This window comes from Ixodes scapularis, unplaced genomic scaffold, assembly GCF_016920785.2.
Source record: "Ixodes scapularis isolate PalLabHiFi unplaced genomic scaffold, ASM1692078v2 PGA_scaffold3__209_contigs__length_174095766, whole genome shotgun sequence".
In the NCBI taxonomy this organism is placed as follows: Eukaryota; Metazoa; Arthropoda; class Arachnida; order Ixodida; family Ixodidae; genus Ixodes; species Ixodes scapularis.
Genome location: NW_024609868.1, coordinates 48762685 through 48890861, shown reverse-complemented (window position 1 = coordinate 48890861; position 128177 = coordinate 48762685). Strand labels below are relative to the sequence as shown.

At 46.1% G+C, this 128177-nt stretch overlaps 1 protein-coding gene and 1 pseudogene across 1 annotated transcript; both read left to right on the top strand.

Moving 5' to 3' along the window:
• Positions 1-8696: 8696 nt before the first annotated feature.
• LOC115317371 lies at positions 8697-12042 on the top strand (annotated as a pseudogene).
• A 7186-nt stretch (positions 12043-19228) lies between these two features.
• LOC120841977 lies at positions 19229-106406 on the top strand. Its single transcript, XM_040212971.2, has 5 exons — positions 19229-19454; positions 95992-96062; positions 99529-99606; positions 103923-103964; positions 106249-106406. The coding sequence occupies exons 1-5, from the start codon at positions 19229-19231 to the stop codon at positions 106342-106344; spliced, it is 513 nt and encodes a 170-aa protein (XP_040068905.1). The 3' UTR covers positions 106345-106406.
• Positions 106407-128177: the final 21771 nt, after the last annotated feature.

Below are 128177 nucleotides of genomic sequence, written 5' to 3'. Positions count from 1 at the left end.
TTTGCGGTAGCTTCGCCCACCGTATACTGTAATACGGGCAACATTTCATCGATCCTAGAGTAGTGGCCCTAGGTCAGCTTTCCCGCAGAGCACTCGGTAGAGCGAATCACGGCGATCAACAGGGCAAGCTCGGTGAATGACGAGGTCGAAAAGCGTTTTGATTTGCAAAGGCACTCTGCGCTGCGACAACCCTGCACTGGCTGTCCGAAAAATAATTACTCTTTCTGCTCTGTTTCCTTGAGAAAATAATCTACGCGTCGCTGAACGCTGTCTTCGCCCAAATGTAGCGCTAGCGGTTCAAACCAGATCACAGAATATTAGAATTTACCGTTACCTTGCTCAAAAGTTATATATATATATATATATATATATATATATATATATATATATATATATATATGTATATATATATATATATATATATATATATATAATACTATATATATATATATATATATATATCAAATATATATATATATATCTTTTTTTTTTTCAGGGAAAATAGGAGCCGACGGAGCCCTTGAACACACGGAGCTGTAGGGCGCCAGTTGAAATTAGAAAACAAAAGTATTTATAACTTTTGAGTGAGGTAACGGTTATATCTCGAACTTCGGTAGCTAATTTGGGCCGCTAGCACTACATTTGGGTGGAGAATGAGTTTTCGGCGGTAAGTAGTTTTTTTTTGCGGTAAAAAAAAAGAAAAAAACAAACAAAAAACGTTTATTTAATTTTTTTAGGTGGACGTGCTATACATGACAATTCAGAAACTTACTTTAAACTAAGTGTGACAGTGACAGAAAACAGTTTCCGATCTTAACGATTTTCGTGTTTTCAGCTTGTTTAGACACCTCTACAAATCGTCATTGGATATGTTATAGTGCACGAAGCACGTACAGTGAAGCAGGAAGCCCAAAAATGGATTGACTGCAAAACCTAGTCGTTGAGGTGACAGTGAGCACGCCAAGCCTCAGGCTCATTGTCAGATAAGCCAGACCAGTTTATTTTTAGGGGCGAAGCTCCTTAGATTCTAGCCTTGTCCGTCCGTCCGTCCGGCCGCCCGGCCGGCGTCCGTGCTCGCTGAAAAAGAAGAAAAATAAGTTTGCGCAGTTGACAGGATTCGAACCTTTGCGGGGAGGCCCCAATGGATTTCTAGTCCATCGCCTTAACCACTCGACCGCGACTGCGGGACGAGTAGGGGGCTCTGACATATGGTAGTAACTCAAGAGCTGGGGTTTCTGTCATGGATGAAACGTTACATGTAGCCGCTCAACGTCTATACCCGAGATGGCGCTGCGGTCAAATCCGTATTTAATCGCGTTAAACTTTGCATGCATTGGCTCAAAGTTTATCGACAAGAGGGCGCTGTGGTCAAATGCTTAAATGCGCATATAACCACGTTCCATACCACATATTCTCTTTCTGACATGGACCGTTAACTTAAGCGGTGGAGATGCGTTCCCACGGCTTCTAGCGGATCCAAGCTGATCCGCTAGGAAAACCACTGGCTCTGTATTTCACCGACCCTAAAGCAGTAATATTGAAGTCGAAACGCAACCCGGAACTGTGAGCAATAAAAAAAAAAATCAACACCTGCAGCAATACCTATGAACAATAAAATCAGTGTCATCAGTACCATCAGAGCTTCGCCCCAATCAACATCATTCACCACATGGAGATGGGGTCATTTTTTTCCTTTGGTTTTACTATTTTCTGTATTTAAGTAGCTCTTGGACAAACCCTGTAGATCCCAGCAATTTCTACAGACCCCTTCCGAATTTGCATGCCGGTTATTAGAAGGTCGGAACCCCTGCCCAATGGCGGAACAACTGGCATCGTGGAACCTGCAAGTCATTAAATAAGATAGCGAAGCGAGCGTCGGTGTGCGGCCAACGCGAGGAGCCGACGAGCCAATCAAAAACAGCGAAGAAAGTGCAACGTAATTGCGGACATCACCTTTTTATGGGGTGTTTTTTTTTCTCTCTTCTACTCCAAACAAACGTATAGAGTGTGCCGTGACATTGCGGTTTTAGTCCGCCATTGTGCAGGCATTCCACGGATGCCAACAGAGGGTGGTATTTTGAAAGGGGTCTATACCGCTAGCCTATGGGAAAGATATAACGGGTACTTTGTAGACCGCGTGGTGTGAACAAGTTTGAAATAGCCTGTGTTGGCGTCATGCGGTAAGGTGGTTAATTGGGCTAGTTGTTTCATGGTTTTAATAAATATATAAAGCGCCGAAAACAACAGGGACGAAGAAGTAAGACAACACAAGGCGCACTCGCAACTGTTGTTTATTCGGAAATAACAAACATAATAAAAGCTCCATCGGCTTGTCATCGGCGTCATGCCATTTTATAAAGCGCTGCATAGTTTTGTTCCATGATTTGTTCTATTTTATTCGTCCACCACTTTCTTTCGAGTAGTTATTTTTCCCAGCTTGCACTTGCTTTTTTTCGCTCATGCGTGTGCAGCTGCCTCATTGTTTACTGGGTTTCAACTTTCCTCCAATAGAGTTGGCATTTGGTTCTAAACACAACGTACAGTGCGGTGCAATATGAAAGACCCACTGGGAGCGCGTGGCCGAAGTGGTGGCTGGCGGGGGCGCCGCGAGCGCTCCGGGCAATTCCATTCTTCTTTGAGGGGAGGACGCCCACTCGGGGCTCAGCACAGACTGATAAGCGCGTTGCGCTTTAGCTGATCCCCGAGTGAGCGTCCTCTTCTCGGAGCAGAATGGAATTGCCCGGATCGCTCGCTGCGCCCCTGCCAGCCACCGCCTCGGCCACGCGCTCCCAGTGGCTCTTTCATATTGCAGCGCACTGTACTTTAAAGGGATGGTGAACCGAACATTTCAGTGTCCATAATGAGCGACCCACTATCTTTTCATGAGTCAGCAGCCCCTGGGGCGGTTTGCTCATCTTGCGGCCGCGGCCGCGCCTGCGGCCAAGAGGGATTTTTAGGTCACGTGACCTAAAAATAGACCATAGAGACAAGGAAGTACCTAGCGTCCCTGCCTAATGGCGGTGAAATCGGTATCGCTTCAAGCACAAAAGCCTAATTTCGCTCGCAGAAACTGACTGCAGGGACTTTCAACTGGAGTCCACTTTACCGCCCCTTCATGCTGTAGGAGTGGCAGGTGAAGTTACGGCAAGGGAGGGTAAATATGAGCCAAAATAAAGAAAAAAACCACTCGAGATGAAAGCGGTGGGAGAATATTTATATACCTCCGCCAGCGCCGGCGGCTCGCGCCTCCTGCTGTGGGCGAGAGGTTAGAGCGCCGGCACTTGACGTCGCGGCGTAGAAGTTCCAGGTTCAAATCGCGCCAAAAACTCTGTTTTTTTTTCTTGTATTTGACTGCATTCCCACTGAGAATGTAGACAAGGCCCTATGAGCTCTATAAAAGTATTTGGTGGGTAGTTCTGACTCACCAGTTCGTTATTCATAACCTCGGAAGAGCGCATACATGACTCTGGTTTTCTTTACCAACTTCCGCCACGCCTCTTGACCGTCTCTTCGTTCGCCAGGTAAGTGTGTTGCTGAATTTGTCTAAAATTTGTTGTTTCCGTTTTCCAACTACTCTAATTAATTCCATTTGTTCATCCACAGTCATTTTAGGTGTTTGCGTTAGAGATATGGTTCGCGATGTCGACGCCCGATTCATTTTTGCATTCGGTTGTGATCGTCTGCTACTCTAGCTAAAATTCAACAAGTAATGTGCTAATATTAGAAAACGATTGCCACAGCAAAATGTAAAGAGTACAAATATACCTTTTTGGGTGATTACACGAGAGATCGAACCTGCAGGTCAACTCAACATTTTTATTTTTTCTGGTTGATTTATATGTAATCTGCACGCAAATGAATCGTACGAAACTGAACTTTTTTTCTCGAAAACGCGCTTTCACTACGAGAAAAAAAAAATGTTTCATGATTGCGCGACGGCTCTGCTTCCACCGCGGACTGCATTAATTGCCACATTTGCGGTCCGGTGGAAGGCAGTCAAAGATTGGTAGGCCAAAAATATTTCCTGTTTCATGTAGTACACCACAGTTTTAGTCAACTGCATGCAAATATTATGTCCTTTATGAATTAAGATATATATAAAAAATTCAAAACTTTAGACCAGGCGCAACCACTGATCTCCACTAGAGCGGGCTGGATGGCGCTTTGAGCAAACAGGTATGAAGCCACCTGAAGTAAGCGGCTTGTCCCGGAAGTGAGCGCTTGGCAGGCTTTATGACCTTCCCGAGTGCTGGTTCGAAAAGCGTCGAGGGCGCTGGATTTTCGCTTGTCACCTCAGCTTGTTTGTTTCGCAGTAAGAGCGCATGCAGACCCGAGGAGTATCAGGAAAAGCCATTCAATGTAAACATTTTGTGGTTCTAGTTGATCGAGTGTGCATATGTTCCAAGCTCAAATGCCTCATTATTGGTATTTAATCCAGGACAGGAGTCCTGGTTTTTACCTAATCGCAGACACAAACAAGCATGGTCCAAAATATCGACTGAGTGCACTAGGAAGCCCAGCGCACGCCAGACTTCAGGGACAAGCATCGAACTTCCGGTGGCTTCACTTGCACCAGGCTCGGACAGCAGCTTAGCGCAATCCAGCCCCCTATAGTAGATATCATTGGGCGCAACAAATACACTAAATTTCAGGCCTTCTACCTCAATATGTATTGACATAGCGACTCTGAAAACTATACATAATATAGGCCAGGGCATCTAAATTCTACCTGCAAAGTACGAACTTCCAATAAAAATAGAAACATAGAAAAAATATATTGCAGAAACATATTAAAAAAAATACTCATTGAAAAAAAAAAAAAAAAAAAAAGCCCAGTTTCGATTTTATTAAAACTCTGGGGTACAACTCTTCTTAGGCCAGGCAACAAGAATGTAGAAAAACATGTTGCATCATTTGCTTGAAACAAAAATTCTGAGCGGACAAAGCGATGGTTGCGAGGCGTCCTGACTACGGCGTTTTTCGCTAGACCCCGCTAAGCTTTATTTTTTTAGGAAAAGTATTTTTTTTTGCCACAAATAAGGAATGTATGTGTTGTAGCTGGCTATAATAAAAGCATACTGTTAACGTAGCAGCTTGGGCGAGTTGGTTGCTCATTTTTACACACACTACAGCGCACTATTGTGAGTATTCACTGGTGGCCATAGCTGTGTGCGCGAATACTCAGCGCGTGCTGATGGCGAGCTTCCACAGTTCTTTTGCAACGTGCATTCCGCACCACTAAGAGTTCCGGTCTTAGCAGCCTATTGATGTGAGCTCGTTCTGAGAATGCGCTCTAAACATTACCCACAAATATGGCGCCCAGTGAATACTCCCTATAGCAAATAACACTCACTCCTTACACACGAAAAATAAAGCAAAATTCAAACAAACCGCGCTGACTAACAACTCGTTTTTATATATACTGTGTCTCCTTCTACCTCTTGCACTACCGAATTTCCAGAATCACGCGCACCGATCTCCTAGACGCCCAGATTTGTTTTCTCTTTTTCTGTCAGGTGTAAAGATGGTGCACTAATACAGATTTTATAATTCCTAACAATATGTTCAGCTTCGAAAATTTCTATAGTTAATTGGTTACTATTCCTACGTAAAATTGTACAGGATGGCAGGTGAACGTCGCACCCACAATCCCGGCAGTGTATGCCTAGATGCCCTGAGTTGGCTCTGGAGCTGTTGTTGTGTTCCCGGAGCCTATCATTAAGGCATCGTCCGGTCTGCCCTATGTACACTTTCCCGCACGACAGGGGAAATGATTACACGACTTCCTCGGCGCACTCAACGAAGCTGCTCCGATGTTGTTTGGTACAGCTTACTGTACGGTGGGAATTAGGCGAGTTGACTTGTTTTCACAAGTTGGCAAGCTTATTAAGTGCAGAGAATACGACGTCGATGTTGAACTTGTTAGCGATTTTCTTGATGCCATGGGAGAACCTGATAGGAGGGGGCATATTAACTTTCTGAAAATATAGAAAACAAAAGCAACAGATTTGAACATAAAAAAAAACAAAAACGTGATAACACTGGATGACATATAGTTTTTTCGGACGGGTTCACATTCATCCCACCATGCATTTCGCCATGACGAAAGATCTGGACGACTAATCAGAGGAGTATACATGGAACACGTTTATTTATCGTGAGATATCCCTGGAGCTATCTGGAGTTAGAGGCACTCGATCCCTTGTTAAACCACCAAGAATCTTTAGGCTTTCTGTAGAAAAAAATAAATAAATAAGACTGTCTGGCTTAGACATTTTGTCCAATGCTTTGAAGACGCGATAGAACAAATACGTAGTTCCTATTGCGCAGCCCGCGTTCCTACCTAGCGGAGGGGTGGGAGAGGCAAATGGAGATTCTTAGCGCATCGCGTGCACCGCCCTTCTTCAGCCCCAACTCCGCGCGGCGCAATGCCATTGGCCGCACGCGCTATGACGTCAAACCAATAACTGTGCCTGCGCTTCGTAGTTTACACTCTCTCCGATCGTCTACGGTGCGACAAACACCAACACGAGCCCCCTCCCCCAAGCAAAGTCCGTAGATGGCTCCAATAAAGTCATCGCTTTAAAATGAAAGTCGGGATCCCTCTAAGGGTTATTTCTTTATTACCGACGTACAAAACGAAGGGCCAAGTTACCTAAATGTAAAATATAAGGGACTACATAAAAAACTCTAAAGTAGGCTGAATTTTTCAATCATTTTTCTTGCCTCTTTTTAACTCAGGCAAGTTGTATAATTTAGTCAACTTATCCCAGATTTGTATCTGTCTGCAAAAATCCAGAAAGCTCTTAATCTCCTAGTCTAATTTTCTGCACCTTCACTCAAGAAGTCGGTATCAAGCCGATCTGTAATTCTGTTCATATATATTGGCGCTTTCTAATACTTCATGACATTTTACTTAAAATATATCTTTTAGAATTGGTCCTGATCTCTGAAAAAAATTAAGCAAAAGCCAAGGTCGATAAGTTAAAATTTATCTAACTTACTGCGCAACACATTGCGATATTCTCCTTGTTTTCTCAGACTGTCAAGTAATCCCGACACATGCAAGCTGTTTGAAAAAGGTTATAGGTTTCTCTACCCAGGCCTTTGTCGATTCAGATAGCTGCGCAGTGGCGTGACATGAGGCTTTCGTAGCATTTCACAACAAATATGGGTTGAAACCTTTTGAAATGACCTTTCATGTTCGAAAACCAAGTATAGGGGCTTTAACAAAGTGATAGATCTTAAACAATTTCGACGTGGTAGTGGTTGTCCCAATATCTCCTGATTCAATTAAGGAAGTTGGAAGACCATACCTTGCTCACAAGATAGTGTGAGCCTCGGGTCAGTCAAACTGGTTTTGATTTTACCTCGCAGATAACAAAGAGTTTTAAAACGGGAGACCCAATGGGTTGGGGGCTCAGCTGGTCTCCCTATGGACGCCTTCAGTAGCGGTTTTAGGAGTCGAGGGGCCAGCGTTTCTTCCACTACACGGCAAAAAACTAATTTCGGTACACGCAACTCCGAGTTCTCGTAATCAAGCTCGCGTGAACCTAGTCCGGAGACGGTGCGTGAGGAGTCAAAAGAGCAAGGTATGACGTATTTCCGGATTGCGGACTGAGTGCTCAAGACAAGACGAATATCACGTTCGGATTTCAGTACCAACTCAGGATTTTTCTCAAAAATTGTCTTGGAGCGTATTTCTTTCGTTTGGGATATATATCCTTGTAAGACACCGCGTACATTAAAATGCACAGTCGTACTGACTGCATTTAAAAGGTACGAAGTTCTTTTTACAAACCGAAACCGAGTGACAATCACAGTGTACAACCTGTGCTGCCACCTAAAAAGCTGTTTATCAAGTAACATGTCCACAAGGCACCGCCGAGAAGTTTTCAAAATGGACACTTTGCCGTGTTCGTCGTTCTACTCACGGCGTCCAAGTAAGTGCTTCTTTTTAGCCTCAAATGAAAAACTTGATGACAACCATGACATAAAGGTAGTTCCTGATGACTGCAAGGATAAAATGAGGGCTAGATGTCGTCTTGGTTTCCATTAAATTCTTTATTAGAGGCTACTTTCGGCCAGTGTGCAGTAGAATGTACACTCGGTCTCAATGCGACGTGCTGTGCGTATCGACGCGAATCGAGGTCAGCTTGACGGAGCTGATAGATGGATGAACTATAATGGCTGTACCGTTCGAAGCAGGTGGCAGCTTGCGCCACCTAGCCGAAAATATCGTCATTCCTTTTTTTTTTACAATCTGTAATATTTTTTAAAGCACGCTCTCCCCTTTTGAAGTCGTTCCCGTCCCTGTTTTCAGGTGTTTTTTCACCCTTCCCTAAACAAGTTGCAAATTCTTTTTGTTTTCTAATTTTACAAAAATGCGTGAAGAGACTGCGGAACAAATCCTCGAAGCTATGGCGCGTCAAGATTCATTTGACCTTGAGCTGTATAATGACGAAGCGGAAGATCCAACAGTAGTTGTTTCTGGCGCGGCACTGAATCCTCCTGATGATGGTAAGTTTATCAAACCGCATTTCTGAATTCCAAAAAAAAATATATATTGACAAACATTTTTTTTTCCGTGCGCAGATTCTTCTAGCGAAGAAGAAGCAGAGCCACCTGCACCTAAAAGGGACAGCCGAGGGCCACTCTGGCGGCGCGATACAACATTCCACTCGGAGGATTCCGAGATGCCAAACCAGCCTAGCACCTACCATGAGCAACGTGAAAAGTGGAGGCCGAGTGATTATTTCAGTCAGTACATATCAGAAAGCACTCTTGAAAACCTGCGAGAGAAGACAGCCATTGCATATCACCAAAGGAACGGGAAGCTTCTCAACAGCTCACGTGCCGAAATGGCGCACTTCGTCGGTGCGACGTTCATGATTAGCTGGTTAGGCTTCCCCCAAATGCGGCTCTACTGGGCAGCGGGAACAAGGGTTCCTTCAATTGCTGATGTGATCACCAGAGACAGGTTTTTCACACTGAGGAGCAACCTCAAGGCGGTAAACGATTTGGAGTTCTCCGACAAACAAAGAAGAAGTGATCGGCTTTGGAAGGTGCGGCCATTGCTGAATGAAGGGCAGTCAGCGTGCCGCAAGCTACCAAGGATGCCATCTGCAAGCATAGACGAGCAAATTATTCCCTTCACGGGTGTCACAGACCTGAAACAATACGTGCCAGGGAAGCCGCATCCTACCAGCCTAAAGAACTTCGTGCTCGCAACCCCAAATGGCATGGTACTTGACTTTGACGTCTATTAAGGCAAGCAATCTATGAAAAATGAAAGCACTCAAGGCCTTGGAGTGGGACCCAGCGTCGTGCTACGACTAGCACACACTTTGCCGCCGGGAACATCCCTTTTCCTTGACCGTTACTTCACTACCCTCCCGTTGCTAGAAGCACTCAGAGCAAAGAACCTGCGCGGGACTGGAACGATCATGAAAAACAGGCTCCCTAGAACAACAAGCATTGAGGACGACAAGTCCATATCCAAGAAAGGAAGGGGTTCTAGAGTGCAGGTAGTGAACAATGTGGCAGGTGTCTGCTTGGTTAGGTGGGTTGACACAAAGGTAATCACACTCGCCTCCACGCACATTGGCAAGGACCCAATTGGCAGTTGCCGAAGATGGTCCAAAAAAGATAAGGCGTACCACGATGTTCCTCGGCCTGCCATTGTTGAAGAGTATAACAAAAACATGGGTGCCGTGGACCTGTCCGACAGGATGCTGAGTTTGTATCCAACAACTCAAAGGACCAAGAAGTGGACCGTGAGGACAATGTTGTTTATCATCGACTTGGCAGCCGTTAATGCATGGCTACAGTACAAGGATGACTCGCTGCTTTTGAAGCGACAAAAAAAAAAAGATATCCTCGGGCTGCTAGAATTCAAGATGGCGCTTGCGCACTACCAGCTGCTCTCAGTAGAGCGAACGGATGAAGACCTTCTAGATGAGCCTCCACTCAAGCTCTCGAAGACACAGGTTGTGCCACTACCTCCTGAACCTCGGAGAATGGCACAAGCAAAGCATCTACCTGAGCTCGTCAATCAAGTCTCTTCATCAAGGTGCCGCAATCCAGGCTGCTCACAGCGCACAAAATTCAGATGCTCCACATGCAACGTTTTTCTTTGTATAACCGCAACTCGAAACTGTTACAAGCAATTTCATACTATGTAAGCACTTAGTTCCATGTTGTAGTAAGTTGAAATAAATACAGCAAGCAGCCTGTGGAACGTCAAACTTTTTGTATATTGAGACCCAATGTGCATTACAATACACATGTTCCTGCGTAAAAACTACTGGGCTTACGGTTGTAATTCTTTTTTTGTTCAATTCTTCTAATCACAATGTCTCCAGGTATCACTTGTTCATTAAAATCGATATGCGTAATTGGCACCAGGTCTGAGGAGGATAAACCACGTAAAGGTTCACCTGTCGCTGTGTTTTGATCGGCCTCGCACAGAAACTCGGTGATTATGGACGATAGTCATAAGCGCCGACTACGGGGGGCGGGGGCAGAGCCCCTCCCCGGTGATGCCGGGCTCCCCCTCCCCCCCCCCCCTCCCCCCCCCCCCTTCTCCCGACCTCGTTGTAAAAGCAAGTACCATCGCTTCCGGAACCTCTGGGTGCACCTCATTAGTCTCATCTATGCGCCCTGGTGCTCCGTACATATCGATAGCTGCAGCCCAGTGTATAAAAAAAAAATATATCCCCTCACCAGCTCTGGTCACTAAGTGACCAGAGCTGGTGAGTGGATAAATATTTTTAACTATTCGCGCAGCCCTGTTCGGATACCTTGCGTGTGACGTACAATAAAAGCTAGTGCTAGAAATTAGTTTGAAAGCCATTTGAAGTAGTTTCGAAAGACGGCAGTTGCACCTCTAGCGAATCTGCAGCCTACGGAAGTAGACGACATAATACGTTTCGTAAGACCCATTTTGTTTAACCAAATGTTGAAACAATTCATTATGGTCAGTGCGCTTGAACCACAGAATTCGCTGATCATAACTGCAATGACAGCTAAATTATAGGGTCACGAAAGCGGACATTTGTTTAGGTATCATGCCGTCAGCATGCTTATCCCACGTGCCATGACGGAGCAGCAAACATGGGAGGTAAACATAGAGGAGTACAAGCTCTCGTGCAAGAAGAAGAGCCACGGGCGCTGTATGTACACTGCCCTGCGCATGTCCTCGCGACTTGGTCTTGCAGGACGTCAGCCAAAAAGTGAACATGTGCTGTGGATTTTTGTACTTTGTGATCATACTGATAAACTTGGTGACCCTCTCTAAAGCGCGTGGCTTTTTTTTTTCAGAAACTTCAGAGGGAGGAGGATTTGAACTTGTGAAAATGTTGTCCCACAGGGTGGACGATACAGGCCGCTTTTCTGCGGCGAGTTATTTTAAGTTATGAGTGTTATCACATTTCTGCGGGAGACTGAATCTGAAGAGGGAAATGAGGCTGCAGCAGAAGCGAGCGGTCTTCTAAAGATTCTCTCCAAGTTTGACTCATTTTTCGTACACAAGCTTCTTACGATGGTATTTTCACCGATGGAAACTGTAAACACCGCCTTGCAGAAAAGGACACTCTGACCTTACACAGCGGAGACAATGGTGAAAGCCGTCAACGAAAGCATCACTATGCTGCGGCAGACCTTTTCCCGCTTTTGAAAAGGAAGCATTGGAAAAGGCTGACAAGGTGGACGTTGAGGATCCCTTTGTTACAGTTCTCAGGCAAAAACAAGGCCCCGAGCCGTCATGAGGAAGGTTTTGCTGCTAAAGTATATCCATCGGCGATGGACATGTACCGCCGGCGGTACTACAAAGTGCATGACACCGTGCTGTTGTCAGTAAGGCACAGGTATCCGCCTGGCGTGTGGCAACATATTGCACAAATCAAGGAGTTTGCCATAAGAAATGAAGGTATCAAGTATGTCACGAAATTCGACGTTGACGATCTAGAACAAGGACGCCTGTTGCTACGCAGAGACATGCTGATAGATACTGTAAAGCAGCGCAACTCTGCACCCCTATAGACATTCCACGGCGTAGCGCAGATATTTTCGGGTGACAAGGGTCAGCACCTGAGAAATCTTCTGCCGGAAATGGCGAAGTTAAATAAAATTGCGTTGACCATACCAGTCACTTCATACACCTCAGAGAGGCCATTTTCTTGTCTGCGGCGACTCAAAACCTATTTACGGTCGCCGCAGACCGGGATCGGACTCTGAACCCGGCTTTTCGCCTGGCCCATATCTACAGGGTGATTCAAGGAGAGGCCAGGCTCTTTAAATCGACCGCAAATTTCGGTTTCTTAACCTAAAGCGCTACGACTTTGTGCAGCGTTGTCCACAGATGGTGCTTTTTTTTGTAAAATTTGCAAGAATCGAACTTACCCGAGGAAGAAGTAAAGAAAGAAAAAGGCTTAGCTCCTATGGAAAGGTAGCGAAGCCACCGGTCTTCAAACAATACGGCGCCATTTCGCACGGGAGACAAGAGATGGCGCAAGCGGTCGCGACGCCAACTGCGCCAACGAACGAGCATAGGGCGCCCAGAGCCGGCAACTTTAGCAGACGATCTTTCCAACTCAAAAGCGGTGCGAGTTTTTCTGATATCAGTTGCCTATTCAAATTTTTATCATCCTTACTAATAAAACATATTAAATGGACACATAATCGATTAAAAATGATTCGTTGGGATATTTTGACTGTTTTTTTCGGGGTACTGATGTTGTCTGCTTTGCAGTTCATTGTTGTTACCGCGCCTGTTTTTTGTTCCTGCGACTGTCGCCGCCATCGGAACGCGCTCCGCTTTTGAGTCGAAAAAATTGTCTGCAAACGACAATTGGCGCTGTATGCTTGTTCGTTGGCGCAGGGTGCATCGCGACCGCTTGCGCGCCATCTCTTGTCTCCCGTACGAAACGGCGCCGTATTGTTTGAAGACCGGTAGCTTCGCCGCATTTCCATAGGAGCTAAGCCTTTTCCTTTCTTTACTTTTTCCTCCGGTAAACTCACTCTTTGCAAATTTTGCACTAAAAGCACCATCTGTGGGCAACGCTGCACAAAGTCGTAGCGCGATAGGTTAAGAAACCGAATTTTGCAGTCGATTTAAAGAGCCTGGCCGCTCCTTGGGACACCCAGTAGTTTGCCGTAGCTTCGCCCACCGTATACTGTGATACGGGCAACATTTCATTGATCGTATAGTAGTGCCCACAGGTCAACTTACCCGCAGAGGACTCGGAAGAGCAAATCACGGCGATCTACAGAGCAAGCGCGGTGTGACGAGGCCGAAAAGCCTTTTGATTTGCAAAGGCAATCTGCGCTCCGACACTGTAGTGGCTGTCCGAATTATAATTACTGTTTCTGTTTTGTTTCTCTGCAAAAATAATCTACGCGTCGCTAAGCGCTCAGTATTCGCTCAAACGTAGCGCTAGCGGTCCAAACCAGATCACAGAATGTTAGAATTTACTGTTACGTTAATCAAAAGTTATAAATATATATTTTCTTTTAATTTTTACAGGAAAAATGGAAGCCGACGGAGCCCTCGAATACACGGAGCTGTAGGGGCGCCAGTTACCAAGAGCGGGCCTCGTCTTACCGTAGAAATTAAAAAAAAAATATATATATATTTACAATTTTCGAATGAGGTAACGGTTATATTTCAAGCTTCGGTATCTGGTTTGAACCCCTGGAGCTACATTTGGGTGGAGAAAAAGCGTTCGGCGATAAGTAGTTTATTTTTGCGTTAAACAAAAACACGAAAAAACTACTTGGTTTACTTTTACGGGGACGCGCTGTACATGACAGTACACAAACTTTCCTTAGACTAACCGCCGAATTCAGAAACGTCACTCAAACTACACTCAAACTGAAGGGCCCCTCCACTTCCTCGAGGAAGGCGCGAGGGCCGGCGCTGGCCAATCGCGAGGACGGATCCCCCGTCGCGATTGGCCAGCGCCGGCCCTCGTGCCTTCATCGAGGAAGTGGAGGGGCCCTTCAGTTTGAGTGTAGTTTGAGTGAGGTTTCTGAATTCGGCGGTAAGTGTGACATCGAAGAAAGCAATTTCCGATCTTAACGGTTTTCGCATATTCAGCTTGTTTAGACACCTGTAGAGATCGTCATTGGATTTGTTACAGTGCAAGCTGCACGTACAGTGAAACCGGACGCCCGAAAATAGATTGACTGCAAAACCCAGACGTTGAAGTGACAGTGAGCACGCCAAGCCTCCTGCTCATTGTCAGATAAGCCAGACCGGTTTATTTTTTCCTTTGGTTTTATTATTTTCTGCATCTAAGTAACTTTTAGACAAACCCTGTAGATCCCAGAAATTTCTACAGACCCCTTCCGAATTCGCGTGCCGGTTATTAAAAGGTCGGAACCCCTCCAATGGCGGAGCAACTGACATCGTGGAACGTGCAAGTCATTTAAAAAGATAGCGAAGCGAACGTCGTTGCGCGGCCAACGCTAGGAGCGGACGAGTCAAACAAAAACAGCGACGAAAGTGCAACGTCACTGCGCACATCACCTTTTTTTTGTGGGTGTTTTTTTTCTCTTCTAATCCAAACAAAGGCATAATGTTTGCCGTGACGTTGCGGTTTTAGTCCGCCATTAAGCAGGCGTTCCACGGCTGCGAACAGTGGGTATGTAGGGAGTATTTCGAAAAGGGTCTACACCGTTAGCATTATGGGAAAGATGTGACAGGTATTTTGTAGACCGCGTGGTGGTGAGCAAGTTTGAAATAGCCCGAGTCGGCGTCATGCGGTAAGGTGGTTTATTAGGCTATTTGGTTCATGGTTTAAAAAATATAAAAGCGCCGAAAACAACAGATACGTAGAAGTAAGACAACACAAGGCGCACTCCCAACTGTTCTTTATTCGGAAAGAACAAACATAATAAAGGTTCCATCAGCTTGTCATCGGCGTCACGCCATTTTATAAAATGCTGCATAGTTTCTTTGCGTAATTTTTTCTATCTTATTCGTTCACTACTTTCTTTGGAGTAGTTATTTGTTTCCAGCTTGCACTAGCTTTGTTTTTTTTCGCTCATGCGTGTGCAATGTTATTATCCAAGAACTTTCTTTGAAGCTTCCTCACTGTTTACCGGGTTTCCATTTTCCTCCAATACAATTGGCATTTCTTTCTAACCATACGATCTTTAAAGGGATGACGAACCGAACATTTCAGTATTCATAATAAGCGGAGCACTATTTTTGCATGAGTCAGCAGCCCCTGGTGTGCGCGAGCACACGCAACGAAATGGACGTGATCGTATTCCCCACTCACGCTTAATAAGCTCGAATGTGGGATATGATGACGTTAATTTCGTTGCGTGTGCTCGCGCACGCCAGCGGTTGCTGACTCATGGAAAGATAGTGCACCGCTTATTATAGACACTGAAATGCTCGCTTCACCATCCCTTTAACCTTCCTTCCTGTTAGCCGAGACAAATTCAAAACAAACGTGATCACAATCTTCTCCCATATGTTAAGAATAGCGGTTCTTAACATATGCTTAACATTTCGTGCCATGACAGGCACGAAAGTGCCCAACACCGAATTTCCTTCAGCAACGATTTTGGTGTTTGCGTCTGTGGTGGTTCGAATGCACAGTTATCAAATTAAATACAAGAAAGGACGTAAACATGGTTATATCATTTATTATCGGGTAATCAGGATACAAGGTGTCTACTTTTCTTCGCTAAATAAAGTAAACGCTGATAAGGGTCACAAAGAAAAAAGGTGATCAAGCCAGTGTCAGACTAACATTACGAATTAAAACCATGTTTGCGTTTGGCCCTCACTTCAACTTTCGGAACATTTTTGTTTTTTATCTTGCTTGTCGAGGGTTTTAAAGGAAATGTCAAGCATCACTGCCAAACAAGAGGCTGGTACGAATGAGTTCTTGATTACAGACAATCACACATAAGGGAAACAAATTTTTTTCCTTTTTAAGAAATAATTTTATTTTTGTGCCGTCATCTCTCGAGCTTCTTTTTTATAAATCACTTCTTAGATGGAAGCTGGAATACGCAGCCTCCGTTTGGGACCCCGGCATGGAATACCTCGTTCATTCATCGGAGGACGTCAAGAACAAATCCGCACGTTTCGCACTTTCCTACTACCACCGTACTTCAAGTGTAACCGCCATGAAACTATCGTTATCCTTACCCACCCTTGCTTTATGTAGACAATATTCTCGTCTGGTTCCTTTTTCACAAAATTTATCATAATCCGGCCATGCGTCACAATCTACTAACCGCTCCATATTGTATTTGCCGTCGTTTAGATCATAAGAACAAAGTGGGTGTCTTTCCATGCAACACTAATGCATTTTTTAACTCATTCATTCTGCGCACTTTTGTAGAATGAAACCACCTTCCTCATGACATTGCCACCATTGATGACCTGTGCATTTTTAAATATGCTCTATCTAACTTTTTTATTTTTCTGATATATGACTGTTCTTATTTTGACTGTGCTCACTTCTTTGTATTTCCCACGCCCCTCTGTAATGCCTTCCGATTTTGAGGGTGAATAAATAAATAAATAAATACGTGATTCACGGACTGTCTCAATAAGCGCGTTACGTCCTAATGAGCAGTGAGCAGCAAAGGAGAACAGAATGCTGTGTCGGAAACAACATCGACTGACTATAAAATGAAGGGCTCAAATTTAACTATATTAATAAAAACAACAGAAGAAATGTGAAATATATTTTATATACCTGCGTTCGATATGTCAATTGGTTTTTTTTATTGCTACATTTGAAATGTAACTACATGTATTTACCAGTGTTGGCTACTTCAGTACATCCTAGTGACAGTACTACTTCAAGTAGGTTTAGAGAACTTGTATTTCGCTTCATGTACATTCTCTGAGTATGCACTTGCACTTTCCATAATTTTTGTTTCTGGTACTTTCTGGGAGAGTACATTACCTGACGTCAAAGTACATTTCTTAAATTTGGTGTTGTTAAATTTGTGTAAAAAATGATGCTTTGTCAACTGTGAAGAAATAGCAGGAGGGATATTCTACTCTCACCAAAAGCACAAGCAGACAACCCATCGCTCTGTTTGTACCGGGGGTGGCTCGGTGAAATTAAGCTCATTCAATAAGCGTGCTTGGCTTTCCCAGTGCTATACAAACATTATGAGGTAGAATATAAAAGTTCACCAACCTCTAACCAAAAAAAAAAAAAAAGGAAAAAGGACGTATCATTACGTGAGAACGCCCTATCATCTTTCGAGTTTTCATCTGGCCATTTCTGCAAAAGAAGTAAGGACGGGTATAAGACTGATACAAATAAGTGCCGTATAAGTAATTGATTGTGTTAAATAGGGCGTCAGCGAGCGTAAAACAACTACTGGCCATTTGACTATTCAGTATTCGCTGCCATTTCCGAAAATAATTGATGCAGCCCCGATTACCTCTGAGGCAATAGATAGCAGTTTTAGAAAAAAATATACACTGTATAATTGAATAAAAGAGCAACATGAAAGATTGTGATAGAAAGTTTTTGTACTTTACTTCGAATGTATATTGTCTTTACAGTGCTTTACTTGAAGTACATTGCGCCCGCTGTACTTACTACTTTACTTAAATTACATAGCCTCTAATTTACTTTGTACCTTACCACAAGTACATGTATTTTACCAAGCACTGGTATTTATTACGTTGTATATTAATTATTCTTGTTTAATTATTTTAGGCAAATTATGTGTAGTCTTTTCAATTGATTTTATGCTTTCTTGTCTTGCACGTGCTTTGTTTACATCTTGAAATTTTGTATTTTATTAGTCCCTTTAAAGGCCGACGACCAGACCCAAGGTCCTGTAAGGTAGAAGATCCTCCTCACCGTGAGGGAGGGGAAAACAGGCAACGGTGGAAAGGATAAAAGGGGAGAGAGGAGGAAGAAGGCGTGAAGTGGAAAGCGCTAACTGGTCGTCGGCCTTTATCGAGCCTGTGCGGTATTTTGAATAAATAGTAAAATTCTCGAGCCCACGCTTAGCCCTTTTTAAGCTGTTATGACCACTCATAGCTTGAGAAACACATGGCTTCGCGTACCATGTTCATACTTCTCGCTTCGTTCTCCGGCGTTCTTGTCGACTAATCGCGCAATTACCATTGGTTGAGGAGTGATAATAATATGCTCGGGACCCGCCACGCCCTACGGTTTTTAGGCTGTCAGTGACAACAGTAACTATAACAGAAAACACATAGAAATGATCAACGGATGAAGCGCAGCGCGCCCAAGCGGCATTGCCATTTTAGTTAGCGTAACTTCGAACGTCGAGTCTACTATTCTGAGTCATGTTTACGTCATATAGACTGACCTTTGAGAAAAATGAAATGTTATTTAATGCAGTAGCGGACCCTTTAACCTTGATATTTCCACTTATCCTCCGAATCTGCATTTTTTTCCTAACTTTGTCTTACCAGTGCGTAGATCCGTTTAACCATTTTTCACAACATATCTATGTGTGAAATCTAACCAAAGATACATCAATCCATTCAATCATGAAATTAAATAAATAAAAAAGCAGCTTCGTAATAAAAAAAAAAGACGGAAAAAGATGTATTTCACAGGTCGGTTTTTTCTCCATAAAATTACAAAGCGTAGCTCCTTTTCTGTGAAAAATAGGACCAAGAAGCTTGCCAGGGTCTACGGCGGGTGGCGACGCAGACGACCAAGTCGAGTAGTGGGGTGTTTTTACGACGAACGAAGAACGTATTGACAAACATTCTACAAAAAAATTTAATTATTTTTCGCCCGAATATTAATGCAAGAATTGACAGCAATCGATTATGATAAGGGATACCAAAATTCTAACATGTTGGAATAAAGCGTAAGTAACTTACAAAAAAAAACTTTTTTTTTTTTGTATTAGCGAGGAGTGCCGGAGGAAAAAAAATATCTGCGCGGAGCTACAACGCACTCCGCACAGACTTATTGTGATTGACCTTTCTTCGTGTAATTCTGACCTTTCTCCAAACCCTTGCCTCCCTTTCAAACCCCATCGCATAGCAGAGCGCCTGACTCTAAAATGCGAACAGCGTGTTTTCGTTTTCTGAATTTCATAAATGTTTATTCTCGGGGCGCTCAATTTAATTCGTGAACACCGACGTCAAAGGGCACACGTGTAGTCTTTAGCTGTCTGTTTAAAGGTCCACAACACGTACACTTGGCCGTAGAGCATCTACGTGTTCGAGGCATTGCTGTTGGTTATGGATATCAGGTGGACGCTAGCGTATTTTTCGTTTTCTGTTTTATTGGTTTTAGGTGACGCTAGAAAGTCGAGTGAACCAGCAACCCTGAAACAACCAAAAGTCCCGAAGACGCCACAATCCTCGAAGTTAACAGCAGCCAACACGAAACAAGCAGCCCAGAGCAAAACACCAGCGTCAACACCTACATCACCAACAGCACCGTCAACCGATCCCCAAATATGTGGTAAATTTAGTTCAATCAAACTCCATAATGGTTTGGGTTAACGGTTGTTGCCGTTTAGTTTATATTAGATGTAATCGTATAGACTGGCATTGCACATGAACCGTTAGCCTTTTCTCGCGTTTCATATGTGGGCCAAACACTAGCAACACACGACGGAGTACCCTGTTTAAAGGGCACGCTGAGTATATACGATCGTCAATTTGATTTGGACAAAATTAGAAAACGAGGAAAGGTAAAATTACCGCGGCACTATGGCAAAAGAACCACGTGAAAAATCAACACGACTTAAAGGTGCCCTAAGGAGGTTTCTGAGATCTGCTAAATAGGGCGATAACTCGCTCTGCTGGCTCTAAGCATCCTAGAAATTGCTAAGTCACTGCGATACTCGGCCGATCTTCCTATTAAAAATGCAATCAAAGATCGCAACACGCCGTGGTCATCTCCGGCGATGGGAGAAGCATGTTTCGAAACCAGGACCACGTTATCAGCCATCAGCAAGCGCAGGACCCTCGCGCCTCCGACCGGCGGAACCGCGGAGTGATATCTCGAATGCGCGCGGCTCCTTGCCCCTACAGCCCGGACTACGATTCAACCTAGCGAGTGCTTGCTTGAGGGCTGACGACGGGACACATCACTAACACGGAAAACAACAACAAAAAGAAAACGAAACAAAAAAACATAGTACGCTGTTTTTAAGATGGTTATTGCAATATTGTGTTCCCTCGCCGCGAAATAAAATTTTTTTTACTACTCTTATTTGCTTTTATCACCTGTAAAAGCATACACATTTTGAAATAATAGCGTTTGCAATCTCAACCTAATGTCGTTTTAATTGGTCACATGTCGCCCTTGCTCACGGAACAATGTTCCTCCCATCACCGGTTACGATCTCAGTGTCTTCGATCTTTGATCGCATTTTTAATAGGAAAATCGGCTGCGGATAGTTAAGATTTCTGTATTTCAACAGTGCTTAGAGCCCACAAAGTGAGTTATTTTCATATTTAGGCGATTCCACAAACCTCCTTAGGGCACCTTTAAGACCTCACGCAACACAATTTTTCAACGTTGCAGTACTTGTTTCAACGTCTTAAGACTAAAATAGCATCTACGTGCTTTGTGCCTGCTACTAAACGTAAATGAGTGAGATATTATCATAATACAACTTTGTACTCGATAACTGTTAGGTTCTTCATTTGTGTTGCCATCCTACTCAGTGAGAGCATATGTTTTTCCCGTCGAGGGGCACGACGAGCTTAGGCTTTGAAAGACAGATATTTATGCTTGTATGTAAAAAGTGAAAGCCGTTTACAACTCCCTGTAACGCCGAATTAGAGCGCAGCTCTTGACGAGGAGGAGGGAAGGGTGCTGAGGGGGGGTTATGCGACTTCGGGGGTTGGGGGGGGGGGAGTCACGGGACCTCGGGGATGGGGTGTCACGTGACCTCGAGAGGGGGTGTCACGTGACCTCGGGGGGGGGGGGGGTCATGTTACCTCGGGGGGTCACGTGACCAAGGGGGGGGTTTACGTGACCTCGGGGGAGGGGGGTCACGTGAACCCCCTCCTCGAGGTCACCGAGGCTACCCGAGGTCCTCCCGAGGTCCTGCCGAACGAACCCGAGGTCCTCCCGAGGTCCTCCCGAGGTCCTCGAGGGGGGGGGGGGGGGGGGGAGGGAGGTCGCGGTAACGCCGACGGCGACGGCGACGCCGCTCAAGCCGGAAACGGGCGCCTGAGAGCTGCACTCTAAAACAAGAGTTACACGGAGACTGCAGCATGCGCCGATCCGCAGTGCTTAGAAAGCACGTTAATACTGTACACGAACGCTTTATTTTTGCTTCTAACAACTAGCAACAACGTGAGTTAATTAAAGGGGAACTCAGCCGATTTTTTGGTAATCTTTCAATTAAGCTGGAAATTTTAACACCACCTCAATAACCCTTTCTGAACTGATAACCAAAATATATTATAAAAATAAAATTTATTCGTCAAGTGATTGCATTTTCAAGTTTCGACGGCGGCGAGGGTTCCAGGAGGCGACTCTACTGGCAGCAATGAAACTTCCCTACTTCTCCCAACGCGCGTAAGTCACCGGGGGGAAGGCGGACCAGCGACTCGGGAAGCCACGAAGCGGCTTCCTGGACGCCAGCGATTGAGATTACATTATTAATTCTTTCAGAGCTTCAAGGTTGAATGTTTCCTTGCAATGGATAGCAATCTGTGATCGGCGGTAAATTGTAGAAACAGTTTTGGGAAAAGCTTATCTTTTAATCCTTGTTTTCATGGGAGAAAAAACAATGCGCTCCCCGGCACCAATGGAGGCCAGCCATGACGCATCGAATTATAGGCCCGTTTCCTTGCTCTGCTCGTGCAGCAAGGTTCTAGAGCACTTTTTATCCAGTCATCTCATGTCACATTTTGAATCGAATAATTTTTTATCATAGATCCAGCATGGTTTCCGGCGTGGCTGCTCCAGGGTAACTCAGCTCTTTTATATAGGAAATGAACTTGCAAAAGTCGTTGACAAGGGGGGGGGGGGGGGGGGGGGCAAAGGGATGTAGCATTCCTAGGTTTCGCCAAGGCTTTTGATCGCGTGTCACACAGCGAACTACTTACCAAGCTAAGAGTGATTCTAGGAAACGATAAGCTCTTGCGATGGTTGGATTCATACTTGAGCAACCGTCATCAGTTTGTTGAAGTAGGTGGGGTTTGTTCCCCAATTGTATCAGTTATCTCGGGCATTCCACAAGGATCGGTGCTGGGCCCACTGCTCTTTCTTGTTTTTTCTGAACGATTTGACCGTTGACGAGCGTATACACTGCCGGTTTTTTGCCGATGACTGTGTGCTTTTTACTGAAATAGCTTCAAGCAATGACCAACTTAATTTTATACAAGTGCCTGTGCTCAATTTCTCAATAGTGTAACGAATGGCAAATGTTGCTAAACAGCTCGAAAAGTGTACAAATGAGAGTAACGCGCAAAAGGTCACCCTTGGAATTCAACTACTGTATACAAAACTCCCCTTTACAAGCTGTGCACGAATTCAAATACTCAGGTGTCATTATCTCCTCGAACCTCAGTTGGAATAGTAACACATCCTGGCCTGCTCAGAAGGCATCAGCAAAGCTATGGTCATTGAAGAGGCGGCTGAAGCACTGTACCCCTGAAACCAAGCTTGCAATCTGCACGACAGTAATACGACGTTTTTTAGAATACGCGGATCTTGTTTGGGACCCTGCGACTAAACTTAATATTGATCGACTCGAAGGGGTACAGAAGAAAGCACTGCGCTTCATTTACAACGAATACAGAAGGATGAGCTCTATCACTAACTTGTACAATAGGTCGGAAATCGAGCTTCTTTCAACCCGGCGCAAAATTAATCGTCTAAAGCTTTTGTATCCCATGGTACATGACTCATTCCGTCACACACGACACAAGCACTGTAACGCAATTGTGGTACCTTACAGCAGAACCCAATGTTTAAAAAAAACGACTTTTTCGTACGAACCATTAACGAATAGAATAGTCTCCCTGCCAACATTACAAATGTCTCGTCCGTTCAGGAATTCGCCTCATTATTACAGCGTTATTTCTTAGATGTGCAGTCCTAGATGCTTTTTCTTTTACTAGCGTGTAATCTGGTTTCCTTCTTGTGTGCCCTCTCCTGCCTTGGCTGCCAAATGGCAGCCGGCAGTATGTATAAATACATAAAAACGTCAAGGTGCTTCTGCGTGCGCTGTGTGTCCAGAAAACTATAGTCCGTTGCAACTCAATAAAGTAGGGCGAGGGTAAGACGGCCCGGGGAGGAGGAAGCAGACGGAATCCTGGAGAAGAGAAGGGGAAATTTCTTCTGTCTTTAGCGTTCCGTCTGCTGCCTCCTCCCCGGCCCGTCTTACCCTCGCCCTACCTTCTTGAGTTGCAACGGACTATAGTGTCGCGTGAAACATTCTCACTTATGCTCGGAATACTTTACAGCCGCGTGCTGCTAGTTGAGTGTCCTTCTGCAGTTGAAACAGCTTCAGGAACGGCAAGCGCAAACTCAAGCCGGCTGTGACCACTACGACATCCGTCCAAGGAGGAGCGCTAATAATACCGAGAAAAACAGTTCAAAGCCTATCACTACAGTCGACATTTGGCGAAGTCAGATTTGTTATTCATAATTGCTTCAGTAATTATAGAGAGAGAGAGATAAACACTATATATGTTTTGGACATCGAATCTAGCTCGGGCTACTCTCGGAGTTCCACTCACGCGGCCGATCTGTTGAAGACGAGACGTCACACGCCTAAACAAAGTTCAAGTCGGAGTTCTTTCGACACATTCATATTCCTGTCTGGTATTACAGAGGTTTATGGAACAGGTTTTGAGCTCCATTGATGTGCGATACAGCCGTTGCCGGGTTTGTGTAATGGTTGGCGTGCAATATTCTCTCGCAGAAGAGGTGGTGAAAACGCCTTTATTTTATTCTATTTCGGGAAAATGTTATAGGGCTGAAATTTTTTTTATTAAACCATGAAAATGTTAATGTCGTTGAAGGGAGGCATGTAAACATACAGGGGATGGAAGCTGTACTAAACCAAAATTAATTAAAAAATATCTTATACAAAAATTCTCCTCTCCTATGTGCACTCGTGGATGAGTGTTTGAACCAGTTGCATTATTATCCGAAAGTAAAAAAGGAAGAGAAAAATACGGGAGGAAATTTTGCTTTGAGTAACTTTTTTTTCACTTATTTCGAATTAAAAGTTTTATGATGGATGTATGTAGCTTACGCAGTGTTGCAGTGTTGTATGTTCAAGCAAATATTCTTTATTTGGAGATAAATAGTGTATTTTGTGTATTTTATGCGCAATCAATTGCACCTTGATGTTTGGCTTGGTGGTTGCGGAGTTGTTTTAATTGTCCTTTTAACGCAATCTTCATGAACAGTAACCTGCCATTTTACCTACCCGAATGAGAATTAGAGTCAACATGTCTTAGACTTAGGACGCAGCCCAGCACGCTCATGTTCGCCGCTTTTGAAGGTGAGCAAAGTATGCGCTACACGCACGAACGCTGAAAATGGCACCAATCAGAAGCGATTTTCTGAAATGGTCTTTTGATCTTTTTCTAAATTACTTAAGGCCCGTTCACGCTCTTGCAACCGAGTACGACCGAGAGAGACGAGACTTGTTAAAACTTATTAAAATTTCTTAGGACGAGGGAACACACTGGCATTCTGGCGCCATCTATGCGATGACCCTGGAACTGCATTTCACAAGAGCGTAGCTTTTGCGGGATTTCCGAGGTCAAATGTGCGTAATACCTATGAAAAAGGCTCGTTCATAACGTTGACAAACAATTTTCGAGCCAAAAAAGAAAGGATAATGCGCGAGAGAAATAGAAAATATGCCGGACCGCCAGGTTTACACTGCTACCCAATAGATGACGCCAGTATGCCCTCTGGTTGTAAGAAGTTTCAAGGCATCCAGTTCTAAGAGGTCGCAAGAATGTGAACGGGCCTTTAAGCACCACGGAGCATTTGCATGCTACAAGAGTAGTTACACGTTCTGGCTTCTGCAATAGTAACTTTTTTAAAGAAAATCTAAAAGATATGGCACGTTTCTTCTGGTAACACGAGCGTGTGGGGCACCTGCGCACCCACATTCCAAGCATTCTCCGTGTTGCCTTGGTAATTTGTCAAAAAATGTATTGCTTGGCTCTTCAACCTTTCTTCGCCAGCCAGGCTCTGATAAAAAGGGTACGGATTTGCTATACTTCGTTTCAGCTTCGGTCCGATCGCGGCCGATGTTATAAGCCGAAGGGCCAATCAAACAGCGAAAGAGGCACAACGTCATGGCGTGCTTTCTGCAGTTGATAGGACCGGCCGCGGTATCCGCCGTTTCTCTGTGCGTGCTCCTCTGCCGGCTAGTTCTATAAAGCGCAGAGAGCACGCCATGACGCTGCGCTTTTTGCGCTGTATGATTGGCCCTTTGGCTCATAACATAGGCCGCGCTCGGACCTAAGCCGAAACGAAGTATAGCGATTTCACGAAACTCGCGAGCCGCGGCTTGAGCGGTATGCTCAAGCCGCGGCTCGCTAGTTTCGTGTTTTAAAAACTAATTTTTTCTTCTTCTTTTTACAGTTTAGCACGTAGGCCAAGTTCATACTTTGTGCGACTAGAGATTATGAGCAACTTCCGATAGCACGAGCGCCCCTGCTTTCTGGCTATTGGACGTGCGCCGCCGAGAAAGGCGGGCGCGAGCGTACCCGACTGCCGGCCGGGCACCTCGCTGCCCGCCAGTGACGTCACGTTTGGTTGGCGGGGAAAACTGGGGAAAAGCTGGGGAGGACGATGTATTAGTTTCGGCAGAGAACAAGATATAACTTTTTTAATTAACTAGAGTGAATCTGGAGGAACCAGACAGCATTTCGAAATCAGGAAGCCATCTGCATTCAGATGATGCCTTTGGAATAGGTAGCTAAAAAATCGGCGGAGTTCCCCTTTAAGTCGAGACAATTGTTGAAACGTAATGTACGTTGATTAAATTTCTAAAAACTTATAGGTTAATATAATGCACTTGCTCTGTAATAATTTACACGGGGCTTTCTGTTGTTCAGGATTTATATAAAATTAACATTCTGCGTATACGTATATAGAAAATACCAGATACTTCCATGTTTAAAAGGGATAATAGAAGCCTTTCCCCTTTTTTTGGTTTTGTTTCCCTAAGAACTGTTGAAGGATGGATCGGAATTTGCATTAAAATCGCTGCAGTGCACGTTGCAACATCTCCCGGAAAATGTAAGTATAATAAGAACAATTGACAGTTACCTTTATCTGCGAAGTCATTTACACATGGAAGCCATTATTTAAGGATTTAAGTAGGGGTCGTTTAGATTTATTTGAAAGGCATTAAAGAGTCGTTTTTAGTGAAGCGGTGCATATTGTTGATTAATTGCTACCACTCTACTCTAGCTGTATACACTACCACGCAGTATGCAGAGTACTGGCGTGAAGTAAGGGAGTAAAAAATATAGTAGGAGACGCACTAGGAGGTGAACAAGAACGCTTGCCTGTCCTCAATGAGCTAGCCGTTATAAGATATTTTTAATCCCTCGGTGTCAGTCGTAGCTCGGCTAGTGTTATGTAGGAATAGTTACTTGCAGGGTTTTCTTTTACACTAAAAGCATTCTGGCAATAAATTAAAAAAATACGCCCAGCTGGCACCGGTATAGATCATTGGGCTACGGATCGAAAGTTCTAGGTGTGATTCCCGGTGGGAGACGTGAATAAAGTAGAGGCGTAATTATGAGTAAGTGCTTGTCTACATTGCTTTGCTTAAGTTTTCGTAATGGTAAAGGCTGGTTCGCACATTTGCGTTTTAATCTGACCGAGTGCTTTGTTTCCGCTTGTTATTGCTCACGATGAGAAAGCACACTGGTACACAACTTTACCCTCTCGGGTGACCTTGGAACGATTCTGATATACGTATATGTTTTCTCAATGTTTTACAAACCATTGTTTCACCGTGGGTGTGAAAGTATTATACCAATGTTATAAACGACTATTTCTCATAGACAGTTTGTAGGTTTCGTCTCATGAACACTGAAAAACCTTTAGTTAAATGCACATATAAAAAATGTTCCAGGGCAGCCTGGTACATGAAGTCAGTATGTCAGTGTGTTTTCTCGCCTTAAGCGGTTACAAGCGGGCATAATGCCCTCTGACACTCAAATGCAAATGTGCAGACCGCTTGTGCTAGCATACATGCCATGCCATGGGGCTAGGCATGGACGGTCAGATGAACGGGAAAATATTTCAAAGAAGGTTTCGTTATAACTTCTAAGAAATTACATATCTTGAAATAACTTAAATAATAGTGTAGGTAACAGCGCATGAATTTACTTGGCATTGAATATCACAAATATCACCAGATATTTGAACGTACGGGAAGTAATAGATCTATGGCTTTGCAGATATTCATACATGTCAGAAATGTAACTGTGGTGGCTGCGGAAGAAGAAGAAAACTTCGTCCTCGAGCCCCTCGAGGAGATGATGAACATGAGCAGACAGGGGTTAGAATGACTACAACGCTCACTGCCGTTTCCGCGATTAAATTGTGATATATATGAAATTGAGTCCCATCACGTGGTGACCCGGACAGAGAACACAGGCCATGCAAGGTGTCGGTGAGACCCCTTCGGTCATTACTGCCGTGACGGTCAAGCTTCCGTCCTTTTGGCCAGCAGATCCAGGTCACTGGTTTGCGCACATTGAGTCTCGTTTCGCAACACGCAACATATCACAAGAGGCAAAATTTCGTTGCGTAATCAGCACCCTCCAACCAAAGGAAGCTGGAGAAGTACGGGATCTTATTATTAACCCCCACGCCACTCACCCATACGACAAGATCAAAGAAGAGCTCATAAAGCGCACGACGGCATCAGAGCAACGACGTCTTCAACAACTTCTTACAACTGAAGAGTTAGGGAACCGCAAGCCATCTCAATTGCTAAGATAAATGCGGCAACTTCTCGGAGATCGGGCAGCTTTTTTTCGACGACACCATACTGCGAGAACTTTTTCTGCGACGAATCCCGAGTAACGCGCACAATACTTTGGCGACGTCCAGTAACATTTCTTTGGACTGCTTAGCCGAGCTTGTGGACAAAATTTTGGATATTGCTGTACCTTCTGTAACCACTAGCGCACTGGTTCCATCCAGTAAGCACTCAGACGCCATAAGTTCAGCAACTCCGAGAGGAAGTACGCAATCTTACTCATTTGGTTGAGACAACTCTACGACTGCTGCGCTTCCCAAACCCTCGTAGCAGAAACCAACACCATTCAAATAACTTCTCGACTCGACAAGACAGCCGATCGCCTCGTAAAAATTTCTCTCGCGGCAACCCACGAGAATCGTCTCCGAACAGTCAGATACGCTGGTACCATCGCAAGTTTGGTAACTACGCACGCCAATGCCAGAACCCCTGCTCTTTTCAGGGAAATATCCGGACCAACCACTGACGGCGGCCAGTTCAGTTGGCTCGTCTCCCGGCCGCCCCATCCTCTTCTTCGTTTCTGACCGCCAAACACATGTCCGATTTCTAATTGATACGGGGTCAGAGTTATTCCTGCTACCTCACAAGACCGCAAAATCAAAACCACTACTAACGCTCTGCAAGCAGCCAATGGAACTGCCATCACCACCAACGGTGAGAAATCAGTAACTGTAGATTTCGGACTACGACGCACGCTCCGATGGGTCTTTATAATTGCAAATGTTCAATACCCCATCATTGGAACCGATTTTCTAATTCATTTCGGTCTTCTGGTGGACATGATGCACCATAAACTGTTAGACGCCATTACTCAAACCGGCGTGCGCGGTGTCGTGTTCTAATTCACCACTGCTGAGTTTTACACTGTTCCGTCTGAAGACAAACACAAACTACGACACCATCGTTGGAAACTTTTTCAGCCTGACACAACCATGCAACACGGAGCGACCAGTCAAACACGACGTGCCACACTTCATCACAACCTACGGACCTCCCGTGCATGTCCACGCCCGTCGTCTAGCTCCCGAAAAACTGCAAGTGGCATGTCAAGAATTTCAGCACATGATGGACTTAAGACTGATGCGACCTTCTTCTAGCAACTGGGCATCTCCGTTACACCTATACTCGTTTTCACCTCAAGAAAAAAGGACGCTTTGCGCATTTTTCATACGCCGGGCGAAGCAGTCCTTACGAGATTTGGCTATCGGAGGAAGGAGTGATGCTTTTGGTGCTTGAAACGCATACGTCTTGATTAGATAACACATATAAAATCTAAAGTGCACGTTCATATACCTGATATTCTCCACATAAAGGGGGAAATTAGTGATGCTCCGCGAGGAGCCGGATTTTTTTACTACGGTTCTTGAGGTGACAACAAGTATAGTACCAAAGAAGAGAGATGACTCGGGACCATGCGGAGATTACCGTGCCCTCAACGACACAATCCCTGACCGGTACCCGATTCCTCATCCCCAAGACTTTTCTGCAAATCTTTATGGTATGTCGGTATTTTCAAAAATAGATCTTTTCAGAGCATACCATCAAGTACCCATCGCACCTGACGATATTTCAAAAACAGCAATTGTAACTCCACTTGGCCTCTTCGAATTCGTTCAGATGCCGTTTGGGTTACCCAATGCTGCCCAGACCTTTCAACGGTTTATTGACCAAGTTCTCAGAGGACTCGACTTCTGTTTCGCTTATCTTGATATTTTAGTGGCCAGCGCATCCGACGAAGAACATAAACGACACCTCTACCAACTATTCAAACGTTTAGATGAACATGGCTTTGTTATTAATATCGCAAAATGTGAATTCGGCGTACCAACTCTAGAGTTTTTAGGCCACCATGTTGACAATCAGGGGCTTTGACCACTCGACAACAAAGTGAAAGCTATTCGAGACTATTCAACACCATCCAGCATACGTCAGCTGAGAGAATTTCTGGGACTGGCAAATTTTTACCGCCGTTTTATTCCCGGTTGCGCGGAAATCATCCAACCGCTGAATGATTTATTGCTCGGCACAAGAGATTCTAAACCTCAATTCAAGTGGCCTGATTCAGCCTCAGCCACATTTAGCACCATTAAGACTGCAATTGCCAACGCCACCTTGCTAATGTTCCCTAAGCCTGAAGCACCGACCAATATTATGGTAGATGCTTCTGGTACACCCGTCGGAACAGTACTACAACAATACATCAGTGGACAATGAAAACTTCTTGCCTTCTAAAAAAAAGTTAACTGCGACAGATACCCACTACACCGCATTTGGGCGTGAACTTCTTGCCACTTTGCCACTTACCTCAGCGTCAAACATTTCCGTTATTTCGTTGAAGGTCGCACATTTTTTATCCTCACGGATCACAAGCCACTGACATTTGCCATAACATCGAACGGCAATACTTATACGTCCAGAGAACAAAGACAGTTGGCATTCATCATTGAATTTACGACCAACATCCGACACATCAAAGGAAAGCACAACGTGGTTGCTGATGCGTTATCACGACTGCATATTGCTGCTTTGAAGCTACCGGGCGTCGAACAGATTGAATTTTCGGCTATTGCAAAACATCAACTCTAGGACACTGGGTACCAAGTTACATCTCTGTACCTAAAAAAAAAAAAAAAACATACCGTAAACAGATATTTCGCTTCTGTGTAATTTTTCAACGTGAACGGCACGATCGTACAATCCGCCCGCATTCTGCAAGAAAATCTTCGATGCCCTACACGGACTGTCCAATCGTGGAATACGAGCTACGCAGAAACTTATCAACACTTGTTTTGTCTGGCCAGAGATGAACACAGATATCCGAACGTGGTCAAGATCATGTACAACTTGTTAAAATCAAAAATTCATCGTCATACCATAACACCATTTGCGCCATTTCCACTAGTTACGGAACGTTTTCAGCATGTTCGCCTAAATTTGGTTAGTTCATTACCTCTTTCAAACGGCTTTGCGTACCTCTTAATATGCGTGGATCGTTGTACACGATGTCCGGAGACAGTCCTGATCTCCTACATGACAGCTGCAACAGTTGTCCAAGCTTTCGTCAGAGGGTGAATTGCTCGTTTTGGAGTACCGTTAATAGTCAGTACGGACCGCGGCCTGCAATGCGAGTCGTACCTTTTTGCTGAACTGATGCCACTCCTTGACATCAAACGCCTTCGCACAACGGCGTATCATCCGGCCGCAAATGGAATGGTTGAACGATTTCATCGACAACTGAGATCATCACCGCGTGCTCACAGCTTCATCCCCTGTACTGAAGCGCTACTCACTGCTCTACTCAGAATTCGTTCCACGCTCAAAGTGGACATTGAGCTTGTCTACGGCACTAAACTATAGTCTACCTGGAGAATTTCTTCACAACACGTCACCTGATGTGCCCACGTGTGCCCAGGATTTTACAAACTATGCTCACCCCCTCGGACAACTTTTCAGACAATTTTGCCCATGTTTACTACGGGAGGTTAATAACCACTCTTCTTTCATCAGCCCCGACCATGACACCTGTACTCATGTTTTTGTTCGCATTGATAGAGCAAAGAAGCCAGTTGAGCAGCCGTACCAAGGTCCGTTCAAAGTCATCAACCGAAAGTCGAAGTTCATCATCGACATGGGGGACCGTCATGAAACGATCTCAACTGATAGATTGAAACCCGCTTATACAGACGAATGCAGCTACAAACGCTACTTTAACACAAACAAACAAACAAGTCGGTTCCAACCATCACATTCAGTGAAACGCAACTTGCATGTGCATTGGGATTAAGACTGAACAATTTTCACAGCGATTTAAATAATTGTAAATATATTTATTGCAGTGTTCAGTGCCAAAACATTCAGTTGCAATGTGTGAGTGTGTGGGTGTGTTTTCTTTTTTTCTCTTTATTTGGATCGAACTTCGTTTCTACCGAGGGAAGTATCTGTGGTGACTGCGGAAGAAGAAGAAAACTTCTTCCTCGAGCCCCTCGAGAAAATGATGGTCACGAGCAGACATGGGTTAGGATGACTAGAACGCTCACTGCCGTCTCCACGATTAAATTGTGATATGTATGAAATTGGGTGTCGTCTTAACTATTAGCAACGTGTTCGACCAAAAACATCGTTGTGGTCAGCATTTGCTATTGGCCGAACTATTAAGGTCAGGGGGGTCTCGGGGCGTCTCGGACACCCCGCCGATTTTGAATGGTGGTCTGAGACCCCCAGCCATACCTTCTGCCGTTAGTGCAAACACGATCATAAGTTTTAGACCTTATCATGGGAAATGGTCAAGTTTTGCTGAGCAGCCATCTTCAGAGAGAGAAGAACTATGTTGTTAGTAGCCGTGTCAATTTCGTGTTGAATAAAATGGTGAACGGTTCAGGCACACCATCGCATCGTCGGTTGTGTCTGGCCTTAAGCCGAAACAAAGAATAGACCGGAATTTGTAAGGTGATTCCCCATGTTCCCTAAAGAATTCGGCCATTGCTTATCTCCTTGCCATGAATGATTTGACCAGTCATCAGACTGCTCCCAGCCAAGATGTCAGATGTTTCCATACATAGGTTGTAACCCAAGAGGACGCACATGAATAGTGTACCTTAAAATAAGTCGACAGAGGAAGGGATAAAGCAATGCGAGCTTATACCTTGCACATATAGTTGTTTAGTTTCCACGTTATAGATATCTTAGATCTTTCTATCACCACGATAATATTGAAACGTTAGGAGTACCTTGCCCATGAATGTTCCCTTTCCACTCCCATAAGTGAATGCCCTCGCAGTCTTATCAGCAATAGACTTCTGTGCTTTGTCATCTTTATCAACCTGACGGTCGAACCCGTTCTGAGCATGTGCAGTAGTTTTGATCTACAGAATATGATACGTTGAGCACGCGTCCACAGTTCAGTGACTCTGTAATTTTCGCCTGTGATAAGCGCTGGAGAGGTGTTTAGACCAACGACGCCGCACGTGGCATTTAAAAAAAAAAGCGATGATAGCGATGATCTCTGGACGGCTTTTCACATGCGGTTTAAAAGAAGATTCTCGAAATGTTATGAGGGTTTTAAGCAGCACAATTGCGTAGGAGCACCTGCTGCGTTTTGGTTGTCGTGATTAGGTTTAGGCTTCTGCAGAAATGCGTAAATCAACCGTATTTTTTACACACTCAGAAAGATTAAATGACAACAAAACTATATGAAGATGTCTCCACAAAGTTATTATCTAGTATATCTTTGTGTTACGCTAAATTAATTTACTTGGAAGGTAGTATGTGAACTGACTGTGTTCATGTTCATAAAAAAAAATCCTGGAATTTATAATGTTTTAGTTTGTACCAAAGTACGAAACCTAGACGGTGCTTATGTACAGTTTTTTTTTTTCATAGAAATTAATAGCATTATTATTTATGCGTTTGCATCAATCCTCAAACACCCTCTAAATTAAGGCTGAAAGACTGGAGTATACACCTAGCGGGCTGAAAGTTTTATCGAAGGTACATTTAAGCGGTCAGTTTAGCACGATGAGATAAGGCATAATTTTGTTCCCATAATCCTTAAAACAAAATCGCTGATATCTAGAATACTGCGGCCGGACACTGAAGTGGGGCCACAGGTATGCAGATAAACCTAGTGATGAAAGAGAAAGCAGACCAAGTTTGATATCCAGTCGGCGGAATTTTTCACAATCGCCTTTGCCTTTATTTATTTCAGTTTCAATTTTCAACTCCCGACAGATATTTAATTCTAGGCGATGGTTAAATTACATTGCCCGTCCAATCATTAATTTAAAATTAATTGGTATGTTTGAGGTAAATCAGTTACTGACCGTGAAGATTATTTTTTAATCTAATGTCCGCCAAGCCTGACACACATGCAGTAAAGACAGTATCTATGTACTAGACTATGCGTTTTTCTTTTAAATCCGATCAAATTAAAATAAACCATTCTTTTCGTTAAATTCAGAAAATAACCCGTACCACCATTACGTCAGATAATATTGAATCGTTTTTGACAGATTGCAAATCTATGGAAGGACCACATGAACACGAAAAATAAAAACGAATCTGGCCTATTGACGGAAATCTGCGATGCTGTAAGAGACTGATCTATTTCTCCTTTTTTGTAGGGTACCCAGTTTTTTTGGTTTTAGCCTTAAATTTGAATTTAGGCTACCTACTCGTCACTCACTTATTGTGTTGTTTTTTTAGGCCAAGGAAGTTAGGGAAGAGGATAGCACCCTAAGACGCGATATTTTATATTTTCGATAAGTTGCAGGGTAGCAGAGTTTGGGAAGAACTGGCATAAACCATTTAACAACGCGAAAAGCCCTTAATTTTTCACTTTACGCTAAAAGGACGTGGTGGAAGTCCAAACGTTTTATCGCATTTCGTCTAAGGTAAACTAAAAGAGCCAATTTATTTAATGCACCGCAGTAAAAGAGAGCTCCGGTCGTCCACTGAAGGATCCCAAAGGTTACTTTAAGATAAGTGCACTCAGAGACGGGGCCGTGTTCCTGTGATGATTCGCTGCAGACTAAGTTGCAGTGCGGCAGCATTGCTTGTTGTCTTTGAAGGATGTATTCCGCTGCTGAAGTAGTGACGAGTAATTAATCGCGTAACTAAGCACGATTTTTTTTGTCGGCTCGTTTCTTCACACGGCAATCCGTCGTAGCACGACGAGCCCTCCTTGCTTATCTAATACTACCCAAAACTCTCTCTCTCTCTCTCTCTCTCTCCTCCGGCGTCCCTTTGGCACGTCGGGCACAGTCGTACTAAGCATGTCGCCTAAAGGCCCGTTCACACTCTTGCGACCTTTTAAAACTTGGTGCCTTGAAACCTCTTACACGGAGAGGACACACTGGCGCCATCTATTGGGTAGCAGTGTAAACTTGGCCGGTCCGGCATATTTTCTCTTTCTCTCGCGCATTATCCTTTCTTTCTTGGCTCGAAAACCTTTCGTCAACGTTATAAACGAGCCTTTTTAATAGGCATTACGCACATTTGACCTCGGAAATACCTGAAAACCTTCGCTCTTGTGAAATCCAGTTCCAGGGTCACCGTATAAATGCGCCAGCGTGCCAGTGTGTTCCCTCGTCCTAAGAAACGTTAAGAGGTTTCAACAAGTCTCGTCTCTCTCGGTCGTACTCGGTTGCAAGAGTGTAAACGGGCCTTAATTCTGCTCAGCGATCTCCTCTTCGGTTCGCTCCTTCCTCTTACGGGGCATTTAGAAGACTGTGACACATCCAGGGAGCATGCACTTCGTCCCGCTACCCGCGCTTGAACGCGTAAGGAGAGGAGGACGGCACGTGTGCCTCAGTCTCTCGCGCACGTGCATGCATTTCAATGTGACACCCAGAATTTTTCAGGGAAAGAAAGAGGCCGGGGGGGGGGGGGGGGGGGGGAGGGAGTAGCTTAGAAACTTCTACCACATTTAATAAAGTATAATTGATAAAGCTCGATTCTACATCAGTCCCACGTCGAAGACAACCAGGTAAGACCCCAGATGAATAAAACATATTTTTCGCTGAGGGTTGAGTCGCCTCCAAATTAGGGTTGCCTGGAGTGCCAACGCCTGCAACTCTACGTATTTTATGACATATTCCCTTTCTTCAGATAGGACCTTTTAAATGTCAAGTGTTTCGAACTCTCGATGAAAATGCTTCCCCACTACGCCCAGTGGTTACCGTGGTTGACTGGAACGCTTACGCGATCACTAACTTCTCATGTTTGACCAAAGACACTTCCTTGTTTTTGTGGCAGCAGTTTGAATGGAAAAAAAAAAAATCGTGATTTATGTGTTTACATATGCGGCGCCGTCACAATCGGGGAAACTTCGCATTGCAAAGCGTTGTGAAAACTGTAGTCGGCAAAACAACTACAATCCCGCCCAACGCAATTTCCTCCCGATATTGTGGTCGTGTATAAAATCACCTCGTTTATTGGAATGCTATTTTTCACCTGGCCACGTTTGGACGAAAATAAGTAAGGCACCATAGAACGTTGAATATTCCACAGAATAGCTCCAAAGCGCGTTCACAGTTGCGACTCGCAGCGGTTGTGCGACCGAATAGCAACATGCAACAAGCGACCCCCGACGTTCAGACTTTGGGATTGGCGAGTCGCTTCCCAGAAGTTCTTGGGAGCGTTCGTCGATTCCGACTGTCGTGTGACGTCGTGTTTGCGTTTCGCTGCTTTCCTCTTTTCGTTGTGCACATCTACACTACGCATGTGTCGTTTTCACCATATGAGAAGGCCTCATTATAATGGCCTTGACCCTTCGAAACTGTACGATGAAAGCACAGTAGCAATATCTGCGCGCACTCACTCCAGCTTCCGCGGTGCATTACGTATATCTGTCAAGCTAAAAGTCGCACGGATTTGATGCCAGGCTGAGTTATTTTCCGGGTGCTGTTAGAAATTATAGTCCTGCTTTTTATATATATAACAAAATGGGTACTCTTTAGTCGCGCTGATCAAGGCCGCCGCAGAGACCTCCATAACTGCATCCATGGCCGCTACCGCGAGCCGAGGTGAACATGCATTCCCACTCCCGCTGAAATGCTGGATGTGAGCAAACGTGACGCGTAACACGTCACTTTACGAGGCCTGGCGTCGCCTTCGCCTGTACTGCACGCAACTAGTCACACGGAATATAGCGACTTTGCACTACGGCTAAGAGGCCATACAAGCAAAATCTCCTTGGAATGTTCGATGCTGACCTTTTGGCTCCGTGTGGTAATCGCCCTGGGAGAGACAGCTAGTGCAATCTATAAGCCACATTGTCGATCTACGCAACTGAGTTATGTTTGCAACGCCGGGTTCAACTTCTGCTATGTTACTTTATTATTTAAATTTGCAAAGAACGTTTTATTATATACGATAAGCTAAATTCCAATAACATTTTCAACGTCAGCCGTGACCGTGGCAGCATTTTGGCGGTCTGCTTTACTACGGCGCAATATCAATTCTAAATAGCGTATTATGTCCACGGTGTAAGATACTCTCTTTAGGTGAGGACTGTGCAAGGCACGGAGCGACCTGTCCTGTCACGAGCGTATCCGTGCACCCAACAGCCCGCAGCCAAGTAGCGTCACTCGCTGGCAAAACGACGCAACTGTAAAAAAAAAAAAAAAAAAATATATATATATATATATATATATATGTATATATATATATATATTTTGTTGACATGGAACACGGGGTAAGATACACTCTTTAGGTGACAACACGGCGGGGCTAAACGCGCGGCGCGAGGAATCGGATAGCGTTCGTTCGACGGACATCCGAAAGGCTGCATCATTCCGCGGCCACCGTGCCCGCGGCTGACAGTGTCGCCGCGGCCAAACGGCGAAACTGCGTGAGAGCGAAAACAATTATCTCGTTGCCATGACACCCCGGTACACCTTTGTTCTTTCTGCACGTGCGACAACCTCGCTGGAGCTCTGCGCGTGTGGAGCATGAGGTGGCACGAGCCGTCTTTGCCGTGCCCACGGGTCGACGAGTCATCTGCCGGCGCCGCTTGAAACCATAGTGAGAGAGAGAAAGAGAGAGAGTGAAAAGCGAACCTCATCGGCACGTCGCGCGGAGCGCGCTGTCCTCACCTGAAGAGTACTATTATCTCACACCGTGACATGGTATCAGACGAGCACGAGCTCCTTGCTCAAAAGTGTGGGACGGCTTCGTGAGAAATGCCGTGGCAAATAACGAGATATCTTATTTGTGCTCTTCCAGTGTTGCGTCGTTTCGCCAGCAAACGACGCTAATTCACCGCGGGCTGTTGGGCGCGGGCATGGGCTCGTGACAGGACTTTACCTAGTCGATGGCGTCCCATTGTTCTTCACGTCAATGCCCTCACCTAAAGAGTATACATCTTACACCGTGATTATGTCATATCGCGGAACTGGAAGTAGATAACGATATGGCTCCAGCTATCCTGAAAACAAAAAAAACAAAAAAACATAATGAAGGTATCACTATAACATTGATTTAGTTCTCGTCTTAAACAATGACAAACGATGCGTGGCCATTTCACACAAAAAATTATACTAGAATGCATGATCGCAAAAACTCAAATCTATATTTTCGATCCTTGAGATTTGTTCACCTCATTCAACATGGTTAGGAAAGTGCGAGCCGTACTGCAGAAGGCTGTCATGAGATATACGTATGTTTTGCACTGCGAAGAGTATTTCTGGGTCATACCTTTCTAGAAATCGTCCTCATTCCGACGGATGTCAAACACTCAAATTGTGTTTTCTTATGAGGCCACATGTCTTATCGCTGTAAGTGACCTCGCAATTAATTTTAGATAGTATTTATTTGTGTTATAACGTTCATGCAATTCGCTGTCGTTTCAGAAAAAACAGGATAAAGACCCGGATTTCATGAAAACGTTTTCGGTAGGTTTACAGACGTCGTCGGAACATTGAGCGTGATACGAATAGTCTTGCTTAACCAACAACCACGTACTTTTTTCGCCGAAGAGCTGCTTGTTTTGTAAAATACCTCTAAATAATATCATTCGTCGCAAAATTTCAAAACGTAGATCTTTTAAGCGCCCTAAAGACGCCACAGGCGTCTTTCCCTTTGATCTCGTGCACTGCATACGTGGCGAAATTGTGAAGGTAGGATAGCAAGCACAAAATGGACTTCCCCCTAATCTATAAAAGATAGATTGCAATCACCGCACCAAACCTCCTAATGATATTTGTAGTTTCTGATTATTTGTTTTTCTGCTTTGCTTTCTGTATTGCGTTTTATTACATATCATTTGTTTTCCCTCGAAATTCTCACTTCGTGCTCTTCACCCTGGTTGTGTACGCAGAAACAGATAAAGGCCTACACCCTTAAACAAACAAAAATGTCCCTGTGTTCACTTCCTCGTAGAACACTCGTTCAGCCGATCACTGAGATTTACAAAGGGAGCCCGGAAAAAATGACATGAAAGCAGGGGACACATGAGCGATAAAAACGGGCGCAGCGCGGCAATTTCATAGCAACCGGTGCTGGCGTTCCTACGTCACTTCCGCGCGGCGCCGCGTCTCTCGGATCTGGGGCCCTAATCTGGACACTCAGTGAAACAGTCGGCGACAAATCCGGCGGCCGTCATTGGCCGACGCGGCACTCGACCTTGGCGGCGGCCAATCACAGTTGCCTGATTTCTCGCCGACTTTTTCGCCAAGTGTCCAGATTAAGGCCCCTGGTCGATACAGATAATTCCGCGATTTGCGCCGCCTGTGTCGCGCTTAGCGACGAGTACTGCGCGACGCCCACTTTCACCGCTCATGTGTTCCATCCTAAGCCACTTTTCCGCATAAAATGCCGTCTACACTCTAAAAAATGCCCGTGCGTCTGCTTTCCCGCACAGCACTCGGAGAGCCAATCACCGCAACTTACGGAGGCAGCTCAGCGAATGACGATGCCGAAACATATGTTTAGACCAAAAAACGCAGTCTGAGTTGTGACATTAAGCAATGCAAAACGCCACACTTGCATTGCTTAATGTCACAACTCAGACTGCGTTTTTTGGTCTAAACATATGTGTCGGCATCGTCATCCGCTGAGCTGCCTCCGTAAGTTGCGGTGATTGGCTCTTCGAGTGCTGTGCGGGAAAGCAGACGCACGGGCTTTTTTTTGAGTGTACGCACTACAATCTAAGCATGTGAAACTATACCGTATATGCTCAGTATGCCATAACGTGAACTGGATTTATGCGGCGAGCAGCTGCTCCAAAATACGTCTCTGGCGCATAGTTACATGTATACATGCAAGGAGGAGCACGCCGATTGAACGGTAACATGAAGGTGCAAGGAATACCCGATGACGAGGCGGCGAAACGCCTCGTCATCGCCATCGTCATTGGCTGAGGTCAGAGAGAGGGGGAGGGAGTGGGGGGGGGGGGGGGGGAAAGCACGTAGGCGCGATCGAGGAGTAAACGCACGAGGTACGCAAGGAGAAAACGAACTTGCACGCCGTACGAGTTGAAACGTTCATTTGTGGCTCGAAATTCACATCAGCTCATCTATAAACCTTTGTAGCGCTCATCCCCCAAGCGAAAAAGGCCGAGTCGCTTGTGGACGCATGCGCGGCGCTTGGTATTTAGCAGAAAAAAACTACTCCACGTCCTCAGAAGGCGTTTCACGGCTCAGTACAGAAAAAAAGTTATGCGGATCGCAACTTCGTCTGCTTCTTTTGCAGGGGTTGTGGCGACGTCAGAGTCTCGAGTTCCGATTGGCTCTGATTGAAGTATAGTGGGTAGACCTCAAGGCCGCTTGCTTTAAGGACTACCCACTATACCTCAATCAGAGCCAATCTGAACTCGACATTCCGACGTCACCACAACCCCCGCGAAAGAAGCAGACGGACTTGCGCTTTGCTTTGGAATGGGTCATGGAGTGACTGGCTCAACGAGTGATATGCGGGTGAGTAGACTTACAGGAACGTTTTATAATGCAGTACTGGCTTTGATTAAAAAATCAGTTTGAGCGAATGTGCTTTAGCGGTTTGTACTTGCATGTTCGCACCGCATTTTACAGATTCAGTTCTAGACATCACTCTGCTCCGTGTTTTTTTTTTTTTTTTTTATTAACAGTGCGAGCATTATGATAAGTGCGGCTGCTCTTTTCTAGGCCGATGACAAAGAAATGGTGAAGGACACCTCAGTATTGTGCAGAATAAGGCACACGGCGCCATCTGATTGCACAGTGCTGCAAGGGGTTGGCGCTTAAACATTCAGAGGAAAAACGAGCAGGGGCATTCGATTGCTCAATTTCACACTTTTGAATCTAAAGAGAATCGGATGATTCTATCTGATTGATTTGAGTTCTGGCAAATAAACTATTTCGTATACCTATGATTTTAACTGTGTCCATTGGGCATTTAACGATCTCCGAGTAAAACATTTGTTTTCGTGTTCTCGGTGCGTGTTTTTGACACTGTTCTCGCATCTTTACCACCACCGAAGAGGGAATTGGTTTTGTATAATTTATTATCACCCCGCTATGGAAAGGTATTTTTTTTTTTTAGGGGCGAAGCTCCTAAGGAGGTATACCCTGTTTCATACTTAGCGTGCAACGCTGTCAAAGCTACTGGCGCGAGCGTGGGGCTTGATCTCGTTGATCATTCGCACGCGTTCTGGCGCAAACAAAACCATAAATCAAGCCACGCGCTCGCGCCAGTAGCTTTGACAGCGTTGCACGGTAAGTATGAAACAGAGTATAGCGATGTCCGTATGTCCGTCCACCGTCGGGTGCACGTGCTCCTCCTCGTGAGCTCACGTGCTCACGAGCACGTGAGCACGTGCTCCCGTGCTGGTGTTGGGCAAAAAAAAAAACGAAAAAAAAACCCCCGCATCTCCACGTGGTGAATGATGTTGATTGGGGCGAAGCTCTGGTGGTGCTTGTCTGCGTAGACGGTGAGCCGCAGCATGCCGAGCCTTTCGTTCGTTTTCATCCATGTCAGAAAGAGAATGTGTGGTATGGAACGTGTGAGTATGGAACGGGTGATTTCAGATAAGATCGACCAAAGGTTGGCTGGTCGACATTTTTAAATCAACTGATTTTTTTATATGACATTGTCTAGTGTCTGGTATAAACGAATCCACACTTAGTTTTGACCAGAAAAAAAATTTGGAGACAAGAAAAATCGTAAGGCAGGGAGAGGTGGACAGTTGTAATAACGCGCACTGATGGAGGGGGCAAGTTTGAAAGTGAATAATTAAAACAATAAAATTAGGAAAATTTTAAATCTTTTTACAAACAAACTATGGGTACCACTTGCTTGTAATATAAAGTAATAATATTTATTAAAAATTTATTTAGTTTTCTAAAAATTGCCAAACATGCCTGCTCGAACGACAAATGGCAAACTTTGGAAATCTGTATCTCATGAAATAATTTAATCATTATTACATAACTTGCAGACATTATTTCACTAATATATGGCTATTATTGAAAAAATAAATAAGGTATCTGAGTGACACAATAGTTACAATATATTTAGGCAAACATGGGAAAAAAATCAAACAAAGAAAAATTCCAATGCGAATAAAGAAAAAAACACCACATTCGATTTTTTTAAAATTTGGGTACCCTGTTATACTCTATTTCGGCATTCATTTCTATTAAAAACATGTTGCATCATTGCACTGTGAAAGAAGAAACAACTCCCCAAAGTAGGGTCCTTTTTCAAAGCCTACACTTAGCAGTGTCCTATACAGGAAGTGACTCTGAGTTCCAGTTTCATGAAACTTGCACAAATCTTTTATATACATTTATTCGGATGAGGTCATTGATAAAAAGAGCGATCGGTCACACAGTAAAAGGGAGGAGAAACTATATACAGCATTTTACATAAGCGTACAAAGTGGTATCATATTAGAGACTAATGATTTGAGAAAAGATGATGCAGTGTGAAGTTGTACCTTCCGGTATATTTTACATCTAGAGTAAAATAAATAACTTTACTTCCACACACAAAAACAAAGATATAATAGTAAGATATTTAGGTTGGCTGTGTATTTACGATTACAAACAATTTCAGGTGACGGATGCCATAGTGCCTAACTGGAGCAGCTTCGATGCTCTCGGTGTATGAATGAATCGTGGCAAGCCGATATATTTTATCCTGCTCGAAGATAACATTTTGGGATTTTTTTTATAGTGATCAGATAAAAATTATTAGTAACCACCAACAAAAACAGTAGGTTAAATACCCCGTGAAGAAAAATGTGATAAATAAGATGTCCCTGCATTCAAAATGAGCAGTCCTTGGGAAATCAAATTCGGCACTTTACGCTAAGGTTTTCCTCGCTGTACCCATTTAATAAAGTTGCTTCCAAGCAGATCCGACTGTCCGTGCTACATATACGTCACAGGTCCCTTCTGTTGATGACTTGCTGAGCCGCCACGCGTGCCAAGGCTGAATGCCAGGGAAGGCGCGCACCGTCAGCCACTCTTCTTTTTTTTTGTTCACGATACCGAACAACCTTATTTTCGTCCAGATATACAAGATGCACGCCTTTCAGTTTCTTTGATAGAACGCTCACCATTGTCCTGGCCGTCTGAATTGCGCTTACTGAACGTTCTCTCAGGTTGTTCAGCGTGGCCTGGTGCTTCACGAGTCCGCCAACTCCGTCACATGCATTTTTCCCATGTCCAGATGCAGAAAATAACCACTGGGCTTGTGGGCAATCGTCCTTTGCAAATTGGTGAAGCTGGTAGCGAGTCTTGAAATGACTGGCGGCGCCGTCACTTACGTACGTCACGTACGAGTATACCGCAACGTTGTCTTCAACCCACTCCTTCAGTTTTTCTAGAGCCAAGCAAGCGTGAGCGGCGTCGTGACACAGGTCCTCACTGATGATGGCAAAGCTGTTTGTAGATTTTCTTGTCGTCACTACACATGTAAATATCGAAACTTGTTTTTTTTTCCAGTGATATGCTTGCACTTCGACAGGAAGCACGATGGTCCAGTTTTCAGCAAAGTCAAAATGAAAGACAATGCTCCCGCGTTGCATGCACTGTTTTTCATCGTAGATCGCTTCACCTTGCGTTTGCCGGATATAATTGTGAAGTACCCAACTTCCAACCGTCACTTGGATGACTTTTAGGAAAGTCTCAGGTTCCAAAGTTTTTTTCACAAGGTCGCCGGACTCCCATGTTGCAAGCACAATCTCTTCATCCTCCGGGATATCAAGTTCCTGGAGTGTAAGAAACTGGCCTTTTGGGCAGTGATCACAGTCTCCTTGAAGGCACAGTTCTGTTGCTGGGTCGCACAGAAATGCCGAGTTCATTTCACCAGTGTTGAATGTTGAGCCTGTAACGTTCTCTAGAGCGGCAATACAAAGATAATAATTGGCGCAGCGCACACAAACGCACACTTCCTGGTGTGGAATACATTGGACCCATCTAGGGCGCAACGAATAAACTTTCGCTAGCCCAACGCCGGAATCGGGATGCTTGTCTTTGTATATACGGAAGGCCTCTCGTATTGAGCGTGTCATGACGCGCTTTGGCACGAACGTTTTCTCTTCGTTGAGCATGACAGAAATGACGTCCTTCTGGTTGGGACTTTGGCGCGAACATTGTAGCTCGTCTTTCGTGAAGTACTCTAGGGCAGCAGACAGGTTCTCAGGGCTCACCTTGCACCTCGTGTAAAGATCCGGCTCATACCACACGCCATGCTTTTCCTTGAGTTTTCGGGATTTACTGATGAGGTACATTGAGGCCTGTGGAATCATCTTTTGAACCTCATTCTTCGTCAGTGTTGACGGCAGGAGTGTAAGCAGTTGACAACGTTCCCGGAGAGAGGTGGCGGTTTCAAAGGCCTGCCGAAAGTTGTCCACCCACTCAGTGCATGTGGAGCATGTTGGTTCGGACGACCCCGATGGTGCGTCTCTGTCGTACGCAATACGTAGCCTTGAGCGTATATTCTTGACAGCAACCTGCTCCAGTTCTGTCTGCTTTCTCTTGACATAGGCAGGCCTGTCCCGACTTCTTACGACGCTTGGTTGTCTCAGCGGCGACACATCTGTAGGTAGTATGCTGCGATTTAGATCTTCAATTGCTTCTTCAGCTGGCACAAATATGTCAGGGCACTGCTCTGAGCTTCGCATCGAGATCTCCTTAGTGATGTGCATGAAGCAATGGTAGCACAGGTAGTCCGTCGCACTCACTTTGGTGGAACAGTCAGGCGGAAGAATTTGCTTCAACGAGTTTAGGTCCAACTCGCCAACACTTCGAAAATTCCGCTGCTTTGGTATAGTCTTTTTGTGTTTGCAAAAGTAATCTGCACAAAACACTCGTTCGGAGCTCCAGGACGTCTTCATAATGTATACATAAATAATAGAAATTAAACCCCAACTGATGGCATATAATTGCCAAGTGAAAGAACTACTGGGTGCACAAGTGACAAGTCCGAGGCTGAGGAGCCCACTCACTGCAAACGTACATTTGAAAAGAGAGGTCACAACTGAGGCTGTCGGCAAAGCTTGATCCACGTCAAAGGAAGAAAGAGGGAAAGTCTCCAGACAAAAAATTGTGGTCAGCGGCCTTCGAAAAAGACTTTCCGGAATCGCACTGTCGTCCCTCCACGCGCTTATATGAAAGCACCCGAGCTTCTACCACGTGGTTCATGACACAGCCTGAGCCATGTCGGCGACCGGTTCGCGAGGGGTTGGCGGTGGGGTTGCGTTGATGGTCACTCGGATTAGCCCTTGCTGTATTGAGCTACCGCCTGCAGTGCCTTATCGCCGGCTGGTGTCAACAACGAGAACACACACACCCTGTCTACACCAAAACTACAAGCGTTCACCGCACACGCGTCGCCGCCGCTTTTAAGCTTTTGTGAAATTGCTTTCTTTTGCCGCGGAGAACAGCCTTATCTTAACTACGCGCCTGAAATCCTTCCAGGCGGGCGTACACAATATCAAGCGTTTCGAGAAATGCCCGTGGAGTAGAACTATGGGAAAATTCGGAGCCCGCGATGTCGATATCGTCGCCGTTGTGTTAGTACGCCGTCGCGTACTGCAGTCCCCCGTTGGGGGAGGGGGGGGGGGCGGTCTTACTACGATAACATGGCGACAGCGTTTACACTCTATGTATTTACGCGAGGCTCGAGTATTTGGGGATAATGCTGCCGGTTGGTGTGCCCCTTTGTGCCTGATATTATCGCCCGTGACGCCAGCGAGTGAGATGGCGACAGGCATGACTGCTCAGTAAACAGGCGTCGGCGGCCATGTTTTGCTGGTTGAAGCGAACCCCCTTGTCCTTGACAGCGAGCGGGGAAATGCGAAAAAAAGATTGTATCGGCCGTTTTGCCAGAACTAGCGACGAGTGGCGTCTGCGGTTTCCGGCAACTATTTTGCCATAATCGTGAGCTTAGCGAGGAAATGATTTTTGCTAGCCACAGAACACTACCACGCAGAAAGGGAATGCTTGAACATGTTTTTGTTCTGGATATATATCAGGGATATATATGAGAGAGAGAGAGAGAGAGATGAAGGTAGAGCGGAAGAGGGAATAGCATATAGTGTCGCAGGAGAATAAAGTAAACAATGTTCCTAGTGGCCGATGGCTGCATGATCTTTTCTCGGATCACTAGTCCGTAATATGATACCTCTTTGTACACAGTAGTTTCTCCTTAATTGAAGTGTGTGGACGATTTCTTTGGTTATCATTGGCCTCATCTGAATAAAAATATATAAAAGATGTGTGTTGGTTTCATGAAACTGGAACTCAGAGTCAGTTCTTGTATAAAACACTGCTAAGTGTAGGCTTTGAAAAAGGACCCTACTTTGGGGAGTTGTATCTTCTTTCTCAATAAAATGATGCAACATGTTTTTAATGGAAATGAATGCCGAAATAGAGTATAACAGGTTACCTAAATTTCAAAAAAATCGAGGGTGGTGTTTTTTTTTATTCGCATCGGAATTTTTCTTTGTTTGATTGTTTTCCATGTTTGACTAAATATATCCTAACTATCGTATCACACAGATACCTTAGTTATTTTTTAAATATTAGCTATATATTAGTAGAATAATATCTGCAAATTATATCATAATGATTTAAATTATTTCATGAGATACAGACCTCCAAATTTCGCCATTTGTCGTTCGAGCAGGCATGTTTGTCAATTTTTAGAAAAATAAATAAATTTTAAATAAATATGATTACTTTATATTACAAGCAAGCTATACCCATAGTTTGCGCCTAAAACGTATTAGAGTTCTCCTAATGTTATCACTTTAGTTATTCACTCTCAAACGGGCCCCCTCCATCAGTGCGCGTTAATGCAACTGTCCACCACCTCATGCCTTACGATTTTTCCTGTCCCCAAGTATTTTTTCTAGTCAAAACTAAGTTTGGATTCGTTCATACCAGACACTAGACAATAACATATAAAAACATCAGTTGATTTGAAAATGTCGACAAGCCATCCTTTGGTCGATCTTATCTGAAATCACCCATACGCATTTGAGCATTTGACCGCAGCGTGACATGGATGAAAACGAACGAAAGGCTCGGCATACTGCGGCTCAGCGTCTACGCAGACAAGCACCACCAGAGCTTCACCCCAATCAACATCATTCACCAGGTGGAGATGCGGTTGTTTCTTTTTAGGGCGAGGTTAGGGAGGAGGTGAGAACTAAAAGCTTTATCAGGCGCCATGTCATGCTCCTTTGCTTTTTTGCTCCTCCCGTTATGGAAGGAAACAATAAAAATACAATGTACCATGAGCTTGCTAAAAAAAGAAAACGGTATTATTTTTTTTTTTCTGCAAACATAAACTACGCATTGCCGTAACCTCAGCCTGCACCCAATTATAGTACTAGCGATAAAGGTCAGATTCCAAAGTTAGAGAACTTACCGTTCTCTAATTCAAAATTTGTTAGCGAATTTCGGAAACTTGTATTAAGGAAATAGAAACGAACGGAGCCATGAATACTTAAAAATGCATGGCGAACGTTACCTAGAACGCACCCCATTTTCTCATTGAACGTATTATAACAAAAAGAAGACAAAACTGTTTACGTGTAGGAATGCGAAATTCTACACGCAGTGCATTCCTACAAGCGGCGTGCCACGTCTTGCTATCGCACACGGCGCTCCCGCGGTGATATCAGGCTCCCCCACTGCGCAGGAGCGGCGAACCCCACCGGCTCCACGCCTTCCGTGGCGATGCATCTGCGTCGCTGTGCTTTTCTTTGCGTTTTATTTCTACTGCGCCTCCGCTTTGACCTTGAGCGCCCCGCCGACTTCCGGGACGAAGCCTCTGCGTTTCTGTGCTTTTCCCCAATGGGAAATTAACTGCCACTGCGCTTCAAGAGACGGTTACAGACAGCACCGGCTTCACCCCATGGGACAGTTAATGCTTACGCATTAAAAATTATAATAAGTTCTCAAGGAGATAAGGACGAGCTCTAAAACTTTGGCATTCAATCCGGACTGATAGGGCTACATTTCGGTAAAGTGCCGCAGCGCGATGGTGCGTATTCATTTGTGCGGTAACTTAAATTTTTTTTCTTCTTCTCCCAAACACACGGTTGTGTATGGATCCATGGGCGCATCAACCGGGCAGGCAAACGGGGCGCCTTGCCCCCCCCCCCCCCCCCCCAGTTCTCAGACTGAAAGGGCAAGGCTTATGTTTTGCCCCCCCCCCCCCCCCCCCCCCGAGACAGCCGCCACTGGGTAGGGCAAACACTGGCCGCAGGCACCCAAGGAACAGTAAGGGCAACGCCCCCCCCCCCCCTCCCCGTTTTGGGGGGTGGGGGGTCTGGTTCGCCCCCCCCCCCCTTCCACTCAAGAACAAGTTGGTACGCCACTGTGTGGATGGGAGGGAAAAAATTTAGTCGTCCACACTACAATTTTAGTTGTTTTCATTGCGTGACAACAGATATCGTCAATAAATGTTTTAGACATATCTTTTTGTTTTCTTTTAAGGAATTTTGATATAGCTTATTAACACCTTTTTTGTTTGATCCCACATTTAAATACTTTTGTCTGTTCTTTTGTTAGATCATAAACCTATTGACCCACTTTCATAAAAAAATAAGGTTTGTGTACATGCTCGAAGAGTCGGTGCTCTATTTTGCTGTGTGTACCGTACTTCGTAAATTTAAAGCCACCACACGATTACCCCTTTTTTACGACTTTGGTGCCAGCATTACCCGATAACTTAAATCACTGATTACTACTTTACCCAGGATAGCTATCTACTGAGCTTGCCGCATGACCGACTGATTGGGGGTTGAATGAAATCGACCGGTATTTTTTAGGTTCTTTGGTGGCAGTAGCGTACCAACTTGTTTTTGAGGGGGGGGGGGGGGGTACCCCTGTGGTACCCCTGTGGGGGGGGGGGGGGTACCCCTTGGTACCCCTGTGGCACCGCCGGCTAGTGTTTGCCGTGCCCAGTGGCGGCTTTTTCAGGGGGGGCAAAACGGATGCCTTGCCCCCTACTCTAAGGACTAGGGGGGGGGGGCGAGTGCCCCCCCTTGTCCCCCCGGTTGGTACGCCCATGTTTGGCGGAGATAAGTTTTTAGGGCACCGCATGCGTGCACAACCGTGTCAGTGTCTCGAATGATTGAGGATCTCATAAAATAAGTTCAGCAAGGGTGACTTTAATTATTGTGCAATCTGGGAAGGTAGCCAACGTGTGAAAGGTATCTGTTGCACGGAACGTACAACTAATCTTGTTCGGAAATGTTCCACCTAGAAATTTTAGTAATAACCAAAATTACGTATTCTTTCATTTCGGTGTCTTGTTACAGCGTGGACGAACGTCTGTGTTGGAACATTTCTAAAGGTACGTCAGATATTCCAGACCAGGATTTTGTTGCAACGAATAATGGGTGCAAATCAACGAAGGCATGAACACTCTCAAACCGTGATTACTTTTATTCTTCGGTCGTGCGATAAGAGTAATTTTTGGTATTTATTTACACGCAATTTCATTACATTTTGTTGCAACATAAGAACTATAGAAGAGGATCCGCAGGTGACCTGGTGAATAACATTTACTCTGAAAATCTCGAGACGTAAACAAGCAAACCAAAAAACGGACAGACAAAATAACACCATGACACCCTTTCTCTTTCTATAACTTGTTTCATCATAATCCAGAGTGCGTCAAGGGCTGCACACTCTAAGAAATGCCTGCGCGTCTACTTACCCGCAAAACGCTCGAAGATCCAATCTCTGCGGTCTACAAAATCAGCTCAGCGAAGGATAAGGCAGAACATTCGTTTAGACCTAAGAATGAAGTCTGCGCTGTTGCATTACGCAATGCAAGCATGACGCTTTGCATTGCGTAATGCCACAGCGCAGACTTCATTCTTAGGTCTAAACGGATGTTCCGCCTCATCATTCGCTGAGCTGATTTCTTAGATTGGAGAGATTGGATATTTGAGTGTTTTGCGGGCAAGTAGACGCGCAGGCATTTCTTAGAGCGTACGCGCACACATACTAAAAGCAAAAATGTCACGGCGCAAATTCACTACGCTTCATTGGGTTAGCGGATGACGGCACCCGCACATAAATATGGCAAGAGTGATTACATTGCATTTGATGGTTGCTTGATTGGCCTTTTCTACAAGTAGAGTCAGCTCCGACGTAAGGTAAAATCATATATAGTACGGTGTTTATAGCTTTGTGCATACGATATGAAAAACGACGACAAAAACGTAATATTATTGTGCAAAAAACAAAACAAAAAACACGCAAAGACAACGAAAGACAAGCAAAAGGAGCCCACACCAGTCGCTGTGTGTTTCTTCGACTTGTCCCTTCTCTCTTTTCGCGGCTTTTTTTTTTTTTTTGGTCATGAATAAGTAATCTGCATAAGTTGATATGCGTCTACGGTTCTATTAGTCTTGTTTATATAATTTAGGTAAACAAACTGAGCTTAATTTTATACTGTTTATTCTATTCAGCAGACATTCGGTGGGCCAGAAAATATGCGCCTTTTTTATAATTTCGGTTGAATAGATACCGAACAATTAGTACTTCTACTGCTTGCATACTTTGGAATCAACGCACTATCGTTATTCACTTTCTAATTTTATGTCAATCTCATCCCCCCCCCCCCCAAAAAAAAAAAAGGGAGGCACCTTCAACCTACGCAGAAAATGTCAAACAACTGTATAGTTCACGGTAATTTCAATCAAGAAGTGTGTGTTATTGCAGAGGCTCTTAACAGTAACTTTGTATCAGTCTTTATTTCTGAAATTGTTCGTTCCCACCAGTTAAAAGTTTAGATCATATTCCAAGGATTGCCGAACTGCACATTTCTGAAGAAGGTATATTTGCTCTTTTAGAAAACCCTGAAAAAAAAAAAAATCCCCGGTCCCGATATTTCTAAGGCGCTACACGCAGTGGATCTCTATACCTACACAATATTTTCCAACAATCTCTACCGCTCGGGTTCTGCCCGAGAATTGGAAAGTCTCAAGAATTGTTCCTATCCTCAAGTCTGGAGAAGAAACAGTCGTTGCTAAATGCACGCCAATTTCATTAACGTCCCAGTGTTGCAAAATTCTAGAACATATCAAATGCTCGCGCACTACTATTCATCTCGAAAACCGCTCCTTTATTAGCGAAGGAACAACATGTTTTCAAAAAAAGTCTTTAAAGCCTAACGCAACTATTGGAAACAAAGCATGAAATCAGCGAGTGTATAAATAAACGTTCCAAACTTGATATCATATTTCTGGATTTGGCGACAAACTCCTCGCTAAACTAAGAGCTGTTCTGAAATCGGACTCGTTATTAAAATGGTTTTAATATTACCGGAAGGGAGGACAACAGCTTGTAACATTCAACAAAAAAGCTTTTATCACATCGCGCTTAACCTCAGGAGTACCCCAAGGGACAGTTGTGTCACCCTGGTTGCTTTTAATACTTGTCAGTGATATAATTAACGATATAATTGCTCGCATAATATTGATCGCAGATAACTGCGTCCCACATTCAAACGGTAAATCACGGAGCGACCAAATAGCATTAAACAAGAGCCTAAACAAAATTGACAAGTGGTGCAACGATTGGCTAATGACAATAAATGAAAACGAATGTGTGTGTATGACTATCTCATGTAAAAAAACTTCCCTTATGCTTTAATTGTGACTTATGTGGTCACAAGCTTAACACGGTAAGAGCCTTCAAATATCCAGCAGTTTTTTTTTCTCCCGAAATTAAATGGCACCTTCACATTGGTTACATTATAAAGAAAGCCAAGATTAAGTTAGAGTTTTTCAAGTGGACCCTACAGGGTTCGTTTTCCATAAAATTGCTCACCTATAAATATTAATCGGACGAATCCTTGAATACACCGCGCCGTTTGGGACCTTTCACACGAAAAAGTGTAGGCAAAATAGAGACGATTCAGAGAAAAGCACATAGGATTTTCTTCAACAAATTCGAAAGAAAGCACTCACCCTCAAAATTAATGCTTCAAACGGTCTTAATACCACTTTCATCCAGTAGAAAGATAACCCGGCTCAATACGTTTTGTTTAATCGTGTATGGGACCATAAGAATGCCACAAATAAATATATTACTCTTTCCAAGGGACAATTACACTCGATTCACACACTCGAAAACTTTTATCGAATGTCACTCCCGATGAGATGCTTTTAAATACTCTTTTTCCGCGCCCTCTGTCCAATTGGAACAAACTGCCAAGAAATATAGTTGAATGTGCCAGTGTTTCCACGTTTCTTGAGCAACTCTTATGAGCTGTATAAACATAGTAGAAAACCCCAGATACATGTATAAACATGTTCATTTTTATAATCGGCACTTCACCGTCAAGGTGTGACGTTGCTTGCGGTCACAACACCTGAGTGTTTATATGTTATAGAGGGTCATTCCAAGTTAGGAGACCTTGTGCATATGAACAAGTTTTACTTTGAGAGTTAGAATAAACTTAAGAAATTGGGCAGAAAACGTAGGAAAGATAAGAAAGTAAACTGGAATAAATAAAGAAGAAAAACTATCTGCACGAAGCAAGAGTAAATGTCATAGTCCGTGGATATACAGAGTTCAAGTAGGTGACTCAGTCAGTGTTCGTCTGCATCACTCACAGTCAGCCGTCTTCCTTCGGTCTCTGCTCGTCGTTGGGAAGAATGGAGATGAACGTGGATCGGGACCCCTTTGCCAAGTCCCAGGGTCGATGACGGCGTCCGTTCAAACTTCCGAAGGTCGGCTTCCACCGCCTGCCCAACCGGCTTTTTTTCGCTCTCCTTCTTCCTCTTCTTCCCCCACAGTCGCACCATTCTCGCTCACCACAAAGGCACCTATGCGTCAAATTTATTACCTTTGACTAGAGAGCCTTTTTCATGCGTTTATATTGCCGCGCTTCTTTTTATGTTAATTGTTGCCGACACACTGCTGTCCATTGTGGCTTCGCTTCTTGTTCTTTTTTTTTTGCAAATTGTCGCGGCAGGGAACTACACTTGCATTAAAAGTTTCTATTGTATCTAGTGCTTCAATATTGCGCCACTCCTATTATATTTCATGTTTGGAATAATAGTATTGATAAATAAATTAATAAATGACTGAGTTCGTGAGATCCTATTGAGTGATTTCATAATATTGTCACAGATGAAGGCGAAGAGACGATGAACAATGAGCTGAACATAAGGGTTTAATCAGCGAACTCGTGCCAGTAACAAAAGAAAGAACGAGCGTTGAGAAAGCGGCAGTGGGAGCCGACGGTGGCATCAGCGAGCGACGATGCGTCGGCGTGACAGCTGGCTAAAGCGAGAGTGAATGTATCGACAAGACCGCGCTCGACGCCTTATTTACTCACTCGGTATCTCGAAACTTCAACCTAGAATATTCGGGAGTGAGCTACGGCGAGATTGAATAGGCATGGGTCATTCTGGCCCCGTTATCTTTTACAATCGCTGTAAGAAAAAACACGTCTTCTAGCTAAACGGAGAAGCGCTCCTGCTCCTCCTCGGTCATGCAGGCGGCAATATGAGTCTGAGTTCGTGAAATAATATTGAGAGCTCCGCCAAGAACGTAGCCAGGGGGGGGGGGGGGAGGGGCCATGCCCCCCCCCTCCGAAATCTTCCATTTTGCTGGCGCCTCCTCTCCCCTCTGCCCCTCGCATAGCATTTTTTGATGGGCGCCCAACCCCCTCCCCCCACCCGAATTAAAATCCTGGCTACGTGACTGGACTCCGCGATTTGACTTTGAGTACGTGAGATGATATTGAATGACTCCGTGATATGACATCGAGTGACTCCGCGTTGAGACCGTGAGCTCACCGGCTTGCAATCGAATGTGTTGGAACTTGAAAGCGATATGCACGCGACTTTTGGTTTCTTGATCAAATAACTCTGCTTGACCTTGCGGGAAGGTTACCGCGTGTCAGCGCACTGGAGTCTTGAATGGCGCAACTGTAAAGGCGCCTCCTCAAAGGTAGGTTCTGGAGGTGTGGGGGGCTGCCGTCGCGGTCGGGATCGAGGGACGCTCATGGGGACTGACGTTGCACTGAGTAGACGTTGATGGCGGCGCGTAGCAAAGGAGTGCGAGATGTTGGCCTTCGCTCCTTCCCACATTGCGCACGCGTATTTGGCCTTTCGGTTGCCGTGCGAGAAAGGGCGGTGCATTTGTTTTGTAGCGTGAGCTACACTGGCTGAGGTTGGGCAGTTTCGCGTGGCTGTCAAAGAGCCCTGCTGCGCAAGCGCGAGGGGCAGTGACGGCACACGGCGCACAGGTGGCGCGCCGAAACCTAACTCCGGTGGCTTTTTTTTTTTCTTTTTTGCGGCAGTTGCGGTGAGCGGACGTGTTTCTTGGTTCTCCTCGAACATCCGAACCTAAGTGCCAGTTTTTCTTCTTTTCTCTCTCTTTTTTTTGAGAGTTGATTGGAAGTGACTATGCGGTAGCAGTATTAGGTATGAACAGCAGCGGTTAACGTTAGTTTCGCAAAGTAGGCCCTGTTTGAATTTTTGGCGGGAAGGGACGGTTTGTTCCCGGTCTAGACATGGGTCTAGATTTGGGTCGGCATGAGAAGGGTGGGGACGGGTTGGTGCAGTGCGAGGGGTGTGGGAGGTGGTGTTACCTAGAGGAGACGGGTTTCGGGAGCCTGGAGGAGGCGGCGGGGATTAGTTTCGAGTGTCGGCTTTGTGTGAAGCTTCAGCAGGTAACTAGGGAATGGGAGGGTAGAGTTCGGGAGATTGAGGCCCAGCTTAAGGCAGAAGGAGAGAAGCGGGTGGGTCTCAAGGCCCAGGTAGAGGAGCTGACTAGGCAGCTTAATCATGAGAGGGAGCAGCGGGTCGGCCTCGAGAAGCAGGAGGAAGAGCTGGGGGAAGTATGGAAGGCGGGTTTAGAGGAGCGTAAGAGGGAGTGTGACAGCAGGGTAGAGCGCCTGGAGGGGGTAATTCGAGCGAGTGAGAGTAGCGAGGCAAGAAAAGAGGTAGTGTCAGTTCTAGCGGGACGAACCACCAGTCTGCAGGCTGGGGTCCCTGGTGGTCGGGAGTCCGGCCTGTTGACTGACGGGCTCGACGACGCTGGAGAGCTGAGTGACACTCAGCTCAATGGCGCCTTCGAGCAGCAGGCGTCGGGCAGTCAGGTGACAGGAGATAAGTCGCAGGACAAAGGCGCGCAGGCGCCAGGGGGATCTAGGGTACTGGTAGTGGGGAGCTCTAACGTAGCACGGGTTAGGAGGGGTGTACATAACAGGGTGAAGGGAGACCAGAGGGTAACCGTAGAGGTCCAGCCAGGGAAGTGTATGGTGGATGCTATGACCGCAGCACGTGAGGGGGTGTGGGATAACCGGGAGGGAAGGAACCTGGTAATAGTTCATGCGGGGCTTAATGATGTGCTCAAGGGTAGGAGCCACAACCTCGGAAAGCAGCTAAACGTGGGAATACGTAAGCTGACGGACATGTCTGAGAATGTGCATGTGGTTGTGTGCACCATTCCAGAAGTTCGGGGGCAGTCCGGGTTAACGGAGAGGAAGGTTGTCGAAGCCAACGGAGTAATTAAGGGTATGAGTCGACAGCTTTGGTATGACGTAATGGAAGTAAACAGAGAAGTGTACGAGGCTGGCTCCCGCCCTTTTGCAGATGGCATTCACTACAGTGAGGCCACGGGTTACAGTGTGGGGGATAGGATGGGCCGCACGGTGACTGCTTTTTTTGGGGGACCGAGGGCCCTGGGGGCACTGAAGCAACTGAAAACCCAACAAAGTCAGGAGAGGCACCCAGGATTAAAAAGAGGAGAAAACGTAAGAACAGGTATAAAAAAACAGCACAATCAGATATTGGATATATTAACATGCAGGGTGGTAGAAATAGCTTAAAATGGGAAGAGGTAGAGGAGCAACTAAGAAAGGAGGATTTAATGGTGTATGGGTTTGTGGAAACACATCTCAGAAACATGGAGCAGCCACCTTGCAACCCTGACTATGTGTGGGAAGAATGCGACAGAATGGAGGGAACGAGGAAGGGAGGTGGAATTGGAGCATTTATTAAGAAGAGTATGAACTTTCAAAGGATCAGAAAGGAGTGCGCCGAACATTTGTGGCTGAAAGGAAAAGTCGCTGGGGAATCAACAGTCCTTGGAGTTGTTTACTTATGGACAGGGACAGGTGCTAAAGAGGAAAACAGAAAAATGATTGATTGCATATCAAGAGACATTAGTGAACTAGGGGAGAGCTCCGAAATAATTATTATGGGAGACATGAATGACCATATTGAGGGTCTGGATGGGTATACGGACTCAACTGGAAGCATATTACTAGAACTGGTGAAAAAGCATGACTTAGTTTTATGTAATACAAGTCAGAAGTGTGACGGGAACATAACTTGGGAAACTGGCAATCTGCATTCAACTATAGATTACGTACTCATGTCACACAAAATATATGGTAAGTTACAAGTAATGAAAATAGATGAAGAAGGTTCCAAAAGTCTTAGTAGTGATCACAAACGTATTAAGCTCAATTTTGCCAGAGAAGGAAATGCTGAAACTATACAACATAATTCAAAGCAAACTTTCTGCAGCGACAAAGAGTTGGAAATAGTTGTTGAAAAAATAGAGGCAGCAGTTTCAGGGCAGCGGTATACAGATTGGACCTATGAGAGCCTAACTAGGCTTTTTGCTCTAGAACTAGACAAAGTTCAGAGTAAACGAAAGGGGAAGCAAGGACATAGACCAAAAAGCTGGTGGGACAAAGAAGTGAAGCAAGCGATACAAAAACGTCAGGAAGCCTCTAGAGAACACAGGTATTCCAAGCGTAGTGGGAAGTCCGAAACGGAAGTAAAAAGAAAATGGGACAATTTTATAACATGTCGCCGAGAGGCATCTAGTTTGATCAATGCGAAAATTCAGAGAAAGGGTCAGGAATGTATGAGTAATGTAAGTAAGAAAGATAGAAACGCTGCAAAGAAGTTTTGGGAGCACTTGAACTCACTCGGTGAAACGACGCAAGCTAGACAGAGGTTCATACTCTCGCATCAGGGAGATCAATTAGAGGGAGATGATGCGATACAATATATAGCAGTAGTGATGGAGGAGAAATTTCGGGAACGGGTACATGTGGAAGATAGGAGAACCGAAGGAAGTAGCAGTCCAATTTGTGACATCGCGGTTTTTGGACAAAGAGAATGGGAAAAGGCGGAACGAAGAGTCCCTAGTGGCACGTCGACAGGCACACATGGTATCCCTATCAAGCTGGTGAATAATTTGGGTCCTAAATCTAAGGCAAAACTAAGGGAGGTAGTGAGTACCATGATAACAAAAAGAAATTTTCCAGATGAATGGAGGCTTAGTAGGATGAGTATGATATATAAGGGAAAGGGAGATAAGTCTGATATTAGGAATTATCGTCCCATAACCGTGACACCGGTTATTTACAGGTTGGCAATGCAGATTATAAAGACCAGGCTGGAGGAATGGGTAGATTGCGAGGGCATACTGGGCGAGTTACAAAACGGGTTTCGGAAACAAAGAAGGTTGCAGGACAATTTATTTTCTCTAACACAGTGTATAGAAATAGCGCAAAAAGAAAACAGGCAGCTCTGGCTAGCATTTCTGGATATCAAGGGTGCCTATGACAATGTGAACCAAAGGAACCTGTGGGACATAATGGAGAGCTTAAACCTAGATGAAGGACTAACAGCACTATTAAGGAACATTTACAAAGATAGCAAGGTGATTATAACATGGGAAGGAAAGGCGACAGGGAAAATAGAGATAAGACGAGGCCTTAGGCAGGGGTGCCCGTTATCGCCTTTGCTATTTATGTTGTATCTGAGAGGATTGGAGGATAGACTAGAGAAGAGTGGACTTGGATTCGACCTTTCTTACAGTAAGCTAGGCCGAAAAATTCAGCAATCCTTACCGGGATTGATGTATGCGGATGATATCGTACTAATGGCTAACAACAGGACAGAGTTGCAGGAATTAATGAGCATTTGTGGTAGGGAAGGAGAGGAATTAGGTTTAGAATTCAGTAGCGAAAAATCAGCAGTCATGATTTTTAACGAGGATGAAGTTGAGAGGCAGGAATTAATGAGCATCTGTGGTAGGGAAGGAGAGGAATTAGGTTTAGAATTCAGTAGCGAAAAATCAGCAGTCATGATTTTTAACGAGGATGAAGTTGAGAGGCTGAAGATACAGAATATTACAGTTGAGAGAGCTAGTAAATACAAGTATCTAGGAGTATGGATATGTGATGGTGCAGAATATCTCAGAGAGCACGAAAAGTATATAATAGGTAAGGGCAACAGAAATGCAGCTGTAATGAAAAATAGAGCACTTCGGAATTACAACGGGCATGAGGTGGTGAGAGAGATTTGGAAAGGGGTCATGGTGCCTGGCTTGACTTTTGGAAACGCAGTGCTATGCATGAAATCCGAAGTGCATGCGAGACTAGAAATAAAACAGCGCGGAGTAGGTAGACTGGCTTTGGGGGCGCATTGCAAAACGCCAAACCAGGGAGTACAAGGAGACATGAGATGGGCGTCATTTGAGAGCAGGGAAGCGGTGAGCAAGATAGAATTTGAGGATAGGTTGAGGCAAATGGATGGGGAGCTATGGGCACGAAAGGTTTTCAGCTATTTATACATGAGGAGTGTAGACATAAAGTGGAGGCAGCCCACTAGGAAATTAAGAGGAAAGTTTTTCGGCTGTAGTGAAGATACGGAGGAGCAAGTCTCAGTTAAGAATAGAGTTAAGGCCACAGAAAGAGATCAGTGGCTAGAGGGAATGCAGACAAAGATGGCTCTGGAAAGCTATAGATTAAACAAAACAGTTAGTGCCAAAGAAAGTATTTATGACAATTCTAGGGGAAGCTCATTGCTGTTTAAGGCGAGGACGGGTGTTCTGCGAACCAGAACGTGCAGAGTGAAGTACCAGGAAATGGATACAGTGTGCACTGCTTGTGGAGAGGAGGACGAGACGGCTGAGCACTTGATACTCTACTGTAAAGGGCTTGACCCTACGCCTACCGAAGACAACATAGATTTAATAAAGTCACTGGGTTTTAAAGACAGTGAAGGGAGAGTGGATTTCAAGACTGTAGAGATTACCAAGCAAAGATTAAGTGAATGGTGGCAGAAATCGAGAGAAAACTAGGTATTTTCTTATTCACTGATGGCAAGGGGGTTTCATAGCCTCACTTTCTTTGCTCTGCGGAGTGAATATAGATTTCACATTTAAATATTCGAAGCTTAAATGGTAAAACAAAATGGCTAGGTGGCGTAAGCTACCGCCCGATCCAAAGGGCTCAGCCGTATTCATCCATCCATCCATTCATCGCCGCGCGCTCCGCCGCCGCCGCGCGCGCCTCACCGGTCTGCGCATGCGCGAGGAGCAGTGATCTCACACGGCGCACAGCTGGCGCGCCGGAGCCGCCGCCGCCGCGCGCTCCGCCGCCACCGCGCGCACCTCGCCGGTCTGCGCATTCCAGAGGAGTGACGTCACAGCCGCGGCAGACGCGCTGGCGCCGCCGCGTGCCCAGCTGTCCGCCTCCGTTGCGCAGTAGCCAAGTCTGACACTGCACCGAAGCCAGTTGATAGCGCCTCTCATTTTGTGCGTATAAGCATAAGCTCACGCTACGTATACCCTGGCATAACCGAGCTAAGCCACCGCAATTTCTTAACGTCACCCCGTGCTCCCGCTTTTCGAACTGTCGGGCGTGGAAGGTGCGCGCCTGCTCCTTTCGGCAGCGCGCAGTCGTTTTATGCTGTCGCCTGCAGGAAGGCTGTGCGATGGCCTTTTATGTCAGCGCGCGTGGATTTTATACTGCAGTGCGTGTCGACGCTTAAAATTATTGTCATTAGTGCCCGGTGGGCATTCTTTGTTTAGGTCTTAATTAATATCATTATATTAAAAAAACGCGTTGCGTGGGGATTGTAGCAATAATTTCAAACGTCAGCATCACTCATACTTCCGAGGGGCATAGTCGCCCCTTGGCGGTAACCATGGTTACATTACGAGATTGCGTCATTCCATATTGGACCTCTCGCGTCTGGCATACTGTAGGACAGGGGTCTGAAACACGCGGCCGGCGGACCGCATGTTGCCCGCTATTCTCTGGCACGCGGCCCGCAAGCTGCTGCGAGCCCCCGTTTCCATGCCTCGAGCACTACAGGCGCTATATATTTAAGTTTCATATCGTCAATTCACTTCCGCTCGGAAAGGAACCATGGTCACATAACGTGTTCACACCTTTTCGACTATGCTGTTTTTTTTTTGGCTAAGTATTGCTTCGTCTAAATATTTGCTCCTCTTTGTCACGTAAATCAACCGTAACGGCAATACCACTACTAGGTTTCAAGCGCGAGCTCTTCGCTCAAGGAGGCACCTCGGTTGATCGAACTGTCGCTCAGCAGGAGCAACTGCAAAAGGTAAAGCTATGAGATGAGACTTCTAGCTGTCAAAAAATAGCTTTAAAGCAAGTGTTTTCTTATAATGCTGCTATAAAAAATCCTCAAGAAAAAAAATAGCTGCCGTATGAAGCGATAACTTTCAGGGCGCCGAAAATACACAAGGACAAGATACAAGAAAGGAGACGTGAACAAGGCGTATGAAGCGATATTTTTTTCCATGCCCGTTGAGCCTATAGTGCTACAGTGAACGGACGGTGTGCTTGCTCTTGCTCCATTGAAAACGTCTAGTACATTGGTGTTTTAAAAATAGTTATAGCATCACGTGTGGGCCCAAAGTAGTCGTATATGCATCGTATTTCTTGGGTCGTATCTTTTAGGTGTCGCTGGGACAGTCGGCTGGTTTGCAAACATTGCTGGCTTTTTTTTTTTTTATATAACAATTTATTTTTTCAATTCGTGATATTTCGTGATATTTGTAAGTCGGTGATATCGGAAATATTTCCTGATATTTGTGAGTCGGCGATTTTTTGTGATATGTGTAATTCTGATCTGGGTGATATCGATGAGACTGTTCATGACGAAAGTCGGAGGTTATGTGAGAGGTCGTTACTGTCGTTTTATATTGATAAGCTGTGTGGTATAAGTAGCGGTGACTTTCGAATCTTGACGAACTTTGTAATATAACTGGTGGTGAATTCTGGATTTCGAAATAATTCGTCCTATTGTCGTGCGCCTACGTACCCAAGTTGGCAGCATATTTGGCGCACACGCAACTGGCTCGGAGTCGATTCCCGGCACTGCGTGTCGTTTTATCTTCCTTTACGAAAGTGGAGGATTCGAGAAGATTGGAGAACCGTCTAGCTTATTTATGTTCAGAATATATAGCTCGAGAAGGATCGAGGCAAAATATTCTAGGCTCCCAGGGAAGGTTTCTAAGAAACTGCGCCGCGCCGTACAAGTCAGTCTAGCTCTTGCGCTCGATCATGCTACTCCTCCGATTTTCGACGCCTGTGACGATACCTCTTCGCATTTTTTTTTCGGCACAAGTTGGCCAAACTAAACTTTTAGTTTCTGTTCACTCATCGCCTCATCATCTGTCGTTCGTGACATTTTGGTGGAGGTGCGGGTTAAGGGCTGCCAATGTTCAACACCCCTCCGAGGACTCGTCAGCCAAGTCCTATCATAAGCCCGGCCAGAAGACCTCTCTTCAAAGAACCCTAAAGTCGAGGAAGCCGCCCGGGACTGCCCTGGAGTTTGGTCAACTGCAAGGAACATCGAAGAAAGACCAGTCGACCATGAAAAGCCAGTCTTCGCAAACTCCGGTGACCGTTTCTGTCGTTTTCCTGCCTGCCGCTCCCCGTACGCCAACACTATTCAACGGTGACGTTCATGAACACGTGGAAGATTGGCTTCAGCACCACGGACGCATGGCACGCCGCGACGGATGTGCAGCTGAACAGTGCCTGCAAAACATCGACTCTTCTTTAGGGGGAACTGCGAGGTACTGGTTTGAGAACCAAGAGGCTTCGCTCACGTCCTGGGATACCTCCAAGGCCGAACGCAATAGGACTTTAACGACCCAGCAACGACAACAGCGAGCGAAAGACGTCCGGCAAATAAAGACTCATGACCCCAACGAAACCGTCACCAGCTTCGTTGGAGACGTCCTCCGCCTGAGCAGCCACGCCGACCCTCAAGCCACCTAGGAGGAGAAGCTGCGCGTCCTAATGCGAGGCGTGAAGAGCAACATCTTCGGCGGCCTTTTTCGTAACCCACGAACTACTGTCGAAGAATTCGTTGCCGAAGCAACGATCATCAAGCGTGCACTGTTGGTCCGCGCCTGCCACTACAGCCGACTCACAGGCATGACAGTTTCTTCTACTATAGCATCTCCCCGATTCAGCCCGGGCGGCATCAGCGTTGACAACCTTCGAGAAATTGTCCGCGACGTCATTTGGGAAGAGCTCCGGAAAATTCTACCCGCTGCTGATCGCCCTGCCTCGATTTCAATCGCCGAGGTCTTCCGACAGGAGATTCAGCGAGCTTTCCAGCCAGATTCTCCCGTCACCGTGGCAGCACCGGAAGAGCCCACTCTCAGGTACGCCGCCGTGACCCGACGACCGCCGCCAGCTGCCCACCGTTATCGGGTGCCGCCTCGGCGTGAAGTTCCAGCACTTCAGCAATACCGACGAAACGAAGGACGGGCCCAGTACGTCCGTTCGCAGTCATTCGAGCCGAAGAAGACGGATGTGTGGCGCACAGCTGAAGGACGCCCTCTTTGCTACCACTGTGGCGAAGCCGACTGCATTTACCGGAGGTGCACCTTCCGCCAGATGGGTCTGCGGGGGTTCGCGCCTAACGACCCTCGACCACGGATTGGAGAGCGGCCATGGGACATTGAGGAATACCTCCGTCAGTCGCGATCCCCGCTGCCGGCTGGGCCCTAAGGATTGCGTTCCTTGTCCCCACAACATCCGGGGTCAACTCTTCATCAGTCCTGCTGACAGAATTTTGTAACTTCCTCGCCGAGAAAAAAGGTGGAGTTGCCGTTCGCCAAAGAAGATCCTCCAAGAATGCCCGACAGCCGCCCATGACGCGTCGGCACTCCTGGACACCGGGACGGGCTACTTCGTCTTTGAGTGGGAGGCCTCAACGTATCTCGACGCCTTCAGGAAGTGACGACTTCACGGGATGGACCACAAATTCGAACAGCCGGATGGCACCTATAACACCTGTCAGGAGGTGCACTGCTGGAGTCTAAATTCACGGTAAATCCTGCCCGGTGAAGTTCGTCGTTCTTCAGGAGTGTGCGAGGGTATTCTAAGTATGAGATTCTTGTGCGAATACAGCGCCGTCATCGACCTGGGTCCCCGAACAGGTTGACGCTACAAAAACCTGCCCTTCCGCCGAAGAAACCCAGAAACCGCAAATCCGAGTCCTCGCCGACCATGTAAACCTGCCACGACGACCGTCTTTTTTTGTACCCGTCAGGACCGATGAAGCTTCCTCCGACGAAGTTCTGTTTGAGGGGAGCGTCCAGTTGCTTCTAGGAAGAGGAATCGGCGTCTCAAGAGGTGTAACGAAGCTTCAGGACGGGCGTGCCATGGTGGTCGTTACAAGTTTTCGACAAGAGACGCAACACCTCACGATAGGTACCGCCGTGGGCCACATCGAGGAACTACGGGACCGAGCAGCGATAACCGCGCTCTCGGAAAACCCGTCTTCACCTCAGCACTAAAGAACGCTGGCGTCGTAACTTGACATCGACCCGAATTTTCCTGCTACTGAGCGACGGCCGCTTGAGCTTCTCGGCTAATTCAGCGAGCACTTCGCCATGTCTTCAGGGGCTTGACAAACGACGGTAGCGAAGCACCGCATTGTCACCGACGACGACGCACTTCCTGTTCAACAGTCGCTGTATCGAGTCTCTTTAAAAAAAGAGGCAGGCTATTTAACAGCAAGATCAGGTGGTGCTCGATGACGACATCATCCAACCCTCAAGCAGTCCTTGGGCCCCTAGTTGTGCTCGTAAAGTTGAAGGACGGACCTTTAAGGTTCTGCGTGGGTATACCATCCACTGAACGCCGTGACCAAAAAAGACATGCACCCGCTTCCCCGCATCGACGACACATCGAACCGGCTGCGCTACTTCTGATATTTTTTGTGGTTACATACAGGGGGGGGGGGGGGGGGGGGTGAGAAGCTACAGCCCCTAGTATCTTTTCCAGAATCCTTCCAACCTTTGTGCTGCTACAGAGTGTACTCTACAAAGAGAAGTTCGGCACCAGAAACTCAGCGCGGCTATTTGTGATTCCCAGTGGCCTTCGTGAATACGTTTTCCTAGCCTGCCATGACGATCCTGCAAGTTGGATACAGGTTGGATACAGATCCTACACCTTGGATACAGCAGGAGACTCGCCAGGGTTCCCGAGAGGTACTACTGTACGGAGCACCGGAAGACTGCCCATTTCTACGTCCGATCGCGTCATTTGTGTCAACGTCGCAAAAAAAAACGCCGACCCAGACGGCGGGACTCCTGCAGCCAATTGCGCCCCCCACCGCACCGTTCCAGCAGATGGATTTGATTAGACCCATCGCTCTGTCGATGCAAAGCAACCGGTTGATAATCGGGGCAACCGATTACTTCACACGATACGCCAAGACGAAAGCCCTTCCGCTGGGAACCGTCGTAAAAGTTGATAAGTTCTTCGTCGAGTGCATCGTTCTTCGGCATTGTGCCCTCGACATCCTGATCCTTGACCGGGGATCATCGTTCATGGAACAGCTGACCCAAAAAATACTTCGCCTGAGTAACACCAGCCACCGCCATACCACTCCGTACCACCCGCACACCAATGGGCTGACGGAGTGGCTCAACAAAACAATCGCCGACATGATTTCTTCTTTTTTTATTCAATACTGCCAGCTAGGGCAGCTAGGCAGCTAGGGCAGGAGTGGTTACATGCAGTCTTTTTTAATACATGTGACATCTCTTGACATGAACAAAAGCGTCAGAAAGAGAAACCAACAAGGCATATAGTACATACAGTTGATATAGTATGGGTAAAAAAGTAAACTGCTATACTCAGGAGTGAAGAGAACTATAAGGACCAAACAAAGTTGTTGGCAGGGGACGTAAACATAAACATAAACATCGCCGGTAAAATATGATCAAATAGCGGGGCGTCTGTGAACCTTGATAGAAGAGATAATGGAAAATACAAGCAAATCAAACACACTTCACTCACATGACATGTAGGTACCAATAGAAGATTCAAAGACATCCTGAGATGTGGTACCGACCACGTCATATGGAAGATCGTTGCATTCGGTTATCGTTCTCGGAAAAAAAGGAAAACCGATATGCGTTGGTCCTGCATTGAGGTATCAGTATTGTTTTATTGTGCTTATTTCGAGTCGGTCGCGCTGTGTCACGTCGACGTACATTGATCTCAATGTACGTCAACGTAAAGCACAAGACGTGGAACGAGGTGTTGCCCTACGTCACGTTCGCGGTTCAAAAGATCTCTGGAGGTACACCTTTCCAGCTGGTACATGGCCGGTAGGTAACGACCTTGCTCGGCGCCATGCTGCTTCACGAGCCAGCTGACGATGGAAGCAACGACGCCCGTGCTCAACGGGCCGAAAAAGTCTACCAGCTCGCCCGACTCCGAATTGACCAGCAACGCGTCAACGCTGGCCGCTACAACATTCGTCGCCGGGACGTCACCTTCCAGCCCGGAGACAGGGTGTGGGTATGGATGTCCATCCGTCGCCGCTGCCACAGCGACAAACTCTTGAAACGGTACTTTGGACCATGCAAAGTACTTCGTCGCCTCGGGGAGCTCAACTACGAAGTGGTGTTCGACGGAACGCAAGCATCATCACGACGCCGACCGCGACCCGAGGTGGTTTATGTCGTTCGACACTCAAGCCATTCTACACTCAATAAGACGTGGACTTTTTGTGTTCCAGATGACCTTTGATTTACCGTTTTTTTATTTGCCTTGTTTTTTTTTGTGTTGAATCGGGGTTATTCGCTTTTTAAAGGGGGAGAGTAATGCCGCACACTTGCGTAGGCGAGTCGGCAGCTGGTTTGGCTCACACGAAAGTGCCTCGGGTTCGATTCCCGGCACTGCGTGTGGTTTTATCTGCTGCGCCGTACAAAAGGTCAGTCTCGCTCTTGCGCTCGATCATGCTACTCCGCCGAGCTTCAAAGCCTGCGACGCTACTTTTTTGTATTTTTGTTTTCGACACAAGTTCTTCAAATTAAACATCTAGTTTCCGTTCATTCGTCGCCTCATTATCTGTCATTCGTGGCAACATGACCATGAATGAATTCGTGAAAATATTTGTGAACGTGATGTGATATTGAGTGACTCGGATCCAAGATGCCGACCTTTGCTTTCCAGTGTAAAGTGCACATCATCAAAACTGACTAGAGCACTGTTCACAAAAAAAAAAAAAAAACAGATAGAGGCCAATATTAAATTTTACAGTGCAAATAGATAGATTCGTCAGAAGGAGCCGACGTGCCATTGGAACATCTACCGACGATACATACACTGTCACGATTACATATACAGCTCAACTTGTCGTTACTTAAGGTGCATTGCATTATTCAATTAAAATATATGTGTTGCCTCGTGTGAATTGTTATCTTTATACGACTGTTTTTCTCCGCATTAACAATTATATTATTCAGAGATGTTTTGAATCCCATACCCATCTCTCTGAAGATACCCCGTTGTCGACGTTTAATGTTTTGTCGTGATGGTATACGACGCAATCATATCGCGTTGTTTATATTCCAACCTGTCCCTTCTTAAGTAACCAATAAATTTATTTAAATCAATCTAGGACGTCTTAAAGGAGCTGTTCAACGATATTCAGTTGGAATGTTTTTCACTTTACACGAGCTTACTGGCACTAGTGGAGCTCAAGGATACTCGCACGCAACTCCGCTGGCCAAGAAACTCCTTTGTTGCGGTGTAATTTCAAGGACAAAAGCGATCATTTTCATTCAATCTCTCTTTTGCAAAATTTCATGACGCAACGTGTGGATCGCAGAACACCTAAGTGACGATATTTGAATGCTGTTCATAGATTGGACCCGAGCATTGCGTGGGCACTCGATTTGGGCTCGTGATAATTACTAGCTCGAGAAGCATTCGGGTAGTGGCCCGTGTCCAATCGCTGCAACGACGGCAATAGACGAGCCATAACAATATCCGGAACTCAGCGCGTGCCCTGTGCTTTGCCAACCCCAGCGCGTGGCTATGATCTACATTGGCGGCATAGTCGGCTCCAGATCACGTGGCCGCTTGTTCTGGCTGCGAGTTGAGGGGGTGAACGCTGCTCGTTTTTCTTTAATTTTTTTCTATGACTTCTATTGCGTGGGGTGAAAAACGAACGCGTGTTTCATAGGTCATTAATGTCAGGGATCCGTTCTAAGCGGTATTTGCGCAAAGTACAAACATTGTTGCATCTCCCCTTTAAGGGGTATTCACACGAGGGAGAAATCCAGGGGATTTCTTCCCGGCACACGCATCCCGCGACGAAAATGTCAGGCTTTGCGATGTGCCAAAGCCTCGTGTTTTCGTCTCGTGATGCGCGCGCGCGCTCGCGAGAAATCCCTGGGATTGCTCCCTCGTGTGTATGCCCTTTTAGAGTCTTTAATAAAGTAGCCTATTTTATGTGAAATGCAAAAAAGACGGTGACTGAAACACTGTCTTCGCAGGTTACTTAAATAAAAAAAAATGAATCGGTGCAAAGTACAGTGGATGCCAAAAAGCTACAGTGGATGCCACATACAGTGGATGCCAAAAAGCTACCATAAATATCAGGTTAGAAAAAAAAAATGGTCAAAGAGAAGGTTACATGGTGCGTATTAATCTTTATAATTAAACTCTGAGAAAGGAAACGAAACTTCAAGACAAAGTAGAAGTGACAAAAGAAAGTGAACGGGCAGCGTCTCAACTTTCTTTTTAGACACATTCGTCCACGTTTTTCTGCCCTTGCTTTGTCTGCAAGTTTTCTTCCCAGTCTCGTGGTTTAATTATCATGATTATTTCAGAAAACATGAATGTGTCCAGGTTTCGTGCGTTTTTCGCATAGCTGCGCATTATTATTAATTTTATAAATTAACACTGGAATCGCGGCTGGTCGGCGAAATGGCTGGTTGGCGAAATACATATCGTTTTCTGTCCGCTTATAGGTGCATAACTGACAAAATATTTTGATATAACCCCACGTACGGGAGAATTTCGGAGCTTGGTGAGATCTTGGCCACCAAGGCTCCTAAATATGTATATATATATATATATATATATATATATATATATATATATATATATATATATATATATCCGGTGGTTCAGGTCACCAGGCGCGATCTAAAATGGACCGTAAAAATCGACGCCAGCACGTAGCAGGCTAAACTTTTCGTCAAAGGTGTATTTCACAGGTCGGTTTTTTCTTGTAAAATTACAAAGCGTAGCTCTGTTTCTGTAACAAATTAGGCCCAGAAACTTGCCAGGGTCTACGGCGGGCAGGAACGCAGACGACAGGGGTCCAGTAGAGGGGTGTGTTTGGCGTTCGTGTTGATAGAAGGTGCTACCTCCTAATCGCGACGGCTCGCGACCACCGCTGTTTATTGAAATGAATATAATCTTTTTCAGATGTACCTTCGGTTAAAAAAATTAATTCGAACAATAAAAGCAAAACCTAAAGTGAAAAAACGCGTCTGCACGACGGCGGCGCTTTTGCTGCCAACGGATTTCGTCTGCGTGTCGTCTGCTATCTTTCGCTGGTCGGCTGCACCTTCAGACGCTGCTCCCGACGCCATCTATCAATACGAATACGAACGCCAAACACGCACCGCTACTGGACTTGGTCGTCTGGGTTGCCGCCCGCCGTAGTTCCTGGCAAGTTTCTTGGCCCTATTTTTTACTAAAAGAGAACTACGCTTTGTAATTTTACAAGAAAAAACCGGCGTGTGAAATACACCTTTGACGAAAAGTTTAGATGGCTATGTGCAGGCGTCGATTTTTACGGACCATTTTAGATCGAGCCTGGTGACTTGAACCACCCTATATATATATATATATATATATATATATATATATAATATAATATAAATGTAACCACCCTATATATATATATATATTCTTTTTGCATCGTTTTTAAAGGCAGGTATGTGTACTTTGAAATACCCCGTCCGAACTTATTGGTTCTAGGGGAGCATTCCCCTAGAAGGGAAACCGAAGCAGGCTCCTACGTTTCGGCATTAAAAGTAATATCTCAGTTTCCTCGGATCTCCGTAATATATTTCCACAGAGGCCAAATACAACACTTTTCAATATTATGGTAGGGAATGGAAGGAAATCTATGGAGATTTGACCTTTTACTGCAGTCGCGACGAAGAGCACTCTGTTCCACTGTTCGCTTTTAAGTGAGCGTTAAAAAAATGTTTAGACCCCCTAACAACAGTCGGCGCAGTGGCACTGAGCATGGTGAAACGTCATGCTCAGTGCCACTGTACAGACTGTTTTCTTTTGCGGTTGAAACGTATTAGCGATTGGCTCTCGTAACTGCTCTGCGAGAGAGCAGACGATCCAGATTTCTTCGAGTGTGTGATCTACGAACCAATCACGTACCAGTCTTGTACACGTTACTAAAAAAAAGTAATCGATTACAATTACTATTACTCTTGGCTAAAAAGTATTCGATTAGATTACTTGATTACTCGACGGCAAAAAGTAATTGGACATTACTTAAAGAAATAATCGTTACTTTTCCGATTACTTTATTGTGTGAAGACATATCTTTAGCGCTCGTAACAATGAACTACTTCCAACCTATATTTCACATTTGCGCAAGTATTGAAGAAGAAAAACTGGCTCCCTCTTCGCGGTCGTTGCACCTTCACAATGCGGACACAAGCATAGAATTAGTTTGAAGAAGTTTAATGATTGGGGCGTTCGCCAGTGTGTGTGTGTGTGTGGGGGGGGGGGGGGGGAGCGGAGGGGGTTCTAGATCTTGTTAAGCTTGAGCAAGGGTCGTCGCTCAACGTTTGCGTCGCTCATTTTATTATTCACATGTGGATGAGCTCGCATGGCAGCAGCTCCAGGATTGGAAACGGATCATGTGTAGTATCCATTAGCGGAAGAGATCGCCCCGACCACTTCTCAACTCGAAACATTGCTTGTCACAAAGACCACGTGGGGGAAATGGGGAAATATTTCAACTGCCTTTGTTATATTTTGCATCCGCTTTAGGCATCCTTCGGTTCTGGTTCTCCTACGGCCTGCGAGTAGGTACCCTAAGCAGAATTTTTTTTTTTTTTTTATTTCTGTGTGTGTGTGCATGAGGGGGCTAGTTTGAACGAAGGACTCACAAAGCTACATTCTGCTTCCTCAAACTTCGCCCTGAATGGCCTTTGTCACGCACTGTGACTTTCCTGGGGCTTCCCACTCCCAGTCCCAGCTCGAAAAAAAAAAACGGACATTAAACAGAAACTGTGCATAGAAAGATATTGACCTCGTTTCTTACAGCTCCGCAAAAATCTTTCTTTTTTCCGTTCGAAAAAAAAAAAAAATATTTTTGTCATTTTATAAAAAAAAAGGGGGGGGGGGCCGCGGACAAATTGTAACGGTTACAAGTAATTTTATTACTTCAGAAAGTATTCAGATTACTCTTATGATTACTGCCTAAAAAAAGTAATCAACTGACTACAAAATTACTCCAAAAAGTAATCGATTACAAGTAATTTGATTACTTGTAATGTGTACGGTACAAGTCTGTCACATACACAGAAAAGTGCAGGACCACGGCGCATTCTTTCTGCGTGATTGGTTCAGATGGTGACAGGAAATGCACAAAGGCACCGAGCGCCGTCCGTGTCGATGCACTTTTTGACGCGCTGCTTGTTTGATTTGATCGGGTCGTCTGCGGACCGCAAGTTCGTCTGCTTCTTGCACAGAGATTGCGATAATGTCAGAACGCCGAGCTCTTATCGGCTGATCGAAAACGAATGGTGGGTAGACCTCTAGGTATTTAGTATTGACGTGTGCCCCCATTATAACCAATCAGAGCTCGGCGTGATTCTGACGTCACCGCAACTCCTGCGCATGAAGCAGACGACTTGCTCTCCGCATAGCTTCGGTCGCGGTCGGACTTAAAGTGACACGGAGTATGCCTTACCCATTGCAACTGGTTTCATCTGCAGCGACGTTTACTTGAAAGAGGTAGGAGAGGGACACTCTCATTGTCTTCCTGGCTTGAAAGGACCAGCTGGGAAACCCGAACATATTGGTTCTTAATCTAACTTTAATCGCTCGCGTGGGGCATGCAAATGTGTTGTGAGCAGGGTTGGGCAGTATCGCGATACAAATGTATCGCGATAGTATTTCGGAAATACATTTCGTATCTGTATTTCTGTATCGCGATACATTTTTTCACCAGTATCTGTATTCCTGTATCGAAATACATTTTTGGACGTTTCTCTGTATCGCGATACAATCACGTTGAAGTGTATTTCGTTACATTTCTTGAGAAATACTCCCCCCCCCCCCCCCCCCCCCCCCGAAAAAAAGAAAAAAAAAAAAAAAAAAGTTCGAACGCATTTTTTTTTTTTTTTTACTTCTAAGGGCATTAAAATCAAGGAGATGCTGGGGTATTGTTACTATGCTGACCAATTAGTTCCTTTTGATTCTGCAAACTATTTTTCTATTAATCCTCTTCTCTCTTCTGAGAAGTGTTGCGTAATGGGAAACTCGAACCAGGTGGCGTGCCAGAAGTGGAGTCAGAGCATCTTCTGCCGCAGGTCTTTAGGTAGGGATTTCTTGAGTGATTGTTTCCTGGCATCCAGTGCCCCCCTGCTAACCGTCTATCTTGCCTTAGAGTACAGAGTACACCCTGCCGGCAAAGCTGAGTCACATTCCGTGGCAGCACGAGCCAGGTGGTGGCTGACTTGAAATAGTAGGAAGACTCATGCTGTGAAGTTCAACACATACCCGAATGCATCTGTGGCTGCGCCCGTAATATTGCACGGCTCAAGGATACGTCATCAGCCGACGTGAACGTGACCCGCTGGTCTGGTGATCCGAAACCCAGAAGGAGGCCAGAAGTGGCATCGCTGTGCCATCCCAGACTACTTACTCCCGCGACTAGTCTCGAGACCGCCGTTTCTTGACAGCTCGCACCTGTGCCGGCAATATAAGCTCGTAATCCAGGAGGTCTCTTTTTGGATAATGCTAGGCAAAACTTGAGGACTGCAATCCGTGCGTCGGTGGCAGAGTGTGGGTAGTAAGGACCTTCAGAACAGGGATGCTACCGTATCGTTTCTTCAACTGTAAAACAGAAGATAAGACATGTATTCCAAGATTCTTCAGGTGGTCCACTATTCTCAAAGATTCCAAATGACATTGCATGCATGATCTTCAGCTAGGTAGCCTACAACGAAAGTGCGCACACAGCAGCAAGGTTAAGTTTCATGTTCAAGGCCACGCCTACAGATAAACAATATTAGTTCATTCCACCGTGACATCATGTGATCAATGTTGACAGGATTCCCTCGTCAGACAGACAGGATGTCATGAAAGGAACCACGGTCAGCCCTTAATGGAACGTTGTTTTATTTTGGGCCCATTGAAGACTCCTTGTCGTCCGAAACCACAACCTTCAAGGCAAAGTGCCAAGCCTACAGGAAAGTAATTTCGGGATCAAAAAAGTTCCACTTCAAACTTCAAGCTTCATCTCAGTTGGCGTCTCAAAAATTTAGAAAATGTATTGCAGTATTAGTATGTCTGTATTTGTATTTCTGCCCTCCCTAAAATGTATTCCTGTATTTGTATTTCCAAATACTTTTTGCTTCTATTTAAAATGTATTTCCGATACGTATCGCGATACATTTTTACAGATGTATCTTAGTATCAGTATTTTAGCTACTATTTCAATGTATCCCAGTATTTGTATTTCCAAATACATTTTTGAGTATTTCTGCCCAACCCTGGTTGTGAGGAAGCAAGTACGGTTGCCTAGACGCTGACTGCTTGATGCAACACCGATGAAGAAAAGGACACTATCTGAGCTGTCTTATATATAGCAAAGAGGAACTTTGACGAGGGATGTGAGACTTTAGAACTTTTCGGTCGGATGCTCGCTTTTCCTTTGTCGTGAAGAAAACGGCGTAATAGTCCTTAGAAAATATTAAATAATATTTATCTTTTGTTTAATTCTTATTTCAATTGTGCGGGAGAATTTCCTAATCACAAACAAAATCAACGAGCTTTCTTGTTGCCGGCGATACACGTTGGTCCCACACTAAAATACTAAAAAAATTGCTTGTTAGCGTTTGATTCTACAATTACTATTTTTTTTAGTTATATGCGGGAAGTTACGTTCACGTTGACATTTTGAATGGCAGTTAACGACCCGGGGACTCTGAAATTAAATCTGAGTTAGAAAGCCTGGCCGAACACGCAGCCGAAAAGCTGGTTTGTTTGTTCGAATTCGTTCATAGGTAAATTATATATTTAATCTATTCTATAAAATATAACACATATAGCGCAATCAGATGGTGATTTTTAATCACCCTCAAATTATAAAACAGTAACACACATTGACTCTCGTAGAACCTGCTTCGTTCGAACTTCGAACTGAGCCTGATTCAGTATTCAGACCGATCGACGAAACTGTTGACAAACAATCTTCACCTCAAAAACACTTATTTGTTTCGCAAATAAAAAAAAAAAGAGTTGTGTACGTTTTAAACGAGTTCCGACATGTACGTGACGTCAACAATATAAGTTAAAAATGTAACCCAACTGAATTTTTTTTTTTTTTTTTCAAACGTCTGACTTTTTTGTAAATCTGTTTTATTCAATTTCCGATTTTTAATATATATATCGTCATCATAGTTAGACACCTCGCAAATAATCGGACAACTTATCATTCAGTTTATCTCGTGGTAGGTTTTTGAAACAGTCTTACCGCTTTTTCTAGCAGGCGATAAAATTACCCACCCTAGCTACTTTTACGAGTGATCAAGACCATTTACTCTCAAACTAGACTGCTTAAAAAAATCTGCAAAAAAGAAGGGAGAGAGAGAGAAACACAGCTTTGCCATATTTAAGATGGTTGAAACGGGTCACCCCAATTTACCCAGGCTGCTTCGGGCCAGCTTATTATCCCCGTTGCTACGCGTGACGTCATAAACTAAAGTGATGTCGTGTTTAAAAAAAAAAATGGGGGGGGGGGGGGGTATGGGGCTATTTATACAGCGTGTGGTTGGTCAGCTATTAAAGTTGCGACGAGTCACACGCTGTAGATGACCAATTTAGCCAGTGCAGTACAACCGCTAGCCTGGGGTCTTTAACGTGCATCACGCAGTGGTGATACACGACCGCACGCCGGTACGATGCTCATCCAGATCGAAACGGGCAGGGGTGGGGCTCGAACCCAGGATCCCTGGGTTCTGCAGCTCGAGCTTTCGCTCCACGCGCGTCGAGCTGGATGACGGCAAGGCATCCGCTGATCCCGGAGCAGTGGTCATGTTTCACTGGGGATCCATAGGCTGCGCGACCCCGTTCAGCTCGTCTGCTCCAGTCCGGATCTGGTCAACTGATCCCGACGCGCTCCAAAACGCCCATTGGAATTCGCCATGAGATTCCGCGTGGCTCTCTTCGACCAACCGCCCTCGTTGATAAATTTACTGTAGGCGCCAGGCAGTTTGTCACTGACAAACATCAATACTTTTTCAGGCAAGATGGATGCTTCTTCAGCCAAAACCGATTTACAATAAAGCACACGGCATAAGAACTCCAAACTGTGTTCAGTCTCTACTGAAGGGGTCGAATCTTGTGTTGCCATGTCGACATCAGGAGCGTGCTGTGTTCGCAAATCATCGCGATGCTGCGTGCTTTTACTCTTCTTGGTCGTGCCTGTTGCTTGACTTTCGAAGACATGTCTTGTTTTTCTTGGTTGCGGTGTCTTCTTCGCCACATATCTGGGAAGATTTGGAAGAATCATAGGAACTGCTTCCGCTGATAGCACAGGTTTCCTACACGGAATATGCACTTCCTTGCCGTCGATTATATGGACGTAGTGCCTGACTGTAGACCGTTCTATCGTGGGTAGCGTCAGGTTCTCCGGTCATGCTAAGTGCACTCTAAAAAAAGCCCGTGCGTCTGCTCTCCCGCACAACACTCGGAGAGCCAATCACCGCAACTTGTGGAGGCAGCTCAGCGAATGGCGATGCCGAAACATATGCTTAGACCAAAAAACGCAGCCTGAGTTGTGAGATTAAGCAATGCAAAACGTCACGCTTGCATTGCTTAATGTCACAACTCAGACTGCGTTTTTTGGTCTAAACATATGCTTCTGCATCGTCATTTGCTGAGCTGCCTCCGTAAGTTGCGCTGATTGGCTCTCCAAGTATTGTGCAAGAAAGCAGACGCACGGGCTTTTTTTTAGAGTGTGGTTACAAACGTTGGCGAAAGTGCTTTTCCATGGGCCGCTCAAGCATTGCTGTGTTAGTTGGGTGCTCCAGAGTCCAAAGTACTGGGTATCCGACTTGGGGTGCGTCTTGGGCCGCGGATGACGTTTTTCAACTCAATGGCCACGTTTTTTGCCCCGCATTATGGCATCCGCAAGTGTGGCGAAACCGAGAAACGCGGCACTGAGCGCGCCACCGATAAAAATCGGAGGCGAGTACTTAAAATAATGTATCATTTAACAAAGATTGAATTTACCTTCAAGATGTTTCTTTTTTTAGACGCAGTAAATTGAGAATATTTCTGGCCTTTCGTGTAGTTCACAACAATGAAAAATAATGTGAGCAAGGACGCGCGAAACGAGTGCATTGCAGGGAACAGTCGAAGGCAGCTAGCTCCCTCCGGTTTGAAAACGTGTATAAAAGCTTTATTTGAAGAATTCCGGTTGACGAGTGTGGCCTTCGTCGAGGACTGAAAACAGCAAAGTCGAGATGGACTCATTGACGGAGCGAGTCGATCTATGGTTCAACGATTCGAAATCGATGCATAAGCATGTCTCAATAATATAACTTTTTTCTTTAAGGCTACATTGTGGAAAAGTTTTCAAAATAAGAAAAATCTAATCGCTTTGTGACGGCCAACATAAGTTCCCGGCTCTCGGGTATCGCGCAGGGGATCTCTATTAAGGAATACCGATAGAACTAACTTTTAGCCAATTTCCAGCCACACCCGGCTGCGGAAATCAGTCTTCAACTAAGCGTTGTAGACGATAAAATCGAGTCAATGGGATCACTGGAAAGCATCAACATTAATATAAATTAAGTTACGGAAAGTAGCTAACTGAAACAGCGATTCTCACAAGAAAATTTGCACGAACCCTGCGAGCGTGCATGTTCATCGGCGGTACAGCGTTAAGTTCGGTGCTAACTCCATTCACAAAACGTTCCGAGCATACTCGAGAGGGTAGAGTTGGGAAAAAGTATTTTCGGTTTACGGAAGCAACCCACTGCCGCCGGAAGTCTTGGTCATTTGGAAAGCGATGAAATCTAAAGACGCTGCAGCTGCAGTTGCTTGTCGGGTCCCGTGCGCGATACAGATGTACTCCGATAATATTCCGCCCTTTCGGTTTATTATTTGTGCCGCTTATTAGCGAATAATGATGTCTCGATGACCAGGGGATTGTCGTCATTGAATTCGTTAACTCTAATTAAATCTGGCAGTAAAAAAAAAAAATGAAGGAAACCGCGAAGGAAACAAGCGAACGTGGAGATACACACGCGTCCAAGGAGTTCGTCCGGGTCTTGATCTCGTTCCTAACGCACCAGCAAGGAGGAAAGCGCGGGTAGAATTTCCCCTTTTCTCTCTTGCCATCTTCCAGTAAAGCGGTCTACAAACTTGGGCTCAACATAAAATCCGCAAAGAGTACATGATTTATTCAGGACCTTATCCGCGCGGTGTAAGTTCCTCTCCCACTCCTTACGTCGCTTCTCGACCTGCGGCCCGTTGAACAAAGACGCCTTCGGCGCATCTTTCACTCGGCTGTCGACCGTCAAACACCCGGGTCCGTAACAATAGCTCCGGCGGCGACTGGGCATTTTTGTTTACCCCTGAGATATATTGGTAAAGGTGAAAGGCAAACACAAACCGCGGGTTCCTCAAACAAATCACGAGTAAGGCACTTTTCGCGCAGACGGAAAGCCGAGCGCCATTACGGTGGGAGAAATTTCAGGAGGACACAGTGGCAGCGCCCCTAGCGGACCCTAGTACAGGCAACATCGAGACGGCTTGAACGCAAAGCAAGGAGAAGGGAGAGGGGTGAACTCACTACCTCCTTCTAGGCCACTGGACAGCCGAACCAAGTCTGAAGGCCCGTTCACACTCTTGCAACCGAGTACGACCGAAAGGGACGAGACCTGTTGAAACCTCTTAAAATTTCTTAGGACGAGAGAACACACTGGCACTCTGGCGCCATCTATGCGGTGACCCTGGAACTGCATTTCACAAGAGCGAAGGTTTTGCGGGATTTCCGAGGTCAAATGTGCGTAATACCTAGAAGAAAGGCTCGTTTATAACTTTCACAAAAGTTTTACGAGCCAAGAAATAAAGGATAACGCGCGAGAGAAAGAGAACATATACGGGACCGCCCAGTTTACACTGCTACCCAATAGATGGCGCCAATGTGTCCTCTCTACAAAGAGTTGGAAATAGTTGTTGAAAGAATAGAGGCAGCAGTTTCAGGGCAAGGGTATGCAGATTGGACCTATGAGAGCCTAACTAGGCTTTTTGCTCTAGAACTAGACAAAGTTCAGAGTAAACGAAAGGAGAAGCAAGGACATAGACCAAAAAGCTGGTGGGACAAAGAAGTGAAGCAAGCGATACAAAAACGTCAGGAAGCCTCTAGAGGACACAGGTATTCCAAGCGTAGTGGGGAGTCCGAAATGGAAGTAAAAAGAAAATGGGACAATTTTATAACATGTCGCCGAGAGGCATCCAGTTTGATCAATGCGGAAATTAAGAGAAAGGGTGAGGAATGGATGAGTAATATAAGTAAGAAAGATAGAAACGCTGCCAAGAAGTTTTGGGAGCACTTGAACTCCATCCGTGAAACGACGCAAGCTAGACAGAGGTTCATACTCTCGCATCAGGGAGACCAATTAGAGGGAGATGATGCGATACAATATATAGGAGCAGTAATGGAGGAGAAATTTCGGGAACGGGTACATGTGGAAGATAGGAGAACCGAAGGAATTAGCAGTCCAGTTTGTGACATCGCGATTTTTGGACAAAGAGAATGGGAAAAGGCGGAACGAAGAGTCCCTAGTGGCACGTCGACAGGCACAGATGGTATCCCTATCAAGCTGGTGAAGAATTTGGGTCCTAAATCTAAGGCAAACCTAAGGGAGGGAGTACCATGATAACAAAAGGAAATATTCCAGATGAATGGAGGCTTAGTAGGATGAGTATGATATATAAGGGAAAGGGAGGTAAGTCTGATATTTATTTATTTATTTATTTATTTATTCAAAGTACCTCAAAGGCCTGTCGGCATTACATGAGGCGGGTTATATAATCTGGTTAACACAAAGAAGGAATGGCAGGGAGCACGCCGACTCTATACAAACATCAATACACATCTGCGCGCAACAGAATAAACTAAATATTTGCATAGCTGGGTAACATAAAGCGCATAATGAAATAAAAAATAATAATAATACACACATCCAGATCTGGAATGTCCTTACTTAGCCAGATCTGGGATTTCCATACCTAGCCAGGGGTATCAGGCTATATATAGCATTATGAGGCCATATCTGGCAGATATACCATATCAGGTTATATGTGGCCAATTTTTGATATGGCGCTGTCTGAAATCTTTAGATCTGGCCAGATATTAATTTTTTTTGTAAGGGAAGGCACGTTGTTGGGCTAGTTGTTCCATTTTAGTTAAGCATAAAATAGCACAAAACGAACAAGGAAATAATTATACAGGACAAGCGCTAAGCAGTAGGGTAATGGCAAGTTGAGCACACACAATGGGCAGCGGAGCTGCCGGGCCATTGGTCTGTTAATCCCGCATTTTGAAGCTGGCCTTGACATCAGCATCTCTTCTCGGCGTTGATGCCCGGTCATTGTTCTCAGAATTTACGGCGTGTATTGGGGATTATATCTTACTCGCTGGATACGCAGACACAACAGACTGCACATCTGTTCAGTGTCCGATGCTGTCTCGCGATCTCTCGGAAGGCAGACAACGTAGACGCCTTAGACACTGACAGACGGTAACGTCTATTCCCATGCACTTGAAGCGAAATCTGAAACGCTTCTTCGGTTCCAGGTCAGCCAGGGTCGAACGTGCGAAAAGCGTTCGGATCGCACGTCAACCGTCTCGACGTTCGCTTGGCTGTCATCCGCACTGGAATGCAAAGTTGATTTCAACAATATACACCGAATCTTAACCCGCTTTGGAACTTATGCTTCTCATTATTCTTTATATATTACTGAACGAGAAAAGTGTCGTGTGCAATCCTACTGTCAAGCAGAGACCTATATCGTTGCCTTTATTCGGTGCATTTTGTTATAATATTGTTGTTTTTACAACAAAGCTGCATACCTTTTCCAGCCAAGGAAATTTTCTTGTCGTCGGCGTTTTAAGCAAGAAAACTCCAGGCGAACAATTGAAGGTAAAACAGCATATCTCTTTTGAAATCAGGCATACAGTATACAGCTCGGTATCCGTCTTAATAAAGAAAACTACAAAACAAGCATCAAAACCGTATTATGGATGATAAGGCGCGTGTGAACAATAGGAACACCTTGCCACGCGTTCCAGTAAAGATTACGTTCGCAGCCGCTTCGAAAGGGGTTGAAGTCTTTCCAAACCCTCGTGTGAAGTGCAAACGGCATAATCGAAGATAACGGCGCGTGCGAACAATGCGAAGCACGTTCCTTTTCCCCGTCGTGTGTGTTTTCGTGTCGGCGTTCTCACAAAAAAAAAAAAAAAAAGACTTCGGAAGATTGAAGCGAAAAATACAAACACCACGCATACAACATACAGCACAACATTCGTTTTAATATAGAACAAGCACAAAACAAGCACCCTAACCATATAATTTATGATAAGGAGCTACTGAAAACAATGTGAAGCACGTAGCGCTCACCGCATACGTTCCCGGTGAAGATTACTGTTGCCCAAGCAGCCGCGGCGACGGCAGCTTGCGACGTGGGGAGTGACGTCACTAGCCTTTCATATGATAAAAGAAGAATCCGCCTATACCCCGTTTCACCTTGCGTCCGCAACGCAGCGGATGCTACGAGCTATCTTAGCCAATCCCGTTCTGTGGATGTGGCCCGTGATACGCTTTCTGCACTCGCTGTGCCCCTCTCTAAGGTCACGTGACACTCACACGGCCTCCGATTGGCTCCGATGGCTCGTAGCATCCGCTGCACTTAAACGTAAGATGAAACGGAGTACAGCAACTGATTTCATTGCTGCTGCAGCAGCCCCGAGGACTCCCGAGGAGCAGCCTGAATACTAGGATTCGCAAAGGGAAAAGAAACGGCAATACGACCAGCGGCGGGCGTCCTGCGACCGGCGGCGGCATTTCGTATAATTCTGTAGGGAATCATTGCAGGTTATACCACAGCTTTGCTGACCAACCACCTTCGCAGCCTAAATTAAAACCCCAACTTTTTTTATTAATTTTTTTTTATCTAAGGTGGCACGTAATTTTAGTAAAAGAGGACCGAAAAGAGAGAACTGATTCCTTCGGGATAACGTTACCAACCGTGGCGGACGTCAGTGCAGTGTAAAGTGTGTAAAAGTGACAATTATCAAATTAATTACTTAAAATCCACCCTATTCCAGGCACGTAGCCTTGCGGAAGGAGCCATGCCCCCCCCCCCCCCCCCCCCCCGAAATCTTCCATTTTGCTGGGAGCTCCCCTCCCCCTCCCCTCAAACCACATTTGGTCATGGGCGCTCCCCCCCCCCCCCCCCCCCCCCGATACACAATCCTGGCTACGTGCGTGCTCTATTCTTAAATATTCGCTTCAGCTGGCCCTTTCCGATTACAAATTAGCTGCCCGTCGTGAAAGTATGTCAGAGTAGTTGTTAAAATTCAGACAATAAAATTCTGCTTCGCGCTATTTTTTGGCAAATTTAAGCATAGGCAGACAAAATATGATAAACTAGACGCAAAAAAAAAGAGCGGCGGAAGTTTGTGCTTCGGAGCTACGTCAGCCTCCACAAAGGACACAACTATACTCCGTTCACCCCTAAGTGGAAACTGCGGTGGAAGTTGTTTTCGTTGGACCAGTCATACGTCTCTCTTTCGTCACCTGATCACGCTCCCGCCGATACCCACCGGCAGCGAGCCGGGTCAGGTGATAAGAGGGAGATGGCTGATTGGTCTGGTGGGCACGTAAAATATATAAGGTATCTGAGTGATATGATAATTGCGACATATTTAGGCAAACATGGGAAAAAAATCAAACAACGAAAAATCCCGATGCCAATTAAAAAAACACCACCCCTTTCGATTTTTTTTTTAGTTTGGGTACTTTTTTATACTCTATTTCGGCATTCATTTCTATTAAAGACGTGTTACATTATTTTATATTTTTTTTTAAATATTAGCCATATCTAAGTAGAATACTATCTGAAAAGTATATGATAATGATTAAAATATTTCATGAAATACAGGCCTCCAAATTTTGCAATTTGTCGTCCGAGCAGGCATGTTTGGCAATTTTTAGAAACAAAATATAATAAAATTAAATAGAAATGCTATATATTCCAAGCAAGCTTTACCCATAGCTTGTTTCTAAATAGTTTTAGGATTCTCCTAATTTTATCGTTTAAGTTATTCACTTTGAAAACTGCCCCCTCGATCAGTGCGCGCTAATGCAACTGTCCATCTCTTCATGCCTTACTATTTTTCTCGTCCCAAATTCTTTTCCTGGTCAAAACTAAATGTGGATTCATTTATATGAGTCACTAGGCAATGGCATATAAAAACATCAGTTGATTTAAAAGTGTCGACCAGCCACCCTTTGGTCGATCTCATCTGAAATCACCCTCCAATTGAATATCGTTGCACCGCCCCTTTAAGCGTTATTTTCTGGTGCCGGGAACTTGAAGTCGTTCTCCAAGCAGTCAGAAAGCATGCCGACTTGCTGCGCCCCTGGCATCCTGTCTGTCGCGGTGGGTACGGCTCACGGACATCAAAAAGTGACGAGAAGCGCCATTTCTTTACCGCTCCGAAGGATGCTGAGAGCCTGAAGGTATGGCAGAACGCGACCCTTAAAAAATATTTACGCCCACTTAAAAAAAAAAAAAAAGTTACGTGTGCTATTTGCATTTTTAGCTCAACGCCATAGGTCGTGATTACTCGCACGTCATCAATAGGGTTTGATGGCCAAGGGCCATTGGACATTAAAAAAAGATGCTCTGCTATGTCTTTTTTTTTTTTTTGCATTGAATATCTTTTTGGGGGGGAATTCAGTCTGTTTTTAAAGTTTTTATACTGAAATTTTGTAAACCCTTACAAAAAAATGAAACGAGTTTCAATTGAAAGTCATTCAATTGAATAGAAACTCAATTGAAACTCATTGATCATTTTTGTAAGGGAACAACATATTTGTGTTTTTCTCGGCGTTTAATTTGTGTTTTATGTAACTCTTCAAGAAAATATTTAATAAAATTTGAAACTTCATGTTTCATTCCCTTCCACTGCTACAAATATTTGGACTGTGTGTAAGACAAATGGTGATTAAGGTGGCCTTTCATAGTAGTGTCCTTACTCATGTAAAGACTTCACATGTAAAGACTTCACATGTCTGCTTTGTAAATAGTTTGTAAACATTTTTATTTGCGAATGCATTAAAATTTGAATGGGAGTGCTTGAAATGGGGCTTGTTTGTGAGTCACTGAGTTGAATATTGACTGTGACTTCGAGAGTACTGTGCAAAGAACGCGCATTCTCTGCAAAATCCTCTCGAATTTGCAGTTTCTAAAAAAAAAGTTGGATTTACATCTCAAGATCAGTTGATCCTTTCAAAACCGATGCACTCTAGCAGAGGGTACGCAGCGGATCTAATGGAGCACTCCACGCTATATGGGAGAACCAATCTCACGGCGACGGCAGCGCCACTGTTTCGCCAGCTACCGCAGTGGCCCACACTCCCCCGGTTGCTCGAGTTCCCAAACTGACCCCCCTAGTGACGTTGGTAAACACAAAACTCCGGAAAAAACAAGCTGGACGTTGCGCCCCTTATAGTTCCATCTCCTCGCCAAAATATATAGCTGGTCTCCATCTAGGTGGCAACCGCTCCGGCTGCTCTGCTACTGAGCTGGATAACAAGACAAACGAAAAATCAAGTACAGCCTTACGCAACTGACAAAAAAGAAATGTTTTATAAACATTCTGCGATCAAGAAGATTCAGTAAAACTTATCAGGAGCACCTACGGTATTTGAACCCTAAGACGTCGAGATGGACATTAAAATGCAGCAAAATTGCATTGTATGGGGAGAAAATCATAAATCATGTAAACTTATCACTCGGAAAATTTGGGACGCTCGCGGCAATTTTACTTGTTCTAGTTTCTTAATTTTGATCCAATTAAAAATTATGATTGTAACTTAGGGTGCCTTTAAATATATAAGTAGCGGGCGCTGTTTTATGTTTCACCGGTATCTGGCCGCCATACAAAACGCGGTATATTTGTAACCATTGATTTACAGTGCCACTCTACACGGTACGTCTAGTAAAAGCTATACGCCAGTACCGCGGTAGCCCATACCATTGCACAGCATTCTGATGGAACTCAAGCGCTGCTTACCACATATTATGGTGTCGGTTGACGGTATTGGAGCTGGTGGCTGAGGCGCTGCTGTTGTCTTCAGGGTTTTTTTATTGTCTGCTGCCTTTTTAGTGACGGCTGCTTTCTTCTCTGCTGCTGTCGCCTTCAAGATTGGAAGTTCAGTCGTTTCTGATGGTGCTTCCTTGGCAGAACTGTTCACTTTTTGAACAGTGCCCAAAACCAGTAAAATAAACAGTAAAAAGTACGCTAGCATCAACTTGATATCCATAACCGACGGCGATCCCTTAAACTCTTAAGTGCGCTACGGCCAAGTGAAGGCGTGGGTGACCTTTAAATAGACGGCTAAAGTGCATACATGTGCCCTTTGACGTTGCTGTTCACGAATTAGATTGAGCGCCCCCAAAAGAAACATTTATAAAAATCAGAAAGGGAACACAAGCTGCCCGTAATTAAAAAGACAGGCGCTCTGCTATGCGTTGACTTTTGAGAAGGCGTCTAGGAGCTAGCATAAATGTCAAAATTACGCAAAGGAAGGCCAATCACACGAAGGCTGTGTTGAGTGCGAAGCCAAACAACGAACAGCAATTCAGACGTCTTTTTGATTGCCTACCCATTATTCCACACCTTTTACAATTTTTTTATTTTTATCATTAACGATAGCTGTGAACTCTTATATTAAGACTCGGTTTACGAATTCAATATTTTCTTATGTTATTCGTGAGCGCTATACACTACCCATGCCTGTTTTTTTTGGTTTTTTTTTATTAAAGTACTCTCGGATTCAGGCTGATCTATCTCAGAGTTCATCGGGCACAAAGAGCGTTTGTTTAACCGTTCACTCTACTCCGTTTTAAGGGGTATGCAAACTGGCGCCGTGGTCCATGAACGTTTCACCGCTCCGTCAGAAAAACCGGGAATACTTCTCGCCACGACACGTTGCGGTAACCCACGGAGCCTCGCCCCGTGACGTGTTCCATGATGAAGCCACTGGATACTACCAATCACGTTCACGAACGGGGTGGAAGGGGAATTAAAAGCCCGTTCACATACTTGAGACCTCTTAGTTCCGTGTGCCTTGGAACCTCTAAATATCCCTTATAACGATGGATGGATGGATCAATACGGCTGAGCCCTTTGGATCGGGCGGTAGCTTACGCCACCTAGCCATTTTGTTTTACCATTTAAACTTAGAATATTTAAATGTGAAAACTATATTCACTCCGCAGTGCAAAGAAAGTGAGGCTATGAAACCCCCTTGCTATCAGTGAATAAGAAAATACCTAGTTTTCTCTCGATTTCGGCCACCATTCACTTAATCTTTGCTTGGTAATCTCTACAGTCTTGAAATCCACTCTCCCTTCGCTGTCTCTAAAACTCAATGACTTTATTAATTCTATGTTGCCTTCGGTAGGCATAGGGTGAAGCCCTTTACAGTAGAGTATCAAGTGCTCAGCCGTCCCGTCCTCCTCTCCACGAGCAGTGCACGCTGTATCCATTTCCTGGTACTTCACTCTGTATGTTCTGGTTCGCAGAACACCCGTCCTCGCCTCAAACAGCAATGAGCTTCCCCTAGAATTGTCATAAACGCTTTCTTTGGCAATAACTGTTTTGTTTAATCTATAGCTTTCCAGAGCCGTCTTTGTCTGCATTCCCTCTAGCCACCGATCTCTTTCTGTGGCCTTAACGTTCTTCTTAACTGAGACTTGCTCTTCCGTATCTTCGCTATAGCCCAAAAACTTCCCTCTTAATTTCCTAGTGCGCTGTCTCCACTTTGTGTCTACACTCCTCATGTATAAATAGCTGAAAACCTTTCGTGCCCATTGCTCCCCATCCATTAGCCTCAACCTATCCTCAAATTCTACCTTGCTCACCGCTTCCCTGCTCTCAAATGATGCCCATCCCATGTCTCCTTGTACTCCCTGGTTTGGCGTTTTGCAATGCTACCCCAAAGCCAGTCTACCTACTCCGCGCTGTTTTATTTCTAGTCTCGCATGCACTTCGGATTTCATGCATAGCACTGCGTTTCCAAAAGTCAAGCCAAGCACCATGACCCCTTTCCAAATATCTCTCACCACCTCATACCTGTTTTAATTCCAAAGTGCTCTATTTTTCTTTACAGCTGCATTTACGTTGCCCTTACCTATTATATAATTTTCATGCTCTCTGAGATATTCTGCACCATCACATATCCATACTCCTAGATACTTGTATTTACTAGCTCTCTCAACTGTAATATTCTGTACCTTCAGCCTCTCAACTTCATCCTCGTTAAAATCATGACTGCTGATTTTTCGCTACTGAATTCTAAACCTAATTCCTCTCCTTCCCTACCACAGATGCTCATTAATTCCTGCAACTCTGTCCTGCTGTTAGCCATTAGTACGATATCATCCGCATACATCAATCCCGGTAAGGATTGCTGAATTTTTTGGCCTAGCTTACTGTAAGAAAGGTCGAATCCAAGCCCACTCTTCTCTAGTTTATCCTCCAATCCTCTCAGATACAACATAAACAGCAAAGGCGATAACGGACACCCCTGCCTAAGGCCTCGTCTTATCTCTATTTTCCCTGTCGCCTTTCCTCCCCATGTTATAATCGCCTTGCTATCTTTGTAAATGTTCCTTAATAGTGCTGTTAGTCCTTCATCTAGGTTTAGGCTCTCCATTATGTCCCACAGGTTCCTTTGGTTCACATTGTCATAGGCACCCTTGATATCCAGAAATGCCAGTCAGAGCTGTCTGTTTTCTTTTTGCGCTATTTCTATACACTGTGTTAGAGAAAATAAATTGTCCTCCAACCTTCTTTGTTTCCGAAACACGTTCTGTAACTCGCCCAGTATGCCCTCGCAATCTACCCATTCCTCCAGTCTGTTCTTTATAATCTGCATTACCAACCTGTAAATAACCGGTGTCACGGTTATGGGACGATAATTCCTAACCGTGACACCTACCTTATTAATCAAATCGAATCCATTCAAAACCGTGCAGCCCGCTTCATTTCTTCATCATATTCGCGTTTCGACAGCGTGTCACTAATAAAGCAAAATTATTTTATCTGTCTACTGGAAACTCGACGTAACATTTCTCTCCTATGCTTAATTCACCGATTATGCCACAGCCCCGCTGGGACTTGGTTCTTGCATCTGGAACACCTGAACAAGGAATCGCGTAATTTTAACACTAAGAGTTTTAAGCGCATCTTTGGGACATCATTGTCATTCAATAATTCTTCCCTGCCGCGTGCCATCAAGCTCTGGAATGATCTTCCCGAGGCCGTTGTTTCAGTTTCCGACCCAGCACTTTTTCGTTCAGAATTGACCACATATATGTTAGCCAATTAAAAATGTGTAACGGTGTTATTTTCTTGCAAACTGGTCACTGTATCTATATTTTTACTCAAAATATTAACGGATAGCATACCTAAAGGACACAAGCCTGAAATCAGCCTTTTATTACTTTTTATTGTCCACCATTCTCCCAAGTGCCCCGGCCCGCACTCGAGGAATTATGGAAACTGTGATCCTTCAGCTGTTCAGAAAATTTTATTCCACAAAAATGCACGCTCGCTGCACGCAACAAACATATTCAACGGTCTCGCGGGGGACTGGTCTGTAGTATCAACTAGAGTTTAAGGCCCATTAAACAGTAAAAAGTTGATCATGACGCGACCCCTCACCACACAAAGGTAGCGGCACGACCACCGGCGGAGGAACTCTTGTTCGCCAAGGGAGAACCGCTGGTCGTCCAGGTAGGCGGTGAGTTCTTTTCGGATGTCCCACAACAGCGGCCACAACGCGCGGCGTCGTTGTCGCTGGGCCGTCGCAACACAACCGTTTCGCCACAGCACCCACTCACATATTGCCACTAGTAGCAGCGCAAAGGCGCCCCGCGGGCTACGGCCTTGTGTGACGTATACGTCCACCCCGAGACCTCGAAACGAGCGCTGTATTATGCGCCATAGGTCCCTTGCCGGTACACACTCTCTCACGACGTGCGCGTTTGTTTCTATTGCACCACAATTGACGCACTGTGCGTCCCGTACTACTCCCCAGCGGAAAAGCCTGTCTTTTGTTGGGAGGACACCCCAACCCTTTAACCATTCAAAGTCGCGCACGTGGTCCGGCAGCGTGGACGACGTCAGTGCCAGCCACGGGTACGGCTGCACCGTGCCCGGCGGCGGCGGGGGTTGGTCTGCCACCATTAGGCGTTCAACAAGCCTAGACGCCGGGGCCTCGAGTATCTCCTCTCGTGACATGTGGACGCTGAGCTTGTCGAAGAGATCCGCGGTAGACCTGTAAAATGCAGGTGTCGTCTCCGCTCGGGGCCGAAGAGGGCTCGGAAGAGAGTCTCCCAAAAGACGGTTATTGGCACCGAAGAAGTAGAGTGTGAGTGGCCGTGCTGGGTTGTCGTGGTCGTCAAGGATTGCCAGGGTTGTCTTCAGGGCCAGTATGGGCGCTGCCAGCTCGATGCACGGAAAGCTCCACCCTCCTTCACAGCGGGGGAGGCATAAGCGGGAGCGCCTCACGAGTTCTGTGCGGTTGTTCCAGAAGAAGGTAAACAACGCCGAGCGCACTTGGACGATGAAGGGGCGCGGCGGGAGGGCTACGCGGGCCACATGCCACAACCTTCCGCAGAAAACCGTCTGAACAAGGTACCGCCGCACAGCCATGGGGAAGCCGTAATGGCCAGCCTCAGCGGCCTTCTCTATGATCTCTTGACGCAGGTTGGCCCAGGTTTCCGGAGCCACGCCGGAGGCGTCGTACGAGATTCCAAGAATGGTAACGGACTGGGCTCGCGGCAGAGATGGCGGGCACGTGGGGGGAGCCCCGATACAAAGAGATTTGCTTTTTTCAGGGTTCAACCGTGCGCCGGAGAGGCACGCGTACTCGTCGAAGAGTCGGAGGGCCTTCACCAGGCTGTCTTCGTCGCGCAGGTAGAGGGTCACGTCGTCCGCATACGCCGAGACGCGAAGCTCACCGGACCCAGGTAGAGCAAGTCCGCTTATGCTGGGGTGCCTGTCGACTCCAACCAGGAAGGGCTCTAAGCTGAGGACGAAAAGTACCGGGGACAGAGGGCACCCCTGCCGAACTCCTCGCGTTACCGGAAAGCGTGCCACTAAGGAGCCATTCAGGAACAAGTCACTCCGCAAGTCACTGTACAAGGCTGCGAACAGCTGAGCACTCTCGGAGGAGAAGCCAAACCCGTCGAGAACACCGAGCAGGTATTGGTGCTCGACGCGGTCGAACGCCTTGGCTTGGTCCAACGACACGAGAAGCCCGTTCGCCCGTCGGGAGCGTGTGAACTCCAGGATGTCGCGAGTGAGAGTCGTCAAAGTATGTATGCTGCGGCCCGACACCGAGCACGTCTTTCGGGGGTTTATCAGCTCCGGTAGGAAAGTTTGCAGACGCGAGGCTAGGGTCGCCGCGAGGAGCTTGTAGTCACTGTTTAACAACGTTATCGGGCGCCATGCCCCGGGGTCGGCATGGTCACCACCCTCCTTGGGGATGAGTACGATCCGTCCCAGCCGAAAGGATGGCGGTAGGAGGAGGTCTTCAAAGTAGACCCGCACGACAGTGGTAAAGAAGTTACCGAGAATGTGCCAGAACGTGCGGTAGAACTCCGCTGGGAGACCGTCCGGTCCTGGTGCGGAGCCGTTCTTCATCCGCTTCAAAACGTTCCACAGCTCGGTCGCGGACGGGGGCCGCCGCAGGCCCGCGTCATCCTCGGCGGAGATCTTGGGGAGGCCGCTGAGGAGAGGGTGCGAGGACACCGAATAGCGATCAACCAGCGCGTCCGACTGGGCCAGCGATCGGAAGTGGGCTGCGAAGCAACCATTGTCAAGGTGGCCGGGCGACCCCGATGCGGAGGGCGTCTGCTGTCTTTCAAAGGCTTGTAGGCTTGTGCGATGGGTGTAGCGCAGTACCTCCGGGTGGACCGACGGGCTCCCCTGAGCCTGCAAGACAGTAGCCGCGGTGGAGTCCCACCGAAGGTATCGTTCGTAGCGTCTCTGCAGCTGGTCGAGGTACGCCCTCATGAAGGGGGTCAAGGCGCCCCCTCGGCGGACGATACGGATTCGGAGGATAGTGTCTTGTAGAAGCCCTCGATGCTGTTCGCGGAGGTGCCGTCCCATCAGAGTGCTGAAGCTTTGCCATTGACCTTTTAGGCGGTCCCAACACGCCGGCTCTGGGCGCACGCCCACTAGCGACTCCTTGACCAGGTTGCCTAGCGTGCGGCGCGTGGTCTCGTCGTGGAGGATCCTGGAATCCAGGCGCCACGGACGTGGGGAGCGTGCGACGGCAGAGTCGAAGCAGAACTTGATAAGTAGCGGACGGTGATCGGAAATCTCTTCTGGGCACGACGGGAAGTCCACCGCAGTACAGGTCTGTAGCGCGGCAGATAGCGTGCGAGGCAAGTACAGCCGGCCTATGCGACTTCCCGAAGCCCCTCTGTTCCACGTCGACTGGTGGGTGGATCCATGCAGTAAGGACCATCCGTCTACGAGGTCGAAGTGCCTCACAAGCCGCCGAAGTTCACGGGCGGACCAGGTTGAGCGACCCTGACCAGGACCCCGAACGTCGGCGTTAGAGTCCAGAACGCAATTGAAGTCGCCGACCAAAAAGCACGGGCCCGCGTCGAGCAGATGCACGTCCAGGCTGCGGAAGTACTCGTGCTGGAAGGTCGATACAGTTGGTGCGTAGACAGTGACGAGGCGAAATTTTCGTTCACCGAAGAAAAAGTCCAAACGAAGAGTCCTTCCCTCCGTATCAAAAAGATAAGTGGCATTGCGCAGCAGACTGCGATTGCAGACAACCACGCCCACGCCCGTCGCACGGCGCGGCGCGTAAGAAAAAAAAGCAGTCACAGAAAACCGGGCTTCGAAATCCGCAACGTCACGGAAGCGGGCAAAGTTGGTGTCTTGCAAGCACAGAAGATCGCAGTTCTGCATCCTCGCGAAATGCATCACTTCCGTTTGCTTCGCTGGGTTTCGAAAGCCCCGCACATTCAGGGATAATATGCGAAGTGTGGCCAGTATAAAGTAAAAAGGGGTGATAGGGACGCCGGCGTGTTGCTTAAAACGTGGAGCTGTCGGACGATGCTGGAGAGGGGTCCCGACGCGGGGGGGAGGACTTTCGCGGTTTCTTGGGGCACGTGGCTCGTGGGCCCCCACTGTCAGTTGAGCGGGAACCGCTGCTCCTGAGGGGACGCTTGGAGTCTTCATGCGTTAGTCGGTTCGAGTCGGACTCCGGTGTTTCAGTTGTGGTCGTATCCATACTGTCGGTCGGTGTCTCTGCGGGGCCACCTGGAGCGGGGTTCTCGTCGATGACGAGGTGGTCGCTGTCGCTGGACACCTCGCCCTCACCCGACGCTTAGCTCCACGCTGCATAGACGGTGTCGCCGACAATAACCGCGGCGGTTCGGGCAGAGTCCGTCGCTTCGGCTGAAGTCACCCCCGAGCCGGTCGGGCTTGGCTCAGGTGGGGCGGGTGGGGGCGGCGACGGAAGAGGCGGTGGTGCGGCCGCGGCTGCGGCGTCAGGTGGTGACGGAGGGGCGACGGTGGAGACGGTTGGTACGGCCGAAGCTTCGGGGACGATGGGACGGGTCGCGTTTCCTGGGTCCAGGGCCGGGAAATCGGTGGCGTAATTTCCGGTGACCATGGAGGAGTAGCTTCTCTTGGCCGTGCAGTCCACAGTCGCGTGGGTTCCGCCGCAGCGTCCACAGTTGGCAGTGCAGCCCTCGGTTGGGTGCCCGAAGACACCGCAGCGGTCGCAGTAGCCCGTCGTACACTGTGCCCGGACGTGGCCCTCCTGCCTGCAGCGTCGGCATACGCGCTTCAGGCCGCGGTAGTCAAAAGTAGCACGATGTCCGGCGACGCGCAGGAAGTTGGGCAGGGGGTTAGCCTCCTTCATCTCCATGCGGATGAAGCGGGTTCCTGTTTTCACAGTCGCTGTTCGGTGGTAGGTTGCGTAGGAGACGTCGATGACTTTGCCGTACGGGGCCAGGGCTTGGACGAGCTGGTCGTTGCGCACAAACGTCGGCAGGAAGAGGCAAGTCACATTCGTTACCTGCGGACCCGTCGGCACGATGGGGACTGACTGGTTGGCGATGGAGACGCTGCCGGCCTCACGAAGCTTGAGAGCGGCTGCACGGGTGTTGACGACGACTTGGAAGTTTGTACCTCCTAGGTGCTGCGCCGAGAAAATTTCGGGCAGCCCCACAATGGCGGATATCCCATCAATGAGATCGTCCGCCGATGTGCCTACTGGCACGACAACGTCGAAAGCGTGCGCTTTCGGCGGGGGAGAAGATTCCGTCGACGCGGCCGCCATGGCGGTTCGCACCCTCGCCGGGGCGCTCGACGACACGTAGCCAGGGACCGCAGAACGCAGGCCCCGGACGAGATGCAGCCAGGAAACCAGGAACTCAGGAACAGCGACGACATGTTTCAGCTCCTTAGTGATCCCTAGTTTCGACTAATTGCATGGTTACACAGTTCCGAGTGTAATTCGTAGTCACCCCGCACAAGCGTCCCCATAGGGCTCAAGGACCTGTCACATCACTTTTAAAATTTCTCGTCAATGGCAGCGTTTATGATACTGGGCATCCTGTCCAACATTCAACCAGGCTGAGCCGCCGAAATCTCTTATAATATTATCATGCTCGTGATTGTTGTTTTAGCAGGAATTACTTAAAAGCCGAGAAATCACAACAACCAAAACCGGGATTTAGCTCGGATTCAGCGGAGCTGTTTATAGCATTTTTAACGTTTCTAACTTAATATCAGCGTCTTTGAAGCTGTACGAAAATGATAATAATGTAAGAGATATGTCTGCAGCTCATCCAGGTTGAAGGTTGGACAGAATGCACAGTACTGATATTGGCGGGACATTTTAAAAGTGGTGTGACAGGTACTCGGGTTCTAAACGACACTTGTTCGGGGTGACTCCGAATTACACTCAAAACTGTGTAACCATAAAATTGGTCTGCAGCTGAAGGAACACCGTCCCCACGATTGCTCGAGTACGGGCCGGAGAGCTTGGGGGATTTAGCAAATTGAAATATTTAAGTTACATTGAAATCCTCATGAAAATTAGCACAAATAATCTCAAACTTAAACTTGTCAAAGCTGAAGTTTGGGATTATTTGGGCTAATATTTAGCTTGCGAACAATGAGTCATTCACAGTTTGCTAACTCAGAAATTTTTTTAACTTTTTTAAACTTTTTAATATATTGAAAACCGGCCGCCAGAGAAAGCTGTATATACTCCAGATAAGGCTGTATATATGCCAGATAAGTCTGTATATATGCCAGATAAGTGTATATACGCCATATCAGCCTGTATATAGGCCAGATAAGTCTGTATATACGCCATATAAGGCTGTATATTGGGCGTATATAATCATATAATGTTTGATATGGCCAGATATGGCCCAGATATAAGTTTCCTATACGGGATTCTTATATGCTTCTAGTTGGCCAAGAGAGCATGCCAAGCCTACTTTCTGCGTCTGGTGCACGCCCTGGCTCTGCCCGCGCTTCCCGTTGACCGAACCCTCTACAGGGCTCAGGTAATGAGCAGCCGCACATTGCGCCGCGAAGCGGCGTGAACGCGGGCCCTGGTGGGGAAGGGGGGGGGGGGTTAACACGCTCCCCATAAAGCCCCTCTAGCCTGGGAAAAGTGACACCATTCATTGTTGTGAAAATCCTTGAGCCACGCGCCGCGCGCTACTTCTGGGAAGAGCATGGCGTTGGAAATTTAGCTCAGTGCTCCGCTGTGCCGCCATGATCTACCCAAGGGCTGCACCTTGCACTTGCCTCTTGCACCGACGCACTTAGCGCTACTTTTGAAACATGAAGGGGCTTTAGCTCCCCAGTGATACAGGCGCCGTCTGAAAAGGGTGACCCGAATGGCATGAGCTCTTCGCGTCTTGCGTATAGCCATTTTCGTTAAGGTGAACGACGTCATGCGTATAACTTTACTCTTTTTTTAGAGTGCACTGGGCGCTGTTGTTAGAACCTGCAGACGACAGCTTGGACAAGCAGACAAATTTGAAGGAGCAGACGACAGTTCGAACGATGAGACAGTCGTTTGAACGTGAAGACGCACTGAACGTGGTCCGCGTGTGGTACGGACAACCCTGATGGTTTTCCTGCATTCTCGTTAGAGCAAAACAAATATATCTGATGACCACAAGTATCCGAGAATTCAACCCAAAGTGCTACCCACAGAAGCCATCGCGGTGCAATGATGTCTGGTTTCCCATTTCCCGGGACCTATCTACGTTCTCGGATGAACCGAGCAGGCAGAAAACACATGAAAACTGATTATAATGCAATTAAATGCAAAGGTGCAAGCGAGCTGGACAAGAATGACGAAAGTAATCCCTGGAGAAGGGGAACAAGAGGGACAAAGGACAAACATAAATCTCCAAACACAGCTAGGTGACTGGTGAGCGACCGAAAAAATCCGCCTGGTCCGGGTATCGAACCCGGGACCTCTCCATTACAAGTGGAGCGCTCTACCAACTCAGCTAACCAGGGGTTAGACGTCAGTAGAGCAAACGGGTTTTATCAGCTGCCACCAGTCGAACACCAACAAGGGTGAAGCTTGCAATTTAAGGTTATAATTATAATGCAATTGAATGCAAAGGTGCAAGCGAGCTGGACAAGAATGACGAAAGTAATCCCTGGAGAAGGGGAACAAGAGGGACAAAGGACAAACATAAGGCTAGCTGTGTTTGGAAATTTATGTTTGTCCTAGCTGTGTTTGGAGATTTATGTTTGTCCTTTGTCCCTTGTTCCCCTTCTCCAGGGATTACTTTCGTCATTCTTGTCCAGCTCGCTTGCACCTTTGCATTTAATTGCATTATAATTATAACCTTAAATTGCAAGCTTCACCCTTGTTGGTGTTCGACTGCTGGAAATTGATAAAACCCGTTTGCTCTACTGACGTCTAACCCCTGGTTAGCTCAGTTGGTAGAGCGCTCCACTTGTAATGGAGAGGTACCGGGTTCGATACCCGGACCAGGCGGATTTTTTCGGTCGCTCACCAGTCACCTAGCTGTGTTTGGAGATTTATGTTTGTCCTTTGTCCCTCTTGTTCCCCTTCTCCAGGGATAACTTACGTCATTCTTGTCCAGCTCGCTTGCACCTTTGCATTTAATTGCATTATAATTATAACCTTAAATTGCAAGCTTCACCCTTGTTGGTGTTCGACTGGTGGCAGCTGATAAAACCCGTTTGCTCTACAGACGTCTAACCCCTGAATAACTCAGTTGGTAGAGCGCTCCACTTGTAATGGAGAGGTCCCGGGTTCGATACCCGGACCAGGCGGATTTGTTCGTTTGCTCACCAGTCACCTAGCTGTGTTTGGAGATTTATGTTTTTCCTTTGTCCCTCTTGTTCCCCTTCTCCAGGGATTACTTTCGTCATTCTTGTCCAGCTCGCTTGCACCTTTGCATTTAATTGCATTATAATTATAACCTTAAATTGCAAGCTTCACCCTTGTTGGTGTTCGACTGGTGGCAGCTGATAAAACACGTTTGCTCTACTGACGTCTAACCCCTGGTTAGCTCAGTTGGTAGAGCGCTCCACTTGTAATGGAGAGGTCTCGGGTTCGATACCCGGACCAGGCGGATTTCTTCGGTCGCTCACCAGTCACCTAGCTGTGTTTGGAGATTTATGTTTGTCCCTTGTCCCTCTTGTTCCCCTTCTCCAGGGATTACTTTCGTCACATGAAAACTGATCTTCAAACCTTACCTGGCCCTTTTGGTACAGTCCCAGTTGCGGTGTTTTGACAAGAAGGCAGGTTGCCAGTCTGCTTCCTTCAGAAACTACACAGGAATGCCTGTCCCGCATCGCGACCTCCGCCCCTCCCCCCCCCCCCCCCCCCCCCCCCGGAAGTGCGACCGACGCGCCACCACTGCGGCGTGACGTAACAGAGTTGAGTTCGTGTATAAAAATTTCGTCAGAGCTTCGCCTTTAAGCAATTCTCTCTGGAAAGTTTAGGTACCCGCCGCCTGGATATATTATGTATTATACTAACCCCCATTTATGCCAAAACATTTACAACTTTGACTTTCAAAACAACTGATGTCACGTGACACCACGACTTGGCACCGTGATATCAGGTCATTTACGTGGTACTTTGTCAACCGTAAATTGTGGTGTTAGGTGACGCCAGGTCACTTGACGTCAGTTAATGAATATTATGTGTTTCACTCCGTAAAACGAGTGTGAGATGTCTTTTGAACAAATTTTAACAATTGCTCCTCAAACATTGCATTTCGCCATAAAAATTGCTACCAATTTGTTTCTTAATTTTTTTTTATTTTTTCTCTTAGACCTGAAGAACAATAAATCAGAATTTGCATTGCCCTCGCTGCAATGCACGTTACGGGAACTCCCGCAAAACGTAAGTTTAATCAAATGCCTTAGCAACCATTCACTATTTACGTGAAATAATCCTTACTAACCTGAACATAGACGTCGACGCTGATGATGTATGAAGGAACCCTCAGTGTTAGTCAATTAGGGAATTTTGCCATCATTTACGTGCTCGGTACAGTTTGGTAACCCAAGAGCGCAAACATGAATTGCTAACCTTTAAATGGAATCGACAGAGAGGATACAGCAATGTTAGCTCATGCCTTGAACATATTGTTTAGTGTTCACGTAATCGACATGTAGCTACTTCTTTTACAGCGATAATAATGACACGTTAGGGGTAACTGGCCTACGAATTGTTTTTTCAGTCGCCTAAGCTGGCAATTCGGGGGAAATTAATATTATTTCACGGATGTAAATCATATAATTAATGGCCTTCTGCGAGATGCCATATTTTTCTATAGACCCCTTTTGAAAGCCATGTGCCGCTTGTTAGGAGGTCAGAGCCACTGCATAATTGCGGATCAACCGACACCGGGGAACGCGCAAACCCCTACATAGAATGGCAAACATCAGAGGATAGCATAAGCTATAGGACCAGACGATCCAAAATCAAACAGCACCGAAAGTGCAAAGTCAATGAGTTTGCTACTTTTTTTGTGAGTGCGTTATTTCCTTCAAATCAAACCAAACGCAAAAAATGCACCGCGACGTTGCGGTTTCAGTCCGCCATTGTTCAGGGATTCTACAACTTCTACCAGATAGCAGATTTTTTAAACCGGTTCTTTTGGCTTTGGAACGTGTTCTGAATATGCGCAGTAGCTCTCTTCTGCGAAATATTAGACGCCGCGAAATATCAGGCGCCGTGCATGTGTTCACACCCCACTCACCTTGCATGTTTTGCCTGGGTAATAAGGTCTGGAAAGGTCTACATAGATGGTTAGCAAGCAACTGCGCTTCGAGAGCTAGTCTGGCCACTGTGGATGAAAAACGCTTTGTTTGAGTGCTGGTATGGAAACAGTGAGTACGCCTCACCAATGATTGACTATCAGACGATATACAAACAGAAGCAGCAAGATGGCGGCGCTCAGAGGCCGTACTTTTACAAAAGTCTAAAGACGAGTGTCCGAAATCCCAGAGCCATGTATAGAGAGAGTTTGGTCAATGGAAAGCGCGGCAATGACAGGGCGTACACCAGGCGCAAAAACGAGAGCTTGACATACTCTCTTCGCCAACCAGAAGCCGAAAAGAATCCCCTAGCGGTGGTAGCGAAAAACGGTTTTACTCATAGGCATGCGGTTTTAACATGGGCGTAAGAGTTAAATGTAGTAACCCTTCATGGTTGAAAATAGGGTACACGTGATGTTTCCATCATAATTAAGCAGAAGGATGTAAGAAAGAAATGAGCCGCTCAACTCTGTTTTGCTCGGACACAGTGTGACCGCTCGGACGGCAGATTCCCGGCCCTCGGCGCTTGGCGTAAGGATTATGTCGATCGTTCCGCTAGCCGCGCTCTTCCACCATGATTTTGGATAACCGTGATTGAATCATCACGTGCACCATATCTACCGAGAGTTATTCCAATGCACTTATTAAGTTTGTTTCTCGCGACCACCACCAGGGTATTATTTCCGGCTTCCGGTTTGCCACATTTCTTATTTGTGAATGCGTCCTGGAACACATTCAGCCCGCTTTCGGCCAAAGGCGCCTCCTCATTTGCCTCCTCTACTTCCCAACGAATGGCCAAACTCTCTACTAGACGGCTCTGCGAAATCCTAGCCCACAGCGATAAAAATGGAAAATGATAATCTGAAACGCAGGCTCTTGCAGAGAGAGTGATTGCCTATAAAATAAGATTTTTTGCTTTTCACAGTACTCGTGGCATCGGTGTTGTTCTTAGAGCTTCTTGACTATGCATTTTCTGACGCTCTTGCACAGCGATATTTGAGAAGGTTTCTAAAAAAATTGAGTTTTTGCAGAAAGCGCAGCCACCCTGATGTGTAATGGCGTTAGCATAAACAAACATGACGGCGCCCTCAGCCGCACTAAACTCGGCATCATTAACGTTGCGAAAGTCCGTTGTTTATGATGATCATGATGACGTACGGAGTTCCACACACGATTTTACAGAAGACTCAACCTGTGTTGCATTCGGAATTTGCCACTGATGCGTCTTTTTTGCTTGGAAGCGGTTTTGGTGTGTACACACGTGCAAAAATAAAATGTTGCTCTATAAATAAGAGCAATCCAGTCACGACGCAACAATACGAAGACGCCTAACGTGTTTTTAAATATATCTGGTGTGCGACGCAAAATATGTTGCTTAGCATTATTCTAATTGGTCATGTTGAACACTCGCAAGTAGACACTGTGGGGCGAATATGATAATTTCAACCACTTTTAATGTTTAGTTGAATATCTCAGCATGAAACCTCATTACGGTACTTAGGTATTGCTTTCTTCTATAGAAAAAGCAGACCATACGTTCTATATAAAATGGCATCAATTCTCGGGCACCATGTAAAATGAACCATTGAAATCTGTCCCTTCACGTAGAGGCTTAAATTTTAATCAGATATTTATTTAAGTGGTAAATTCTACATTGTGAAAACCTTATGCATAGCTCCGCTTTTGTAAAACACACACACACACACACAAACAGTTATACATACATGTGATTGCTGAGGAAGCTGACACAGAACGACGAGTCGAACCGAGAGTCATGGTTCTGTCTTGAGGAGGCACAGCAGGTAAGCAAATAAGCTTAAAGGTAAGGAAGAAGGAAGGGGGCTTAATTAAGGGCGACGAGTAGAAAGAGATTTGCACAATTGCGCTTGCCTTTATTTATTTAAGTTGTCTTAAACTCGCTGTGCATATTGAATTTTAGACGGAGGCTAATTTACACCAGTAATATTATAATCTCATAGATAAGTAGTTATTTATAAATTGCGGCATGATGTCCCAACTTTTGAAAGAAGCACAAAACATGACTGTCAACACGTCGTCTCCAAGACTGCATGCCGGTGTACGGGCGAGAAGAACATGGTTAATTTTACTAGGTCGTCAACGTCAGCGTTCAAAATTTTAGTTTTAGGTGATGTTGTCGCAACACTCAAACGGGGAAATGCTGTAAGACGTCACTACATAAAACCAACCACTGAAATAAACATGAAATTAAAAAAAAATATATATTAGCTTTTTACGTGCATTCGCCAGTCCTTCTGATTCGTTTTCCTTGGTATCTGGGTGATTGTAGCAGCTTATATATCAAAGACAAAATTATCACCCTTACCATTGACGCAGAAGTTTGGGCTATTTGGTAAGTAGACATGATAAAAACAAACCAGCGCAAAGACAAGGACGAGTAGAAGAAACCACAGGACACAGCGTTGTGTCTTGTGGTTTCTTCTACTTCGCCCTTGTCTTTGCGCTGTTTTGTTTTTATCCTACCCTTACCATCCTTACCTGAGTTAATACTGAATTATATTTTACAGGTTAAAGGCAATTTGACTAATTACATGACCACTAGAGGGAAAAATGAAACCCACCTATTGGAGGAAATTTGCGACGCTGTAAGACGCTAATTTCCTATAATTTTTAGTGACATTTTCGTGCCTGAGCGTTTAAGCTGTGTTTATTCTATCTAGCTCATCATTCATTAAACGATTATGTCACGGAAACCAAAGGTTAGCACAGCAAGACTGTAATGTATATAGAAGACTCACTAATTTGTAAAGAAAACGCAATCAGAGAGGTTTTTGTTTTGCCGTTAGAGCTAGGGAGTTCTGTTTCAGCTCATAATTCGTGGGCAGCGACCCTTGGAATAAGCACGAGGTGCAAGTTCGCCACAGGACGCGCTCTTGCAGTTGATACTTCGAACCACTGCCCCGTCCGGAGTCAGGTGTTCCTCATGAATGTGTTTGCTGTAGCACATGTATGACATATGAATTTACCCACAAACAGGAAGTGATCTATTATTAGGGATGTTAAGAACTCTTGGCGAACTCAGGTTCGACTTCGAACTTCAAGCTTTCATGGGTTTGGCGAATCTTCGAACCTTTGGTGAATTTTGACGATGGATAGATGGATGGCTGCTAACGGCTGCACCGATTATAGTGGGCGGTAGCTGGCGCCACCTAACCTTGGGTTTCCGTTTATGTTCGGACAGTACAGTTTGAAGTACGACCTATGAATGGTGTTCCTCGACGTGTACCAAACTTTTGATATATTAAAAAAAATATATTCATGGCAGTTTGTTAGTTTTAGTGTATAGAGTGTATTGGGGCCTCAAATGAGAGAAAACAGAGCACAAAACATGGCTTACAGTTATTCTGAAAAAAAAAAAAGACATACTTAAAGGCCGCTGTACAAACGGGACGTTCTGCAGGGAAGAACCTTCTCTCCCGAAGCTGGAGACGGGGAGGGAAAGGGCCAGCATTGGGTGGAAAGGGTGTCTAGAGAAGGGGATTAGCCTCGGGGCGAGCCATCCTCTCGAGAGGGAGTGGGGACGGAACAAAGCTGCCGTGGGTAGGGAGCCTCTCATGTGCGCTTTGCTGGGGGTTCCGGCTACCAGGTGGAAGATAAGCTTGTCAAACGGCGACCTCGGATGCGAGGACGGGCACGTCAGAGAATTTGAAAATAGCTGCTTGATTAGCCGGAGGACCCAGTGCGGTCTACTGGCTCTAGAAGGTGACTCAGATGAAGAAACTCGTTCTGCTCCAAAACTCTAAAAGCATTCTGGAACGTGAACTCTTGACACAAATAAAAATAACACATGCATGAAAAACGACGAAGGCACCTAAGCTTTCTCCTATGATGTGAGAATGCGTGAGCATTACAGGCAGAGTTATGTTGGCGCAACTTGCAATAAAGAAAGAAAAAAAAAAGTTATGTTGGCGCAACTAGGCGCAACGAATAGCGCGCTAGTTTCACGATCAAGAGGGCCTAGCTTCGAAACCGGGCAGGGGATGGTTTTTTTCTCGTGTTCTTTTTTTATTTCGCTTATTTTTTTTTGTTCGGTCACGTGACAATAAAAATCACATGAACAGAAATTTTTTTGGCCACGTCACCAGAGATTTTTTTTTTTCTCATTTCTCCTATTCTTCTGTCTTTTTTTTTTTTCCTTTTTTTTTTCGGTTTACGCTCCCTTTTGCAAAACTCGTTGCACCAATTTCGCGTTACTTTGGCGTCAGCCAAATAATTTTATTTATGGAAGGGAATTCTGCCGTACTTATCTTATGTTACTATTACCAACCCTGGCTTGCAATACGCATAGAGAATTTCGTCCGGCAACCAGTTTGGGAATGACGAGGCCAAATTTGTGTTATAATTTTTTTGAGGTATAAGCATAATTTCGGCCTCGTTATCCGTCGGTCTCTAAGATTGGCTCGTCAAGTATCTTTTCGGAAAGAGTAGACGACTGGCATTTTTACAGTGCACGTGTGTCGACCAGAGTGAACATTGCTGAAGCGCCTCCAGTGTGATTTTGGCCGTAAATAACTGGAGGCCCCGGGCAAACCTACCCTATGCAGAAAAGTATCTACCTTTCTGGTTTCATAGAGAGCTATGAAAGGGACGAATCCCAGCCGAGTCAAACTACCGGCTTGCAAACGCAATCGTGTTGGCAATAGCTCTAAGGAGTTTGTATGACTCTCTCTGGCGGTGTGCAGAGAATAAAGGTACGGAGGTAATATATGCTTTTGCCTAGTAACCTCGCAAACGGTTGGGTATTGGCTACAGAGATCCATTTCGCTTTGTTTTATCACCGGGATTATATCTTGATTTCTGTGTTCCTAATTTCAAAGACAGAACGAAATCGCTTTTCTCGTGTGGCGTCACGGCGGTGAGACAGAAATCAATCAGTGTACTGGAATTCGACGCTTGTGCTCGTTCTATAGCGCTTCTAAAAACCGTGCGATCACGGCTGTGCAACGTCAACAATGCATAAACTGCAGTTACTTGTACACGTATTGCATCGTGAGGGAACGACTATAACTGGGTAAACAGGAATAGGGAGAATGGGTGCGTGTGATTTGTTGAAGTTCGAATCAACAAATCAAGCTTCAACGAATGCGATAGTATTGCATTCACTCAACCAGCTATATGAGTTTTCAGACGGTATATACCTTCCAAGTATGCGATTCGTGTTCTGCCAGTGGTATTTCAGCTAAATTAAAAAGCAAAATCCACGGTGAAAAAAAAAAAAAAAAAGTTTACGGTGACTCGAGCCGCTTCCGCGCAGAATCATGTTTCACGTAAGCGTAACCTTGGGGTCGATGCACGACGAGGGGTCTTCAATCATAAACATACTTTGATTACGATTATTGGCAACGCTAAAAATTTGAAAGCCAAGCAGTGAAGACAACGGTGTTCTTATAAATATTATATACATTTCATTTTACACTGTTTGAATACGCTGCCGTCGTTATGTTCTTGAATTATTGGCTAGCTTGTGGCGGACAGGGAAGTCTTGCAGGACTATATGATAGGACCTACACTAAACCTGCCGCGCTGCGAAAAATGTTAGTCCAGTGCATACAAGCTTATTTAAAGGAGCTGTGCAACGATTTTAACGTTGAAAGAATTGGCATTTTCTGCTTTTGATATTGTTCACTGTGTCACAAATGGCAGAAAACACACCTCCTTTCATCGCAATGTTGCGATTCCGCCGCATAATAGCGAGGCAAAACTTGGAATATTTCCCGACCTGCAGCCACGAGCGGCGGCCATGAGAAACAAGCGGCGTGACGTCACTTGGGTCGTTGTAAGAAAGATAGCAAGTTGTGCGAATACCTGCTCGATAAAAGGTAACTCTTTTTACAAATCTTGTCGTTCCAACATATATATAAATGCGTCAACACCCTGGTATCATCGACAACTTTTATTATACGGAGTTTTAGTGGCGCCATCTATCCTAGGTCCACAAAACCGCGAACAGCCGCCAGAAGCCGGAGGGGGAGGGGGACAGCGCCGGACGGGCAAGGACGGGTGGTCACGCGGTCGGCAGCGGATGAGTTCTTGCTGCTCGCTGATGGCTCTAAAGAGAGAACTTTTCCGGAACTCCGCGCCTACTCTAGTGACGTCACTGTGCACGTGACCCGGAAGACGATGCACGAGTTGAGAGGCGGCAAAAACCTGGATCTTTTTCATTTTTTTAAGTAAAAACTAGGGTATCCAGGCAAAATCTGTTTTCTGTAGTTCACTGCAGAAGTGTCAGGCATCAACTTCCACAATTATTTAAGCAAAGCCCTGAAATTGTTGCACAGCTCCTTTAAGGCGGACGGAGCGTTGCGCACCCGCCAAGTGCATTCGGTCGCTGCCCGCGGCTTTTTCTTTTTTTCTTTTTTTTCGAGCAGCGAAATAATTTTTGGTCAAGCAGCAGGCCCCTTCTTCGGCGGGTTAGGCCGGATTAACGGAGGCGTCTCCTAATCCATTCTCCGTGTTGTCCCCTCGGGGAAGGGCGGTAAACAGGGGGGGCGGGCGGGCGGGCGGGCGGTGAAGGAAGGAAAGGAGGGCAGGGGAGGAGGAAACGCAGAAAAAGTGGAAAGCGCGAACTGTACGGCGGCCTTTAAGATGGGAACATGCTTAAGATTTAGTTTTCAGTTTACACAAGGGAAAAGTTAGCCTGACCTTTTCAGTTAAGTGAACATTTACATAGGTTTAAAATATGTCTGAGCGCGCTCTAATATATTATAATGAATTATGTGTTAGTTTTGCGTTGTCAGCCATATCTTAAGGGTAACTGGCAAGATTTTTTTAATAAATTTTTCCTTGTTCAGCCTTGTCAAATAATAAATATATTTCTTTTTATAAGATCACTTGTATAAGTGTTTTAAGTGAACTCTCAATTCATGCAATTCGCAATTCCAACAATGTTTTGTCTTTCCAGATAAAAAAGAGAAAAAACCCAGAGTTTATGTCTAACTATACGGTATGCTCACAAACATTGTCGTCATAACATTTAGCATGACCAAAACTTATAGCCTTGTCTAAGAAAAAAACAAAAAACCTACCACCTAACCTTTTGCTTAACAGCTGCCTCATTTCTAAAATACCTGTCAATAACACCACTCGTCGCAAAATTTAAAAACGTGCTTTATGAGCGCACCGATAGCTTTCACGCCCACAACGCATCCATAGTTAGACCGCCAAAATAAGGTATGCTGACTAACAGGATGAGAACAGCAAGGCGTCTCTTTTGGAATCCCAGCCTCTAGCACGAGCTCGCTGCCCTCCTTAAAGTTTTGGCTGCGCATGCTTCACGAACCTCACAAGACATCGGAGCGGTATCGAAGTTATCGCCAACTCTAGAGAAATCGACGGAACCTTGGGTTCTAAAACAGAAAGCTGTGGTGGCAGGTTCGCTCTCCTCCCTTCTTGAGTGAATCAGATATTAACAACATCAGGCGGTCAAAAAACGAAGCCGCGAAGCTAGGTTAAAAAAAGATGCACAGTAAATTACTGGGCAATGTGTCGCACGTGGAACGTGTGGTTTCAGTCCGGCGCCTCTGAGATTGACATCTACGCTCTCAAAACTCTTCATCGGTTAGTTTAGCGCCTGGCTTAACGTGTGCCATGTACACTCGATATCAATTCCTGGAATGGAGATACCGGCGCTAACCCGGTTTTTAAAACCCCAGGTGCTCTTTTCTCCGGCGGCATCCAACCACCGTCTAGTGGGCGAGCGGTGGCGCGGCAGTGATTGCGCATTCACCAGCCAATCAGTGTCGAGTGAGCGAGGCCTCGCGCGTGACGTCATACCTGAACCAGCCAATCAGCGTAGAGTTAATCGGCGGTTTCACTTTTTGGCTCCACAAATTTCTATATAGATTCTGAAGAGCCAACGCACGTTTCACGCGAAAAACACGGGTTGAAAATCGCCAGTAGAAGCTCGCGCTAGAGGTGGGACAACTGGAAAACATCCCTGCCGTTCTCACCCTATCAGTGACTCGACTATAATGTGCAGAGGCAGATTTCGAGAGCCTATACGGATTCGAGCTATGTGCAGTTTCGAATTGTTTGTTTCCGTGCTTGCATGCCGGACCACGTTGCATTAAATGTTGTTTCTGCGTTCCCTGACATCTTGGCTTCTATAGGGTTCCTTCCCGTTGGGTATGCAGCAAGGCAGGCCTACATTTTATGTCCGTGCGTCTGCTTTCACGCTGAATACTTGTTGAGCCAACCACTGGGATCCATGGGGGGCTCGAAAAAAAACAACTGACAAAATCTTTTTTTTGTTCCATAAATAGAGTGTTGTGGCAGTGAGAGTGACTTAAGAAGGTGAATCATACGCATACATATACGTTTACATATATTTATGGATATACATATTCATATACGTACACCCGACGGCAATATGAAGGTGAACACCTTACCTGGTTTCTTGCTTGTTTTACGGCTCGCTAAAGCTATATTAACTCTCAACGTCTCAAATAGTACGTGGCTTGGGGTCTAAACTTTGCGTTCTAGCCCTCTTCTGGAACAGAGCTTGTTCCAAAACTTGCAGGAGCGTCAAAAAGAAGAAAACGGCTGTTCACCTTCATATCGCTCACGGGTGTACAGTCCCCCGCAATATGAAAGACCCACTGGGAGCGCGTGGCCGAGGTGGTGGCTGCCGGGGGCGTTGCGAGCACTCCGGGCAATTCCATTCTGCTTCGAGGGGAGGACGCTCACTTGAGGCTCAGTTAAAGCGCAACGCGCTTATCAGTTTGTGCCGAGTCTTGAGTGAGCGTCCTCCCCTCGAAGCAGAATCGAAATGCCCGGAGCGCTCGCACCGCCCCCGCCAGCCCCCGCCTCGGCCACCCGCTCCAAGTGGGTCTTTCATATTGCGGGGGACCGTACATGCAAACGCCATGTTGAACGTCACAACGTAAACTGCATTTATAAGTCAAACTTTTTTTTTGCCTCGTTATTTGTCAAGTTCCGCACGTAGGTCGCAGTAAGTCGCTCACTGAGTGCTTCACGGAAATGTAGACGCCCGGAAAGTTTCTAGAACCTATCACAATATGGTTATAATTAAAAGTCATCTGTACAAAAGTCTTCCTTGTTAGTTCTTCTTTTTTAATTTTTTATTTTTTATTTTTTTCAAAATATTTTACTGAGTTTTGCGGACGTCACCCAATTCTTTATTGTTTATTCTTCAGAAAATAAAAAAAAAAAAAAAAAACGCAGAGAGCACAAGCATAATCGCAATATTGATTGATTTTTTTTTCCAGGAGAATGACAAAGATATGATACACGATACCTCAACACTGTGCAGAATAAGGCACACAACAAAATCTGAATGCGAAATGCCAAACTTGATTAAGTAAAAAATGCACCGCTTCCACGATACGCTTTTCTCTTCATTCTGATCTGGGAGTGTAACGTAGCACACGATTGAGGGGAAACCTCCCGGAAGAGTAAAATCTTGCGATCATCACAAGTGAAAAGAAGACGGAAACGCTTTTGAGTGAAAATGAAATAAAATAAATTGTCGCAGCTATGTGATAATTCGAATGAGCTCATGACTGACAGATAGTGTAAATTATTATGGGGTGTTAATAAGAGGGCTTAATTATTCAAACAATGCTTCGAAATATACTACGCTATTTACTGCAATATTCATTTGAGGTATCCCCACAGAAAACAGACGGTATAATTGAATCTCGAGACAAAACCAAAATATTGAACGAAGCAACACATTGTTGGAGATTTCCTCTCCTGTTAGCAGCTATTGTATTTGTGCCCCGTTTCTCTGTCTGATTATGATGTTTCTTAACCCGCTAGCTTGTATACTTTTTCTTCGTAACAATGGGTTGTGTCGTGTGAACGTGTACAATGCCACGCTACCGGTCTCCATACGTTATTTCATTTTTTAACGCACCTGTTTATTTAACCCTCCCGTGTCATATAACGGCTCCGTTTTAGACCGTATACATAACACGCCATTAGTTCGGTTTTATCATTTTAGGATGGCGCCATTTGTATTAAGCGGCAAAGTGCTCGTAGCTACGGAGTGGTAAAATATGGATGCTTAAAGCTTGTTCACACACTTCTTACAACAGTGTGCCTTAAAACAGTGGCGTAGCCAGAAATATTTTTCAGGGGGTGTTTTACTTCCCCGGTGAGACCGGAGGAGTAGAGAGGGCTCACATATGTACTCTTTACGAACATAAGAGCATACTTTTGGTTATTCCTCTGCTCTTATGAAGGCAAAGACTCACTTCTTATTTCCACTATCAGCCCTACGTAAGAAAGTGCAGGAGACTCAGTACATCCAGGTACTATAGCGAAAAAATTCTAATACATGAAAGGACAACAATTCCTGTAGACAATGATTTGAACATAACATGGAAAATAAAAGACAGATATGTACGGGGTCCAAGCGAGAAAAGTAAACCGTTCTTTTCGGCACGCATAAAAAAACTACGCGTCACTGAACGGTGAAACTCCTCCAGAATGTAACTCTAGCGGTACGAGCAAGATGCCCATGTTTTAGAACGTAGCATCACCGAATTCAAAAGTTATAAACACTTTTTTTTTAATATCTCAATGAGAAAATGGGGCCGTGGCCTGGAAGCGTCTCCCATTTGTCTCCCTGTACTCGCGAGCTTTGTGAGCCGCCGTCTGCCACCAATCTCCCAGTGAAAATTTTCGGTAATTACTCATAAATTTTGAATTCGGGGACGCTACGTTTTGAAACTTTGATTTCTGGCTCGGACTAATAGCTAAGGGTTACATGCTAGCGTGGTTTTAACGTTCGGCGATGCGCAGTTTTTTTTTTTTTTTATTATTATTTGGGTTGAAAAGTAGGTTTTACTTTTCTCGCTCAAACCCTGTACATCAAAGGCGACAATAACAGTAGATAGCTTTGGTTACTACCTCTTGGTAAATTTTCCCAGGCGATTGCTCTTATCCCGCTTTCCCGCACGGATTACACATTCAGGCGAAGCCGCCGGCGATCAATAGAAAGGAACGAGAGGACCCTCTCTGGGCTGGACATCGCGGTGAACGTTTAAAAGCGCGAGCCTGAGCAAGCGCTGCTGTGATGTTGAGGCTCTAAAAGGTACGACTTCAACCTTCGGAGCGTTGAGAACCAACGTTCTGCTTCTGCGGTGCTGAAGGGCATGGTGGCCCGGATCTGCAGCAAGGGAACTCGGGTTAAAACCTTTTGGGTATTGCCCTTAGTTTTCCCGGCTTGGCGGCCAGTGGGAACACTCTTGCTCGTGCAATTAGGCGGCTAATCATTTGATATTTTATTAACCTTTTAATTATTAAAATACACGCATAGTTCACACTGAAAACTTGCTGGGCATCGTCAAAAACCCAGAAATCAGTGAACTTCAAAAAGCTCATCGTTTTTTTTTTTTTGTTTTTTTTTTGTATGTGTGTGTGTGTGGGGGGGGGGGGGTCCCGAAAATGCGCCCAAATGCGCCCGCCCCACTTAATCACAAGCGGTTACTTTTGCACTGTTCACAGATGCTCGAAATCTTTTTGAAACCGACTGATTTAATGGTTTCCGTTCATTCCATGATTAGTGTCCACCAAGCCAAGCAAACTAATTGTAAAGTTAAGTGTCCTGACGCAAGTTCCATGTTGCTGAAACTGATTAACCGCCTAAAACAGCTTGTTTTTAAGCCGTTATTAGACCGGCAGATGAAGGTCAAACCTACTTCATATGTCAGTTGTCTCCTCCGCCAGCAGTGTAAAGCGCTTCGCATTGTTCACTTGGTTCACAATTGTGTCCTGAATGATCCTCCCACTTGCTTCGATGATCTCATTTTGAATTTGAGGGCTGAGGTAAGTCGCAATCTCAGGTCCAGATTCGATGTGCTCTCTGAAAACCTCGTCACCGCCTTGCACTTTCTTACGTAGGAGTGCACGGCGTATGAAAGTTCCCACCGTTTTCAACTGGTTGGTCCAGCTCCAGGCGGCCCGCGTTACGGTGTCCTCTCGAAGGAATCCATCGCCTTCCACAGACAAGAACAATGTCGATTATCGAGAGAAGCTTCTTGCGATTTTTGTCTTGTTCACCGCTATTCGCGGAGTACAGCTGTTTGTGAACCGATTCTCCTTCAATTGCCTGCAGGCAGTTGCTTGCAAACAGAACGGCGGCGTTGTGGTACTCCGCTTCGCTGTGGGGCTTTAAGGTCCCCAGCGCGCATTGCCATCGTCTGAACGGCGTACGCACCAGAGCACCGGCCGAGCCTTTGATTACAGCCCTTTCCCGCGTTCTCTTGTCCGAAGAGCACGCAGACACCACAGAAAGCCCCTTTCTGGCATTCTGAGTACTGGAGCCAGGAATATGACTTGAGCCAGTGCGGCTGGAACTTCAGTCTCCGCTTGCTTCCAACAGGGAAGACGTAGTTATCGCCGATAACTAGCTTTCGCTTTGTCTCTTCATTCTTGAGTTCTGAATTCCTTGAGAAAGATGGGATATAAAGTCAGATGTCGTTTTCAGGAACATTGCTCTCGCTCAGGCAAGGAGATGGGGTGTCTGACCTGAAGGTGTCGGCTCTGCTGGAGACTTTGATGGTGCGCTTGACGAAGTGGGTGATTTTTCTTTCTTGTTAAAAAAGTCGTCTATAGTCAGCTTGACTCGTCTAGGCGTGCTCATTTTTAGAACAGGCATATAGCATCGAGGCACACGGAACACGCACTTAAATTCAGTGACTAAAATTACACGAAAGTTGGTTCATTCACTCAGCTGCGCAGGTTCGTCATCCTTTCCGGACCAACGCCTCCTCTAGCTTATAACATAAGGCTGTCAGGGGACTCGCTCTCCCGTTGTGGCTGGCCTGCCATCGTGTTGTATCCAGACGGCACGTGGTGGCGCTTGCCTGCGACACTAACCGACTAGGAGGCAAGATGGCGGCGATGAAGGTTCTCGATCTGAAACGGGAGCTGAAAGCACGGGGCCTTTCTACCTCCGGTAACAAAAACGAACTTTTAGAACGATTACAGGCTACCACTGAAGCTCTCACAGATCTACAGCCTGATTTATCGATAGATGCCCAGCAGGGTATTCATTCTGAAGAGCGACTGGACATCATCGTGGCGGAGAATGAAGAAGAAGTGTATTCTGAAGCCAACATAATTTCCCTGAAAGCGATTACTTCTGATACCGAAGAATACGTTGACTGCGCTGAGGAGCTCTCAAGAGCAGGGACCACGTCTGGTGTCCATCAGTACCAGGATCAACATCACCTAACCACACGATTGTCGTCTGATGCACTGACCCAAGCTACGCCAGAACGCCAGATCACAGGAAAAGGTTGGCTAGCCACAACCTGCCCGGTCGCTGGTCAGAAGGCCAAGGCACCTGGGAACATCAACCAGGACAGTGCGACTTTCATTGAGATAGTTGGAGATGAGAGCAACCAGGAAGTAATTGATTGCTGCTCGACATTACCAGACACCCCGCATGTGAGCATAGATGAGATAAGGACTGCCGACTGTAACTGCACTTTGCGAACCTCACTAGATTCTACGCAGCAGAGATCTCAACAGGAGAGAATTGAAAACCTTGAAATCCAAGTGAGACAGATTACTGAGCGACTATACCAAGTGGACACAGACAGGAAAAATATGGCTCAAATGGCACTGCTGTTTGAAAGATCCGAGAAGAAATGGCGAGAGACGGTGGAAGGTCGAGAGGCACTGGTGGGTTTGATTGCCCGCTGTGAAGGGCTAGAAACAAGGTTCAACAGACTCTTGGCTGTTCAGCTAAACAACCTGCGTGTGGCGTCACCAGAGAACTCCCAAGACAACCAGGAGGGATGTACCATCAAGACACGCGAAGAGAGTACACTTGAAGACGCAGGGAATGGGCGAGACACAACGTCCACTTCCAAAGACATCCCTACTGAAAAAACCTGTACAAATGTATACCGGCCTATACCGGTTCACACCGGGTCACACCGGAGTCCTGTACTCTCATATCGGTAGCCGGTAGCTCTGTACCGGAGACCTGTAACCACGTACTGGCGAAGCCGATACGCCGTATCGGCTGCCCATACCATGTACAGGCGGCCGATAAACACGTACGGGAACAGCCGGTAGGCCACACCGGTAACCGGTAACCACGTACCGGCGAAGCCGATACGCCGTATCGGTTGCCCATATCATGTACAGGCGGCGAGTGAACACGTACAGGCGAAGCCGGTACGCCACACTGGTGGGCCGTAATAAAGTACCGGTGGCCAGTAATCGATGCGCGGCTAACAGCAACCACGTATCGGAGCGACCGGTAACGCCATACCGGCGCCGGCACTTAAACCGGCGGTCGGTAACCTTGTACAGGTTCTACCGGTATAAACAATAGACCGATCTCCCTAAGCGTTGGGCGCATGCGTAAAGCCGCCTTAACTTTAGTTCACAGGAGGCAGACGGCCGTGCACGCGAGGGCTCGTGCCTTCTCGTGCTCTGCACGCGAAGAGCTCCAGCGAGGTTGTCGCACGTGCCCAAAGACTAAAGTTCCCTCGCTGCATTGCGGCAGCGGTGGCGTAGTCAAACTGGCCGGTGAGATCGGTCTATTTAACGCGACCAGAAATTATCAGACCTCTACGGAAACGCGCTCACCGCGAAACTAAACTGTGATATTTTTTTTCAATAAAGAATTTTAATCAGAAAATCACATATTATGTCATTTCAGTTTAACAGTTTCAGCTATCAAACTCAACCATTTTATGACATGCATATTTAAAGTCATAAAATGAGAAAACCAAATCCATGGGAAGCGAGGCCGAGATAAACGAGAGTTTGCTTCATAGCTTTGAGCCCTGTACCGCGGCAGTTTCGGTTTCGGTTTATTGACGTCGGATTGGATTGGATTTCGTAGCTGCAAGCTAGAGTGCAGAAAAACAACCAACGACGGACAAACAATGTTTTTCTTAACAATAAATAAACTTAACATGGTAAGTTTCTATGCTTTTAGATGTTCTAAAACTATTTTGAGTAATAATAGTATTAATATAAACTAAGGCAGATTATTTATTTAATCCAATCCAATCCTTACATACCAGCGCCGCTGGCCGCCAGCCAGTGCTGTGAACCAAAGCCGCATTGACGTTAGGGCTATCTCGATCGGTGGTATCGGTGTCGATATGTACTAAGCGTACAGCTGCAACGGAAAAAGAGTAGCACAAGTGACCGACGACCGGAGCGGCAAAATCGCGACACGCGGCGCTATTGTTCCCGAGCGCGCCGATAGCGAGAGTGCCAGTCACGTTCCATGTCTCAACGCGGGGGTGGCCGGCAGAAAATTGAGAGATAAGATAGCTGTTAAAATGAGGGCTTTAGGATGGGCTGTTTTTTGCCGGCCACCCCCCCGCAATGAGACATGGAACGTGACTGGCACTCTCGCTATCGGCGCGCTAGGGAACAATAGCGCCGCGTGTCGCGATTTTTCCGCTCCGGTCGTCGGTCACTTGTGCTACTCTTTTTCCGTTGCAGCTGTACGTGATTTATATTGATGGCGCGGAGGCAATAGTCAGCGTGGTGAACCGTATCAAGAAGTTCAAACCGGCAAGCGTTGGCGACTTCGACCCCGACGTGCCGAAAAGCGTCTACTGGGAGGCTGTTGGAGCGTGCGCCGGGGAATGGTAAGTTGTTGTCTACGCATCAGGGGCTCGAAGCACAACGTATACTGCAAACCGGTAATAGGGTGTTTTCGTAGATCGTTTTCGCTGTCCCGCAACGCCCTCCGCAACTCGCTATATACCCGGAACTCTACAGTCAAGACTATCGGCGGGCAGGCGCATCTTCGTTGCGGAGGGGGAAACGCGGTCTACGAACACTCCCTAATGTTCGCCAGCCCCCGATTGTTTGCAAATTCCACGCGTCCAAAAATTAGCGAAATTTAAGGACACGTGGAAAGCGGAAATTTCGTGGGCCCCCGTTCCGGCGTTCCCCGTTCCGGCGTCTAAAATTCGCGAAATGTGGTGGGCACGAATATGTCCTTGCGCCCGATTTGTGAAGGACTGGGCGGCAAGAGCAAAGGGTTTTACGTTGTTTAACTACAGGGCGCTCCAGACGGTAGCCACGACACTCAAAATAGATCGCAACAAATCGGCTTTGTAAGCTCGACAAATTTACCACATAAGTTCGACTAGGTGGTGCATTTAATGTGTAAAAATATCGAAAAAAAATAATTTTTGAAACAAGGGTTATAGCGCAGGCTGGCTGGTGAACGGCCATATTTATAAACCCCGATACAAGAAGGGAAAGGGAGACGAACACAACGACTTTGAGATGTAATTCAGTGTGCATGTTTTGTTTTACAGAGACACGAGCTGAGCTGGTTGCTGCTTTGAAAAAGAAGCACGTGGCCATCCCTATGGTATTGAACTCAAGGTTCGAGGTTTGTGTGCCTTTAGGCTGTTTTTCTTACCTCATCTTCGACTCTGTTCAGAAGGAGGGGGTTCGTCTTTTGTTTCCCTTTTTCAAATCAGCAGCATACTTAACTTCCGTTACCAGTGGGCAGTAATAGACCCTTTCCGAAATTCAGTGCCATCTGGTGGTTTGTAAAGCAGTTTAGGTTTTGCCATATCAATGGCGGATATGAACTTGTGTCGGCACTGTCACTTTCGCAAGTCAACGGCGCGCGAGGAATTGTTCAGTGTGAGTTCTTTCTCGATCACTTTCAGTTCGATGGTGACCAGGAACCTGCATTCAGAACAAAGCTCCAACCCACTCAGATGCCTCGAGAAAATTGTATACACCAAAGTGCTTTAAAGCCGCCCACAGATTGACTGAATCTGAGTTATTAGAAATAAATGCTTACGTAGCTCTTGTGTTCCATTTATACCTCACGTCGTACTGACCCCCTGAATGTACAGGCCTCGCAACATCCGCTTAGGAGCATCTTCAACGTCTTCCTTTATCACTTTATCAGTCACTAGAAGGTCGACATTGGTATGGCACAGATGCCGTTCCACAGATGACGATAGTGATCAAAGTGGCCAGACTGAATTTCGGAAAGGGTCTATTGTGGGTAAAATTGAACGGTTAGGCTAAAGAATATCTTGCATTTTGTTCGCTTTATGAGTAATTGTGTTCATTTATTATGGCTGGTCAGGGCTATTTGTACAGACACCTTTTAAATTGCTTGCTATTCTGGTACACAGATCCGGTGGGTAGAACGCTCTATGAAAGTGGACCACAAGCCGCACTTTAACACACAAAGTGCCGCAGCTTGGCCACTCCTGGTCTCGACTGTGCTGTAGCTGCAGTTGTCCCTCTTCAATTTCAAGAGACACTCTCCTGCTCGTTTCTCGACCGCATTAAATCTGAATTCGACACTCTTCAGTCTTACGAGATGTGCTCACCTGCTCTAAGTCAAGTCAAAATCTCGCTGTACACGAAGTTACATCTCTTCCCCACTATCGCAAGACGTCCTCATTTGTTTGGCGTCCTGCTTGCGTTGCAGCCGCAGTTTCCTCTCTTTAATCTTTTCATCCGCTTCAATGGCCCTCTTGTTGCTACTTGCCTCTCCAGCTTTCAACAAACATGTTTTATGTTGTTCCGAAGTACCCTAGGCACTTTGCTTTCACTGTGCCTCAGCAGGCTTGCGTAATGTTCCTCTGGTGAGACCTGCTTTCGCATACCGACAACGAAAGATGATACTCAAGTCTGGTTCACAGAGCTCTCCTCAGATGTGGCTATGTGCGACTGCGACCAGATGCGGCGCACATTGCTATGGCAACAACGGCGTTGAGTCACTGGCACGTGCATCAACGCAGCTCTTGCCTGCAACCAGTAGCTCTTTCGCAAATGCTTACCCATGTATGCTAGTAGTGAAGCGGATACGATGCCCGGCTTAGACTCCAACAGTTGTGGGTTTGAGGCGCAGTGCCGGCGGCATGTTTTTCTTTTCTGAATTATAATGTGCCGGCACATGCTGTTTTCAAAAGCAGTTACAAATCCTCGGACCAACAGACGCCTAAAGTGCATATGCTTTGCTTATAGATGCTATCGTATTTAAAAGCACTGATTTGCAAGTACAAAGCAACTGAGAGTTTACGTTCCTCATAGAAAGTACACTGGGTGCAAAGTAGTATTATCATATTTTACTTTCTAACTAACTTAGAAGTACCTTTTAACACAATATTTTATCATACTATTTCGTTTACCTACACAGTGTTTTCTGACAACAGGTATCGTCCTTTACACACTAGAGTATGTAAAGGACGATATACCAATTATTTCCTGTACTGACAGTGAATACCGGATATCTTGTCAGGGGCGTCTGGAAGCATTTCTTCAGGGAGGGGGCAATCACAGGTATAGGGCTGAAACCTGCACCCAAAAAATAAAGGGGGGGGGGGGGGGGAGCAATTTAATGTGAACTATGTGTGTCCCAATTATGCGTTGGAGTTTATATTAAATAAATATTACAACACCTGCACCTTTTTCTTTTCCAGATTTTGATGTCGCCATCTCCTGCAGTGGGTGGCAAGTACAAGAAAAAAAAAAAAAGACAGAGGACAGGACGTCCGCTGTGTCGCTTGGGGAGCATGCCCGACTGGTTGAAAAGCTGAGGTCGTTAAAGCAGAGGGTGCTGAACCTGGAGCAGGAGCCCCAGATAGAGAGGACGCTATCAAGAAGCAGCTGCTGGCACTACTAGGTAAGCGTGGAGGCACTTTCAGTTGCCTACCTCACACACTACACATTATGTGCTCACACTTTATCTGAGGGATCAAAAGTAATTTTAATTTTTTTTTTTGGTCGCAAACAGAAGTAAGCATATACTACAGGGGTGCCTCAATGTATCAATGAGTTTAAGGGGTGTCTATAATTCTCTTTTCTTCTCTTAGGGTGCAAATGGAGCTTTGAGAGTTTGTTTCTTGTTGCTGATGGCGATGAGCCCGTTTTGCTCGGCAGCACTTTTGCTTTGATTGAAGAAATATTTTTCTGGTTCTGCAGTATGTCAAACAATTATGTCATACCAAGACACCATGGTCTGTGCGCATAGATGAGGCTTGAAGTCAAAGTTTGTTCTGTCAGTCAAAACATTTTAAATATGCGCTTTCTGATGAGCCCTGCCAGCACACATCCTTTCGTCATTGGGGAGAAAGGAGTTCTTTTTGTTGAGGAGGAGGGAGTGAGGAAGCTGGTCGTAGGCATGACCACAGCACCAACAAGGCTGTACTTTAATCGGGCGGCAGATTGTGCCTAGCGACGCAACTGTGCAACTGGTTAAAAGGTGAGCAGACGATCTGCTACAGCATTGGATTCCGTCAGAAAGATTGAGCTTATATCTCGCAAACCGTTAGAAATGCTTGGCATGAATATTCATTAGCTATTCACCGGTATTTTTTTTTGCAAACTAAACAACCTCTCTGCCGCCCACTGCCGGCGAACTTGAGCGCATTTCTTTTCTTCCTCTTTTTCTTCTTTGGTTTTGTTTCTCATCCTTTTGTTTTGTGTCCTGCTCGCGCTACTTTTCCAGTCCCGGTGTGTTACGGAAAAACAAATAAGCACACTGCCGGTAGTCTTCTGTGGCATGAAGTACTATGAAGCCCTCATGCCATCAACGAACCAGGAAAGTGCTGAAGTCCGAATAATCAAGCTTGTCTGAATTTTTGGCGTCCGAAAAATTGGTTGACTCCTGTACGGTGTCTTGTTTCTAAAGTGTGTTTTTATTATGTTGCAGTGGACAATGTCCCGTCTGGCAGTGTTGGGTCAGCTCCTCCAGCTTGCCCAGCAGTGGTTCCTGCAGCTGGCGCTCCTGCTTCAGTTCACGTAGTGCGAGCTGGTGTGGATCACGCTCGACCTGTACCGGCCGCTGATGCTGCTGTTCCAGCAGCGGATCTTGTAGCAGGCCCGCCGGAGGCATTTCCCGAGTGTGTGCCAGTGCTTGCAGAGGCTGATGACGAGGTAAGTTCAGAATTTCATGGAATATTCATTCCAGATATTGGGCAAGTGACTAAATTTTATTGTTTCCACAGCTCCCTGAATGAGGTTATTTATATGCTTCCTTAAATTGAACCATCGGGCTGCTTCAAAATGCTGATGAATGTAAAGAGTAGGGCCGGGCATTGATAAAATATTTCTTCCCAATTAATTGACACTTTTCTGAAACGTTTTCTATCTAGTGTCCTTGTCTTATTTCGAGCTTTTTCATAAATCATGTACCAAGTAGCCCAATTAAAATTGTGTTATAATTGGTACCCTTCTTTCGCTTTCTCTCTTTACTCTGAACTCACTTAAACGGACACTTACACCCCCCAATAAAAGTTTTCATTTTTTGCCAGCCAATTTTTAATGGTGTCGAAAGACTACCAAATTAATATTTTGCAACAGTCACATATATTTTTATTAAAGCCAAAAAACGCAACTGCTCAGAACCGAAACTGAAACCCGCGCACGGAGGTCGGAGAAGTGGAGAGGAGAGAGTGAGTGGGCGGAAGTCACGTGGCTACACCCGACCGTGAGCTTTTTTGTTTTCCCCTCCGTGTTTTTTTTTTTTGTGTGTGCATAGCAGACGACATGCATGGCTGGAACTGTTTGCTATGCGATTCTTTTGCAGTTATGTTTGTTCCACTCTCTGTTCTGTACTTCAAGATGAGGTGTTCTTTACATTGAGAAGTTGGAGACGAGTAGTGAGTGCCCGTGGTGAATTTCTGTGATTGGCTTTGAAAAGAATACCCCCAAGATGTTGCGTGAAGAGCTGCCTTGCATGTCCTGCGTCCGAAAAAAGTGGCATTGTGCGGCAGACGTCTGCACAAGTTTCCGAAAGATCAATCAGATCGGGACCAATGGCTGGCTGCATTTCCTGTAGAGCATTTCTATCTATTTCTAGGTTCACCTTTGCCATGGTGTCTTGGTGGAAAAGGACAAACTGTTCTACGTGAGGGGAGCCCGGGGAGACTCCATGTTCGTTAAAGAGGCCACGAAGTTGATCTTCGGCAGGGAGAACCTGCATGGGCGGAGTGTGACTGGGGTGCTGTGCCGGCGCTTCAAGGGCGCTGTCGCCGAGAGGGCCCTGACTCCAGTCAAGTTGGCAGCAGTAAGTGCCCACTTCTCACAGATGTCTCGTACTTGGTGAGTCACTCAAACCTTATGGCTTCTGAAGTTGCAACCTGCTACGACAAAATTAATGTGATAAAATATTCCAAGGCTTTCAGAACTTTCAGTGTTATAGGCTGTTGAAAGGTCACGGTTCGACTAGTTCGAGCTTTAGGAACGTGAAGCTCTGAGCACAAAACCGAAATGAAGAAGCCCTATCTCCCTCTTTGTTTTTAATATATGAAGAAAAGTAAAGTGACCTTGTCACGGTCATCTAGGTCCCTTGGTGCTTTCTGATGTATTCACACTGAGGAGGTTTTACAGTAATATGCTCCGCATTGCAAATATCTGCTAATCCCTGCAAGTTTTGGGGGAGGTCCATGATATCAGTGGCCTGCTTGCAGGACCTTCTGCTGAGGCACTTATTTTTTCTTTTGAACGAAAAGCTGGCACTAGCAAAGTTGTGAAAGTGAGTCTGTTTGTTCACTAGAACTGATACAACCGAACTATGTTTGGCTCTGTCCTTTGAGTACTGCCCATTTTTTCTGAACCGCCTACTCACCGTGGGTGTTCCTCCTTTCTAGTGCTCAGTTTTCTTACCAGGGAACTATCTCGTATGAATAGACCATTGAAGGGTCGAAACACGGATATTAAATTAGTTAAATGGTTCTTGATATCAAATCTGTGTTGTCAATTTTTATACATGCCCAGAACAACAATTGCAGGTCAAAATCTTTCTTTCGCACTAAAACTGCCAGTCGAGAATTGTGTGTTCAGTGTTCCTTTTACTTGTTCCCATGGTGACATTGTTGGGCATGAAATAAGTTAGAGGTTGTAGGCAATCAGAGGCCCATGTTCATAATTGAAAATAGATATTTAGATTTATAGAACATACTTTTACTTAAGTTAACAGGCAGGCGAGCTGGTTAAGGATAGACGTGGTTACCCGGGAACGTGGGGAAAAAAAGGGACAGACAGACACGAAGCTCTGGAGCATCGTGTCTTTCCGTTCCTTTTTGTCCCCTTCTCCAAGGTCTATAATTTTCATAAACACTGAAATGCAAGGAACACACTGTTGCAAGCTAACTTTAAGTGCATAGTTGTGGAAAGTCACACTAGGTCTTTTCGATTTGCTTGAACTGGCCAATCTAGTTCAAATAGTGTAAGAACTGACTCATTAGATTCAACCGGAAGTTGCATGGACGCTGAACTGGCCTGTTCGATTTATTCCAGTACTGCACGAGCTCAGCCTCAGTTCCACAGAATCTTGCGCTGGCCGAAGTCAGTTCAGCGTTCATGCAGTAACAGATGGCAACTCTTCGGTCTTTCGGAAACCAATTACAGGGTCGTTTGTAACGCTGCAGCTTAAGTTCACGCAGCCGCAGCCCGACTTGCGCACTGCTTCTGCACTCCTCTGAACTCGGTCTGAACTGGTTCCAAACTTTCGGGCCGAATCATGCATGCCTGCTGTTTTAAGCAGACTGCGTAATCGTAAGAAGTTACTCTTGGGGTCTACATGGTATCACAAGATATTAACAAAGCATAAATTGTAGCGGAAATTGCTTACTTATAATTGCAGGAAGTAAAATATTAAATTTTTCAGGAAACTGTAGATATACATGACTTATTGTTGTATTCTTTTCCCCTGCAGATGCCTTCAATGAGTACCTATGGAAGCATCCTCGAGAGGCCTCTCCAGGGAAGAGGACAGCTCGGGTGAATCTACTGCAGTATGCAAATTTGTTAATATCCTACTGCAGGATATTAACTAGAAGTTTGACTTCTAAGCTTGCTTAGAGGTTAAGCTTCTTGTTGGTGTTCTGTAGATGCCAATTTGCGTTCACTAAATACACGTATAAACTGAAATGACCTGGCTCATGCTCATTCTTTGCTTGACAAATGCATGCGAATTGTTAAACCTGCAAAGTTCCATCCATCCGTTTGCAAACGTTGGACACCATGTTGATTCCTATTACTGCGTCAGAACAGATAAACCTTTAAAGATATAGGTTTCTCTATCTGAACAGATGAACATGCATAAATATTGGTTCCTATATCTAAATGGGTCAACCTGTAAGGTACGGGTTCCTATATCTAAACGGGTCGACCCGTACAGGCACGGTTTCCCTTACCTAAACGGGTCAACCCGTACAGGTACGGGCCCCGTATCTGAACGGGTTCCTGTATCTGAATGGGTCAACCTGTACAGGTACGGGTTCCCAGTATCATACGGGAGACCCGTATCCCATAACACCGTATGAGATATACGGGTCAACCAGTATGAATTTTTATACGGGTTTTTTCAGTAGGGATTCCAACCTGGTCCAAGAATCGCTCCCAAACTACGTCCAAGTTACCAGAAACCACAGAGATAGAGGGGAGTCATCAAATGGAGATACACAAGGACAATGAACCCACAAACGTGCGTCAAAACATAAAAAATAACAAACAGGAGATAAAACCGCTTTCGCAGAGCAGGTATGCCGAGCAAACGACGCAGTGTCCGAAACATCTAACCTGTGGTAGCTTAAACACCACACAAGCCCCCAAAGGAGGCATAACCGCGACAAACCGAGAAGTAGATGCTACCATTCAAGACCAACACACAAGCGTGACGAACTCGGGAGAACGCAACGGTAAAGGCAATTCTGGAGCCGAAATTCGGCCCCCACACGGAGTCACGCGAGAGGTTATCTTCGCTGGAGATAGTAATGTCGCACGCATTGCGCCAACGTTACACGATGAGGTCCGTGATCCCAAGAGGCTTGAGATTTTACTCAATAGGAAAGGTACGGTCGATGTTATCCATCAACTCATCGACACATATGAGGAACAGGCACGAACGGTTCCCCGCATGTACATATTACATATAGGCGTCAATGACATCCTCCAAGGAGAAAATCCCGATTCAATCGTAAATCGCCTACAGACGAGGTGGTCAAAACGAAAGTCGGCATTAGCCATCTGCTCCGTCCCAGAGATTGACAACAGAGGAAAGGGGCTACAGGCCGCCACCATGCTGCTTAATGCCAAATTTAAGCGACTGTGCAAGGTGATCAGAGCGAAGTTCATTGACCTCTCTCATGGCATGACAGAAAGAGCGATGAAAAAAGATGGACTACACTACCAGAAAGAAAGAGTGAAAGTCGTGTCTGAGATCGTGGGGGCGGTAGCGAGTCGTTTTTTAGGCAACCGAAACAAAAGATATCAAAACAGGGGACGCACAGATGGCCCCCAAGGTACAGTACAGATGGTAAGGGGCGAGGAAAACCAAGCGGACCACAAAAAGACACGTACACTTCGTGCTGTTCAAGCACACAGTGTCCCCTACCATCCCCCCACACAAGATCTATACTATGCTGCAGAAGAAATAGACCCGCATCGACAGACCCACTACCTGAGCGACCCAGTGTTTCCCAACAACTATCGGAGAGTCCAAGTCCCAACTGCCGACCTCAATCACGAGCTTTATGGGTCCCTCATCGCCATGGAACCAATCGGCAACACACAGATACACGCGGTAGGGGGTCAAGAATATGGCCCGGGTATGGCAGTGTCATCTACAATGCCCCTTCCACAGGGAATGCCTGTGAGACTTGTGGCTCCATTGCACCCACCACTCCTGCCGCGCCCACGTTATTTTTACAATACGACGCCACAAAGAAACAGACAGCATCATATGGAGCTCGAGCGGGGATGGGTGCACTAAAGGTGCTCCAGGCAGACAGCGCCGCAGCACGTTCCTTCAACAATAACCGGCGCAAGTGTGGAGGTAGAAGAAGAAAACGAAAGTGCCGACGGCAGGCAACGGTCACAGCGGGGTTCTTAAATCTACAAGGAGCGCGTAGAGAGCAGAAGTGGCAAGAACTCTTCCAAGAAATGGAGGCTGCAAATATGTTACTGTTCGGAGTGGCGGAAACTCATATGAGAGATTTTCAGGAACCCCCTGCACACCCCGATTGGCGCTGGGCAGGATGCAATCGTGTAGAAGGAGAGCGACGTGGAGGCGGAGTGGGGGCCTTTTGGCGCAGTGGGTCAGACTGGAAAAGAGAGCTCCAGGGGTGCAAGGAACATTTGTGGTTAACTTGGGAACTTTTAGGTTTTCCTGTGGCAGTGTGTATTCTGTACCTCTCGGTGGGAAGCGCGCGTCGTAAGGAGAACTGTCTATCTATGGAGTGTATAGCTAACGACGCACGAACAATGGCAACCGGAAAAATTCTGCTAATCATGGGAGACCTTAATGGACATATACACGAGTTGGATGGACGGGAGGACGACAACGGGCGCATGCTACGGAAAATAACGGAAGAGCTAGACTTAGAAGTAATCAACCTACGCTCCAATTGTGAAGGTCAATATACATGGAATGCACGCGACAGCAAATATGCATTGACTATGCCCTGATCTCACATCATTTGGGGCGATACCTGTTACGCGTCCAAATTGATGAAGCGGGGGAGAATAGCCTAGGCAGTGATCACAATAGAATTACTCTTCAGCTGTCTAAAGGAGTGTGGAATAAAGAGAGAAACAAGCGGCATGACACAAGTCGGCCGTATCTTTCCCACGCAGCTGCGGCTAATGTAGTTGAAATGTTTGAGAAAAGCGACCAGAGGAAGAACGTATCAGGGTACATGGAATACGTAGATACACTAAAACAACTGATAAGACAGCATTCAACAAAGAGTCATGGTGGCCGGAGGCGACGGAAGCGATGGTGGGATGGAGAGGTCCAAGCTGCAATCCAATTGCGAAAAGAGGTGAATCGGCAGCACCGTTTCGCACTCCACACGGGGTCCAGCCACGAGATCGCAGAAAAGTGGAAAATGTACCAGGAACAAAAAAACGCCACCAAACACCTGGTACAACAGAAGCTGGCTGCTGCAGACCTAGACAAAATTAGGGAAATACGGTCAAGTGGGAAAGATGCGCCCAGGAAGTTTTGGAAATACCTGGGAACCCTGGACGGCAAGGATCAAACTCCAGTCATCATAGACGAGCGCACAGGATTGGAGGTGAACGCGCTTGACCAGTGTCTCACAGAGCATTTGAGGGAAGTGTTCGCACCACAGGAAACGGCGCTGGTCCAAACAATCACTATAGAGAACAGCACGGAATGTACTCTCGCGAGTTCCGACGAGAAGATTGGCCTAGTGTCAATTGTACGTGCTCTGGCCCACGTCAAAAGCAGCACGGCTCCAGGCTTAGACGAGATACCAGCATGCGTCCTCAAAACACTACAAAAGGATTCGAGAGAACACCTGGCTGAGATCTTCACGGACATTCTCATCGGAAGACAGCCTGTACCTAGAGACTGGAGGCGAGGTAGGGTTGTGCTTGTGCCGAAAAAAGGAGGAGATCGGCGCTACCTTCGGAACTACAGGCCCCTTACAGTCACCAGCATTGTGTACAGGGTTTTCGCAAGCATCCTGAAAGAGCACATGACAACATGGGCGGAGAAAGAGGGTATTCTCACCGAGCTCCAAGGAGGGTTTCGTCGCGGCCGGCGACTGGAGGACAACGTGTACACCCTTACACAGTGCATTGAAGTGGCTCGAAAAGAGGAGAGAAGACTAATATGCACCTTCTTAGACGTCGCCAAGGCTTATGACAGCGTTCCACACGACAAGCTTCTATCAAGACTGGAGCAGCTCGAAATGCCGACTCAGTGGACCGAGCTTATTAATCGCTTATACACAGGCAATACGGTGACAACCCAAGTGGGAGAGGTCAGATCAGAAGAAATCGTCGTAACACGTGGATTGCGCCAAGGATGCCCACTCTCGCCGCTTCTCTACATGTTGTATGTCGCGCGACTAGAGGAGCGGTTGATAAAATCAGGACTGGGCTTCTCGCTACTCCACGTTGAAAATGGAGAGGCCGTGAATTGGGTGCTACCGGGTCTGACCTTCGCGGACGACATTGTGCTGAGGGCGGGCTGTGCAACGGCGATGCAGCAACTTCTCGACATATGTGCTGATGAGGCTGCCGTGCTTGGTCTCAAGTACAACACATCCAAGTCCGCCGTGATACAATTCGCGGGCACTGAGAAAGAAAAGCTCGATAGCCTCAGATTGGGGCTTGACGTATTACCGGTACTGAAAAAGTATAAGTACCTAGGTGTTGAGTTGTCCAACGAGGCAGACTATCTGAAAGAGCATTACGTCCACCTCCGTCAATCCGCCACACGGGGAGCTAACATCCTCCGTAAGCGCAGCCTATGGAGCTGTAATAGATTCATAGTGAGCCGCGAAATGTGGAAGGCGGTGGTGGTGCCAGGTTTGACGTTCGCCAACGCAGTGGTGTGGGTACCAGGTGACACAAGAACCGCTTTGGAGCGCAGACAACGAGAAGTGGGACGCCAAGCGCTGGGCTGCCATGGCACGGTGGCGAATGAGGCAGTGCAGGGGGACCTGGGCTGGTCGTCTTTCGAAGCGAGGGAGGCGACAAGCAAGGTTTCCTATGACGGGCGGCTTCGACTCATGGACCGGTGCCGTTGGGCCAAGAGGCTGTTCATATACACACATATGACTTCCCTGCAGAGCCGTTGGCGAAAGCGCTTCTACCAGCTTGAGAAAAAGTTCGGCTTCTTCACAGAACCGGTGGAGGCGACCACAGAGAAAGAATGGGAGTCTGTGGTGCGGAAAAGGGTCCGCGAACAGGAGAATGTGCAGTGGCTGGAGGCTGCCCGGACAAAGTCAACCCTTACCATGTATGCGGAGTTGAAACGGCATATCACGGCAGAGACGCGGCTGTACGACAACAGCTTGGGCAGCCGCCTATTGTTCGAGGCTCGTGCTGGAGCCCTGCGCACACTGGTGTACAAACAGCGCTTCGACAATAGTGTGCAGTCGACTGTATGCCGAGTATGCGAGGGTGAGAGCGAAACCGCAGAGCACATCATACTCCGTTGTGGCGGAATCCGACCTTCTGCCACTTCTGCCACCGAAGAGGCGAACCGACTACACGAAGGTGTCCCGCCTCTAGCAGCAACGTTGGGCTTCTTGTCAACAAGCGAGGCAGCCAATACTACTGAAGCCTTTTGGAAGACCATCGAGCAGACGAAAAGAGGACTGGAGGATTGGTGGCATCATACACAACACAGGGGGCGCTGAATTCACCCCCAGGCTTGGGCACGATTATTTGAGCCCGCCCGTTATAAAGGGAGCAGCCGCAGTATCATCTTCATCATCATCATCATCAACCACGCAACCCTTCTGGGCGCCGTAAAAGACGTCCTTCGCGGCCGCACCTGAAGGTGGAAGCGGGTTCTCGCGTACAGCGACCCCTTCTCCGGCGATCGAGGGGGTGACTTCCGGTGACAACCTTGAGTCACGATTATCTGCCCCCGGTAGGTAGGGTGAATGGCTTCACCCGTAACGTCGACAAAAGAGGGGAACCAGCTGTCATCGATACCTCCTTAAAGGGCAACTCCGGCCAAAACTCAAAATGAATTAAATTACTGGTATCGCTTTAGTGACACAAAATACGACCCCAGCCAAAATATTACGCCCGTGGGACGCCGCATTCTCAACTAATGCCGATAATAAAAATGCGACCCTCCGCGAGCGCTGCTCCTTAGCGGGCGGGCAGTGGGTTGCCGATCGCTCAAGCAACATTGGACCGTGACGTCATAGTCGTTCTCTTTTTTTTTTTTCTCCGTTCCGGACGGGCGCACGGCGCACCCGTTGCGCGCGCTTCTTCGTGCCGCTACCACCGCTACTTCGGCTTGTGATTACGTTGCTTTTATCTGTAGCCCGTGTAGCTTCGGTATAGCCTTTTGTTTATTTGCTTGTGAGGACTCCAAGACTCGTTTTAGCGAGCAACTCGGTGCGCCCAAGACTGCCCGGCTGTTCCTCGAAATATGCCGAGTACAACTTGTAGCGCCGTGGGCTGCTCAAACAACCCGCTGCGCAACGCGGAGGTGCTTTTTCACAAGTTCCCAACGGATCGGAAATCGGAGAAGGTGTGGGTGAACGCTGTTCGACGAGTGGACTTTGGAAAGCCTTGGACACCGACCCCCAGATCGAAGCTCTGTTCCGATCATTTTTCGCCGGAGAGTTACGAACGAAACCTACGGGTGTTAGTTGCTGGTGGCTTATAATGAAAAGGAAAGCAAAATGTTCTGCTTTGTGCCATTGCTTGTTTACTACGCTATCTCGTGAGTAATACAATGGTCCGTAACGACCACTAGCAAACAGCCGGCGCGTGAAGCTTATGCGGTATAAACATTCGCCTCCCAATCGTTCGAACCCGTTACGCAGCAGTATTAATTAACACTGGGCTTGTGGATACCACAAAGGACTTTCAAAAAATCGCGAAAGTTCGGATTTGTAAGTTACAACTCTAATTTACCCGAGTTCGGCTGGAGGTAAATATAATATTTAAAAATGCAAAAAAAAAAAAAAAAACGAAAACAAAAAAAACCCCTTGCCTTAGTCAAAAAGTTACGAAGTAAAACTTTTAAGATCCTGCGTATTCCAATAAAAAAAATTGTTATTGTGGTGGGGGGAGGGGGGGGGGGGGGAATGTGGAAGGGAAAGAAAGTGTTCTCACCTTGCTAACGTTCTCTGTTTTCCTCTATCACCCACAAAAACTTTCGCTAGCTTTGAGAAGGAAATGACTGCCCAAAGAACTTCCTTTTCTTTTTTTAGTGCGGCAAGTTATTTTATTTTTACAAATTAGATTCACGATCTAGCAGTGGCGTCACGAGGGTCAGCGGCACCCGGGGCGGTAGCCCGCCGCGACTCACGCCTCCTCCCCCCCCCCCCCCCCCACCCCCCCCCCCCCCCTTGTGACGCCACTGTTACCTAGACGAACTTACGTGGTGAATTAGTGTTTTAGCTTAAAAATTAGGCTTTTACGCGCCTGAGGAAAAAAGAACGAAAAAACAGACGTCTACAGCTTAGCACACGACTGTTCAGGTGTCGCTGCCCGCGCCGGAGAGCGTCAAAGCTTTGTGTCTAGGACTGACCCGCAGCGCGAAAGCAAGAGGGCCCCCAGTACTGTACGTCACTGGCAGCGCGGCGTAGATCAACGCCGCTCCTTCCACGAACTCCCGATGACAATTTAGGCCTAAGGACGAATACGTGAGACCGCACGCACGCCGACAGCTGCCGAGTACGCACCGAACGAGTTTACTCGTTTTCCAGTCGCTAGCTTTTGGGTATACAAGCGACGAGTACGGCACGGCATAGCGCACGCACGGCGGCAGCCGCCGAGCACGGCACCGAACGAGTTGACGGGTGTTCCAGTCGCTAGCTTTTGGGTATACTCACTAACCCTTTTAACTCTTGCTACATGTGCTAGATAACTACCACGTATGCAGAATTAAAACAAAATCAGCTTACCTTCTATTTTTAGACGGCTAGCGCAACAGAGGTAGCCGTAGGTGCCGCTCGGCCTGCGTGCTCGTTGAACGAGAACGACCATGACGTCACGTCCACATAGCGGCTGATTTCCAATGTTGCCGGAACCTCGAGCGGCTAGTTTCGGTTTTGTCGGCCGCGCCCCAAACACAACTTTGAGACGTCGATATCTTTAAAACTACGCACAATAACGAGAAAAAAATTACACCTTTCAATTCAGGGACGCTGACTGCACTAAAAACAGTCATAATCCCAAAATCGAAAGTATGGACCGGAGTTGCCCTTTAAAGGGACACTAACACCACCCAAAAAAATTTGTTTTATTTTTTGCCAGGCGCTTCATTGTGGTGTCGGAGGACTACCCAATTAATATTTTGCAACAGAGTAGCGTATTTTTTTAATAAAGCCAAGAGACGCAACTGCTCGAAACCGAAACCAAAACCCGACGGAGCTCGGAGAAGTGGAGAGAAGAGAATGAGTGGCGGAAGTCACGTGGCTACACCCAACCGTGCGTTTTTTGTTTTTTTTCCTCCTCTCCGGTAGCAGACGACACGACATGCGGCGTGCGATGCGGCGTGCGGGAACTGCTCGCCGTGCGATTCTTTTGCAGTCATGTTTGTTCCGCTCGTTGTTCTGTACTCCAAGATGAGTTGTTTTGTACATTGAGGAGTTGTAGATGAGTAGTGAGTGCCCGTGGTGAATTTCCATGATCGGCTCCGAAAAGAATACACCCAAAATGTTGCGTGAAGAGCTGGCTCACATGTCCCGCATCCGAAAATAAGTGG

Coding starts and splice junctions, on each gene's coding strand:
- LOC120841977 (XM_040212971.2), top strand. CDS start 19,229: ATGGATATCAGGTGGACGCTAGCGTATTTTTCGTTTTCTGTTTTATTG. Junction 96,063..99,528: donor TACGGGAACTCCCGCAAAAC/GTAAGTTTAATC, acceptor TATATTTTACAG/GTTAAAGGCAATTTGACTAA. Junction 99,607..103,922: donor TGGAGGAAATTTGCGACGCT/GTAAGACGCTAA, acceptor TTGTCTTTCCAG/ATAAAAAAGAGAAAAAACCC.